Genomic DNA, 144,179 nt, shown 5'->3' with positions numbered 1-144,179 from the left:
GCTATAACCCACGCCAGTCTAAGCCAATGATCAGAGCAATCCTACTGCTATGGCCCTACCACTGTGGTTGCTCTGGGGTTACAAAGCGACTTACTGCATGGTTGGATCTGGCAAAAGGAGCTCCTGGTGTCTGGTAATCATTGACTTGAAGGAGGCAAGCCAGTCAAAAGCCTGGGGCTTAATTCAACACCTGGTGCTTTTCAAATAACCCTTCTCATAATACCGAAAGGCAAGTCTGTTTTTCAAATCCTGCCAAATTCTGTTGCCTTCCTTGGGAACATCAGCACAGAAGTAGTGACTGAGATAAGTCTCATCCACTGTCCCCATCAACTGTATATGAAGTGTCTACAGACACTGTAGAAATGATCTCTTGCTGCTTAATATTTTTTTAGTGCTTCACCTGCTTTGAATTGCAAGCACTTTAATAAATAAACTGAGAAATTCCTTGGCTCCTCTGCTGCACAGGTAAGTAGCTCAGCATGAACTACCAACATTACAGAGAGATTTTTCACCTCCACTGAGCAGCCAAGGGATTGATCAGGAGTAGGAGTCTGTGTCAAACCTGCTGCTAAAATAACAGCCTTAATTCCACTGAGGCACTTAGATTAGGCATTTATAAGGATAACCAGCACATCCCTACCTCCATTCTATCAGTGCTTCTCCATCAGGGTGAGGTGTGTGAGGGCTGTGCAGGTGGGCATCTTGTCCGAGCTCATTCCCCCAGTCCTTCTGGTCAGGCTATCTACTAATTTTCTCTTCAGGGATTTATTGTATAATGCTTCGAAGTTTGAGGCAGGATCTAGGACTAAGAGGGCCAGATGTCTGTCTTGTTGAAGTCATTTGGAGTAGTATTCTCCAACCTCTCTCTGGATTCTGTTAATCCTGTTTGCATAGAGGAGACAGTTCTCATTTTGCAGCTGCGATAGTGTACTGGTATAATTGTCTTCTACACTATCTTCTTTGCTAAAATAACTCCCCGTGGTATCCCTGGGCTTCTTGTGTCACTCAGCTGTCCTCAGCAGCAGGGATATTGCATTTTTCCTGCTTTCTGAGAGTGTATGAGGTTCACCATGTAGGTAAGATGCAAATGAGCATTTCTAATATTAGAGGAATAGGAGTGACCTGCACAGTGGCACTACTGAAACAATGCTTGAGGAGTCCAGTGGTATGAAGAAACTTGGGGAAAATTTCTTAAATTCAGGCAACTATTATAGTTCTTATTTAAAGGAGAGTGGTTTGGTTGAGAGGTGCGGGCATGTTCATGACAACCCATCTGCACAGGGTTTGACAAGAGGCAACCACCAACTCCTGCACCTCAGTGATAATGTGGATTCCCTGTGGATGTCAGAACTTCCTGATTGCTTGTACGGTGTTTGAGACCCTTAGGTGGAAGGGCAATATTGGAAATGATGCCCCCAGTGCATTAGGAAGCACAATGCAAGAGACAGACTGTGAGGAGAGATGATGGGAGGACTCACCCAGTGTTAAACTAGCAGCTCAAGAGTCAAGACTCCCACCTTCAGTCCCATGGCTGATGCAAACCAGTACTCACTGAAAGCTCAGCTTTCTGTTCTTTCACATGATTGGGCTGTGTTAAATTTAACATCACTCCGTTAAGAGTTATTATTAGCAAGTGACAGCTAGTTTAACATACTCAAAGTCAGCAAAGCATGAATCTTTATGCACACCAAAGCCTTGTTATTATTTTGCTAGTGTGACAGCCAGAAAATGAATGGCCCAGACCTGCAAGGGCTCAGAGAAACTAAGGGGTGAAAGGTCTGATTACCATCTGGAATATGAAGCTTATCATGTCAGTCTACTACAGGTCAAAGTTGGAAGAGTCACAATCCTGCTCACAGTCCTCTTTCTGGATGTTCAACAAGCATTGATGGGTTCCCAGCTTACATCTCCTCTCCTCTGAGGTCTCACATACTGTTCCAAAATGGTTCTTCACATTTCCACTTCTGCAGAGGATTAAGGGACAACACATGACCAATATGATCAAGTGAAGCCGTTTTAATCAGAATTCACAACACACCTAACTTAGCCATTGTGTTACAAGCTGATTGGACAATTCTCCTTTAGCAACAAGTAATCATTAGTTACATACATCATTGTACTTTTCCATGAGAAACAGCCATGCTAGCACTCTGGTCTACAAATTGATAGGACTACAAAGTAACAAGTCAAGGACTACGGAGGAAAGTTACCCGTGAGAAACAGAGGAGCACAAGACAGAGCAACTTTCTAATGTTACAAAGAGAAACCTTAAAGACAGCGTGTGCTCTACAGTACCTGCTTCTTTTGCAAAGTTAGCTTTATTCAGGGGCAAAAGCTGGGTTGTGCACGTCTAAATATCCGTGCCCATTTTGATCTAAAATTCCCCAACAATTCCCCCTTTTTGTTTTTGCACAACCCAAGCTTGATTTAAAAGTCTCTCCGCTGATTTTTGAAAGCATCAAAACAAACAGGGTAATACAAGAAGCAACGCAAGAGCTATAATAACTAGCATAAGTGCACCCTTAATCAAATCCTTTAACCAGCCAGTCAAACCAAAACCATTCAGCCAATTATCTAAGCCAAAACCATCAGTTACTTGCAATTTGTTAGTAAGCTGCTGCAGTTCATGTATGGGTCACTCTTTATGACCTTCAGTGTTGTCGAGACATAGTCAGAATCATACTCATGTTTGGTGTCAATAAGGTTAATCTACCTATGGAATACGGTCCGCCTCATAAACGGGATGGAATACCTGGCCATGCACGATCTCCACAAATTAAAAAAAAAAATCCTGCTGGTAATGTAATAGGGCTGTTGGAAGATATTGACTTATTCGGGGACATATAGTTACACCATTGAGAAGAATTTCTATATATTAATAAACTAGAATTAACATTAATGGCTGTCCAGTTTAGGCTTCAGCTGGTCCAATTGAATTCTAAGCAAGCGTCCATTTTAACGGATCCCAATAGTTCTAGCTCTTTTGGCTCAGTTGATGCAATATGGTAATGGGGCATCCATGTGTCCCAATTGTTGGCTGTTGTATTAAGGTTTGAACTATTACATGTTGGCATAAAACCGGGGGGACAAGGCCAAGCATCCGCTGGAACCCCCACTGAACAGGTTGAAAAGGGGTTTCCAGGGGAAGATAAGGCCAAACAAATAGAATCTTGATTGGTCAGATTAGCCATGGTAACCCAAATGTTAGTTTTTGGTTGAGGTGGAACCCATGTACCTCTAATTCCTGAAAAATAAAGTGTTATCAACAATAAAACAATCATCTTATTTAATCCCATAGTGGTTCCACCTCGCCCTTTCCACATCTTCACTTGTTAAATGGACACTCAACCTTCAAAATTATTGTTCTTCGAATAGCTTGCACTTGTTTAATAGTACACCTTATTATATGGGCTAATATGGTTTTTGCAACTGTCCCTTGTCTTCAAATATATCAATGTTTGATGTGTCCCTATAATATTGTTCTCCTACATCTGCCCTAAGTGCTGCAATGCAATCACGCTGTTGCCTAAGCTTAAAGTGACAAGCAATACATATAAGCTCTATGCTGATATGATTATAATAAATCCACACTTTCTCTTGACATCCACCGCACTGAATTAACAACCATGGATGACAATTATCGCGCCATTTACAGTAGTGCTGCAGAGCTGTAATGCACTGTTGATTTGGGCGTATGAATGATCTTAACCCGTTAGCAAGTAATTCCGATGTCAATGTCTCTGCGTCTACAAGATGAAACTGAATGCTGAGGGCGTCAGTCAATTCCCTAATCAGGGGCTGAATTTTCCTGTGATGATGATGTTCTTGCCTCTCACGTGCTTCTGGGCATAGTTGTTCCTTGATCGCAGGCTCCACCATCCGAATGCTGTAGATATGGTCTAATCCACTTCACAGATACCCAGCGTATTCCGGAACCTGTAAGTAAGCACATATATCCTCTCCCTGTTAATTGTACCGTAGCTGGCCCTTCCCATTGACCTGTTTCCAAATTTTTATACATGACTTTAATATCTAGTCGCTTGCTACTTAATGGTTCAGTCTGCGGGGCATGGTGCACATGAATAGGGGGTACAAGGTTGTCTCCTACCAAACGCAGGTAGTTAAGTACAAATAAAGCCTTCACCATACGTTCTTCTGCGGAAACCCCTATCACTCCTCCTTTTTGTTTTTGCAACATGCCCTTCAAGGTCTGGTGGGCACGTTCGATTTTCGCTTGCCCGGTAGGATTATGTGGAATACCAATTTCGTGCTTGATTTATACCCCATAGGGCACAAAATTTATGAAATCACGCTGAGGTATAAACTGGTCCGTTATCCGTCTTCAGGTTTAGGGGTACTCCCAACACCGTGAAACAAGCATAGAGGTGCTTTTCTACATGGCGAGCAGTTTCTCCTGTTAAAGGGGTTGCCCACATGGCACAGGAATAAGTATCTATACACACATGGAGATATTTCTTCATGCCAAATTCTGCAAAATGTGTGACATCCATCTGCCATAGCTGTAAGGATTGGTGTCCTCTAGGACTGACTCCGGTGCCAAGGCCAATACCATGTTGCTGACAGTCGGGACAGGATTTTGTGATTCCTGTGGCATCTGTAAGGGACAGGCCATATTGACAAGCTAGCATTTTTGCAGGTTGATGAAAAAACTGATGAGAAGTTTTGGCCTGGCTGAAGGAATCAGGCGTCACTGTTGGCCAGGCAGGGGCTACAAGCTGGTCAGCTTTAGCATTGCCTATAGATAACCCAGGTAAGTCTTGATGACTTCTGATGTGCATAATAAAATATGGGCAGGTATGACAGTTCACAAAATGTAACAGTTGTTGTAGAAGTCATTGTAAGTGTGAGTTACAGAGATCATTAATCATAGATCCTTCTAACTGCTGCACACATCCCACGACGTACAAAGAGTCAGATACCACATTTAGCAGACTGTCATGCCAAGTTTTAAAAGCCCAAAGAACTGCTTTTAATTCTAAAGTTTGAAGGGAGTCTGAGGTTTCACCACTAATGATATGGTGTTTCCACTGTTGGTCTTCTTGCAAGGTACATGCTGCCCTTTTGGAACGACGACCAGCATCAGTGAAAATTATCATTTCAGTCACAGGACGGTCAGAGCGAACTGGTCGAGTTTCAAAGGTGTTATTTGTTAGCAGTGGAAGTGTTGGGTGCTTAGGATATCAACAGGTCAATTGCCCTGAGTATCCAGCTACTGCAGTCTGGATGGATGTAGAGTATCTTAAGCACCAATCCAAATACGAGGTCACCAGAGGGACAACAATAGATTCACGTTCTGTTCCTTTTATTTCCAAGATATGCTGCCGTCCCTTCATTATCAATTGAGCAAAAAGTTCGAGTCGTGTAGTGATGGTTTTTGTGGGTTTTATTGACAGGAAAATGCACTCTAGGATTTTTAATGGATCTTTATCTTGAGAGGCCCACTGACAGATCAACACATAAGGATGACTTCTGGACTGGTCAGCTGTTTCCGAATTGATCAACATCTATATGACTGGCAATTGTTCGATTAATCTACTGGCAAAGGCAGTGGTTACCTTATCCACAATATTTTCTAACCCTTGTCTGTGTTCTTCTTGTAGGGATCACTTGTCACTGGCATGATTGGCCGTTCCAAGCAACTGAATCAATGGCATCATGTCTTGATTTGTTAAGCCACACAACTTCCGAACCCATTGTAAATCTCCTACTAATTTTTGTATGTCCCTAACAGTTGTGATTTCTGTGGTCAAGGTCAGTTTTTGTGGCTTAATGCGGGTTTGATTGATTGTCCAGCCTAGATACTTCCATGGTGCTTGTCGTCGTACCTTTTCAGGTGCAATTACCAGTCCTCGCTGTTGCAAGTTCTCATGCAAAATTTTTAAGGTTGTTTCATATGATAGTTATTTTCCGGCAATGAGAACATCATCCATGTAATAATAAATCAAACACTCTGGAAGTAGTTTCCTAATAGGTTCAAGGGCCCAAGCAACATAAATTTGGCACACGGTAGGGGAATTTTTCATGCTTTGAGGCAAAACAGTCCACTCATAACGCTTATAAGGCCTTTCTTTATTAATGGACGGTACTGAAAAAGCAAATCAAGCGGTATCTTCTGGGTGCAACGGAATAGTGAAAAAACAGTCTTTCAAATCAGTTATTAAAAGATCCCAGCCCTCCAGGATCATTGTGGGTGAAGGAAGGCCTGGTTGCAGGGCTCCCATGCTTTGCATGACTGCATTGATGGCCCTAAATCATGTAGCAACCTCCATTTTCCACTTTTCTTTGGGATGACAGAAATTGGAGTGTTCCATGGACTAGTGGAAGGTTGGATGTGTCCAGCTTGCAACTGTTCCTCTACCAGTTCCTGCACTTTAAGCAGCTTTTCCCTAGACAGCGCCCACTGATCAATCCACACAGGCGTATCAGTAGTCCATTGAATTTTTAGGATTGGCTGCTCCTCAGTGACCGCTCCCGAAAAGGCATAGTCACTAGGGTTGTGTGCATTTGACTCAAAATGTCATGTCCAATCAGTCCACTCAAATTAGAAGGGATACTCATCACATAAGGTCAAGTGGAAATATTTGTTCCATCCGTGAATTCGAATACGATGAGACCCCTACTGATTCGAGTAGCTTGTGATCCTCCTATTCGCATAATCCCTGAATATGCCAGATGGGTAGGCCACCTTTTTGGCCATAATGATGAAGAGATAATCGTAACATCCGCTCCAGTGCTAACCATTAAGTGACAGGGGATCGATTCACCATTAGGATGTGACAATGTCACTTTAGTATTAGGTTTCCTTTGTGTGATGTCCAGGGCCAAATATATTTCTGGTTTCCCAGTGGATCCAAATCCTTGGTTGCCTTGTGGGGTGGATCCAGGCGTTGGGACATTCGCTTGAAAAGGTACTAATTGGGCGATTTTTGCCCCTCTTGGAATATTTATTGGGGGGTGCAGTGTTCTAACCATGATCTTTATGACTCCCGTATAATCTGCATCAATGAGTCCGAGTAGCACTTCTAACCCCATTTTTGTGCAAGATGATTGTCCTGAGAGGAATGCGCTCAAACCATGTCCTGATACAGTGGTGTCTATCAATTTTACATTACAATTGGTTAGAGTGGTTTCTACTGCTGTTTCCATGTCCACTCCTGCACTTGCAGGATTGAAGGGAGTCGAGGCCAACGTGACTGGCTGTGCTGGAAATGCTTGTCCCCTCTTTTGTGTCATCGCGCGGGGGCCTGCGCTCGGTACAGTGTTTCCCTGACGCTGGAAGTGCCACCCTTGTGTAGTATGGTTATTCTTTCTGCAGATGGCACAGTGCTTTGATTGAAAAGAAGCTCTGCACTGGCTTCTCACATGACCCACTTTTCCGCATCCAAAACATTTTGGACCTTTACCCTTTTGGATTTTAGATGTTTTACCGAGAAGAGGATGCAAGATGGGTTGTACTGCTCCTTGTACCGCCACGACCACATATGCTGCTTTTTGTCGTTCCTGTACTAGAGATAAAAGTTCTAGCATATCTACCACTTCAGCTGATTTCAGGAGTGTACCCAGTAATTGTTGAGTTTTTTCATTTGCATTGTCAAATGCAAGCATTCTAAACATACGGCCTTTAGCGTCAGTGTCTAGGTCAGGGTTTGGCTCAATAGCTTCATGTAGCCAGTCTATAAATTGGTCAAAATCTTCATTTGGTCCCTGTCAAATTTGGGTAAAACTTGGAGAACTACTTTTATCAGGAACAGTCAAAAGGGCCTGAAAAGCTGCTGACTGACTTGCATGCAATACTGCATTGACGTTTCTGATCTGAGCTGTGGCTGTGGACCAAGGACCTTGTCCTAATAGCTGTTGTGCCGTAACACCATAGAGAGGGTCGCCTTGAGCTCTGGGGGTTCTTTCTAATTGCTGACATGCTGACTCCCAGGCTTTAAAAAAGAGCATTTGCTGATGGACTGCAAGAAACAATTTTGCTAGAGTACATATGTCCGCTGGAATGAGAGTATATGATTGAAAGATATACTGTATTAGCGATATAGTAACTTGTGACTTAAGGCTGTATTGGATCACGGCAGCTTTGAGTTTCTCCAACAGTTTCCAGTCGATTGGTTCCCAGTATCGACCTCCTGCACCATGTATTACTGGGAATGCTTCTGGTGCAGTTATGAAGTTCCCTTCTAAAATTGCATTTGTGATTATACCTTTCCATTTTCGGCTATGGGCTTCTTCTATCTCAGGGTCTGGCTCAACAAATGAGGGTTGTGCTGATAACCGCTTTGTGGCAATTGTGAGAGTTGGACCAGATCCATCTGTAAAGGTATAATTTTTATATGCAGGGGGTTCCAGAGCTGACGGCAGATCTGGCTTCTGTTGAATAGCCAATTGTTGCAATGCTTTCACTAACTCTTTCAACTCCCCTTCAAGCGAGGGCATTGCAGCCACTCCAGCAGCATTATCTTCTGTTGTTGCTACATCTGGGTTACAGGGAGTTAATTCCTCGGAGGGCGCAGAAGGATGACAGGCAGCCCCTCCTTGCTCTGCATCTTCCCTTACTAACACAGTCTCTTGGGGCTTGTCAGATGGTTTTCCGTCTGTCTCCATCTAGGGAGGTAACGCTTTTGGCATCTCTTTTACTGAAATATTGTTAGGTGCAGCAGCAGGCAGGTGGTGAGCACTCTGCCGACAGCATCGGGTGCATTAGATGGGCTAGATTCCAGTGGGGCCTGTTGTGGGATGTTTAATGTGTGAGAGAAGAGTGAGGTTGCTGGGAAAGCTTGCAGAGCTGTGCCAAGTGATACGGGAGTCCCGGACGCTCTGAGTACCTCTGTAGCTGCTGCAGCTGCTGATCTCTCCCCTTTCATTGTCCGCAGCACCTCCACTATTTCCCTCCACACTGGTCCGAATTTGGCTGCTTCTTTTGCCTCCTTGCCTTCTTCGGCCACTGCATCCCATAATACTTGACCTATTGCTTCCCAGGTAGGAATTGCAAATATAACCTCTGCTCCTGGGATTAACTTATGGTGCCAGACCCAGTCCAACAATGCTTTAATAGCGGAGGCATCATATTTTTTCCCTCTCTTGAGAGGATATGTTGGAGGAGTTTTAGGACACCTTCTTTCTCGTAATCATCCAAACCCATCTCCTCCCCGACCGCTCACCTTTATATAGCGAGATCCACAATTTCACACCAGTAGAGCTCCACTGTTAGTAATTTAATTCGCGTCTCTTCTTTAACACAAAAACTATGCCGTCTCTGGCCTTCTCGACGGGGCAGCGAGGATGGTTTCAGCCAGCCTCTCTGTGTCCCATTCATTCAGCCGCTCCAGTCTTCAATTCGTTACGAATTTGTCGTGGTATCATGTTGGGCTCACCAATTGCAGAGGATTAAGGAACAACACATGACCAATATGATCAAGTGAAGCCGTTTTAATCAGAATTCACAACACATTTATACCTAACTTAGCTGAAGCAAGCCCTTGCGTTACAAGCTGATTCGACAATTCTCCTTTAGCAACAAGTAATCATTAGTTACATACATCATTGTACTTTCCCATGAGAAACAGCCATGCTAGCACTCTGGTCTACAAATTGATAGACTACAAAGTAACAAGTGAAAGACTACCGAGGAAAGTTACCCGTGAGAAAGGAGAGGAGTACAAGACAGAGCAACTTTCTAATGTTACAAAGAGAAACCTTAAAGACAGTGTGTGCTCTACAGTACCTGCTTCTTTTGCAAAGTTAGTTTTATTCAGGGGCAAAAGCTGGGTTGTGCACGTCTAAATATCCATGCTCATTTTGATCTAAAATTCCTCAACACACTTCCAGGGAAGACAACCCCATGATTTCTGTGTCCTACAGGGACACAGAACCAGTGAACAATGTGACACAATTAGCTTCTACAGACTTTTTATAAGAAAGACACATATAACCAAACCCAAACAAAACTTTAACAAACTTGATGCAAATCAGCATACACACTTTAGCCCCTCTCCATCTACACAACTCCTGGGAACTTTTGGAGCCCAGCTGGTGCTCAAAGCAAACCAGGATCCCTTTTCCTCTACACTAGCATAGTCTCACCTTCTTGCTTTGGCAGCCTTTTCAAACAGATAGCGTGGAAAAGAAATATATATTTCCTAATCTAGTCTTCCAGCCTGCTACAGAGAGAGCTCCTTCATAGGCAAGGAAGGTTCTCATAACCATCCACTGCTTCCTTAATCCACAGCACGCTTCGGGAAATACATTTGTGCTGGAGGCTTTCTGAGCAAAGACAGTGAATTTGATCATCAGAGTTGAATAATTTTATATTCTGGGCAGGAATCTTGCCTTTCAGTTGAGTGGCTACATAGCATTCAAGGTCCGAGACAACTACACATGCAGGTTCACAGTAATGCTGGTTGCTCACAAAGCAACACTACAACACGTCGTTAGGCAGATGACAGGAGTAACTGACCTGCCAAAATCCCATAGCAACTGAGACAAAGATGTTGAATCCACAGCAGGTACCCGTTTCCCAGTTCTTGGTCAGCACTGAGGCAAAGCTGTGCTTCAGAAGTTACCTGTGACCATAGCTCGAGGTGCACACGTGGACATGTGGCTTTTGCCTTTCCCTGGCAATAGAACAGAGCCTGACAAGTGCCGCTCTGCTGTAAGTTTGACTGGGATCAGGAGAAATGCCACCTCTGCCCAAGGGTAAATCCAACATCAACATCATCAATCCCTGTGCTTTCACCAGCCATTTATATGGTTTTTAATGACATAAAAGTCCTAAAAACCCCAAACTCAACTTTAGCTAGCAACGAATATCAGATTTTCTCTCAGGTCTTCCAGATTTGTGAAGCAATTTCTTAAGACATAAATGCACATTTTCTCTAAGTAGGTGTTTGAGCTTCACATTAATTAAGTATGAGGTGTCCAGGTAACTTCACAGAGGTACCATATGTTGGAGGAGTAAATTTGACCTTCTCTGAGGGCTTACTTAAAACAAAAACTACCTGAACTCTTGCTGCTCAGATTAGAAGGTTACAGCCACAGCACTGGAGTGATGTAATTTTGTTTAATGATCTTTCCCATCAGTTTTGAATAAAAACATTTTACTTAAGAAGGCTCTGTCTATGGCTAAAATTAGCTATTCCTTATTAGTACTACAGACCACCAATGATCTCTGCTCTCAACTTCAAAAAAGTAACTTCTCACTCTTGAAAATGCATTAGTAATCACAAACTGGCACAAGAATTTGTTGGAACAATCCCCATAGTGGAAATCAGCCTTCTGGAGGGAAAACCCTTAGTAGTACTATTTCCTCTCATGCCCAAAGAAAAATGCCAAGCAGGAAAATGACTATGGTAAAAGTCTTTGTTTGTTTGTTTGTGTTGTTGGTTTTCTTTAATTGCTTATACGGGAAGACTCTCAGAACAGCTGGATGTTTAATCTCTTACTGACTCATCTCTTGAGGATATTCAGATTTTTCCTTCCTAACACCTTCTCCAATAAAGCCAGAGGAAATAAATATGTGAGTCAAACAAATCCACGTGAGGGAAATGACACACCATTCTCTTTGGTAGCACAGGAATACCAAGAGCTCTGGTGCTGGCAGAAACATCCAGCATGCCTTGTGCACCACAGGGCCTCAGGAGAGCTGGAGATAATTAACCCCCAACCCTGTAGTGACCTGTGAGCACTGCAGAAGCAGCAGCTTTCCTGGCCTTGAGCTCCCTTTCAGAGCTCAGTGCGCATCATTTCCCTAATAAGCCTAGAAAAGGCAATAAGGTGTTTTCTTCTCATTGGACAGTGTCTAAGGAAAAGGCAAGGAGCTACAAGTTAACTTCTTGTTTAAAAGTTAGAAGAGGAAAAAACGTACCTGCTGTGATTTCCACTGGCACACAGCCTACTGCAGGATTTAATCCTAATCCACCTGATCCTGGTTGTAGGTGTCCAGAGATGCTGATGTGACTGAGATTACAACCCCCTCTTCCATGAAGCTCCTAGTGATTCAGCCGACCTGCTTTAATATCCATCTTCATTTACAGGACTTGCCCTGGGAAGCTGAACCTGCAAATCTCTCAAAACAAGGAGAGGGTTAGGTTCCTAATGCACACTGTATAGAGGCGAAAGCAGCCGCAAACTGAACATCCCCCAGGCCTCTGCTGTCTCTGCCTTGCAAGCCTGTGGAGTGCAGGATTTGCTCCCTTTGTCAGTAAGGGAATAGCAGGTTTACCCCCAGGACTGCACAAACAATTGATCTGCCTTCAGGGTCTTTTGCTTTCCAAGAGGATTCATAGGCACTTCTGGTCATTCAGGAAATCCAATGTGTGTTCAGAAGGAATCAGAGGGTTTGGACATTATTAAGGTAAAATTACCATCAGATTTTATGGAAAAGTGTAGAATTTTAGCTTTAAGAAAAAAGCCCAGAAAGTTATTTCATCTGAAACTAACTGTGCAAAAATGAGAGCAGCAAAAGAGCTTGCAAGCTTAGCAAGGCAACTGTATACCCCCCTGCTATGGGATGTCCAAAGTAAGATCAGCAGCTGCTCCCAGTACAAAGGTGTAAGACCCATCCTTTAGTTGTTCTAGATATAGGCACAAAACAAAGATCTTTGTTGAAGGTCTGTGAAAATGCACAGTCATCTTAGGGCATTGGCCTGAACTGGCAAGCCTTAGACACATGCTACACACCCAAGCAGGCTGCTGGGCAAAACCAAACGCTAGTTTATCATAGAAAAAAGGAGTAGAATGAACATGACTCTGAAGCAGGAGCTGCTAAGTCTCCAGGGCTGAGCCATTGTTTCCTCCAGACTCTTGGATGACTTTATCAGTTCGGCAACATCTGAGCATTGCAGTCTGGTTTCCTAATAACACTGAGATTTTTCACCTCTCCTAGCCTCTCTGTCCCTCATGAATAGCAATCAGCCCCTCCCTCCCCAATTTTGTTTGAAGCTGGTAAGTACAAGAGACAGCTCTCACCGCTCCCACCAGCAGGAGTAACACAAGCCCTTCCCAGTGAGGAATCTGCAGCTATTTTTGTTCATAACAAGGGAGTATCTTCTTTTTTTTCCTCCTTTTTCCCCTTCTGCTATGCAGTAGAAGGTTATTTACAGGTAAGCAAGAGTGAGGAGTAAGAAAGCACAGGAATCAATATTTCAAAGAAAGATTCTCACACCTTGTTAGATGTGGTGTGAAATGTGAAGCAGGTGACAGCTTTGCAGGAGTCCATCAAAGGTGACAAATTCAGATTTGAGCAATGCAATGTCAGGGTCACTGTCTTTTCTGGTCACAGGCTTGGACAGGTGTCCAAGTATTCAGCAATTCACTAATGAACCACTGTAATTCAGCTTCTGTTTTCTTCCTCAGTCTGGAAGCTGTGAGCAGTGAAAAGGTGTATGTACATGCAAATACACGCACAGGTACAAGTTCATATGGTAGAGGAATGTCTGCGTAAAACCACTGTAATTTTACAAAGAGAAAGCCAGGAGAAGATTCTTCTCAGAGGAAGCCAGAGGGATAGACACCTTTCGAGCTGATCCATGGAGTGCTCATAGGCAGCCATAGAAGAACCAAGCAAAGTAAGTCTATTAACAAAAGGCTTAAAATAAACCTTGCAGGTGTCTGCAGCAATGAAAAAAAGGCAAATGTACAGACTGACAAAACAAAGAGACAGCCAAGCACTGACCAGGCACAAAGCACACCCTTTCACATAAGATGGACCATAGAAACAGTATGGAAAGCACCAAGAACCAGCCCAGTAGACACATCCATCTGCACGTTCACCTGCAAATAAGAATTCCACAACCATATACGTTCACGTCTAGAAGATCTCTCTCTCATAGTAATTACAAGCAGGGGATGGTGGATGACAGAATATGCTGCAGTCAATTTCATCTGAATACTATTCTGTTTAAATCCACTCTCCAGCTACAACCAAAGGTATTATATGTCTAAATAAAAGGAGCTAAAGAACAGCATATGAAGTGTACTGATCTGATACTAGTTACCTTAAGCATGGCCTGAAGCATCTTTCCACCTCATCAGTCTAATTCAGTTTTCACTCACTTATCTTCTTTTGCCGCTAAAGGAAACAGCAAGAACTTCCCTTTAAGTTTTATCTCAAAACAGGTTAGAGCCAGAAAAAAGTCCCCAAGTAGTCAGGAGATGCTAGACAAGAACTCAAAACCTGCATAGTCATGAATATGCCAAAATTCAAGATGCTCACGCTTCTTTCTGCCAATATGCACCATTCCATAAGCAAATAGAGGACTTGGAGACTCCCACAGTGTCAATCCTAGCTAGTCTCAAAAGTGCTTGGTGGTGCTTTCCTTTGTAAGCATATGTGATAGCTCTAACTTATTGAGACTTTCCATATGGCATGTTCCTGTTCTTCTAGCTGTAACCAATCGTGGGTATCTAAGTCAATTTGGAAATAAGGAAAACAGCAATTCTAGGTTTCTCACAACAATAAAACCAAAAAAACGTAATAAAACTACAAAATCTGTTCACAGGTATTTTTAACAGAATATTATCTGAATTAAAAACAAATCGTTTGTTCTTATGAGTAAGCAGTAATAGTAAATTAAAGTACCTGCAGATAGGCGCTAGCTGGAGGGCACGATCACATGCCTGATCCACTGCCAATCACAGAATCATAGAATCCGTTTGGGTTGGAAAGGACCTTAAAGATCATTGAGTTCCATGCCCCCTGCCAAGGGCAGGGACACCTTCCACTGGATCAGGTTGCTCAAAACCTCATCTAATTTGGCCCCGAATTCCTCCAGGGATGGGGCATCCAGAGCTACTCTGGGCAACCTGTGCCACTGCACTCAAAGTAAAGAATTTCTTCGAAACATCTCATCTAAATCTCCCCTCTTTCAGCTTAAAATCGTTCCTCCTTGTCTTGTCCCTGCACTCTCTGATAAAGAGTCCCTCCCTGTAGCCCCTTTAAATACTGGAAGATTCCCATGAGATCTCCCTGAAGCCTTCTCTTCTCCAAGCTGAACAACTCAGCTTGTCCTTGTATGGGAGTTACTCCAGGCCTCAGATCACCTTTGTGGCCTCCTCTGGACTCACTCCAACAGGCCCATGTTGCAGGATTTGGTAAGATCTTATTGTCACCTTAACTGCTTTGCCAGAGATGTACATTTTGCAGGTTTCTGTGTGGAATAAAAATAAAAAATAGTAGTTGCCATCTTGTCAGTTCCAATTTCAACATACACACAGCTACACCACATGAACCACAGGTGCCTGCAGAGAGCTGGCAATAACACCAGAGCCAGTTCTCCGTTAAATGGATTGCAACACTCAAAGACAAAAATGCATCATGTTAAGGCTAATCAAAATAATGTGAATTATTTAAACTACACCACTAGATGGTCTAAAGGTAGAAACACTTGATGGAAAGGTGGCAATTTTAACATCTCTTTTTTTTCCAAAAGTAATTCGGTTTAATTAGTACAGGTAAGGACAGGCTAATGAACACACTTTTGCCTACACATACAATGCATACTGAAATTTTAGTCTTCTGGAAATCTGATATATTTAAACTTTTAAACGACTGATTTGTTCTTCTGGGTGTAAACCAAACAAGTGTTTGCTGACACTTCAAACTAATAAATGCTTAAGATACACGTTTTAAGAAGAGCTTATTTTCTCATTTGCAGATCAGGGGTAAAGTCCATTAACATAAACTTTTTAGTAACACAATTTCACATGTTTTGGTCAACCTTAGCATACAAGCATTATTTAAATAAAAATAAGTGCATTTAAACATGACAGTCTCTAAATATACCATAGTTTATTTATCCCAAATTTCAATTTTTGGATGACAGCGGTAATTCAAATTAAAATAATCATTGACATTTCACCCAGAGGTAATAAACCCAGAGGACTCTCCAAACAATCTTCTCCTACCTCATCCTCTATTTATTATATAAAATACCTCATCTAGAAGCGTAAATCCCATATTCAGATGCAAATAAAATGCAAGAAGCAGTTTCTGATGTTTGCAATTTGCAGAATCCAAAGTCAAAGTGCGATGAAATTTACTACTTCTGTCAGTCGTTTACTCCTATATGTGCACTTCATATTTGTGCTAAACTAAAAAATGAGAGAATAAATGAGGCTAGTGTGGCATAAAGTCATTGTAAACTCAACAAAAACTGAATAATTACATTTATGAAATTAATTCAGATGATTTATCAGTCATCCCACCCCTCCAGCCTTTACAGAAAAAAAGGCAACCATCATTTTAGGCGATACATACCTCCTGCTAGTAAAAAAAAGTTGAAGCAAACCCCTTCTCTGTTAAAAGAGCATGCCGACAGAAGAAGGTAGACCACATCTGTTCCAGTCAGGCTTCTCAGAATTATCAGAACTTCTTTGCTTGTGAAGGCCAATTTGGTTGACCACAGAAAGCTGTTTTGAAGGTGACTGATGTAGTTTTCTCTTTCAAAAATTAAAATTCAAGGCACGATAGCAAGAAATAAGTTAGGATTTGAGAATGTTAGTTGTGGACTGTGTTTATTTACTACAGACTAATTTATTATCTTAGAGAAAATACAGCAACAAGAGCTAAAAGATCTCTAAAAATTTCATTTTGCTTAAATCTACCAGTACATCCATGAACCTCATCAGTATTAGTGCGACTTGATTATCCTAATGATTCCATTATAAAACTTGCAAAATGCATCACAAGGTGAACAAACCATCTAGTGCAAGTCCTCCACATTTTGTATGCATGGTAATCCTGTGGAGTTCATTTCCTCCAGGTTAAATCCCCTAAATCTCTCTGTAACAATTATGAAAAAACAGTGCCATGTGGATTGTCCCCCACTACCCATCAAATATGAGAAGTTTGAGTGTTCCTGGAATCACCATCAGGATGTGCTGAAGGTCAGAAATCCCTCATCTTTGAGTACTCACTGTCAGATGACTTGGTAAGTTCAAACAAATTTTCATATTCACTGTCTTCTGATATGTCAACATTGTCACCAAACGCTTTTTGGGAAGATGGCATGGATGCTCCATTACCAGAATATTTCACTTCTGCATTTGTGGAAACATAACTGGAAGAACGCATTGCTTGAGGTTGAGGCATAAAAACACTGCTTTCTAGGACATCACGACTAACAGTACTTTCTTAATCGGTTGCATTGAAATAGGATATGGAGGGGGAGGATCAGAGACATCCAAATTGTCAAGTGTGCAGTCTTCCACAGCAAATCCAGTGTAGGACATTCATGGAACAGCCATAGGTTTCAAGTTATCTGTTGGCATCTGCCTGCTTAATATTACTTGTTGCGTTCCTACAAAAGCAAAGAACACTGCTGTACTTAATGCTTACTCTGCAATATACTTTGTGTTATGTCATCCAGCCTAACACACCACACCCACCCAGACCTTAGCTCCTCTTCCTTCTTTCCTTCTGGTTGTTATGATTAAATGCTCCTTCCTGGCACCACTTTTCAATCTCCAGCAGTAGATCTTTTCCTCTCAGTCTCCTTTACTCACCTTTGGCAATTTTTTTATTTTTTAATTGATCACTACAGAAGACACTGTTCCATCATGTCCAACCTTGCTTATTACTACATCCTACTCTTTGAGCTTGACAAATAATATCTCCGTAAGTACAGCAGTACATCCATGAAACTTGTAAGCACTAGCACAACTTGACTATCCAAATGATCCCGTTTCAAAAACACAATGTGTCAGAAAGCAAATAAACTAAGTGCAAGTGTGTACATTTTTACATGCACAGTCATCCTGTACAGCTAATCTCCTCTGATTTAAGCGCCCTAAAATCACAGCTACGGGAAGATTCTGTAACCTGTTGCTCTTTTCACCTCATTTTCTCTCTGTATTTGTTTCTTCTCACACCAACAAGCAGCTATGCTAGCACTCATCATGCCTACTCCTCTCTGTCTACGTCTTTTTCAACTGAAAGCTTGACTCAATTTTGATCAGACAGTATCAGCTTCTACTCTTGATACTACAACTTAAAATCACATCTCTACTTTCTCTTACAATGCCCCTTGTGCGAGCGGACAGCCTCACGAACCCAGCAAAGAAGTTACTCTGCCCTCTTCCCTCAAATTATTATTTTAAAAACTCTCCCTCCCAAAGTCTGTGATAAGCCTAGTGGGTTGCTGAGACCACTGTGTATTATGCTCACCTTCTGCTACCCAAAACATCTTTACTCATGTGGTATCTCTTATTTAGATTGCTAATGAGATAGCTGAGCAAGAATCATCTTTTGAACCTGTGTTTCTAGATCCCTCACAGTCGGGGCTCCTGCTCTAGTGTAACACAGGTAAGGTATGTTGCTCACCATCCCTGGGGAAGCTGGATACAATCACCAAAATCTGTTCCCTATGAAAAGGCACACGTAATGGGTAAAATCCCCATCTCCATGTTTTGGCTTTTATCTAAGTAAATATACAGTTAGATGGTTGCTATAAATAAACGTGTCCACTAAGGACCTGTTCTCTTTCCAATGCATGAGGTTTTAACAATCGAAGCAAGAACAACAGCCATGGATATGTCTTGCTTTTATGAATTTCAGAGCAACTCCATGTTTCATAACAAACAGGCAGTAACGTAAGTACTATGAGGATTAGAAAAAATAGCTGAAGAACCAGTTAAAGAGCAATTACAGTGGTTAACAGTCACATCTGAAAGATGCATCAAGATGAAGCTCCCAGAGCTCTGCACCAGAACTATACTCGCATTAACATCCTAAATGATGGAATTCAATCAGCACAAGCTTATTAAAATTACAGATGATACGATGCTAGTAATAGCTGCAAGCGTAAGGGTATCATAACAGGAATTTGAAAGTTACCTTAAGTGAGAAGATCTGGAAAACAAGCTAAACAAGATATGCACAGGAATAATGAACGCACAAACTACAAAATGAGGAACAGTTACATCCTCCTGCAGAAAAGAAACGCAGCTTTACTGTGAATTTATGTAAATATAAATACCCACATTCATCAAATGTGCTCAGCTGCCAAGAAACAGGCAAGTATTATTTCAGTATGTAGTGTAACAGTTGACTGGAATAACTGGTACAACTGGAATACTTTGCCTAGTTTTGAAGACCCCTGTTTAAGAAATAGGGAAGAATCGCAGAAACTCTACAAAACAAAAGGACTTCTTAGACATCTAGAGATCATGACCCAAGAGAAAAGACGGCAATAACTGGGATTACAAGAGAAGACTGAGAAAACCATTTCAAACATATATAAGAGGCTGCTGTGGAAACGTAAGCAGAAGACAGCTTAAATTTGAGCAGACATGAGTAAAAACTTCATTGGAGGAAGGTTTGTTAAGCACCAGGAGAGACTTCTGTTTTCAACTCATTTGTAACTGGTTATTAACCTTCAAACACCTGTCAGAATTGATACCAGTACACATAAAGCTGCCTCATGGCTAGGTGATAGACAAAGTGCTATCAGCTCTACTTTCTGTAACATCATACTTTTGGAAAAAAGAAAAGTCAAGGCTGAAGAGTTCCTTTAATCAAGTCAATTAAATATCTCTTCTGGAATAAAAAGAATATATTCCCCGCAAGGGGCTACAGAACTGCACTCTATTTGGAGCCCATGATATAAGAACTGTGGTGGGAGGTTTCCTGGCATCTGGCACTCCCTGTTACCCTCGAACATGCTACCACATGTACAAAATAATTGCAGTGATCTGTCAAGTAAAGTCACACCTGATATTTATCCTGTAGCATTAAAGACATAACCTGTTCAACTAAGAACTTGTAAGAATGAAAAGTTTTCACACAACATGACTGCAGGGATTCAAATCAAATGCTCCCTTGACTTCCAGCCCAAATACTGATGGACTGGAACATGTGGCTCGCTAAAACCAAGAAAATTCTCCCAATATTGAGAAAGTGAGAGAACAGAAGGCCAGCTTCAGTATTTAGTTACTCACATCTAAAAATATTACAGAGATACAAGCTGCATGTTTTATTTCAGCCCTCTCCTGTGATTAACTGCTCTGGCATAAATTTTCAGCCCAGCATTTGCATCTCACTGGTAGTATCTGGTGGCTAGCACTGACTGCTCTTCCTCCTCCTCCCCTATCTTTTGCCATATGGACTGGGATCAGCTCCAGTCACACTAAATACCCATCTCTACTTCTTGCTAGCTCGCATAGTAGCAGTTCCTTGGCTGTTTCATCTACAGCCAAGCAGGAACCACCAGTGACTCATGCTACTTCCATCTTTCAAATGGTCTGTGGCTGATGCTGGCTCTTTACCTTATCTTTGAGGTTTAGAGAAGGAAGGACCATAGAGAAATGGGCTGACAGAACACCCTTTGCTTGAAAATGCTCATTTGATAAACAGTATCTTGCTGCCTGGAGAAAATAAAAATATCCTGTCACAGCAGAAGAGGTGACTATTGCACAGCTTAGGGTGTTAAACCATCCAAACGACCCTTTAGTCTCAGACAGAGCTTCAGACAACAAGATACACAAATAAGAAAAAAAATCTTGTTGCTAAAAATTACAAAATTTCATTATTTTCTTATCATTTCAAAACATGGAAAAAGTGAGGTAGCATTCTCAGTGAAACAGTTGCTTTAAAGATAAACGTTTCTCAAGTTAGCTAACACCTAAGTTACTTTTAAGCTCTGTAGACAATGTACAGCAGCATTTACGTGGTGAAAACAACAGTCATACTTTTAACAGGTAGGAAGACAACTCCCTGATAATGTTATATTTTTCCCTTTTCCCAGACACTAAATCAAACAAAGCAAGAGGACCAAATGATATATGCACTCTTGGCAAGAACAGCATCATAGAATAATACCATTAACTAATGGAATAGACGTCTGAAAATGAATTTTCATGTCTCCTGATGCCAACATAAATGCTGTCGGCCTAGTCAATGTGAGTTGCCCATCCTAAAAGGCAGATTAGGAAGAGGCAGCTTCCACAGCAAAATAGTAGTTCTCCTGTGCAAGCAGGGTCAGGGAACGGTTGGAGTGATTACTGCCTTGTTCTCCACTATATGTGACAAGCAGCAAAAAAAAGCTGGAGCAGAGACAAAAAATCCCTCCAAGGCAGATGCAAGGGGAAACCCTGGAAATAATCTGCGAGTACAGCACAATTAGCAGATGTGCCCGCTCCTGAGGCAGCACGGCTACGCCACTCTTCACATAGGACAAGCTGTGAATTCATAAGCTTGCGTTTAGCAGATTTGACACAGAAGGCGCTTTCAAATGCTTTACCACATTTGGAGCAGAACTTACTCATGCTCCTTACAAAACATTCAAAAGTTTTAACTAACAGATGGAGCTCTAATATCTCCACATTGGCTTTTTGGAAGGATGATAGGATTTATTTGTTTGTAAGATGGAGTGGAAACCTGTTCCTAAACTACATCATACAGGTAATACCTGAATAGGATTGTGTGATTTATACCACTATCCTTGGAAACGCTGTCTTGAGACCAACTACTAACTGTTGACCACAAAAGATGTGCACTTTGCTAAGTGTGATGGAAGGGGAAATACACTGACAGTCTTGATGTACGGAAGCTTTTGAACATTCTTATTCCTTAACTATTTAATGGCTACTACATGTGTCAAAAAGCTGCACAGTGGTTTATGATGAGTCTCTTGAAAAGACTGAACCAACGCCTCAGTTCTGGAGAAAGCAATATTTTGGATGTGTGTTAGAGAATCACTGTGTTGCCCCTCTTCCCCTTCTGTCCCCCAAACAGCAACAACGTTCAGTCTCTGGGCACTTCGTACACCCATGCTGTCTGCCTCTCAGATGTAACCCAGGGAATAAAACCAAACACAGCAACTCAAACTGACAGTTTGTGGTAAATACTATTCAGACTTTTTAAAGAGGAAGACATAGGGTAGCACTCAAAGAGGTTCCAAATACAACCACCAGAAAGGAGGTGGACCATACAAAGATACAGAAAACGGAAGATGCAAGAGCAAGGAAACCACAGAGAGAAACCAACCACTCTATAAAGTGGGCAAAAAAAGCGGAAAAAAAATGCAATTTCACATCACAGGATATTTGCCTTTCTCTAGAAAAGAAGCTCTCAAGAAAACAAGGGAAGAAAGACCAGGTAGACTTAATTCATTAACAAAACTCAGGAAAAACTGTGCTCTCATTGATCGCAGCGCTTTGCTTTGAGGGCACTTCCTCTCCCCCACCCAACGCACAGGAAGCCTCACAATAGCTCACTTCCACCGCCAGCAAGGGCAGAACCTGTGCCAAGTCTGCTCATTAAGGAGATAAATCCACCTCCTCAAGACTGCCACATACATGCAGTCCTAAAGCAAAGGCGCTTCTCAAATAGAAACATCGACAAAAGCACAAAGCAGCGGTTCGTGTATTCCAACAATAGTTGCCTCCATCTTCCTGCAAACAAAGTTCCATGTCACCAGCTGCAGACAATAGCACAGTTACACAAGGCTGCTGCTCAGCCCAGGCAAGGGTCACAGCAACTCACCTCGGTAAGCAAAATCGCGAGCATGTCTTGTCTCTGAAAGCGTATCGCCAGGTGTACGAGCGTGTACCCAACGTCAAAAGCAGAAGGGCGATTCAGCAGGCGGACTTCATCTGCGGTGAGCTGGCGGGCAATATCTCCTCCTGATGACTTGTAAGCTTCAACAGCAGCTAAATCGCCTTCTACAACTCCTAGAGAAAAATAAATACAAATAATGAATAACAAATCCAGAGTGGGTGAGCCACTCTGGATCAGACCTCCTAATTTAACACAGCTGACTTCCATACAAAGAACACCTGCATACCAAGAAACTTATAGATTTTTATTTCTTATTTTTAAACTGAAAACTACAAAACATTTACACTTACCTCACCTCCCAGACCATTTCACTCCCCAAACTAGCTGGAAGATATGCCACATCAAAACCCAGCTACGAAGGGGTGCTGAAGACCCTTGATGAAACACCTCACACAACATACTCATGAGCCTCTCATTTCATCAGCAGATCTCATTTGATCATTCGCTCATAGCAGAGAGATAAATTTGAATATGATATCTTAAAAGCAAACTCCTGGATCTAAGAGAGTTCCATTAAAAGATTTTTTTGGAACATAAGTCATCTTTTCCCCAGTGTGTTTTGAAACAGTGTTGGAAGAGGTTTAAGAGCACAAAGTTTCTCTGCAGCTCACCGTTTCTGTTGCTAACTGAGCTGACATAGTTTCCATCCAGGGTACTCTATTAAAACTAGATTAAAGAAAAATTATACACACACTGTATTGATTTTGTGCTGCTTTACTTTTTAAAGCAAGATGGGGCCAGGGACATGATCCTAATATCTTCTGGAGTCCCTGGGAATCTCCAGCTTCTGTGTTGTGCTTCATATCAAGACCATTCATGCTGAACTCATTCTTTTAGCTGCGGTTATTGGAATACACCATCAACAAGGTGTGGTGAGGTTATCTTTAACAGTATGAGTTCCAATAGAAGTCTTCCTCAGTTTAGAAATGCCTTGAATTACAAAGATCCCATTTTACACAGATGCTTCATAAGAGAGCTGTGTAATACTGAGTCAAGAAAACAGAAATGTCATCTTAAAGTTGTCATTAATATGAAAACAACTATGCATAGAAGAGTAAGAGCACAGATCACAGTAAAAAGAAAACCCTCTCCCATTTTCTGTAGCTAAATCTTGCCAAGTCCTAAGACTCAGCAGTTGAGCAGAGGCCATGAGCATGGAAAATGTGCTCCTGCTTCCTACTGAGACAAAAAATGTGCCACAGGAGGGCACAAGGAAAGCGAGTCATTTCTGTGATCATTAAATTAGTGCCCTGCTACTACTTCATGCAGAAACTCCTCATGATTTCAGAAACTCCTTCTTCCACAGCTCCACAACCTTCCCCTGACAGTGCTGCATCTCAGTCCCTCTACACTCTTCAGCACGCCATAAAGACTGGTCCTCCTGCAGAAGCATGTTAAAGACCAAGATACGCCTTCCTGCTTCACCAGTTATTAGCATGATGTTACTGGAAAGGAACATTCTTTTCTCTGACTTAATCCCAGAAGCATCACCCATTATAGAAGTATCCTCTTCAGAAAAGGTCCGTTTGGATTTTGTTTGCTCAAGAAAGCTTGCAGCTTACTGCTAGCCTGCACACACACCTGCTATATGTGTGCTTCATTCATTAGCAAGAACAATTTTTTATTCATATTAAAAGTTAAACTTTCTTTTGCACAGGTTCAGCTGGTGAAGGACATTTCATCCTAGCACTGTTGTCTTGATCTAGTGTTCACTAAATGTGATATCATCACATGCTAAGTGGAAGCTGTAAACACCCTAGCCAGGGCTGTCAGCTGTGATTAGCAAAGGCAAGTCACAAGAAAGCTACATACTGGGACGCTGTTGGCATGGAGGACATGGTCACATTGCTTTTCCCTCTCCCTGGGGAGAGATCAGGACCCTGCAGGTGCTCAGATACTTCTGTCAGCTTCTCTCTGCTACTAGAACTAAGGTAGCAAGTTGTTAAAGCAAACCACTCCAAGTAACTGTGCTTTAAATTAACCACCTCACCACTACATGTGAGATCCCAACACCTGGTATGTTCTCAGGTATACCATCCTGGCCTGACCAGGCCCCAGGATAGCTCCTCTAGTTTTCCCTGGTACTCTGAGGATGTAGAAGGGAAGACGAATGACTAAGTTTTTGGAACTGAGGTTTTTCTTGAGGAAGAAGATCTACTATAGCTCATCCATATGCAGCAGCCTTTGAAAGGTCATACTTCCATTTTCTGACCTCAAGCTCATCACCATGTGATATCTTAGTGACTAAGCTAGGTGAAGAAATTTTATCTGACGATGTTTCTTAGCTTATGATTGCCTGATGACCTCCTGATGGACAAGCATTTCACTTTTTATGGGCCTTGAGGCACCATTTTAGCCTTGTCAGGGGTCCAACAACCTTCTGAGGAACCATACTGGCCTGTGCACATTCTGCTGAGCCATCACCATCACCAGAGCTCTCACCTGAGAAGAGTAACAAACATGAGCTCATGTACAGAATCATAATGTTGCAAAATACCTTGGGGATCATCAGCCCAAATCATACCTGTCTACTACTATATCAAGTCCCCAAGCACCTCATCTACCTGCCATTTAAACACCTCCAGGGATGATGATTCAACCACCTCCCTGGGAAGCCTGTTCCAGTGCTTAATAACCCTTTCTGTGGAGAAATTTTTCCTCATGTCCAATCTAAACTTCCCCTGATGCAGCTTGAGGCCATTCCCTCTTGTCTTATCACCTGTCACTTGGGAGAAGAGACCAACACCCATCTCTGCAACCTCCTTTCAGGTAGTTGTAGAGAGCAATAAGTCTTCCCCTCAGCTTTCTCTTCTCTAGGCTAAACAATCCCAGTTTCTGCAGCTGCTCCTCATAAGACTTGTTTTCCAGCCCCTTCATGCTGCAGGACCTCAGTGTCTTTCTTATAGCGAGGGGCCCAAAACTGAACACAATGCTCAAGGTGCAGCCTCAGCAGTGCAGAGTACAGGGGGACAATCACTTGCCTGGTCCTGCTGGCCACACTGGTACAGATACATACATACACACACGAGACCTTGCTAGGCAGTAATACATGAAGATGGTGCCACAAAAGCCAGACTGAAGCCTTGTCACTTTGCCAGTGAAAAGCAGTTGAAGTTCATTTTCTCTCCCTGTGCTGTACCATGTTAGCTTACTTGTTATTCCTTGTTATGTGAGAGAAGACTGAATAGTGCCAGGCTTTGAAAAAGCAGGGCCCTTCTGTGACACCTTTGCCAGATTTTCTGCAGCAGGGACATTCTCCAGACTTGGTTTTTGGTCTGTGAATAAAGAAAGACTATCACTACATGTACTAAGTTCGGAAGTTTTAACAATACCTCAGAATATTATTCCAATGCTAACAATGTCATCTGTCAAGTTACAGAAGACAATTGGAGTTTAAATACAAAATCAAAACAAAAACCCTCCCCTTACATGATGAATGATGCACTTAGTTACATGACTACTCAACTGGCACAGAAGACAGGCCTAAAACAAGGACTACACCAAGCCCTCATCTAAAGAGAAACAATCAAGGAGCAGAAAGCATCCTACCAAACTAGGAGTCTGATCACGTACATCATCATTGCTCAGAGCTACTAAATGGATATAACAGTATGGGCATCAAAGGAATGGTGAGATGCTGGGTCATCTGCTTGTCCCGCTACAGTCCTTTAGACAACAAACACTGACTGCCCATTATACGAAACCCCAGTCCTGGTGTCAGATAAACCACTCTCCCCCTCCCTCTCTTCCTCTGCATGGTTACTAGAGACAGATGCCGGGACAGCCTTTGGTACATTTTTCTGCCTTGTAATTCACAGCCTTTGGACAGAATGCCTCACCAGCAATGCAGTCTTTTATTCTACTGCTGACTGGCAAACCTAAGGAAGTTAAACTGTAACAAAACCTTTTTGCAAAGGTGTTCTGTCAGAAGACATGCTGAGCAAAAATGACCATGAATGCTGCAGAGCCTCTGGAGATAAGACTGTGGAGAGCTTTGATAACCAGCCAGCCTCCGGCCTGAGAAAATTCAACATCAGTGGCAAAACCAAGAATGCATAGGAACAATAACAGTGGTCACAAGGAGCTGGGAAGGAGAAGAACAGCTGTGGAAATTTTTATGAAGGACTTGCAGGACTGTTGTTGACATTTTCACTAAGGTATAAAGATGAGCTTGTAACAATAAACTTGGTCTCAGCTTGAAATGAAAGCAGAGGCCGTGTCTGTTTAATATGCCACAGTGTTTTCAGGCTTTCATGATGCATCACACAGCTGCAAGGCAAAGCCCATGAGTCTGTGGTATAAAACACACCCTAAGGAGATCATCTGAAGTTTGCTTTTGTCAGTCCAACCAACTCTAAAACAGTGTATTCTTAATTCACAAACTCTCAGACCTAAACCACCTGTCCAGGCAAGAACACACACACGTTCGATCTAGACAGTACGCTCCATAAACAAGAAAACGTTCAAGGGTAAATTAAGGCAGTATTTAGGAGGTATCACTGCTGGTTACAGTTACTGGCTGCACTGAGAAGCCTCCAATCCCACAGCACAGAACAGTGATAGCTAAGGGGAAGAATGGCATTAGACAAGCGTCAGCTACATGACTGTGAAGATATCAAGGTAGGACCTAAAGAGGGCAAATAGAAGAATCTGAGCCCAAACACTGCAACCCAGCTCAAGACACAGCTGGAATCAGATGCTTTCCCTTGTTCACAACAGGGCTTCTGTCACACCATCTGCTTTTAAGCGAAATGTACCATCTGCATTGTCCCCTCACTCTCCCCCCAGTCATTCCACAGAGTCAGAGCACCACATTTCACAACAACCTGCGTCCACTGCTACACTGCTGCCATTTCCAGCTTTTACCTGTGTAAAGCCCATAGTCTTTCCTAGTGCCAGCACCTCACCACCGACTCCCTTCTCTCTTTCCCTCATCAATGGACACCAAGAGTTAGTCATGAAAAGAAAGGGAGTGCACCAATGTCACAGCTTCATTCTCCCAAGTTTCCTGAAAGAGTCCATTATTGTGACTGCACTCTGGAGGGTCTATTTCTGTCAGTGGAAATCACAGCATCACTTTTCAAACCTCTGTGTATCCTTCAAGTCCCGTGTAGCATAGGATTCACTGGGAAGCAGCTGTTAACCAAAAGGCATCTCTCAACCCCACCCACTGACTCAGCTGGGGACAGAGCTCCCACCACTTAGGAATGTTACGGTCCTTTCTCACTCCAATATGCCCTCTACAGTGCCTCTGCCATCCAAACAGGCTTGGCCAAATACAGCCCAAAGCCTGCTGCCCGCTCCATTCAGGCATTTTAAACCACCCTGTTATGATTATGAACCACCTTTATCTCAGCCTTTTCTTTAAAGACAGGAGGCACCACTCTTTCTCTTCACTGTGACAGTCTTCCAGGAGAAATGAGGTGCAGAAATTTCTTCTCATTAAGAGGGGCGTTACCTAATTAGCAGCCACTATGCACGTTTCCCACACCATGGTTACAGGCGCACTGTAATCCTACATAACAGCAGCATTACCTTCTGTTACCTTCTGTGTTGACACGAGTATTCACAGAGCTTAGCAGCGAGCCAGCTGGGAAACCCTCATCTCATTTCTGCAGGATCAGCTTCCACCTAGTTTGCAAAGAGATGCTCACACCACCAATGCTGCAAGAAATTAGGACGATCTGACCCTCTCACCTTCCAAAACAGCCCAAATTTCTCTGAAAGAAGTGAATGCCTAGCTAAAACCTTAATTCTCTTTCTAGGCCTACTCCCCTCATTGACCTAAATGTGCCTAAATGTGCCTAAACAGCCTAAGCCCCACATGGCTTCCCTAGAGAGCAGCACAGCCATTTCTCCACAAAGAGAAACAGACTGGGAGGTTTCTCTGCACGTTGGGTTTCTGCGGAATAACTACACTTGGGTGCGGCACAGAAGACTGCCTCGGCCTGGTTTGTGCTAGTTAGCTTAGAAAAAGGATTCAGCTAAGTTGGAACAAGCATTCCAAAATAAGACAGATCCAATAGATATTTTGGAATAACTTCACACCTCACTCCAACCCAAATCAGCTTCAAAATGCTGACACGATTCCATTGCAGATGTACTCAGCATCTTTGCCTCAATGTAGATGACTATTTCTTGCCAAATCCAATGAGGACAGACAAGACTGGAGAGGAGCAACTTCAACAAGACCTACGCAGCACTGGCCCAGCTGCAGCATGCAAAACTTGGCACCAAACATGTTGTAAGGGTGTGCTTCACGGTTACAACCCAATCCAAAGAGCTGCTTCTTTTCAGAGCAGCAGCCAAGCAGGGACTGACAGTTGTCAGGCAATACAGTAACAACACCCACTGCCTGAGACAAAGGACCCTTCCAGCCCTAGGGGCCCTAGAGAAAGAAGAGTTCCAACGCAAAAGTTAGAGGTCAGAGGGAGAGAGACTACAGGAGTGAGAGTTTAGGAGAACAGCAAGCAATGGTTGGAAAGTGGGCACAGAGAATATCTGCTCTTTCTTGCTACCTTGCAATGTAATTAGATAAACTAATTCACCTGGAGACAAACCTGATAGGCTAATTAGATAAGCTAATTTACCTGGAGACAATGCACCACAGAAGCTTCACAAGCTGCAGATGTTACTTACTCCAAATCCTAACAGGATTTGAAAGCAGAAACAAATAGTACCAGATACACAAAAAACGTATTTTGCAGTGATACAGACTAGGGGAATAGTGGCTAGAAAGCTGCCTGGAGGAGAGGGACCTGGGGGTGTTGGTTGACAGTGACTGGACATGAGCCAGCAGTGGCCCAGGTGGCCAAGAAGGCCAATGGCATCTTGGCTTGTATCAGAAATGGCGTGACCAGCAGGTCCAGGGAGGTTATTCTCCCCCTGTACTTGGCACTGGTGAGACCGCTCCTTGAATCCTGTGTTCAGTTCTGGGCCTCTCACCACAAGAAGGATGTTGAGGCTCTGGAGTGAGTCCAGAGAAGAGCAACAAAGCTGGTGAAGGGGCTGGAGAACAGGCCTTATGAGGAACGGCTGAGAGAGCTGTTGTTGTTTAGCCTGGAGAAGAGGAAGCTCAGGTGTTACGTTATTGCTCTCTACAACTACCCGAAAGGAGGTTATAGAGAGGAGGGAGCTGGCCTCTTCTCCCAAGTGACAGGGGACAGGACAAGAGGGAATGGCTTTCAAGCTGCGCCAGGGGAGGTTCAGACTAGATATCTAAAAGAAATTTGTGAAAAGGGTCGTTGGGCCCTGGCAGAGGCTGCCCGGGAAGGTGGTTGAGTCCCTATCCCTAGAGGTGTTTAAAAGACGGGTAGACAAGGTGCTCAGGGACATGGTTTAGTGGCAGATAGGAATGGTTGGACTCAAGGATTCAAGAGGCCTTTTACAACCTGGTGATTCTATGATATTCTGAGTTAGATTAGCAGATAAATCTGAAGGCAGTTGATCCACATGCCTCAAAATCCAAGAAGGACAACCAGGAACAGAAGCCTCCCCAAGGCTGAGGATGCTGCACAGTGATTTGCTGCAGTACTTCCAGTGCCTTCTACTGGGCATTCAACACTAACCGCTGTTCAAACACGGGACACTGCACAAGTTGTTTAGTTTGGCCTAGCAGCTTCTTCATTCTCCCACAATCTAAAGCTTTCCATCCCATTTAGAGGGATGATAATCCTGACAAAGTTCCCAGATGCTTTTCACAGGCTAACATGTCAATGGGACCGCAACAAAAGGCTGGAAATTGCCTCTTTATAGGGACAGTCCGGTCACCAGAGCCTTGTAGGTCAGCACTCAGCTCACAGATCAGTGTGACAGGCCACAACTCAGGATGCAGCTTCTGAACCCGTTGTGTGGGGCTGTCCTGGAGTTCACTTGAAGAGGAGGACTGAGCAGGACCGCTTTGCTTTGTTTCTCCCAGCAGGGCCTGGGAGAACTGGCTGGCTTCAGCCAGAGGAAGAGAAAAAAGCACCATGGAGCAGGACAGGTGGAGAAAGCAGAGCTGGGGCAGAAAGACAGAAAGAGAAAAAAGGAAGAGAGGAAGAGGGAGGGTGGGTGGCAGGAGCCTTGCAGGGAGATGAAGGATGAAAAAAACTCTGGGAGCAGCACAAAAGGCCAGAGAGAGTAAGAGATGAACAGGAAGGAGGATGGGGACAGTGAAGTACAGAATGCAAAACCTCAGCAACAGTGAGCAATACAAAGGAACAGAGAGAAAGAGAAGGAAGGAAGGAGAGAGAGAGGGAGACAGGGACACAGAGCAGCATGTACAGGTGCAGAAAGGAAAAGAATGCCAGGAAAGAGGCCAGAGAAATTGTGGGAGGGAAGAGGGGTCTGCAGATTAGGACAAAGTGATGGAGAAGTAAAAAACAGCGATGGGTGCAGGACAGAGATTGATAAAAAAAGTGGAAGAGGGAGCAGGTTAGAAGAATAATAATAGAGGAGAGATACAGGTAAGCAGAACCTATCCCAGCAGCGTGGGAAAGAGAGGGGGTCAGGGTGGGCCTGGGTTGCACAAGAGGCGCAAAAGGGATGGACAAGAGAGAGAGGTGATGGGGCCCTGACAGCCCAGGACTCACCACAGCTCTTGTTCTCATCGCAGCTCTCTCTCTCAGTGCTGCCAGGAGAATTTTGCAGTTCAGATGCTTCTTTCTCCTTCACTTCTCCTTTCTGCTTGTGAAACTCCAGGCGCTTGGCTGTCCTCTACCTAAGAGAATACGAAGATGTTTCAGAGCTCTTACGAGATGAGGCTGCCTAGACACGCAGCCTTGCTCACTCACACATTCTGCAGCCGTACCACGCTGTCAGTGACACTTACTACGGACCCCGGGCTGCTGAGGACAACGAAGAGGGATCCTTCCTCACCTGGAGAAGCAGCTTCTCTCCTGCCTTGTGTGGGAGGCAGCTGCAGGCCAGATGGACTTAGATTTCTTCTTCTTTACCTTTCTCCAGTCTCTCCAGGTTCAGCACGGCTCCCCTCCATGGTCCACGAGGCTCTGCTGCCCCTTTCCACAAGCCTGAAGTGGGAGCAGCCAGCAGCATCCCTGGGGAGGAATAGGCAGCCGCGTCCTGGGTGAGGGAGAGAGGCAGCAGAGCCCGTTATTAACCATAGAATCATAGACTAGTCAGGGTTAGAAGGGACCTTAAAGACCATCTAGTTCCAATGCCCCTGCGGCTCATCCCTGGCTGCACGCCCGCCTTCCCTGGGGGCTGCAGGACACGCACCGAGGGCAGTGGGTGGCCACCAGCACTGGGGCTGAGGGATTGGTCTTTAAAACTCCCTTATATGTCTTTTTAGGCTTTCTTTTCTATTTAAAATCCTTATGTAATATGATAGATAGAGATTTTTATTTGTAACTCCTTTAGATAGATAGATAAATATTAATTTTATATATAAAAATATGTGTATTTATATATCTATATATTCAAATATTATATATTTATATTTTATATATTTTATAATATTATGAACATTAAAAATGTATATAAGTATAAACAATACATATAATTATAATTGTATTATTCATGAATTATAGTATGTTATATAACTATAATAATATGCCACTTAGAGATAAATGTGCATTTAAATTAGTTATATAACTATATAGTACGTATATATAGATACATTTACAGATTGTATATAGCATATATATATTAGATTTTTATATACAGATATTAGATATATGATACAGATAGTATAGCATATCTATATTATATTTTTATATATAGACATTAGATATGTTATACAGGTGATATCTGTATATTATATTTTTACACAGGATTATATTTTTACATAGACGTATTTATGTTTATCTCTATATATTTACCTATGGATATTTAAGTATAGATATATTATGTATATCTTCCTATACTTTAGATTGTATATGTAATTTATAATATATAGTGTAGAATGTGTAATGTAAAATGTATAATACATTTAGCATATATACTATATTTAGCATCTATGTTATACATAGATAAAATATATAGACTATATATATTATACATATGTAATACATAATATATATGGAATATATATAATATCTATAACATAATACATATAGACTATATATTTTATCTTTCCATATTCATCTAGCTATATGATATATAATATACATACGAAATATATAGTAGATATAGAATATGTAGTACATATAGGCTATATATTTTATAATTACATTTTTATCTAGCTATATTATATATAATATACATATGTAATATATATAGAATATATAGTATATATGGACTATGTATTTTATCTTTACATATTTACCTATCTGTATTATGTATAATATACATAGATAATAGATAACAGATAATAATAATAGATAATATATATAGACTATATAGACTCTGTATTTTATCTTTACATATCTACCCATCTGCGTTTATTCCTATCCACCTATCAATGAGATTTCTCTCTATCGGTGCCTCACCCCCACATTTTCCGCTTCTCCAATTTTTTACCCCCCCGGTCGTTCGGGTCGGGCCTTTCCCCGTTCCTTGGATGTCCCCACGCTCCCTTTTCCCTCCCCAGCCCCACAGCCCCCTCAGAGAAGGCGAGACGACCGCCCCTGCGCCCCGAGAGCGGCGGAGCCCCCGCGCCCAGCCGGGATCCGGGGCCCAGGGGCTGCGGTACCGCGCTCTGACCGCCGGGGGGAGGCACAGGCCGCGGGGCCCGGGGCCTGCGGTACCGCCAGGGGAGCACAGGCCGCGGGGCCCAGGGGCTGCGGTACCGCCGGGGGAGCACAGGCCGCGGGCCCAGGGGCTGCAGTACCGCCGGGGGAGCACAGGCCGCGGGGCCCAGGGGCTGCGGTACCGCCGGGGGAGCACAGGCCGCGGGCCCAGGGGCTGCGGTACCGCCAGGGGAGCACAGGCCGCGGGCCCAGGGGCTGCGGTACCGCGCTCTGACCGCCGGGGGGAGGCACAGGCCGCGGGGCCCGGGCTGCGGTACCGCGCGGCGGCCTCAGGGCGGCAGCAGCATGCAGCTGCGGCCCAGGCGTTCGGGGGGGCTTCCCAGAGCCCGCAAGACACACCCCGCCCCGGATAACCCGCCCCGGAGAAACCCAGCGACGCCCCTCAAACTGCTGGAGTCCTCTCCGCCGGCTCTTTAACGCTTTGATTGCTCAGCAGTGGTCGAACTGCATCAGTTTGCCTTCATAAATTCGTATCTTCTTGCTCTCAGCGCAGCATTGCAATTGTGTGGTGGGGGCTTAAGCGAATTATAAGCATTCTATTCCCAATGAAAATAAAAGTTCTACTTATCTCTCCCCTAAAAAGTAATTTAAGGAGAGGTGCGTGTTATTACCCCTATCCCAGTTGTGTTGGAATGGAAAACAAAACCTCCGATAACGAAAACTTCATCATAAAGTCTAAATGTGGAAGAGAATTTCATAGAATCATAGAATCACCAGGTTGGAAGAGACCCACAGGATCATCCAGTCCAACCATTCCTATCAAACACTAAACCATGCCCCTTAGCACCTCGTCCACCCGTGCCTTAAACACCTCCAGGGAAGGTGACTCAACCACCTCCCTGGGCAGCCTGTTCCAGTGCCCAATGACCCTTTCTGTGAAGAATTTTTTCCTAATGTCCAGACTAAACCTCCCCTGGCGGAGCTTGAGGCCATTTCCTCTTGTCCTGTCCCCTGTCACTTGGGAGAAGAGCCCAGCTCCCTCCTCTCCACAACCTCCTTTCAGGTAGTTGGAGAGAGCAATGAGGTCTCCCCTCAGCCTCCTCTTCTCCAGGCTAAACAACCCCAGCTCTCTCAGCCGCTCCTCATAAGGCTTGTTCTCCAGCCCCTTCACCAGCTTGGTTGCTCTTCTCTGGACTTGCCCCAGAGCCTCAACATCCTTCTTGTGGTGAGGGACACCAGGCAATGCATCATAAGACTTACTAGATTATTAAACATTACTAATAGACTTAGTAATAGAATATTACTAATTAGACTTTATATCTTAGCAAAATAATACATTTAAATTTGTTAAATATGAATTAATAATTTCTGCTTTTTATGTAGTTCACGAAACCTAACAGAAATTCAAACAAGTAAAAATACAAGCAATGCTCCACTAAAGAAATGACAAGCCAAAAAATGCAAACCGAGCAATATTTGCTTATTCTATGCAAGAGGAACCTCCCACTGGTACAGGTTTGTGTGGTGTTGATGTCAAAAATAGACAAATAACTTTGGAATAAACTTTCCATATTAAATCAGCTTTAATTGGTAGATATTGGCAAAAAGTCTTATGACAACCACAGTTTTAATATTTAGTAATATATAATAATGCAGAATGGATCAAACTTGAAAGTACATTTTAAAAATATTTTGGAAAGACAGAGGCTCTCTTTCCTTGGTTTATTTTTTTCCCCTTATTTAATTCTACACTGTGCAACAATTTACTCCAAAAGGACTAGCTTAAAGGGTTATTTTAAATTCCTTACCACTTCGTTTAGTTCTCTCAATTTATGTATTGCTGATGCCTACTTTTTTTTCTAGAGAGGTCTCTCTTCCTCAGCCAGTTTCATATCCTCAGACTCTGCCCTGCCCAGGCAGCTGTACAGAAACTCTTAAGAATCTACAAATGCTTGCTGAATTTGGATCTGGATCTCTTCCAGAAAGGAGAAAATATTCAATGGAACAGGTTCAGTTCACTACAGCTCCAGTATGCCCAAGAGAAGGGATGTTTCAGTTAGCCACAGTTTGAAAAAAAGATTAGAAATAAATCATAAAATCATAGAATCATTGAATTATAGAATCATAGAATAGTTTGGGTTGGAAGGGACCTGAAAAATCATCCAATTCTAGCCTTCCTTCCATGGGCAGTGACATCCCACTAGATCAGGCTGCCCAAGGCCCATCCAACCTGGCCTTGGACACCTCCAGGGATGGGGCAGCCACAGCTTCCCTGGGCAACCTGTGCCAGGGCCTCACCACGCTCATCGTGAAGAAATTCCTCCTTATGTTTAGCCTAAATAATGCAACCTTACGTCTGTTTACTGTTTAATTTCCATTGGTTTATAATGCCGTGGAGGACTGAAAATTTGATGGTGCAGTAGGAAGTTTCCCTTTGACTTCTTTACTTCACTCCTTCACCTCTAACTTCTAACATGGTTAGTGTTTTAATGAAATAAAATTAAGTAGTCACTTCCTGCTATGGGCTTTGAATGCTAAAATAAAAATATCACAGTAGTGTATCATTTGGCCTTGTCTGCAAAGCGACTCGGACAATGCGGTGTTAGTATGTGTCTAATACCCGGTAGCAAGAGAGCCAGGATTTTGTTAAAGGTTTTCCATCCTGTTTTACTTTTTATTCATTGACACCTCGGTAATACTAACAGGGCCTAAACCCTAGGGAATTAATTAACCACAAAACCACCATGAAATGGAACATGAGACCCACGTTTTCAAGGGCCACTTGAATGTTAAATGCTTCCATTCCCGGGTGAACAGCTTGGTTGTCCTTGGTCTAGGGCTCCTTTAGTGCAAAACACTCTCATGTCCCAGTTGCTTCTGTTATTGTTTTGGGAGTAGCAGGCACTTCTGCAAGAAAAATCTGGTGTCTAAAATTGATTGTTCAGGAATGTGGAATGCTTTTGAAGATTTGACTTTGTGGCTTACACATGTTCATACAACATTTTACAGCAGAAACAAGATGCAGAATTCTGGACCCCCAATTCTGTAGCCTTGACGCCAACGCACCACAGAAGTGTGGGCCATTAATTTTAATGTGAAAATATTTACTTTTTTTCAGAGTGATAAGAAAGAAATGCAACTAAACAGCAGTATTTTGTGTACTGCTTGACCATATCTTGTTAATGGCATTGATGTGATACCTTTTATCCAGGAGAGAAATCACCCCATCACATAACTGGTGCTGTCAACTAGCAATGCAGTGAGTTTAATTCTGACTTCTTCCGTCTCTGCTCTGAGCTGAAGAATCAGCTGTTAGCCTTATTTTTAGCTTTTCTTGAACTGCTTGGATTAGGGGCTTGACAGGAGCCTGTGGCCTTTCTGTTCTGCTCTCAGGAGCAGTAAAGTCACACGTGAATGGGAACCACAGATTAATTAATGAGGGTAATCGTTAGTGTACTCTTTTCTGCTAGTCTTCCTTAAAGACTATTGTGAGAGCACAGAAGCATTGTTTTACAAAGATTGTTTCACAATCATTTCACACAGAGTCTGTTGTTGTGGTTGCTTTTTGATCATAAATTCCATCTTGGTATTTTGGATGGATTTGAACACATTGGGAATAGCTTTATTGGCAGTTAAACGTGCTCATGCAATTTCTACCTATTGAAATTGGAAGAGAGGGCAGGAGCAAGGCAGAGAGAAAATTTCTGTTGCTATAAAAGCACTAGAGTGATTTAGTAGCTTGTTGGATGCAGAGAACAATGGAAGACCTCTGTCTTGGAGGTTTTCTGAACAGATTAAAGGTTTCCATGGTGGCAGGAAACATTACAAATAGAATTGAATATCAGATACTCTGTGGAAGAAGAATTCACTTAGAGGGAATATCTGTTAAATTACAAGTAATGAATTAAATGGGTCTTCAACAGCAGATGTCACTGAAGCCTTAAAATTTAAGAGAGGATTTCAGAAGGCAGGAGTACTGAACCAAAAGAGCCTTGGCATTACTTTAACCTTGAACATACTTAGTATGTACTTCATTATTATTACTCTGAGAGTCTCATCCCTAGAAGATGCAACAAATTAATATTCTTCATTGCACTCATTATTGTTGTTATTGTTACATTTGACTCCAGCTTCACTAATTTAGGCCTATGTTTATTTTTTTTTCCCTAAAATTTCCTTTCATACTGATGGTTCAACTATATCAGCAGTAATAAGTGAAGGAGGTACTAGGATAAAGATTATTTCTATTAGCCTTCAATCTTCAGCTGATTAGGCGTAGTCTATTCTATACAACCCTCTGAAAAGAATCTGTTGTAGTAGCCTTTTAAATACATTCACTTAACTACTAGTAGTGGTGTTTTTCTGTTCAGAGAAGTGAGAAATGATGCTTAAAATGCCTCCTGCTTTCAGAGAGACTGAGGACCAGTGAGAAGTTCTGTATCTGGAGGCCTTGGGGCATCTGTATTGATGGCTGTCTCAGCTGTGTGTCTGGGTCTGCTCTCTCGCCCAATGTGGGTCAGCCAGCGACTTTGTCAGCTACGTTAGGCTCAAACGCTTGCGGTTTGCAGTCCTGTGATTATATCACTGGGGCTGGCTGCCCCACTGACCTCAATCACTCCAGGACCTATTTCTTCCCTTGCTGAGACAGGGCTGAGGGAAAGGGTGTTGGCAGAGAACCCAGAGAAAGGACGTCCTGAATAAAGATATTAGGGATTAGGATCCATATTGTGTTAGAGTGATATTAAGCTGCTAAGTTGTCCCACTTTTCAGGTCTTTTTAATGAAGCTGCTTAAAATGGAAGGAAGCTTACTAGCTGTATTTGCATCAGCCCAGATCGGCACAGTCCAAGACAAGGGAGGCATGCACAAGCAGAGTCAGACTGATTTTTCTGTGGCAGGTATACCTTGCCATATATTCAGTGTGTTTCTTTCACCCTGTATTAACATAATGCACATGCAGTCTCTAAAATAAAGTGAGTGGACAGTCACAATAAATTACGGTCAGTATGGATAAGCCCCAAAAATCCATGTGGATGCAGTTATAAAACATCTACACCTTATTATATATCTTAAGAGGCCTGCATTGTTAACCACCTTTTGATTAGGGTGTCAGACACATAGTTATCCAGATTAAACTTTCATGGAGTAAGATTAGGAGAATGAATCTACAGCTTCTCACTTCATACCCTGTTGAGGTGGTTTGCACGAGAGAAATTAGATGATGGTACAAGTGACACAAGCTTTCCGGTTAAAATGTGTAATGTGAAAAAGGCTAAATTTTTTCCATTGGATTCATCCGCTCATGTTAAGCTGCTGAAAAGAAATCAGTAATGCTTCTCTACAGTTTCTTAATCCAAAAGGTCTGAAAGCATCGCAGTAGTAATTCATTCCAACATCAAAAAATAATCTGGAGCAAGGTCAATAAATACCTTAAAGTCCTAACCTTAAAGTGTAAGAATTGCAATTTGTCCAATGAGATAGCAATTATAGTCTGAGCTGAGGGGTAAATATGCTGGATTCAGGTGGAGTGAAGAGGAAAGAGAGAAAACCAAGGGAGTTATACACCTCTCCTTCTCCCAGGTGAGCCAGGGTGGATGTGGCACAAAATCTCCCACGTCCTGTGACGTTTTTGCCATCATGTGGTTGAGCTCTGCTCTCTCCCTCTTCCCATCATCTCACACAGCAGGGATGGCTCTGCCTTTGTTGATAATCACAGACTTGCCCAGTGCAACACAGGGAAGACTGAGCCATGCTTGATTAACAGAGATGAATAATGAATACTGTGCGGCAGATGTTCGGTCTCAATCTCTGTACACTTTGTAAATCATTGAAAGAGTTAGCAATTCTCCTACTTCAGAAAAAAAGAAATCACAAAAAGACATCTTTATAATTCACCTTATAAATTTCAGAGCTGCTATGCTTTGAGAGAGAAAATCTCACTGCATTGAGCTGACAAGATTTCCAGGCACATACAGTGGCTTTATTTTATACCATTGGCTCAGGCTAAATGATTCCAAGTAATGAAATCTGTAGCTAAGGTTGCCTATTACTTATGCACAGCCACAGGTTGAGAACACTTCTCCTAATTCTTAGCTGTGCTCTCCAGAGACCACTGGGAACACTCCTAGATTGACTCCGTATAAACAAACAAACAAAAAAAGTTTAGATTTATACTTTAATATTAAATCACAGGTCCCATAAGACAACGTTGCAGAGTCTCACCATCTCAACTGGTAGCTGTTTGCTTATTTGCTTCAGCTCTAAACTGCTCCAAAGGAACGAGTACTCTCAGGCACTGAAATATATGGGATGGTATACAGATGCTGACAAACTTCTTAAGTGCATCTGTGGAGAAAAATACAACTATGTAAAGAAGTCAGAGTCAATAAAGAGGCAGTAGGTCATAGTGACAATAGAATTACTGAGAGGAATAAAGACATAACACAGGCTATACTGTAGTCATTGTATAAAATAGCAGTAAAAAGATGTCTTGATACTATTTGAGCAAGTAAGTAAAGATTGGAGCACACTGTGTGTACCCAGGGAAAGGCACATGCAATTGTATGTTTGGAGTTTCCTGAATAATGAATGCTCAGCCATTTAAACTAGACAATTTCTCAAAACCATTTTCATATGCAATGTACGTTAATTGGTGACAACGACAGCAGCTACTGAGGAAGGAGCATCTGAATTTATCTTTTTTCCTTGCAGCCATTAGTCTGCATCTGTTTCGGGCAAAAGGCAATTTCAATAAATTGTTGATGTGTTCCAAATCCACAAAACAGAATAGAGTATGAAATAAAACACATACATTGAAATACATATTGATTACTGACAAAGAACATTTCAGAACTGATCTGAGTGGTGTTATGTCCAGCTGCGACAGCTGTGCCATAAAGAAGGATTGTACCAAACTTCTAATTGGCCAAGAAGGCCCTGTTGCACAGCCAAAAGGGGTTTTTATGTGTGTCTGGAGACTCACCACAGTTCCCAGCACTGCAAAACACTTCTCCAAAGCAAGGATGCCTTGCCTGTCCTAAATTTAATCTAGTGGAAAAAATCTTTTAGATTATTGCTGTGTCCTTTACTGACCCTCGGCTCCTACCAGTAGGTCTTAGTGCCAGTATCTTAATTTTTCATTTTATGCTGCTAGCTTTAACAATGTGTTCTTTGGCAGTCATCCATGTCTACAGAACTCCACTATTAAAATGTCTACTCTCTATTGCAGCTGTCCATTTACTTTATGAACTGATCAGACAGTAATATGTAATTTAGGAGAATTGGAGTAAGTCATGGTTGAGGGCACAAAGTATCAGCTGATTTGCTGTATGCAGGTTTGTCCTCCAGAGATTTTCGAACCTGACTTGTCATACTACATGTTTATTTTTTAATTAGTGCGTAATGTGAAAAGAATGACTTGACATGCTGCACATAGTGGATGAAGAAAACCAATACGGCTCTTGTGGAAATACTCTCGGTACCAGGAGCACTCAGGAGTGATACAGTTGTTGAAGTGAACATACAGATAATACTTTTACTGCTCAAATGTTATTACAGGTCTAGAGGCCAGGATAATTTGAATTTGTAATGACATTAGCTTTAACATTTAAATAGAGCAAAGATGATCAGTTCTTAAGAGACATTCTCATACTAGATATTCTCTTGTAATTGCTGAGGTCTTATCAGGCCAAACCAAACTGTAAGCTGGATTCTTAAGTGGAGACGGTTTTTTAAGAGAGACGGTTCATAAAATGTCCTATTTGCCTATAACAATGGTTGTTGAGAGAGAGTTGGTGGAGAGGGTGGCTTACCAAATTAACGAAAACAAAAACATCTACTGACACAATCCAAAGACTGGGTTGACATCACGTCTGGTAAACAAGGGAGGAATGGAACCAGAAATTAATGGATCATAATTGATGCACTGGCAATTAGAACTAACTAATAGGCAGGGTAGTGGGGGCATGACTCTGCTCTTTATGGTTATTGAAGTCATTAAATAGTGTGGGAAGTGGTTGTGGAGAAAGGCTGGGAGGATGGAAGGAATTTTACTGTTACCCTTGCCATCCTTAGTATCCATAGGATTCGGAGAAGCGCACTTTCTTCCCCCACTGTCCTCAAAAAAGGCATCATTACTAGGCCTGATTCAGGGATATACATTGATTAGATAAGCCAGAGGTAAGGAATATTGGCATTGTGGTCTCATCTCCATCAGCAAACAGAACCTGGAAAGAACTATTTTTCCTTCTCTACCTTATTTTTCTTCTCTAATCTTTTACTTTTTTTAAAAAAAACAGCATTAGGAAGACATGACTCACTCCATGAGCTGATGGTCTTTAAAGCGGTTAAAAGCAATGACTGAAGTAGCTCCGTGAGGGTGTATATTTGTGAAGTTACTGAGTAGTCGATAGGTCTGAGTGCTTGAATTCATTCATCTAAGAACAAGCTAGCAAGGCATATATATATAAATATATAGGATACTGAGGGGATTGATCACATGGACTTCAATCTGATGGATCGATAACATTATCAATGTTACAGCTTAGCTGTTTCTTTATGTACCCTTTTTATTTACATAACTGGGTGCCCACGTGGGTATCTACAGTGTATTATTGGCTAAAGATAGGTGTCCATAAAGCTATTACTAACATATTACTGGCTAAACTACCGCACATGCTAGAAAACCAAGTTACACTAAAATTTTCCTTTCAGTTGGTACTCGTTCCCACCAAAATATCTCTTGTATTCCTTGCAGCTGGCCTTTGTTTATCAGAAGGCTGTCTCTTGTTCTCACCGAACTGGCCTTTGTTTTTCTTTCAGTTCTCTGTTTCAAGGCCTTGTCAGAATTGCTTGGTATCAATCAGTCCCACAGCATCCAGGCCTCCTTCTCTGTAAAATGTCTCCACGTGATATGTATTTTTATATATAAAAAAATATGTAAAAAATTAAGCCACGGGAATGAATGATAAAAATGAGCATAAAACCAAACTACAGATCTAGTTTATATTCTTAAAGGTAAGTACAAATAAGAAAGCACCAAACCTGTAGCAATGTAATGTTTTTTTCCCCTCAGTAAGAAAAGAAGCACCTTTGTAGACAGAAGATGTCCAGTATATGCTTTCCTTATCATTCTTCCCTCTAGTTTCTTTGTAAGCTGTCCAATAAGGAATTTACTATGCTAAGCAAAATATAGTCTCCTGCTATTGACTGCATTTTGATATAGCAATGTATTCTGACTTGTATATATTATTTTCCAGAACTCAATGTTGCAGAGCAAATGTAAAAACCATTCCCAGCAATCTGTTTTTATTCTTTGTTTACTATATGCATTGATGATCTTTTAATGTTAGCTTTGTTCCCTCTTGGCAATGACTTAAGACCATTTTATACAGACCTTTAAACATATTATTAGCTTTGGAATGACCAAATTTCATAAGAAATTACATGCTTTACAAAGACAGAGGTAATGGATAATAGGATCTTTATCTCAAAGGAGTAGTAAAGGGAATATAGTAAGATTCAATTTGCAGTCACCAACTGGGTCACAACTCACTGAAGACGATGTATTATTTCTGACAGACAATATGGTCTGCTGGCTATTAAAAAAGCAACAGAGCAAGCTTTAGTCCCAGTCTAGTCCTCAGTGATCAAACTTGCTGTGAAAACTGGTATTCTCAGTGGTTATCAGTATTTCTGTCTTGTGAACAGAACTTCTTTATAGAATAAAGTCAAATGTTAGGTTAGCAGTTTTGGCAGAAAGGCCGTAGACTAATTAGACATGTATCTTGAAATGTCTTTTCCTCTGAAGAGTATTTCTTAGGTTAGTGTTGGCAGTGCAATGTATTCCTTAAAGTTGTTTCTAAGTTGTATATGAATACAGAATTTCAGTTTTCACATTTCTTGATCTGGTACCTTTATCAGCATAGCTTTCTAAATTTGTAAAAGGCCCAAATCATCCTCTGCTGAATTATTAATCATGGAAAGATCTGAAAAGATCCATTCATATATCAATGGATCTGCAGGTTTGTTTCTTTTCCAAATAACCTTTTATTGTTGGAGTTGATGTTTGCCATCAGACGTGGACCCCTTTAGTAAGTCTTGGTGTGTGTAAGCTGGAATCAACATACTTTTGGGCAACAACTTGGCGAAGAAAGCAGGCAGCTGAGTGATTTCTATGATCTTTAAGAGTAGTAAGAGATTTGGTACATTTTTATTTAAATAAAGACCTATTGAGAATGCAGGAAAAATTATAAAGTCTTCCAATATGCCCTTACCCAAACTCCTACAGTTTAAAGTTTATTTATGGGACAGCATTAATTTAAGCAATAATTCTGTAGGTTCATTGAGCTTAAGCCAAAAGCTTATGAAGATGGTAAACATTTGCATATTCATCATGGACCTACAGAAAATATGCATATAGAACAAATTCATTGAAATTATAGTTGAAATAAAATATTAGCCAAGCTGATATTGAAACTACGATGGAGGAGCAGGACAGAACTAAAAGCGTCACAGGACTGTAGATCCTTGCTTAAGCTTTTATGAAAAAGCCAGTAACCTTGTGTACTAAAGTACTAAAATTGCAAGGCAAGCTTTTCTGCATTTAAAATGACAATGGGCTTCCATGACTCATGAAATGGCACCTATTCATTCAGCAACAAACAAACTGAATGAGATTCATATACATATAAGCAGTGATTTAGAGAACTGATCTAAGAACCATTACGTTTCTATCTGATACATACATTTAAATTAATTCACTGAATATGCAAACTGTATACTTAGCTAAGAACTTAAAATTGGCCTCAGGTGTAATATTTTACAGATGGGAATTGTGTCTCCCCAGGGATATTCTTGTGTATCTATCCATCTAGATTTCTCCCCGTGTAAGCATCAGGAATTAAAAGCAACGTGAAGTGAGTGCAAAGCAGGGGCTTCCATCACATTGGGGGAAAATGGCAGGCCTGGGGTTTTTACTTTTCTCTCCGGTATTTCTTGAGACCAAATTTTCTCCTACTAATAGGGTTGCCTTCTTCTGATCTGGAAAACCTTTTTCTGTGTCATTTTGTATCATTCTCTTTCCTCTTCTTTCTAATCTCTTATTCCCTTCTGTTTTCTCCCATTTTGGACCACTTCAGGTCATGTGCATCAAGAGAAATAATGCTTACTGTGCTTATATCTGCAGCTGCTTCTTTGCTTTCCACAAGGAAAAGACTTCCAGGACACTGGGACTGTAAGAGAAGCAAAACTCCAGGGAAAACTAAGGCTCATTTCTCTTAGCTAGAATCTGCAATACTGTTCACCATTTAGATGCATCAGCAGCACATGCTACTATTTTCTTAGTACTGGAATATGTCACTTTAAATGCACACTATGTCACTGCCTCTGCCAGGATTAAGGGTACAGTTATTTATTCAGGGGCTTATTCCTGTAAAGAATTCTGTCCTAAAGAAAATTAGCATAAAAACTTCTTTCCCATCTAATTTGTCTCTTGGGAAGTAATTTGGAATTACTAAGAGCATTTTAATTGCTGAATTTTCACATGAAGGAGGGTTGTCATCTTTGGACATTTTCACAGGACTAAGAAGGTATCACTTTTATAATGAAAAAGCCTCCAAATACCTTTTCCCTCTGGATGCTACAGTGTGTCTTGGGCTAATTATGGTTAGAAATTCTGACTCCAAAAGCAGAACTTTTTTTCCTTTAAGTGCTTTCTAATGAACCTGGATAAAATTATATTCCATGCAAAAATGTGTGACATTGTATGTCACATACAACAACGTATGTCACTGCATGCATTGGAAAAGCCATAGTTCAGGTAGTGCCATTCTCAGTCTGCTTAAAGTGAATTATTCAGATGAATATTCCCCTTTCACCAAGATCCTCCTTTACCCACAGAAACCATATTCAAACCCAGCATCTCTCATTATATTACTGATTGAATTCTCTAACATATTTGTCCGTACATTTTCTCGCAACTTAGAGAGTCGTGTTGCCAGAGTATCGTTCTGTTCTTGAAAAAGGATTGCAATGGATTAGGAAAACGTACCATAAAAAAGCCCCAACAGCCATCTAAAAAATATTTGCAATCAAATACACAGTTTAAAATTAAATTAAAGGATGGAAGAAAGCCAGAAATTCCCTAAAAGCTTATTCAACTATCTGTGCATTCTTTATAGGTTTATCATCTTCTAAGTGCTTATCTAATACTGTTATGTCCATCATTGCAGTTTGAGTTAGTTCTGCATTTTAAATGTATTCTCAGTAAAGAGATACCCTTCAGCTTGTTTGTGTTGTCCTCTTTTTTTTGCATCTCTGAAAGAGAATCTGTTCTGAACCTCTGTTTTTAACCATTGATGTTCGGGTGAATATTTCTTAATTTACTTGCGGCTGTAACTTTTAAAGCTTTTTTACACTCGCTGTGTTGGATTTTACATTCTCTCTCTCTATCAGCTTGGTATGGGATAGAGTTTCATCCAGGGTATTGCATGGTTCAGTCCTAAACACACTGATCTGACAGTGAGGAATGGTGGATTCCAGCTTTGGCTCTGCCATTAGCTTGCCAGTTTGATCCCAGGTACCTTTGTGTACCTCAGTTTATTTAAAATTAATTAAAAGTAGCCTTAAAACATATTCTGAGGATACATTAATGTTTGGAGAGCACTGGAAGCTCCTCGATTTCAAAAGATCTAGAGTGAAAAGTATTTTTCACAGCTATCTTTAAAGTGAGACTGAAAGGGCAGCAGTTTTATCCACTTATAATTTTGCAGGTAATTTCTTTGTCTGCCAGCATTTACTATTTCACAATACAGATCGAAGACATATTTTTAGCCATTAAAATGCTAGTGATGCTGTTTAGAATTTGTCCTTGAGCCTTGTGACAACCATCTAAAGCATACGCATCACGCATTTCTAAAATAGTTTGGTCTCTTTCAAACTTGCTGCTATCTCCAGTTAATAATTATTAACTCGGAGAAAAACACCATGAACATCTCCTAGTTTAAAAGTACAACAGAATCTTGGTAAATGCCTTACTAGATAGAGCAGTGATTGAAGCTCTCGTGCCAGTATTTCAGGAAACTGTCATAATCTCTTGGGATAATGTCTTCAGAAGTCCATGAATCAAAGGCAGATGGGAGTTTATAAGAATAAAATTTACATTTTGTCTTTGTGAGACAGCTCTCTTACTTGACAGGAAAGCAAATACTTAACACTCAATACAACTAGAATCTGTTTGACTTTGGAAACATTTTCCAGCAAGATTCAGTGTTGAGGAAGGACCTTGGAAACAGTGACAGCTTATCCTCCAGCCCATGCTGAGATGGGCTGACCAACCCCACTTAGAGGAGCTATCACTACTGACCTGTATAAATTAGATCTCCAACAGCCCAGAGTTGCTAGTTAGGAATCACGTAATTATCCGCTTACATTCCCTAGATGATTTCCAATGCCTAGAACAACTTCATTTATATACATACCATAACCATAAAAACACACACACATTTATCAGGGTATATATACATGTTACATTTCATATAAACACGTTTTTATTTAGGCATATATGCATATATATGCATGGCTTTCCTGAGTAACTAGAGCTAATGAAAGAAAAGGGGGGAGGGAGTAAGTATAAAAAAAAATCCTTATATGACACAAAACATTTCCTGATGTAATATTTCATAATTTTTCCAAGTGACTATGATTTTAACCATGCAGTGTTACAGTCCTTGGTGTTCTTGTGGAGCTCTGAAATATTCAATTAATTATTAAGCTATATTGGTTAGAATGGTCACACACATCATTTTGAATAAGGACAACTCTTTCTCAGGGCACATGTTACTGCTGTGTGCACAAAAACAGGAAAAGCAATTGCATCTTTTAATCTTCATCCTTGAGCTCTTTGATTTTCATTGCCATTTAATATAGAAAATGTTATCTAATCCCCAAAAAATGGAATTTCAGCTTTCATTTTTTATCTTCTGTTGCTTTCACATGTTCAGACAAGAAAGATTAGGGGGAAACATACACATAGAATAAAACTGGTTTTGAAGTCCTAAACAATACTTTGAATGTGCTGTTTGCTACTGGAGTAGTTTACTTGTATTTTTCTTTAAGATTCTAAGTTAATTGAAACTCGCATATGAAAAATTTAATATGATTGAAGTAGTGCTGATGGAAACAATATCACTTTATTTGAGTTAATTATCTCTGCAGTCTGTTTCAGCTAAGAATCAACACTCAGAAAATGTACAATTCCTCTTAAAAGGATCCTCTCTGGGATAAGAGAAACGAGAATGAATTAACGTTTAATCTGAGCAAGTGGGAAGTGTTTCCTGTACCGGCTTCTGGTAAGCTGGAATCCTGCACAATGCATGGCTGCTCTGTGAACGGCTCAGCCAAGGACTGTCCTGGGGTGCACAGCAGATAGACTATGGTCTGCATCTATCAGGTGAAAGTTTGAGCTGTTGTTTCACCTCTCCAGGAGTGTCTGTAGCCTCCACATTTCAGGCTGCTGTGGCCAAAATCTCAGTGAAGTTCAGCTACGGCAGAGAATGTCTTTGTGTTTTTTTATTTTATTTTGTTTTCTTTTGTTTCCTGTGACCTCTGTTATCTACCTGCACTGCTAAGCAGATTAATCAAGTAGATCAGAGGACATATTTTAATCATTAATGCCTCCTTATAGTATGCATAAGAATCTCATTTAATACTTGCACTTACTGTATAATTTTTCATGTGATTTCCTAGTCAAAGGGAATTTTCCCTAAGAAAGGAAGGTGGGGCTAATCTAGAATTCTGTCTGTCTTAGGTTTCTTATATATTCTCTCACTGTGTTACAGAATATCTGTTATTGGTAAAAATAGTATTGAAAGAAAACTATTAGTTCATAAAGGTAGGGTATTTTAAACTCCTTAAACCTTCTAAAACAAGATAACAAGAACCACAATCAAACAGATGAGGAGGCAATGCAGGAATTTTATTTTAAAAGAATTTTGATGGAACATCATATAATCAAACCATTGTTAGAACAGGTAAAATTATTAGCAGTCCTAGCAGAGTGGGTAACACTGTGTTTGCCTAGAATGGAACTGGTGTGCCTCAGCTGTCTTGTCAGTTCAAGACAGAGACCCATCAGTGGGGATATAAGTGGGCAGCTGCACTCCGTCTATTGCTTTTACTGAAACGCTAACAGCATGAAGAAACCTTTGGTCACCATGACATGCAGGTGTCTCATTTCTAAATATTTTTTTGAACAAGGCTCAAAAAGATCATGTTTAATTCTTTGCTTCCAGCTCCTGGGTGATTTTGCCCATCTTCCCTGTGGATGATTGATGATGTTTTGTTTTGTCTCCTGTGACCTCTGTTATCTACCTGCACTGCTAAGCAGATTAATTAAGGAGATCAGAGGACATATTTTATTATTTTTATTTCATTAAAGCTGGTCTATTGTTAGTTTCCAACCCACAAGTCTCTCTCTCATTTCCTTTTTTCCTTTCCTATGGCAGGGATGGGGACTAAAAGCTGCCCAGTTTGGCTACTGACATGGCATGGGGTGAGGGGCCTAAATCGGGACAGATGATAAATATATTCTAATGTTTTTACTGAATTCTACTAATGCCATTGAATTCCACTCAATTTTTTTTCCCTGTTAAATTTGGAGGCCTTTGTAAGAAACATAAGTGTTTATTAAAAAAAAAACCCAAACACACTGGATAAATTGCCATAACAGTGTCCCTAGTAGAAGGCTACTTTTTTATTTGGTCGTTCAGTGTATGTGAACACAAATAAAGTTGCAATAAAAAATAAAGAAGAAACTCTGTCAGACTTAAATGAAATATAGTATACACTAATTGGTTTTAACAGTTAGAATCTGAGGAGCAGGCATTTAAAAAGAAATGAAATGAAGTACCTTTGGATTTTAGAAATGTGCAGTATGATTTTAACCACTGTCTAGAAATGTTTCTCTGTGTTTGTTAAGGTCATGGTAGGAATAAGGCCACTGAAGATGTGCAGAAAAAAAACCTGGCTGTATTTTACAAAACAGCTTTAACTAGACTGCTTAAGTAGTTCAACTAGTCTGTTTAAATAATTTAGGATGAAGTAGGTCTAAATTATTTAGATTAACATAGTATTTTGAAGCATCAGGCAGTCAGCCCTTAGAAGAAAGGGCAACAGCAGCAGCAAGGTGTAAAGGTTGCCCAAGGCAGGTTTTAATGGCAGATTTTGCTGAACTGACCAGGCTATTTCCACCACAGCACTGCCAGAGTGAGGAAAGGGTAATTTCAAGCTCTTATCTTCACCTGCCTGAGTTTAACTTGCATTTTGTACAGCTGCCTTCAGACAGAGGGACAGAGAGGAAAGCTTTCTGCCCACTTGTTCATTTACTTAAGAAATACTAGAAATGAAAGTATCATAGAATCATAGAATGGTTTGGGTTGGAAGGGACCCTAAAGATCATCCAGTTCCAAATCCCTTGCCATGAACAGGGACACCTTTCATTAGGTCAGATTGCTCAAAGCCTCATCCAGCTTGGTCTTGAACGCCTCCAGGGATGGAGCGTAACTGACTTCTTTGAGCAGCATGTGCTGGTGCCTCACCACCCTCACAGGAAAACATTTCTCTCTAATACTAAATCCAAATCTCCTCTCTTTCAGCCTAAAACCATTACCCCTCATCCTATCACTACACTCCCTGAAAAAGACCCCCTCCCCAACTTTCTTGTAGGCCCTCTAAGTACTGGAAGGCTGCTACAAGATCTCCCTGGAGCTGTCTCTTCTCTAAGCTGAACAACACCAACTCTCTCAGCCTGTCCTCATACGAGATGTGCTCCAGCCATCTGATCATCTTCTTGGCCTCTTCTGGACTTGCTCCAAAAGATCCATGTCCTTCCTGTGTTGAAGACTCCAGAACTGAATGCAGTACTCTGGGTGAGGACTCACGAGAGCAGAGTATACGGGCAGAATCACCTCCCTCAACCTAATAGTTACACTTCTGATGCAGCCCAGGATATGGTTAGCTTTCTGGGCTGCAAGCGCAGTTTCTAGTTTTGACCAGCATAACTTCACTGTTTTTTCGCAGCATGAATAGACAGCGTAACGCATTCTGAGCACCTCTGAATGCCAGCAGTGCCAGCCACAGAGTAACATATTGTGGAGTTTTAAAAACAGGCATCCTGGACTGATGTTCAAGTATTCTTTAACCAATATTCAGAAGAAGACTGACTTAAACCAGACCAAGAAAACCTTTTTTGAATGGAGAAGGGTAAGAAGGGTCAGTTCATTGTTCACTCATCAAACTCCTAAATACAGCAACATTGGACACTGGCAGAGGCTGCCCAGGGAGGTGGTTGAGTCACCTTCCCTGGAGGTGTTTAAGGGACGGGTGGATGAGGCCCTGAAGGGCATGATTTAGTGTTTAATAGGAATGGTTGGACATGATGATCCGGTGGGTCTCTTCCAACCTGGTGATTCTATGATTATCTTTGCATGTCCCAGGTTGACATCTGCACCAATTAAATAGCAAACCAGCTGCCAAGTGATAATAAATAGTTCCTCATTCAAATAGTATTCCTTTCAAATATTGCCTAAATATCATTTAGAAAGAGGTCGACATCACTAATGCTTGAAAAGACATCAAATGTTCAAGTACTTATTTTGGATTCTGTTTTCAAGTGATTAAGAAAAATACATGACTTTTAGTCTTAAATGTGACTTGGTTAGCATACTATTTCAGCAGAATGAGTTTAAGCTCATCTCTGTGTTTTCCCATACATACACAAAAGAAGATGCAGTGATGGCGTATCGTCATAAAGACCTCAATTTCCACCAAGCAGAATATTATTATATTCTTATACAATAATTTATTGCAGAACTCTGCAAAGCTTATTTACCTGTGGACACCATGCATAGAAATAATAAATACACACACACCTGTGGGCACAGTCAGTTAAGTATTTCTGTATGCAAAATTAGCTCATTGTTTTCATTTTCTGTTATCTCAGCAAACAAGTTGAGTAACTTGTAATACTAATTTTAGTACATATTTGTAAGGTAGTACTAAAAATGAAGTTACTTGTATAGCTTAAAAAGTATTAATACAAGAAGTTCAAAATTAAATAGGTGATTCTAAAGACGGCGACTCTCAAGTGTCAAATTAAAACCTGGTAAATACAAAGGATATATTAATCTATGAAAGAGCTATTTGTAGAGACACTATCAATAAAACAGATGGCAGTTCATTTTTTGATACATGTCAATAAATTTTACAGAAAAAAATAGTGGCACCTCGCTGCTTAGCCCTTTTGAGCTAGAAATGATGCAAATAGATGAAATATGGTTAATGTATCAGATAGCATAAAATCAGAGTATAAGCAGAAAGTATTTGAATATTAAAAAAAGGAAGGAAAGTGCATGCACAAGGTATAAATGCAATTATTGTGAACAGATTAGTTAGCAGCAGTCACAGCATATGATCTAAGTAGAAAGGATTTTTCTTTTGTAGACATCATGGCACATCTGATTTTTATGAAACAGTATGAGGAAAGACATTGTCCTTGCTTTGAGGATGGCTTTAACTCAAGCAGATGAACTCGGCTTCATTGTAATGCAGGAGACGGGGAATATGAAGGTTAGATTTTGTAACGTGTGTAGAACTTGGTTACATGGACAAATTTGAACAAACCTTCTTTCTTTTGCCACTAGAGTTAGGGAAATAGATGCACTTCCAGTCTGAAGAAATACATGAAAGGAAACCAATACAGTGTTAAAAGAATGAACTGTTTTTCCCTTCAAGCCAGTCTATAATACACATACTGACTGGAAAGTATTCTCATTTGTTAACTATTCTCAATAATCATAGTGTATGGCAGGTTGTTTACAACTAACTCATTATCATTAGCTATCAGCAAGGCAGCTGAAACTAAAGAAGCCAGCAATGTTGTGGCTGCGTGCTCTCAAAATATGCTATTTATCACTGCCTGCAGAAAGGCAGCTGGAAATTTAAGACTCTCCCAATGAATCTGTAATATAATTTCTTTTACTTTTGGGAAGGAAATTGGGAAGAAAGTTTGTTGAAGGAAATCTCAGTGGGAACGGTGAGTTTGTTCTGATGAACAAAGTAGGGAAAAACCAAATCAACCCTAATGTAGTTGATGTTGACATCAATGTTCAGAAGCTGAGAATGACTGTAAGAAAGGATGACTGTGGTTAAAGCAATGACTCAGGAAATCTGAGGTCATTTCCTGGCTTTGGTATCTCTTCAGCTTTGCGCAAAAGATTTAATGTCTCTCTGCTTTCAGCTTGCTTTTATTTTTTTTTTTCCTGTCCTTCCTGTACCACAGGGGAGTGATTACACTTCAAATTGTTCTAAGAATAAACACATTAATGTAGTTGGTAGATTTAAGTTCAGGCAGAAGGACATACAAAAGCTTCAGTTGTTGTTCCTTATGTTTTAAAAAAGTCCTTCATGCTATCTATGGGGTGAATGTACTGCAGCCTTCACGCCCACATCTACAAAGGCAAGGAGGCACTTGCAGTGCCCGGGCTGACATCTATAAGCAGGTCTTACACCCTGGCAGCACGCCCAGCTTCTCATCAAGAGGCTGCGGCAAATGATGCTTATCAATTACAGGGCGTTTTTTTCCCTACATGAACATAGCTTGAAGCTACTGCATAGTTTTCTTCCTCTGCAAGGCCTAGTGAAGCAGGCAGGCAAAATTTAGAAAAATTGGCAGTCGAAACTTTTGAGAAGAACGAAACTGTAAAAATCTGAAGAGGAAGCACAGCAATACAGATGCTGAGAAGCTAAGACAGGTGAAGATTCCAAATCATGGGAGATGCAGAAACCCAAGTCCCAAATAAGTGCACAGCTGGCTAGGAAAAGCATTGGGGTACATATACTGAGTCAGGGATGTGATCCTTTACCACCTTAAGGAACCACAGACAACTGACTTCCTGCACCCTTGTGTTCTGTCAGTGCCTTCTGACTGCTGGCGCAGGCGGGAAATTCATAGAGTCAAAGACTCATGGAATGGTTTGGATTGGAAGGAATCTAAAAGCCCATCCAGTTCCAACTCCCCTGCTGTAGGCAGGGACACCTTCCACTGGATCATGTTGAAACCTACCAACATCTGAAAGGGGTACAAGGAAGCTGGGGAGAGGCTGTTTACAGAGGCTTGTAGTGATAGGACTAGGGGCAATGGGTATAAACTGGAGAGAGGCAGATTTAGACTAGACATAAGGAGAATTTCTTCACTATGAGAGTGTGGAGGCCCTGGCACAGGTTGTCCAGGGAAGCTGTGGCTGCCCCATCCCTGGGGGTGTTGAAGGACAGGCTGCACGTTTTTGCAGACACTGTTCATTCTTTGAAGACGGTAACGTCTTGTGTGCTGTATGATCTGTGCTGAACAGATGTGTCTTCTTCTGTAATCACCTCTGTTTGGAGTCTCTATCTCAAAGGCAAGGTCAAGCAGAGAGCTGGAGACAGCTCCAAATCAGCAAGAGCTTGGACGATTGTGAAGTTCATAATAACATTAAAGTTAGACATTGGTAGGTAGCAGAACATGGATGAGATTTTTGGGAAAATGTATACATAGGCATGTATACCTCATGAGGTTCAACAAGGGCAGGTGCAAGGTCCTACACCTCGGTTGGGGCAATCTCCCATTTCAGTACACGATGGGGGATGATGTGATTGAGAGCTGCCCTGCCGAGAAGGACTTGGGGGTGCAGCTTTATGAGAAGCTCCACATGAGGCGGCAACGTGTGCTCACAGCCCACAAGGCCAAATGCATCCTGGGCTGCAGCAAAAGAAGCGTGGCCAGCAGGGCGAGGGAGGGGGTCCTGCCCCTCTGTTCCTCTCCTGTCAGACCTCATCTGGAGTATTGTGTCCAGTTCTGGAACCTAAGAAAGATATGGAGCTGTTGGGACGGGTGCAGAGAAGGGTTATGATCAGAGGGCTGGAGCACCGCTCATATGAGGACAGGCTGAGAGACTTGGGGTTGTTCAGCCTGGAGAAAAGAAAGCTCTGAGGAGACCTTACAGCGACCTTCCAGTACCTGAAAGGGTCTAGAAGAAAGCTGGGGAGGGACTGTTCACAAAGGCTTGTGGTGACAGGAGGAGGGGGAACGGGTATGACCTGGAGAGGGGCAGGTTTAGACACAGGAGGAGTTTCTTCCCCATGAGGACGGTGAGGCCCCGGCCCGGGTTTCCCAGGGCAGGTGCGGCTGCCCCCTCCCTGGGGGTGCCCGCGGCCAGGCGGGGCGGGGCGGGGGGGCGGGCGCTGACGTCACGGCGCGGCGCGGGACATGCGCGGCCGGGCGGGGCGCGGAGCGGCGCTGCCGGCGAGGGACGCGGCCCCGGCCCCGGCGCGGGCGGCGGTGGGTGAGCGCGCGGGGCCCGGCGCGGGGCGGCGGCCGCGGGGAGCGGGCAGGGCTGCGGCATCGCCGGCCGAGCGGGCGGCGCCCGGGGCGGCGGTTACCCGCGGAGCCCGGTGCTCGCAGGGCCCTCGCGGCGGGGCCCGAGGCCGCCGGGGACCGCGGTGCCCCGGGACTGCGGTGCCTGCGGCGGTCGATGCCGGCGGGCCCGGTGACCCCGGTTACCGCAGTGCCCGAGGCTGGCGGTGCCCGGTGCCTGCGGTGGGTGCGGGGACCGAGGCTGCGGTGCCCGGTGCCTGCGGTCCCCGGTGGTTGCGGTGCCCGGTGCCTGCCTGGAGAGGAGGAGGCTGAGGGGAGACCTGATTGCTCTCTAGAACTACCTGAAAGGAGGTTGTGGAGAGGAGGGTGCTGACCTCTTCTCCCAAGTGACAGGGGACAGGACAAGGGGAAATGGCCTCAAGCTCCGCCAGGGGAGGTTCAGACTGGATATCAAGAAAAAATTCTTCACAGAAAGGGTCATCGGGCCCTGGCAGAGGCTGCCCAGGGAGGTGGTTGAGTCACCTTCCCTGGAGACATTTAAAGGATGGGTAGATGAGGTGCTGAGGGACATGGTTTAGTGATTGATAGGAATGGTTGGACTCGATGATCCTCTGGGTCTTTTCCAACCTAGTGATTCTGTGGTGACCAGTGACCCCAATGCCCGCGGTGCCCGAGGCTGGTGGTGCCTGGTGCTGGTGGTGCCCAGCAGGCTGGGCCCTCATGGTGGGGCTGGCTCTGCCCAGTGACCGTGGTGCCCGAGGCTGGTGGTGCCCCAGTGCCCGGTGACCATGGTGTGCGGCGGCCGCCGATGCCCAGTGCCTGCAGTGCCCGGTGACCCTGCTGATTGTGGTGCCCTCAGTGTCCCAAACCTGCGGTGCCTGGGGCGAGCGATGCCCAGTGACTACGGTACTCAAGGCGAGTTGGTGCCCAGGGAGTACGAGCAGCGCGGCACAACGGGCCTGTGGCTGCGTCCCTCCGTCCCCTCCCTGCAGGTCACGCGTCTTCCAGCTCTCCACATGTTGGGATGCATCAGCAGGATATTGGAAAACAGCTGCTGGCAGCCCTGGTGGCAAAGATGTCTTTGTGGCTCCAAAGAGGGGAAGGGGAAAAAGTACCGAATGTGTGGCTGTTCAAAGACAACAGTTAACAAAAAAAATAATGGTGGACTATGTAATGTAGCTGTTCGGATTTTGCTTGTAACATCGAGGGAAGGCAGTGTGTGTGATGATGATGGTTTCACTTTAATGACACCGAGACTTTGCTTTCGTCACCCCCAGCCTGCTGTAACGCTGTGTTCTGTCCAGTGTACTTTGACACTCAATGAAAGGTAGGCAAGTTCAGCATTTAGGTGTGGGCTGGAGCAAGTCAAGCTGTTATATCTTCAGTTAAAGAAACCAAATTGAGTGGGAGCTTTTTGCTATAGCAGAACATTAGAGTCCAGGCCAGACAACAAATTAAGGTAAGTATTGTAGATCCAGTACTCACACCTAATATGTCATATAAAGAGGTTTACCACCTTTCAGGGGAATTGGTTCAGCTTGTAGGATCGGTGCTTTGTACTTATAGCAGATCTGTTTTTGGTGTTTGTGGGCTCTGAGCCTTGATATGGTGCAGATTAGAAATTTTTGTTAAGAAGGTATTAAAAGTGAAATGAAGTTGGGTCTAAGGTCTTGTTTTGTTTTGTTCTTATAACTGAGAACCACTTTGAAGTATTCTCTGAAACTTTAAAAATATCTCTTTTGGAGTATTTGGAAAAAATGAGTCTTCATCATATTAGTGTGAGGCAGTGAACATCTACATTTTTGGTGATACACAATGAAATCTGGCAGATATTTCCTCATGGATATAATGATCATATAACTCTCAATTCTCTCAGCCTGTTTTAAATTTCATACCTCCAAGCTGAAGAGGTGAATAGAACATTAGTAATAACCAGCTACCTAAATGTTAACCAAGGAGCTACACGAATATACAACTTGTAGTTGAAACAGCATTTTTTTAAGTTGAAGTTTAATATTTGCTCACAATTTTTGCTTTTCAGTATAGAAGTCTCAGTGTTTGGGGTCCAAAAACTGCTGAGTATTGTTTTCTAATGGTAAAGGTATTTAGAGTAGAAGTGTTTCAGGTTTAGTAATTTTTTATGTATGATGTTTTTGACCCCTATAACAACTTATGTTTTTCAACTGAAGTAATAATATATATGAATATAGAAAAAAATAATAATGATCTCAATTAACATTATGATCTCATTTAATGTATAGTTATACTGATATGTAATCCTGTTTAATGGAACTGTTCATGTAAAATCTCGCTAGGGTAAAACTATTAGTTTTGGACCTGATCATCCTCTAAGAGGGATTGGTTATTTGGAATAAACCAGTTACAAAGAAGTGTTGGCACCAGCTCACTAGATAAAAAGGAGTCAGTCCTCAGTCTTCGGCTGAACACTGTTTGCCTAAAATTGTTAGAAAGTGCAGATCTCTGAACATGGGAGAGAATAAATGGTAGACAGTTACAGCAATATTTATGATGTCCTCTTTTAGCCACTGTTTGGAAGTGTAAACAGCAGCACTATCATCTTAATTAGAAAAAGGGTTAAATTCCTTGCCAAAAGGGATGCTAAGAAGATCAAAATGCTAATGGCACTTTAAATAATTAGATTTAAAATCCTGTATTGTTTCAATTGGAGCAATAAAAAAAGCTTATGTAAATCTCTGGGTACCTGAACACATGTATGTTAAAATAAATTTCCCACAGCATTAAAATAATTATTCCAAAGATGAAGTTTGACTCACCAGTGTAGTTCTTCATATTTCTTCATACCTCTGGGACACATACTCCATCTCACCCTTAAACGTCTATCAAATAAATGCATTTTGGAAGACGTTCTGAGAATATTGGATTACTCAAAGACCAAAAGTAGCTTGATTTGCAGAGAGCTGGACTTTCCTCATTATCTGTTCTCTATCTGTTCTAAAATGAGGATTCAGATTGAGCAGTTCTGCTGATAATACCCTATAGTAAGTGAAGGAAGAAAGTCTCCTTAGGGTGGGGGATGCTTATCCCTGGTTGCGTGGGGAACTGGTGTCACATGTGGTGGTAAATGGTGTGAAATCCAGCTGGAGGCCAGTTACAAGTGGGGTTCCCCAGGGCTTGGTGCTGGGTCCAGCCCTGTTCAATGTCTTTATCAATGACCTGGATGAAGGCATCGAGTGCACCCTTAGCAAGTTTGCGGACGACACTAAGCTGGGTGGAAGTGTTGATCTGCTGGAGGGTAGGGAGGCTCCAAAGGGATCTGAACATTCTGGACCGCTGGGCAGAGTCCAATGGCATGAGGTTTAACAAGGCCAAATGCTGGGTCCTGCACTTGGGGCACAACAACCCTATGCAGGGCTACAGACTAGGAGAAGTCTGTCTAGAAAGCTGCCTGGAGGAGAGGGACCTGGGGGTGTTGGTCGACAGCAACTGAACATGAACCAGCAGTGGCCCAAGTGGCCAAGAAGGCCAATGGCATCTTGGCTTGTATCAGAAACGGCGTGGCCAGCAGGTCCAGGGAGGTTATTCTCCCTCTGTACTCGGCACTGGTGAGACCGCTCCTCGAATCCTGTGTTCAGTTCTGGGCCCCTCACCACAAGAAGGATGTTGAGGCTCTGGAGTGAGTCCAGAGAAGAGCAATGAAGCTGGTGAAGGGGCTGGAGAACAGGCCTTATGAGGAACGGCTGAGAGAGCTGGGGGTGTTTAGCCTGGAGAAGAGGAGGCTGAGGGGAGACCTCATTGCTCTCTATAACTACCTGAGAGGAGGTTGTAGAGAGGAGGGTGCTGGCCTCTTCTCCCAAGTGACAGGGGACAGGACAAGAGGAAATGGCCTCAAGCTCCACCAGGGGAGGTTCAGGCTGGACATTAGGAAAGAATTTTTCACAGAAGGGGTCATTGGGCACTGGAACAGGCTGCCCAGGGAGGTGGTTGAGTCACCTTCCCTGGAGGTGTTTAAGGCACGGGTGGACGAGGTGCTAAGGGACATGGTTTAGTGTTTGATAGGAATGGTTGGACTGGATGATCCGGTGGGTCTCTTCCAGCCTGGTGATTCTATGATTCTATGTTCTCAGTAAAATGCCTTTTTTACTGCAGGTCATGGGGATTTTTGTGAGCACTTAGTCCGTGATGAGTTGAGGTAGTCTTCTGCAGAGTGCACTTTAATGGCTTTGATTGAAGCAGAATTATGTTTAATGTTGGGTTCTTGCTGCAAGGAGTCTTGGCTTCTTAGTCAGAGGAAAATAGCTGATGCTTTTATGTGGTGGACGAACAAGTGATAGATCTAGAATAACCTTTAAATTGCAAACAATTTCTGAATTTATTTGCTGATGCAAAAAAACCTCCTGTGCTTTTAGCCTAATTAGCCCAGATGGCTTGTTGCACAGACAGCACGAGCTAAGCAACGCACCATGGGAGAACTGAATATCCTGGGTTCTCTTTACTCAATATTATGTGTACTTTAAGCTGGAGGTTCAGGAATCTCTTCTAGAAAAGATACAGTGATTCTCACTACAATGTGAATTTGTATGGTACTTCACCTCATGTTCATTTGGGGAATCATATTAAAGATGGGTTTTACTTAAATGCATTTTTTCTGATCTTATAACTTATTACATAGACTTATTGATCAGTATTTTTGATGATTTGGGGGAAGCTGTGTCTTTTAACTAACCTTCATCTCAGTAAGGCACACTTGCACAATTGGAAGTGTGGTAAGGCCAAAGCTGCTGCTGTCAGTAGCAGGAGACGTGAGGAAATGAGCAGAATTTTTCATCCTGCACAGCCTTTTCCCATCTCTAAATGGAATTAAAAAAATAAATTCCTAATCTCTCTCTATATAGATATTTCAGTCATGAAAGCTCTGTGAAATGGTAGTTTATAAAAATAATGCTGTACCATGACTAAATTTGAGCTCTCGATTAAAACAAATGATACATATCAGCTTCCCTTAAATTCAAGTAAAATGGGAGTATAGAAGGCTGTCTCTGTGTAGTTCTGCAAGCTAATGTGGGAGATACTGGTCCTGTGAGCAAACTGTCCCTAGTAACTGAAGTTACACATTGGTTACTTTGAGAATCCTTTTTTTTTTTTTTCCAATTGCTAATGTATGAGGCTATAACAAGTGTCCATCCTCCATTGTGGGAAACTGACCTTGGTAGGTACACTCAGATATAACTGTTTATGTTAGTGTCAGGAAATCATTAAGTAAATATAAAACACTTTAACCACAGACTGGCAGCCTTCTCCAAGTCTTTTAAAACCACGTGGATATTCATTGTGCTGTAGCAAACTTGCAAAGTTGTTTAGTACTGGGATAGTTTTGGAGAGTTCGGGAACTGATTTATGTCTGTCAGATCACAGACAGAAGCTGTTAGTGTCCAGCACTAGTGAAAATTGCTAGCAAGGAAGCGGCACTTTGAAGTTCAAAAATAAGCAAGTTTCATCTGGAAGCTATTATATGCTTGTATGTGGCTGCAGTATTTTTAGTCAGAGGTGAACGTTGAAGACAAATCGAACTTTGCTTAAAAGAATGCAAGTAATCCAATATTTTCTGGAAAGCACATACATTTGAAATGAATTGATACGTTTGGTAGCAAGGAGAATGGAAATCAGTGGCCAGTTATTGCAATGTAGGGAGTTCACAAGTAGTCTTCCTCGGGTATTTATGCAAGGTAATGAAATAACCTTTAAAACAATTATAAGTAGGGCTCTACTGCTTGAGACAGTTGTGTATGGAGAAAGTTTGGGGGCTCAAGGGCAGATGTGAAGGAGAGATCTGTGGAGGGTTCCTAAACACATCAAATTCAAGAAATCCGATGAATTCAACATAGTTGTTGAGGAAGTCATATACCATGCTTGCCCCTGTTCATCAAGGCTATGAAAAGAGACTGTGTCACTTTATTCTTTGCCTGTAACTGAGCTGGAGAATTGCATCTGAGCATTGAATTACTGTGATCCAAACCCAGATAAGTATTATGATTTATATAACATTTCAAGCCTAACCAGGGTTCACTTCCTGTCTTTCATGAGAGAAGTTTCAAAGATTTTCTTTGTTGCTCCTTTTTCTAATCTTTTTCTTTTTTTTTTTCTTTTTCTCTTCCAGCAGTGGCTGCCTGAACAATAGGGTTTTTTAAGACCTGTAGCAATGGTTTGTCATGTTCTTGTCTCAAGGTTGTGATCTTCTGAAAACAACGTGAACTATGTTGCAATAGCAGTGGCAGTATGTGGAAAAGAAATTCCCAGAACTTTTTTTTCTTTTCTTACTTCCACCTCATTCTGTCTATTCTTTCTCAGTTATTACCTGTGAAGGGCTTCCATCTTACTGAAGATACTTCTATACCAGCAAGTCTGTGAATTACATGCAGTCTCCTTCAATTATCTCTGCTTGTCATTCAGTTTAACCTATAACTAGAATTCTTATTCAGGCAGCAGTAGAAAGAATGTGCACGTGTGGCTGGAGGGAAGGAAAGCATCTTATGTATTGGCGGTAAGCACAGCCTCATTGCAGATTTAAAATAATGGGAATTCTTAAGATGCCTCCATATATAAACTGTTCAGCAGTGGTTCAGATGAGTCGTTCTGTTTCTGTCATCAGTCATTGTATAGTCAATGCAAAAATATATTGACAGTATCTTTAAATTGGAAGGAGGAAGATTTAGATTAGACATTAGGAAGGAATTCTTCATGAGACATTGGAACAAGTTGGCCAGGGAAGTTGACGATGCCCCCTCCCTGGAAGTTTTCAGGGCCAGGTTGGATGGGGCCTTGGGCAGCCTGGTCTTTAGGGAGATGTCCCTCCCATGGCAGAGCAGTTGGGACTAGATGACATTTCAGGTCCCTTCCAATTCACAGCATTCCATGTTTCTGTGTTCTGTTAGTACCACGTGAGACTATTTTAGTTCGAGACAGCTCAGTGTTCTTACGTAGAGAAGATTAAATGCATAAACAAACTAGAGGAGTAGCATGGTCAAGATGGCAGTCTAAAAAGGGATTTTTCCATTTAGAATCAGTTGTATTCAAAGTTTCTTTTGGCTTCCAGCCTGCCTGTTCTTATTGGCATGCTCCGTGTAGCATGCGTTGCTAAATAAATAGCAGAAAACAGTAACTGGAATCTTAGTTTGTTATTGAATTAAGTCTTTCCTAGTAGAGCTGGATATGGGAATGATGTGTTTGAATCGTTTGGTGATGGTGAATGGTCCTGAGGGAAGAGGAAGGCTCTGTTTTTAAGTGAGGTATTTGCCAGACAACAGCAGGTAATCCCTGCTTCTTTGCAGAATGACATTGCTTTTATGTCTGAACTCAGAGACAGATTAATCTGTTTTGTAAGAACAAATTTAGAAAGGTTGAAATTACCAACATGAAATGCTGTTGCTGAAGGATTGATACAGTCAGCAAAAGCAGTAGTGTCTTTCTGCTATCAGTTGTTTTGATGCTGACATAATGACAAAATTTTTGAAACGAGGCATTGATAACCACCATTTCACTTCTAGAAAGCGTCGATTCTGGACTGTTCTTGGTGTTTGGGATTATTCAGTCAGTCTTAACCACAGCATAAAATGTAATTTGCCTTTATGATATTAATAGTGATGTCAACTTCAAAACTTTTCTGAAAGGCAGCTGTCTACATCAAATGAGTAAAATCAGTCTGTTGAATATGAACATGCATACACACATACAGGTACATGATTTTGTGTTATCTTCCAGGATAGAAATCTTGCCAAATACAAACAAATGTTAAGGGAGCATAAGAAAGTAACTTAGGTATAGATGTGCTTTATAATTGCAGTATTTTTTTGTGTGTGTGAGAATAATGGTCAAGTAATATGGAAGTTTAGTTCTCTTTTGCTCTGTAGCTTTACAACTTTGTCTTTAGGTTGCAGAGCATTAGTAAGGCAGACAGATAGGTTATCTCTCTTCTTAGTTTGGTTTTCCCCTTTCTATTTATTCTCTCAAATTTGGTAATAATTTAAACATCATCAGAGAATTCAAGCAAATAAAAGCATTCTGTATCTCTTCACCAACAAAGATTTTGGGAACAATACATCTTTGCAGCTTGAGCTGTTAAGCTATCCTACTGAAGCAGCCCAGTCTACATGACTTGCTTAGGTTGAATGTTGAGTTGGTTCTGTTCACAGAAGGCTGTTCTTTCTGTAACATAACAAATGAAGTAATCCACATAATTTAATTCCTTCTAGCAGAGGTGTTTCTGCGTTGGAGCTAGATATATCAGTCATGATTATGTCAATTGTTTCTGCTTCTGATTTATTACAGTGTATCTCATCTGCGTCTTAAGATGCTTTGAAAGCTGTTCTTGGCATCAGCACACTTTACATAATGTTTTTGTCAGCTGTGCCTTGTCTCATCTGGATTTCCAGTGAAAACCTTGCTATGTTCTGGACCTGGTGTTTTGAAGAGCTGATTGTGCGGGAAGCTCGTGGTGTTTATATCTGCAGGTACGGAGTTGGCATTGCTAGTTCAGATTTAACAAGGCCTGCCTCTGCTATGTTTGGATGAGGGGCTGGAAGAGTACACAAAAGCAAACTTAGGGAAAACCCGATACCTGTCAGCATCTGAGCTACTTTTAATTCTTAGCAAAGGCATTTTCCAGAATTTTGACAAAGTTGAGGTAGACCAATGTTTAACCTCTGCTGTGGCAAGAAGAGTAGATCTTTTCAAGAAGGGAATTGATGACTTCCTCCATGAGGTGACTGGCAGCTTCAGAGAGGAGTTGTGCCTCTGCAGTGCTTTATTTCATTTTCTAGCTGACCTCTGTCCCTGAGAACGGTTAGACTGTCAGCACTAATGCAGAAAAGAGTAAATGTCATTGAATTTTGCATCTCATTTATGAATGATCTATAATAACCTGTATTAACATGTAAAAGAAATGTTTAAGTGTGCTATTTCAAGTCCATTTCTTCATTTTGTAGACCCTTATATCCTCTTTTGTTAGGAGTAATTTATCTCTGCCCCCAAGTAGCTTCTTCCATCATCTTTTCTTTGTCCTGAAGCTGCTCCCTTGCTGCATCTGGACCTTGACTTACTTCTGCCTTATTAGGCATGTAAAAATTCTGAAAATCAGGGCAAATTTACCTATAGGAAGTGTTACCCAAGATATTACTTGTACTTAAAATTTGTGTGCCATTTTTTTGAATAAAACAGTAAGGATTTTATGATAACTCAGATCCTGTTTTATTTCAACCTTTTGAGAAGGTTTGATGTGAAAATCTGGGCTTTGAAATGGATAGTCTCTTTTACTAATATGCAAAACACAAGTGCGCAAATTATTAAAAAGCATATGTTTCTGGGCAGATAGCATTTAGCCCTTTTTTTCTTCCTCGAGGCACCTGGTACGCAATGTAAGTAGCATTAATGGCAGAGTGAATTGAGAGTGTGGCCCTAGGGGATGTGAATGGAGTTTTTGATTCTGGAAGTATTCTGGTGGCTATCTTCTACAAAATGGAGCTGCATTTCCCTATTTCTTTTTGTCCAGTAAGTACTTGTGTCCTCTAGCCTTATGAAGCGCTAAGAAAACATATTCCTATGAGTAACAACAATGCTTTTAAAGATTGCAAGGAATGTCATATCTCTTCAGTGCATTGACTGAAGATACCGTTCAGTGTTAGAAATCCAGAAGGTCCAATCTCTTCATGATATCTTTCTTGTTTCACCTCCCTTTATCTCTATTCATTATGGCTTGTATTCCTTAGCCTAATGCATTCTGACTGACAGTAAATAAAATTTGGAACAACAGCAGCTTGGAGTACCAGTTTGCTTGGTATTTGATAGATCAGACTTCGCAAGTGGGTAGAATATCAGCATAGGAGAGTAAGGGAGGAAGAATAGGAAAGGACTTGCCTTTAAACTCTCTGAGATCTGTGAATGGGATGTCACAACTTTGAACATGGAAGAAAAATGGTTTCAGAGAAACAGAAAAATAAAAAAAGGCAGATGGTCGTAGATGCTAGTATTAATGTTAGATTCACTATGTAGGTTGGATGTAGGAAGGTGAGACACTAAAATACATGGATGCCTTTGGGAAGCATTGGGAATTGATTCAGAAAACAGATGTTTCAGAGACACTGAAGACAGGAGAAGGAAGGAAGGCTTGGAGGGTTTTGCTGCAGAGCTGATAAATCTCTCTGGGTCTTGGAGCTGAGAGAAGGTGCCTTTTTTGACTGAACTGGAGCCAGTCTATGCAGGCTACATAACACGAAAGAATATATGGCAGCTGTGAATACTCAGAAGTTCAGTCTTGAAATCACCAGAATTTCTAGTTGTATTCTGATTCAATTTTATTCATACAACATGCGTGATTTTCTCAGAATTCATCATCTTTGAATCCTCAGGGCTTGTCATGCTCAGAGACAGGTATTTGCTAGCTATATCTCCTGCCAGTTTCTTTCATTTTGCTAAGCTCCCACGGTCTTCTTAAAGCTGATAATTGACTTGCAGCCATGCTGCCTGTCTTGCAGTGTGCCTAAGTACTTGCTAAAGCAGCCTTCAGCTGCATCTGTTGGAGGGGCGTCCCGGATTTTTCCCTCATGCGATTCAATACCTCCCTGCATTGGTGGAAATTAGATGTTTTCACATAACTGCTCTAATGCATTTTAACTACACTTTTAAGAAAAACAGTTATTATGCTTAAGCCTCATCAGGGATTAGTGGTGGGAAGATCCGCATTCTGTGTCCTGGATAGAAATATAAAAGGGTTAAAAGGGTGGTGTAGAAAGCTGGATGCTGTTGTTACTAGGTAGTAGAATGTGCCTGCCTCAAGCCATCCACTCACTGCCTGCGATTAGCTCATCAGTTGCCAAGGGTAGGCTTCACTCCTTGTCTGCACTACTTAGGCAGTAGTCAGCAGTTCTTTTCTCTGTCACCGAGTGGCCAGGAAAGCTTTTCAATAGAGAAAATAAATTAGGTTACCTTTGGAAGAATGTTCTCACCGTCCTGTCCATGCTGTTTGTATGTTAGAATTGTGATTTTGTTTTGTAGGAAAGAACATGAAGGTCCCTAGAAATTCTAGCACTGTAGAATTGACAAGATGACTATGCATGAATATTGGTAAACTGCTGCTTCAGATCACCTGTTATTGAGCCAACAAGTAGAATTAGGTAGTATCTTAACTCTTAGGCCTTCTGTGGAAGGCAAATAATAGAAATATAAGGTCTGGCTTGGGACGCTGTTATTAAATGTCATTAGCTTCAGTAACATCCAGCACATGAAGGCAGAATTACAAATGATTCATTTATTAACAGAGCTTCATAGCAGTTGTTCTAACAGTCTGCTCCCACCGAATACCAAAAAAATTGAATGATTAGTAATTGATGTTTTCTGATATGTGGACACTGGTGGACATAATATTTCTGGGTGGGTAAGGAAGCTTGAGTACTGCTGTAGCCACCAGATCACGGACTTGTGGGAACGTACTGTTTTTCTTATCCAGAAGCAAGAATGAGGTGTTGACAATCTTTCTTTTCCAGCACTATCCTGTCACACAAACTTAGATTTGTCTCTGCTTCAAGAAAAAAAATATTCACACTGGGAAGGAAATTACTCCAAGGAAAGCATTTTAGGTTAGCTACTCAGTGTTTCTGTTTAGGTGATCTTAAAATTGGGAAGAATGAAATATATTTCAGAAGCTGTTGGCATAGCAATAGTTGGGCAGAACTGCTCTGTCTGTCATCAGTCTGTCAGGTATGTTTCATCCAGCAGCCATTTATTCCATGCTTCTATGACAATAGGAGGGAATTTGGTCCCGCTCATAATAATCTGTTTGGAGCTTCAAAATGCTGTTTGCAGTCCCTATGATCCATGCCATTGGAGAGCTATGTTTTAAGGTGCCCAAACACCGAAATGCATGAACCTTAAACTATTCTTTGCTGTGGTAATCATTCCACAAGACTTAAGGTGGAGTCTCTAATACAAACCCAAACTTTGCTGAAAAGGTAGTATATATGAAACTGCCTTCCTAATGTTGTTGAAACAGACTGTGAATGAAGTAAAAGTGAGTGTTACGTTTGCTAGTTGAAAGTACCCTGGGAGGATTTTGTTGAGGTGTAAATAATCCTATACAGAAAGCACAAAGGAGAGTGAGAATGAATATCCTTTTTGCTTATACCAGGTTCTTGGATATCCATGAAGGTAAGGATGTAGCAGCTTTTCAGTTAATTCAGATTATACTCAGAGGGGGTCTGTGAGTTTTAATTCCTTTTCCCTGGATCATTGTGAAAGACTAGGCTCTTTATAATTAGTTTAATTCTGATTAGGCTTATGTGCACTAGGTAGGGTATTTCCCAAGGCAAAGTGTATAAGACTTGTTTGCAGAAATGTCTGTTTTTAAAAGTCCATGGATTGCTAAAGTGTAAAAATACTTTGAATTTCTTTATGATACAACAGAAGACAACTTGGGTTGTACTGAACCTGAGTTTTCTGGGATGCAGAAATATAACTTGTAGGGACTGTGCTTCTTGATAAGGGTAGTGTAATTTCTAGTAGTAAATATATGTCAATACTGAGGATGTTTAAAAAAAAATCCCATTTTTTTGGGAAAAGTAGCATCTGCCAGACATGATACTGTTATATTTTATTTTGGGTTTTTTTGATGGCCTTATATTTCAGCAAAACAGATGCAACCTAAGATTGAAAAGTTGACACAATAGTTACAATTATGTAGCTAATAAAACACAGCCAAGTATTGCGTGTATTTTAATTTAGTTATCTGATGTGTTTTAAGCAATCAGTACGGTTTTCTTGAAGATAGTATTTTGTCTTTCTGTAGTTAAGGATAAATGAGCAAGCACCTTTCCTGGAGAGCTGAAAGGTTGTCTTTTCAAGTTTAATTTGTGGCGCTTGGTAGAGGATTAAAGTAATCTAATTAGATGGCCTCATTTAATTTTTTTACTCACCTAAGAGACAGTTGACAGATGTGAAAAGGGAATTATCCGTAAAGCAGGATAGTTAAGTTAGCAGCTTTCTAATTTAACTATTTTAAATTGGGAAATTTCTTTACAAGACCTGAGCCTTTTTCTTGGAGTTGGGATAGCTTTTGGTGGATCTGCGGAACGATGATTGTTGTAAATGAATTTATCATGGTGTTAAAGACCATTTGTTATGCATGGAGGTAGTTTAGATTAAAGGTGTACTTTATTGCCTTTACTGTATATGACAAAGTAAATATGTTTGACATTTTATATTAAAGCATAATGATTTTTTCGTTTGCAAGGTTTATGGGTATGCTGTAGGCGAGTTTCTCTCATATGGGTTTAGATATGCGAGTAAGGTGCTGTGAATGCTTTTCTTAGTAGATGATGTTAGACATAGTGTTTTTGAGTCAAGTCTGACATTAAATATCTAAATCTATATTATACATAGAGTTAAATGGTTTGCTGTTGTTGGGGTTGAGCGGAAATGCTTGTGTGCTTCTTTGTAGCATAGGTGAGGGTTATGTCTTTGGTGTGCAAGAACTCAGTATTTGAAAACTCTGGGTATGTGTGTTTCTAAACAGAAGTGTGCTCTTATCAGTTGTAGGATGTGGATTCTGATATTTTCGCTACTAGTTGGAAGCCCCCAAAAGCCACGCCTCCAGTATGTTTCTCTTTGTATTTTTTTCATGTGGATATGCTTCCAGAAGTACAGCTTCAGGGCATCCTGTTCATTTACAAAATCCTAAGGGTACTTCATTTTGCATGGATTTAGTGCTACTTTGATTTTATTCTAAGTGTTTCTTAGTGAGGTCTTCCAGAAATGACTCACTTTAAGGTAATGCTTGCTGTGATTTTGCAGGTTATTTCTGTACTTTGAATAAGCGTAATGTTACTCACTGTGTGTTGGTTCTCATCGTGATTGCCATGGTTTAAGAATGTTATAGGGTTGTATGTTCATGTATCACTGCTATAAAACTTATGAATTCTCTGACAAACAATGACATTATGCAATGGTGGCCCTGAACCTCAAGTCTTCTACATGAATAAGAAGATGACCAAAATAGACTACAGTTTCTATACAAAGACAAAAAAAGGGCTAGGAATGATCATCTTGCACTGGGGATGCCAGTAAGACCTGGAAAAAAATGCTCTGGTTAAGGTGGATGATGAGGGACGGTTTTGTATGTCATAATATAGATGTTGGGGAAGCTGAAAAAAAAGTATTTTTCATAAGGTTAGCTTTTAATCAGATTTTATGTTATAGTTTTTGGAGTTCTACATTGCTTACTACAGGTTTGTGTTATGTTCTACTTGTTGGAATTTTTTAGATACAGAGTCTTAATTATGTAATTTAATAAGTGTAGCATGGTGGAAATATTCAATTTGCTCAAAATAGATAAATAGAAAAAACCTCCAACCCTTTTAAAAGGTTATTTTATAGATTTTTGCAAGGAAGAGATAAAGCAGCTTATCTAGAGAGAGGAAGCTTGAGGAGGGATGTGTGACCTGTATGACATGTTACTGCCAAATAGCACTGGTGACAGGTATTTCTCTGGTGTTCACAAAATTTGTGTGGGCTACTGTATATCATTGTGGCACGGGAACGTAGTGAACATATCGATGCACGTCTACATAAAACAGTGTTGTCTAATGAATAGTTGATTCAAGTCTAATATGTTTTCTTTTCTTTTCCCTAGATTCAAGCACCATTTAAGGACCAATGTACCCAATAGCTCATGGAAGAAAAAAATCACGTCAGGACATCTTTGGTTTCCAGGCTGCCAAAATATGGAACAAAGACTGTAGGAAGTGTCTTGCAGCCTATGCCAAATGGGACGGCTGTTAGTTTAGCAGGGAGTAATGGTGGCAGAAATTTTGGCAAGCACAATGGCACTGTTCGCATGTCTTCCTTATCTTTCAACTGGAAAAAATCAAATAAATACCCACTTCATGATCAGAATGGGAGTGAGACCAACTCTAAACATAACTGTAATGAAAAATTAATCGATTCTGAGAAGTATTCTGAATCTCAAGGAGCATTGGATAATGACGCGCTCAGGGTGGGTTTGAACAGTACTGCTTTGGTTGCATCAAAAGCAGCAAAGCAAACCAGTATGTTCGTATCTTCTGAGGAATTAAACCCAAAGTCTTCACCTGGACTCACTAGTTCAGCAAAATTCGCCAAAGGTACTCTGTCGGGAAGGACCTCATATACCGGGCTCAGTGCTCCAAAATCACATTTAAATGGATTTTATGGAAATAGACCGGTGGTAGGTTTGCAGAGACCTAGAGCTAATTCCACTGCCACAAGGACAAGTTCAGGAGAAAGCCTGGCCCAATCTACAGACAATAGCAAGGCTTTTTCCTGTGAAAAAATGGTAAGATCACAAAGTTTTTCACATTCCATTCAGAATTCTTTCCTTCCTACTGCATCTTTAACCAGGTCGCATTCCTTTAATAAAGCTGTGGATCTTACAAGGCCTTATAATTGTCAAAATCTAGCTGCCAGGACATCTCAGAGGTCTACTTTGTTGTCAAGAAACGCGCGTCAGTTGGATGTACCCAATGGAAATGAGCCTATGAAGTATGGATTTACCAGGCCCTACTCTGGTATGTCGTCATCTTGTTCGAAGAAGCCCCCACTGTCAAATGGATCTGGATCAACACCTTCGTTTGGATACAGATTAAGCCGGCCTTCTCTGCTGAAGCCTGCCAGGCAATTTACTGGAAATACCATTGTGGATAGCAGCAAAAGTACAGTTCCTGACACGTATGTTGTGGAGAACTCTGAAATTTCAACGAATATTAATAGAGCAATTGCAAAAAGCAGTATTGTAGAGAGTAGTGCTCAAAGAACAGAATCTGATGAGGGCCTTCATGAAAGTATGGGAGAACATGGGTCAAAAGTCATGTGTATGAGCGATGATGGAGATGAAATATCTATATCTTCTTTGTCTTCCTCTGAAAAAAATGATTTGAGTGAAGACTTCAGTGATGATTTCATAGATATAGAAGACCCAAAGAGAACTCTACAAATACCGCAAAAGGAGAGCTGCCTGCAAGAATTAGAGCATGGGAGCATAACATCCATTGAGCCATTCACTTCTCTTAAGGAAAGTGGAGGATCTTGCTGTAATACCGATGACTGGCTTGATATAAACATGTCTGGTAAATACTTTGTTATATTCTCTTTGAAATTTCAGGTACTAATCAAGATTCTAATGATTTTTTTTTTATATGTAATTACTCATTGCTTGTTAATTGTTTCCAAATGGAATTTTTTGTGCTGGCCCATTTATTTTCTTACAGTGCTTTTTCTGCATGATAGTTCTTTCTCAGGCATGACTTTGAAGAGCTCTTTTTCTTCAGGGTAAGAATGAATGATTTAAATATGTTTGTGGCAGTGTTATGGGATTTTTCATATCCTTGCTTTGTTGTTCACTTCTCCGGAGTGGTGATCTTTTAAGAAAGGCTGAGAACAACTGTAACTGCACTTGAGTAGTGGAAAGAAGCGTGGAGTGTCTGATTAAACAGGTTAAATTGTCAATACTAACGTCTCCTTTTTTTTTTTTTTTTTTAAGAGTTATGCTATATTAATTCTTTAAAAAATAGGAGAGACAGAATGTGTTTTTAAAAGCCATGTTTTCAAGTCTCCAGTGGGCTTCTTGTAGTACATGTTTGCGTTGAGAGAAGTTATGCCAGAAAGACTGGAACCCATTTTGTGCCTACCTTTTAATATGTTAAAGAGATAGAGAATTCTAGAAAGTAGCTTTCACAGTGAGTGAATTAGTGTGTTGTAAAAGGCTAGAAAAGATTGGATTGTTTTTCGAATCTTGACTATTCGTTTTTTCTTTAAGCAGTGGATGACAACAGTGAAAGCACAAAGCATACTACTGAGAATGTGATTTCACCAGAGATGAATTACAGAGCTGGGTCCTCTTTTGAGCTTTCTCCGTCTGACAGCTCTGATGGCACATACATGTGGGATGAAGAAGGGTTGGAACCCATTGGAAGTGTTCATCCTTGTGGAAGTTACGAATCTTCAGAAATGAACAGCATAGTATGTATTTATATGCATAACTAGCATAGTTATAATGTGAGTTTGTTGCTCATTTAGTATATTTTAAAAACAGAATTAATGTGGGGTTTTTTGTCTGTAATTGTTTCCTCTTCAGTCTGTAGTGGAAACTTATTGTTCAGGAGCTCCTTATTCTGGAGAGGTGACCTTGTGATTAGACTGTTTACATACAGGTTTTTTTTTCTTGTTAGGAAAGAACAGGTCCTTCCTTATGCAGTCTTATGGTAGTGCTCACAAAGAATAAAGGAATTAATTTCTGCAAGTGATGGGTTAAATATCTCCTACCACTCTCTAAACCTAGGAGTGAAAAAGCAAGAAAATAGCTATTGCCTCTCTGACTTCTTCCATTGTCTTGATTCTGTAATGTGAATGTATAGGGCCCCGTTGAACTGAAGTTTATTTTGATTTCTGAGTTTGTTCAAGCATTGAATCTTTAAGATCAATACCTGACTGCAGCAGGACTCGTTCAGTGTCTCATACGCAATACACAAGATGCACGACAACCTTTTATTGCTAAACTTTTAACTGTTTTGGGTTGGAAGTGACCTTTACTGGTCATGTAGAACGACCCCCTTGCAGAAGCAGGACATCTTTAGTAGGATCAGGTTGCTCAGAGCCCCATCCAGCCTGACCTTGAATGTTTCCAGGGATGGGGCCTCCACTACCTTCCTAGGCAACCAGTGCCAGTATTTCACCTCCCTCATTGCAGAAAATTTCTTTCTTATATCCTGTCCAAATCTACACTCCTGTATCCTAAAACCATTACTCCTTGTCCTATCCCCATCCTTTCTGTAGGCCATAAAGAAGAGTCTTGAAGTAAGCAACTCAGATTTACTTTATTAACAGGATACTAACAATCACAACTTCTAACAAAGAAGAATTTGGTATAATCTATGTGTCGTGCTTCACGTATTTCAGATGTGGTAGGTACTGCCAACAATTTGGCAACGTATATACCGGTTTCAGACTTGGACAGGGTTTGTAGCACCTACTCAGACTTTGCTTTGTCATTTTAGAACGGTTATTTGCTGTAGCTCAAGAGCAGAGCAACAAAGATTTCCTCTGAAAATTTGGTATAGCTATGTAATTATTTTTGTATCTGTAACTACATAAATTCCTGACATATTTTCAGCTGCTGGTGGTATTGTTTGCTTTCTGTCTTAAATTATGATATTGAGATGTAACACTTAAGAGTTTAGAAATGCTTATTAACTTTTTGTGGTAATTGTGGCCAGCTTGGAAAAGCAGTTTGAAACTTGTCCAGCGTGCGCTTTGTAGCGTTATTGATGTTTATATGGGACAGAAAGTTTAATGCAGGCCACTGCAAAGGCCAGCACCCTTTCCTCAGATGCATGCACATGCCAGGAAAAGAACTTTTAAACTTTGCCCTTCATAAATTTTAAATACCATTGTTGAATCTAAAAGTTGTGTGGTTTTTCCACCCATTTTGACTTTTATCCTGTTAGTACTATTCCAGATTTACAGTGCTTGCTGTACTGTGAGTTTTTATCTTAAGTGAGAGATACTTCAATAATACGTATTTCATTTTTACAAGGCAGAAGTGTGTTTTCAGGTAGCTTGTCTTTTGAGGGGAAATTGTAACTCTGGAATGTTTAATTGTCTTAGTGGTGTGTTTTGTATTCTATTCTCTGTGCTTATTGTGGTTCTGGTAGAAAGCATGATATACAGTTTCTTTAGCCTAAAGATTAAACACTGATAATTTTTAAGCTGAAGACACAGAAGAATTTCTGATAGCGTTTTTCATTATTTTTGAAGAAGTATGTTCTTGGGTAGGTTAACATGAAGCTTTGTTCTGTGTTTTTATGTGAGTATAAAGACAGATTAAAAATAGAGCTGAAGGTGTTGAGAATAATTACTGTGGTTAGTCAGCACATCAGACATTTAGATTGCTGGGAGATGTGATCAGCTTATGCAGTTTCTATCCTCTAGCTTGGTGAGGGTAAAAACAGTTAATATCTGTGTGCTAAAATCCAGTTGACGAGAGTCAGATTTAAGAATTTGGAGTGTTTGAGCTAATGCTAGCTTGATTGCCCCTTTGGAATTAATATTTCCAGGGAAATCTCCAAAGCAGGTAGTAGATGGTTCTGGAGTTTGTGGCATCAGGCTAGGGTGAGTAGAAGCAGTGTAGTGTAGCTGCATTAACAATTCAGGTAGATGGATGGTGAGTAATTGGCAGTGTTCAGTGCAAAAATCACCTTTTTCTTGTTTCCATCCTGCTGTTGTATTGTTTGTATTAAGTTGTATCAACAAATATTAAATGCCTTTCTATAGATGGCAGCATAGCTGTCATTGGGTTGTCTTAAGTGGTTTGATCATCTTTGAAAAGGCAGCTTTTGCAGAAGGGTTTTTAACTAGGCTTCTGGAATGGGAACCAGAATAGGAAGTCAGTGGAAGGAACTTGCTGGCTACTCAATCTTTTTGTTCCTTTGTGGGAGAAGAAAAGCTGATATCTTTGCTTTTCTCAGTAGAGCTTGGTTTGAAGAGCGGGATGGAGGAGTAAAATAAATTTTGCCTCTTTTGGGTCAGCCCTTCTGTTCTTCACTGAGCCAACAGCTGTGGAGAAAAGTGTAGTCGAATATTGGAGGTTTAAAAGTTATACAAATCTAAATAACTTCTCATGAGACAATGCTATGGACTTAGATATTAAGTAGGACATGGTGTTTTTTGAGACCTTGTCATGATGAAAATGTTTCTATTCTTTAATTGTGTAACAGAAAATTATTCATTTATTCAGCTACCCCTACTTTTGTTTAATTTCTTACTTTGAAGGCAACAAATCGATTGATATTCTGAGAATTGAACTCCCTTCCAGTTTTTAAGCTTTGATTTCATTGGTATTTCTTATATTTCTTTCAACAATTGGTCTTTGCTGCTAAGCACCAAATCGCTGATGCTAATTCTGCTCAGTTCTGCGTGAGAAGACTGATGCTTGGCAGAGCAGTTGTGATGGCTCTGTAAATTAGTGACATAGACAATGCAGCTAAACATTAAATGAGAATGCGTATAGAAAAATATTATCTATGTTCTGTGTTTCAGCTGCCTACTTTAACACCTAGCTCCTTTACTGCTTCATGGCAGAAAGTCACTTGACAATGGGAGGTACAACTTCTGCTGTGTTGTTTGTGGTTTTAGTTGCTTGTTTGTTTTGCCTTTTTTTTTTATTACAGACTTTTGTCAGTTCTATTGCTTTCTCTAGGTCAGGAGTCAAGGTAAAGGTTAGAAGTAAAATGTGTCTTCATTTCACTGCCACCTAGTGACTTGTTATAAATGAAGCTTGCATTGCAATTATTTACAAACAAAAAAGCCTTGCAAACAAAACAAAGAGTAAGGTGGATAATACCCACCAAACAACAAACCTTAATGCAGATCTGCACGTTGGCTGTGTCCTGTGGTTTGAATTGCGCTTGTAATTGTAATATAACTGTCTTCATTCAACAAAACCTTCACAGAAGCATGCTGAAAACAAGATTTTTAAGATTCATCCTGTAGATCAATTCTGTTTCACAGGAGGAGGGGGGGGGGGTTGTACCAGAATTCTGATTGCTTCTCCCTCTTCATTTAGCAGCTGAGGGGGCTGGGGTTCGCCCAGTAGATATCTGGTAGCTGCACATCTGAAGGACTGGATGTCTGATTACCACAGTGATCTTGGAAATAGCTTCTTAGGACTGAAGCCATTTCGCTGCAAAAAGGAGGAGACAAACTTTTTTTTCCCTGTTTCTTGGTATGAGAACTTGGACTATAGTCTAGTATCTCAACCTTGCCACGCTTGGGCTTTCATTAATTTTTTGTGTAAATGCTGTTCAATGTGCATATAAGCAGTGCAGCCTAAAACATGCAACGCTTCTTTGCTTAGCTAGTAATGACACAATTTTCATTGTAGCAAAGTTTGAGCTCTTTTGTTTTCATTATATTCAGTAAACACATGGGAAACGTACTTTGATATGTATTTGTTCAATGTGAAGCTTTTAATATTTTGTCAGGTCAAAGATCTTAGTTATATTTAGAATAAGAGAGATAATACAGTTGTTATTGCACATATTGTTCTGAGAGATGTGCTTTTTCTAAAGACGCTGTGATATTTTACTGTGTAATAGTGATTGATAAGAATGATTTGACTCGATGATCCTGGAGGTCTTTTCCAACCTAGTGATTCTGTGATTCTGTAATAGTCTTCCAAAAGTAAAAATTCAAACAAAGTGTTGCACTAGCTTTGACTTCTTTAGTGCTTTCTAGAGAACAAGGTGTTGCGGAGTTAGGTATTTGTTTTCTCTTTTAAAGCCATTTCATTTGTGCAAATAGGTCCAGACCTAGGTTGTATCAAGACCTTCTCTTAGGAAATAACAGAAGTGAGTCCTCTGACCCATCTTTACTGTAGGCTCCAGTAACAGTATGAATGTTTGTGCTATGATAATTTTTACTGAAGTGAATAAAGCCAGTATTTTTGGTATATGCAGAGTGAACATTAATGTAATTATAAGGATGTAGGATTATAAAATAATAATTGAAATCTGGCTTGAAGAGACAGATGGCTTTTAGCTGCTTTTCTGAGAATTTAATTGCTTTGGGGATGAAATCTGTATTGTATTGGAATTTATTGACATATAGCCAGGATTTTAGCCAGAGTGTGAAGCAGTTACTTTTCTTTTTCCCTCCTTCCTAGATAATTTTTGAAATCTTATAAGATATATTTTTTGTTTTATTGTATTTTTTCCCCTTTGTGATTGAAACTTGGAAAATGACAATTACGAGTTTGTTTTTGAGACTAGGCAGAATGCTTTCTGGTTCAAAAGGCATAGACAGAGTGAAATATGCTGTAGTATGCTCTACTTAGAGAAAACAAGCTTTCTAAAACAGCATATTTCAGTTCAGTCGTTAATTTCTTATAGTAGTTATTTGCAAGTAATTTAGTGTTAATTACCTCATTTTTTTTTTAATAATTCACTTCTCAAAATTACTTCATTAGTAAGCTTTAAGGTGCCAGTTCGGTTTCTCAAATGACTCTTCTTTCATGAATTCAGAATATTAATGTGTGTTTTTCTAATACATTTACTTCTGTTGAGTGAAGAGTTCTTGATATTGTCTTCTCATCTTCCTTTCTTCAGCTGTGCATTCACTTCTGCATGCTAATGCCAAAGCCGGAGTTCTTGTTCTATGAGAAGCTGGGCTTTTGAAATTTTGGACTTTTTTGTAGCAACTGTAATAAGTGCAAGTAAGCTTAAGATAGTGTGAAAGTGTGGAAAACATCAGCTATTGAGATACATAAGAGTTGGGTTATGAGGCAGGGTTTGGGAGACTTTTATCAAGTGTGAATCCCTTAGAGGTTACCATCTGAGATCGATATCTCTTGACCAGTGTGGGTTTTTTTGATGAAACTATGTAATAGTATGATGAAAGTGCTGAAATTGTTATGGAAGCAGTATGACGCTAATTCCAGACGAGTAAATAGTATCTCTGCTGTGCTAGCAGTACTGTGTGATAGCCATTGGAAGCATTTTCAGCAGTCAGTCTTTCTGAATTAAAAGCACTATTTACAGACTTGAAGGCAATCTGAATAGTACATTGCAAGCAAGTTGCATTCTTGGGAAGCTTTTCATAGGAAGCAGTAGTTGATTTATTGAGGCATTCAGTACAGAGTATTCTTGTGCTTAATTTTTATCTATTTAACAGGGTGCAGTGAAACCAAATATATATCTTTTCTCCGTGCAAACATTTCTTTTTTTTTTTGCTATAACCTTTTATGAAGAGCAGCCTTGAAAGGAGCCCTTCAAGTACAAGGTACTTAAACGATGCACATGTAAAAAGCATTTTCCATGTATAAGCTAGTTGAAATTTGATTCTTCATTCTGCTTTTCTTGATACAAATGCCGTGTTTTAAGTTTTTCAGATGTTGAAGATAAATGTAGAAGAAAAGTTAAAACCTGATTTGATTTAAAATCTGCATTTTCATGTAAAATTATACATACATTTTATTATTGAAACAAAGATGCTTATATTTACTTAGATTTTCATGGCATCTTCATGTATGCCATTACCAAAATTCCTACATTTCCAACACCTAAAGGTCATTTTTCTCTCCGTTCTTGTATTTTATTTCCTTCCCTTAGCAGAGCGGTTCCAGTCAGGAAAGACTTGCACACTATTCGACTCTCTCCCAGTAAGAGACAGAATCAACTGAACATTTTTGTTCACTGATAAATTGAATGTACTTGCTATGAGTATAGAAAACAGCTCAATGATCTTTGGGTAAGGAGATCCCAACGTCTCTCTGCCATGCTTTGTGATCTTGGCAGAGTCTTATGCTGTCATATTTGTCTACTTATAGAATAACAGATGAATTAGAAATGAATAGTAATACTTGGTGTTATTATCAGGAGGTATTACATTATTGATATATTTGTACCTTGGGCTTGAGTTTAGATTCTTCAAGAGGAAGGATTTCTTATGATTTATTCCCAGTGTATTACAGCTCTGATGTAAACCATGCAGAACCGTGCTGACATGGCCTCTTCCCAGACCCTGTCCTGTCTTCTCACAAATGTGGTATCAGAAAGCTTTCATATCTTCAGTTTCTAAAATAGCTTTGTCATGCCTAAAAATCTGTATTTGAAAAAGCATAAGACTGTGTTTTTGATTTCAAAGCCTCAAAACTCAGAGTTACCTTTTTTGAATTTGGTCTCCATTATGAACAGTGTGGGCATCTCAAATTAATGTGAGAACTTCCATGATAAACGTGTCCACAGTTAAGCTTTTAGTAGAGAACTGTGGAAGTACTGTGTAAAACTCAGTGTGTATTATTACTTGTCTTAATACAGAACTGAGAGAACAGCCTTCTGTTAGCAGGGTTCCTCAGCCATTCTTTCAGCAGAGTCTGGCACACTGGTTTTCACTCATGGCAGGGAAAGAAAATGTCATGAAAAGAGGGATGGTGTTTTCTGAGGCTCTGTCTCCAGAGTGAAAATAGCACCACCTGCCCTCCCACTGCTGCCTTGGTCTTCAGCTTCAGAGCTGAAATATTCCAGCAATGGGAGGTAGCGAGCAACAGAATTACTTAATGACATTGCATTTCTGTCTGACTTGTGCGTTGTGCATGTCTCTGCTGTTAAATTTTATTAAGGGGTTATAGGACTGTACTACAGTGCAGAAACCTCTTGTAATGTTGGTTTCAGAGTTGTGACATTTTGTAAACAGGCTTCTATGGCAAATTACGTTTTTCCTTTGAGATGGGAAAGCATATATGCCCTTGAGAGCTGCCTGATTCAGAACTGACATAGCAAATCTTCTCATGCTATTTTGTCTGTTAAAGTCAAGTAAGGGAACTTCACTTGTACTCCTGTGTTTCATTTGTGGTAGCCTTTGAATTTGTATGGAGAGAGGGAGAGAGAACAGCAGCGAATGTGTGAAATTGGTGAAAAAATACTGGTCAAAGTTAGCACTTTCGTTTAATAAACTTGTAAGTGACGTTTCCTGCACGAGTTAGTAACTATATACCCAGTGTTATGTTTTAATGTGGCTTTGTAGCTATTGCTTTTTCAATTTGTTTTTCATTCTACCAACTTTTCAGTAACAGAAGGACTTCAGAATTACTCTAGTGTACTTCATCAGTGCTATGTTGCTGAATTTTTAAGTCTCACATGTTTTCCTTACTCCTAGGAAATCTTCAAGCCACAGTGAGCAGATAAACGTGTACCCAAAGAAAACAGTAGTCTTAAAGTTGGAGTATTTTTTTGAAGTTATCAGTGTGAACAAGAAAAGCAATTTTTTAAAAAATGTAAAAAATAAAAAGAGACCTACATCTAACTGAGTTTATGGGCATTTTACAAATAGCTTGATCAATATGCCTAGTTTGGCACACAGTTCCCTTTTCCTTTTTGCCTAAAATTGCGTCCTAGTAAGTTATAGGAACATTGGTGTTGAATCTTCTTCCAAATTATTTTCTTTTGAGAAACAGCAGAAATTTAGGGGAGAGGCAGTGCCTTCTATATTTTGGGGTCAGTTGTTTTTTGTAGTACACTCAGCTTTGCTGCCCCAGGATGAAATGTGCATGCCCTGTTTTAGCCTTCCTGGCCCCACAGTTTTTAAATTTGATGTGCACTTTAACTTATTTTCTTTTCAGGAACACTTAACATTTGGTACCAGCGTGGCCTGAGCACACTGCAATCTGATATCATCTTATAACTCTGCAATCCTCCTTGAGACTGGGAATTTAAGTGTGCCATTTTCCCACATATAAGGAGGTTCTGAGTAACCAGCATTTCAGTGTTTTGTGTTGAAATGTATCAGTATAATGTCATGAGAATATACAGCAACAGCGCAGGGACGTGGCAGGGCATGATTTACTGTGTTGGTAGCAGCTTGTTTAGAGGCTGGTCAAAATGGAATTACTCAAAAATAATTAGGAGGTATTAGAGGATTGTTTTGTATTTAATGAGAAACAAGTATATTAAGCCAACTCCTAAGAATAGAATGCATTAATGCCATGTAACAAGTTGTATGCAAATTACACCAAAAGTCTAGCTAGGGTATAACTAGAACTTACTACACAGAGGAAATGTAATTGATCTCCTGGTAGCAACCCTGCCCATGGTGTTCCTTGGAATTCATGGAATCATAGGATGGTTTGGGTTGGAAGTGACCTCAAAGATTATCCAGTTCCACCTCCCCTGCCATGGGCAGGGACAGCTTCCACTGGATCAGGTGGCTCAAAGCCCCTTCCAGCCTGGCCTTGAACACCTCCAGGGATGGGACATCCACAACTTCAGTGGACAATCTGTTCCAAGGCCTGACTACCCTCAAAGGAAGCAATTTTCTTTCTCAACTGAGAGTTATTAGAAGCCTCCCTGTTTTCCTGAAAGCTGAATTTCACACTGTTCATACAAGTGCAAGTGGGAATCATTCAGTTATATTTGCCAGTTAGGAGTATCTGTAGCAATTATATATTGCTTTGTAGTGTAAAATGCTTCATTATTTGCAGGTAAACTGTAAAAGTAATGCTGAACTTAGGATATTATTAGGTTTTTCTGAAAACAGGCTGGAAGTAATGAGTAGAAAGGACTGCTTTTCCTCAGTCTCCTCTACTTCTGTGTTACTACTTCTGCTTACGGCTGGTGGCTTTCTACTTTTGTGCACTCTAGTAAAAAAATATAAAAACCCAAAAAACAAAGCAACAAACACAAAACAGTTATAAACTGTTGTTAAATTTTGCAGGAATCCTCTAGGAAGATGACCAGAATGCTTCCCCCTACCCCTTCAGTTCCTCATATGTGGGTTGGTTGCTGGAGGCTAGATGGCAGTCAAGGATTGCTGTCTGTGGCTGCAGAATGCTGCCTGCTTTTGAATTGGTCAAGTCTCAACAGGGTGGTTAGCATTTCTGCTTTTCTTTTTCCTCTTACTTTGTCTTGGCGTTGAACTTCAGGTTGCTTACACACACTGACATCTGATTTCATTAGAAGAAAAAAAAAACTAAGCAGTAAGCATAGCTCATAGGGGCCTATGAGAAAGCTGGAGAGAGTCTCTTTATCAGGGAATGCAAGAATAGGGCAAGGTGAATGGTTTTAATCTGAAAGAGGGGAGATTTAGATTAGATATTAGGAAGAAATTTTTTGCTGTAAGGTTGGTGAGGCACTGGCCCAGGTTGCACAGAGAAGTCATGGATGCCTCATCCCTGGAGGTGTTCAAGGCTGGGTTGTATGGGGCTTTGAGCAGCCTGGACCAGTGGGAGATGTCCCTGTCCATGGCAGGGGGCTTGGAACTGGATGATCTTTAAGTTCCTTCTAACCAAACCATTCCATGACTCAGGTGATAACTGAACCTACTTATTTCCTATCTACTTTCAGTACACCTAAGTTGAAGATGCTATGGCTCTCTAAAATGTTTTTAGGAAAAATAAATATTTAAGACCATTGGCTAATAGTTAAACATAAAATGTCTTGGCTGTTCATAACAAAGTTATTGTTGCATTTATTGTCACAGCAGCCCTCTTCTACACAGCATGCATGGAATGATGGAATCCTTGTTTGGATGTTGGGTTTCATTATCTTTAATGTGACCGGCAATGTACAGTGTATAAAATTACTCCCTTCCTATCCTGTTTTTGGTGTCCTGCAGAATTGTAACCTTTCTCTTTGCTGTGTGGTTTCCTCTGTTTTTATAAAGCTATTTACGTTGGGATTTTACTCTTCAGCCCTGTACAGTATGTTGTGCATCTTTGTGGATGCCCACAGTCTTCTTGAAGTAGAAGAAGCCTTGATCTTCTGTCTCAGTTTTCTGCCTTCCCACAACAGTTCTATTCAGTTCTTTTTCTTCTTTTGGAGCTTTGTATCAAATTCATATTTCTTTATTTATCTCTTCTTTATCTGGGATGTTATCAAATGCTGAAATAGTATTGGAGAAGAACCAGAAAGTTTTTTCTCTTCTCTGCTCTCAGCCTTGGATCATATTGGACTGACTTCTGCAGTTGTCCTTTAGCTGCCTTCCAGATGACCCATTTAGCTAGTCCATTCATTGTTTGTTTTTAAAAGCTGCTTCCTTTATTTGTATTCTTTAACTACCTGAAAGGGTACTTTGTTCATTTCTCTGCTACCTTCAGACTCTTGCTCCACTTGAGTTTTTCTGTGACAGGTTCTTCCTCAGATCTCTCCCTTTACCTACACTTATCTTCTGTTCATTGAGCTTTTTTCTGTGGTCTTTTTTTCATCCATTTTTTTCCACTCAATACCTTTTTAATGGAAGACTCAAAATCTTTAAATTTTAGCATCTTGCCAGAAGAGATGCAGCATATGCAACTGTATAGAATATGAGTGTTAAAACGTCTGTGGCATTTTATGCATCTGAAGTAGCTGGCTTTTCTGAGCATAAAACACATGTAGGTCTTACTCGTAAAAGAGTGTTTGAAATAAGAACCAGTGCGCTTTTCTAGTCTAGCTGGAGACTTGTAACTCACTTCGACACTACAGAGACATAAGTCAGTTTCAGATGCAAAATGGTATAATTTCTTCTTAATTAAAATACTAAAGCACAGAGAATCATATAAACATGGTGTATTTTTGTTGTTCTTCTAAAATCATGCCAACTCTCCACAATCCCTGCTTTCAGTCAGGTGAGTGCACTCTTGTAGGCAATAAAAACATTCTGTTTTGAAAGTACAACTGCATACGGACGAGAGTATTTAAATGTCACGCCAGAAACATTGAGCTGGGAGATCTTAACAACTGAAGAGACATGAGTACTAATAAGAAAATAGTAGTACATTTCATCTGGGATACTCTGAAGCCTTAATGCTTTTTTTTGTGTTAGCTGCAGTAATGCAAATAGAACCAATATGAATAACTAATGTAAGTGTGTGAAATAGCATTCTTTACTGTAAGATTTGTCAGTGGGTGTTTCTGCCATACTAGCAGGATTTTTGATGGATTTTTTTCATACTTTGGGCACACTTTATGTAATAAAAAACTTGTAAGCTGTTTTATTGTAACTGAAAGAAGTCTAGTTTATATTTTTATGTATGAGGAGAAGAGAACTTTTCATATTTCCCAGTGATGCTTTCTGTCAAGAAATTCAAATCACGGATGAATGATTGCAAAGGGTTTAGTTCTCCTTCTCCATTAGGGTTTTGGAATATTTACACCTTCCCCTTTAGACAAAGCAAAAGCATACGGGCCAGGTGTATTTTGGGAGGAGATGTTTTTGATGTTCTAAGGAGACAAAGGCAGGTTTCTCTTTGCAGAACTAGTTTGAAAGCCATCTGCTGTTGTGTGGTGGTTTTCTTTTATCTGGAACTAGCATCCTGTGAATTAACTTCTATTTAATGTTTTTGTAATCTTCATGTTCTTTTCCATACTTTGTCCTAGTAAATCTTGGAAGCTAGGCCTCCTGTTCAGCTCCATCTTTGCTGCCTCTTACAGCAATAGGACTTTGCTATGCAGTTGGGTCGCTGAGGTTTCTATCAGGGCTGTATCGTATTTTTCTTAACTTCAGCAATTAAAAAGTAGAAGCAGCTTCACTTTATCAGTAATTCTTAAGCCTGTTGGGCTTGAGGAAGTTTTTGACAAAAGGTACAATCTCTGTTCAGCCATCTTAGCATTTTTGTGAATAATATGATTTAAAAAAGAGCTTTGCGTTTTTGTTGCTAAGTGATAGGACGGCAAAAATCTGAAAGTGAGTTTGTTGCAACAAAAAATACAACTCATGGTACAACAGACTACCATAGTCCTGTTCTAAATGGCCTTTTTATAATAAGGGTATGCTGGATCATCCCTTGGTACAAGGATTGTTCTGTCCTTTTGATGCTGCAAGCATGAAGACTCCCACTGTTGGGTTAATCAACTGAATAACTGGCTTGAAACTATCAGATACTTCTCAGAGCTGTTGAACTAGAAACTGAGCTTTCTATCCCAGTTTGAACCTCTGCGTCCTCTCTGGTTTCAGGAGGACTATTTTTTTCCCCACTCAAAAAAGTACTTGCTTTGATCAGTCTTTTCTCCTGTGTGGTATTAAACAAAATCAGTATTGCTTGAATTTGTAGTAATATATTCATTGCCATAGCATCATAGTCAAGTTAAACACTGTTGTGGCTTCATTGTTGTGTTAACATGGACACCAAATATTTTATTTAAATATGGTCTCTTCAGTAGTAGAGAAAGAATGAAGGTGACATTGAACCAGGATGTTTGACTACTATTTGTTTCTTTGTGGAATTGCCATGAGGACATGTGTCTGCTTTAAATGCTTTAATGACTTTGACAACTGATTTTCTAAATATACAGAAAAATATGTTGTAATACAGAAATGCTAATTTTTCTAAGGCTTGGGTTTTTTTTTTCGTTTAAAATTGTGTTTTTAAAATGTCTTTCTCATTATAGTAATAATACAGAATACCTATAAAAGTAAGTTATTTTGGAGATGCTGATAGAATTCAATTTAGAGGGCTCTATGTTTATGCTCATATTTATATCTTATTTTTAGGTTTGCTTAGATGTCAGTCTAGTCTAGTTAAGATTTTCAGTAGCTTCTCAGTTTGTTATTCATGCTCAAGTTTGGCCCAGACTGGCTTATCAGTTTCAGAGAACTGTCAGAGAAATTTTAAATGTCATGCTTTCTTCTAATATTTGTCCGGGACCTTTTTAATGTGAAAAGTTTAGAAGAAAGCTTATGGGGACAAATGACTTTGCTTCATCTTTCAGCAGTTTCTGAGAAACCTTTTACTCTTTTACTGAAATCCTGAAATCAGGTTGAGGTTGACCCTAAAATTTGGCCAGAAAGACTAACAAGTTCCAAGAGTAATTAAAGCACCTCATCATGGAAGTGATAAAATAACCTTGATTTCTTAGTGGTATTTACTGATACTTGCTATAACACATTTTCCTCAAATGGAATACAGCGTGGTACTGTAAGAGTACTTAACTGCAGGTCTGAAACCTTATTCGAACCTGCTGATGATGTATTTATACCAAGAGATTAAAGTATAAATAAAATAAATGGAATGTGCTATAATGTGCTATCATTCAGCACAGTGAGCTGTAATTTTTGTTAAGTAAACAACTTTGGAAATTGTATGCTGGAAGTAGCCTAGCATGTTTACCTTTTGTAATACCGAACAGATTTTACTGTAAAGCTTTTACTAAGTTAGGTTACCTTAATGTCAGATCAAGTTTCTATAAATGCATTATCAGTAACCTAGGAAAGTAGTAGGTGAATACTAATGTCAGAACTAGGCATGTTAGAAATGTACTGATGATGGTAAATTACACAATCTTATGCTGACAAATTTTGAGCTTGTGGATGTGCTTTCCGTGGTTTCATTTTCCTCCCCAAAGCGATAATCATCTTTTAATATTTTTGTTGTTTGAAGCTTTTAAGAAGTTGTAATCTTCTTTATTAAATTATGCATGTACATTGCCTGTATGCTTTTTCTTGAGCAAGAAAATAGACGAGCAAAGAAATTGTGCATGTAGGCTTAAAAAAAACAGGATGAAGAGCAAATCAAACTGAAAAAAAAAAAGTATGTGCATTCAATTTAAGTAATCACCATGTGATTACTTAAAGTGCGTGTGGGCTTTTACTTCCATTTCCCCAGACTTCAGAAATGCATGATTATTATTGGAAGCAAGACACAAGTCACTAAATCAGTAGCAAAAATAGTTATTTTTCTTTAACAGCCTCCTTTGTAAAGGTAGAACAAATGAGTGAGGTCTGAAATCTTGAGTTGTGGAAAAAGGTAAAACATTGTTCTTAATATTCACCAGCAGCTGTGCCTACCTCAGTGCAATTGCTTTCCAAGCAAGATATCTTATCCTGGGTGAATAGAAGGGTACTGAATTGGTAGCTAGAGCTCAGACTCTTCAAAATTCTGTGAAGACTCTTCAAAATGATTTGGTTTAAGACTGCTTATCTGGAATTGCTTGCGTTTCTGCACGAAGTCCAGTGCCTGACTTCTTCCTTGTTCTGATGTTTTGGTTTTTTTTTTTTTAATTCCAGCATAAGCTTTTACTGGTCCAAATCTTTTGTAATAGAGGGGGAATAGACTTCTATTCTAAGTTGGGCATATTTGTACTTTATTTTGCTTTGCACTGTGTACTTTACTCAAGACATGGAAAAGCTGGGTGAGGCCTATTGCTTAGGTGTAACTGTTAAGCTAAATTGAATTTAAGTTGGTGGACTGAAAAATCCTGCTTTTCAGTGAGAGAGTGAGCTTGTGATATATAAGTAGCATGAGGAATTTTTTAAAAATTGAACTTTTTAAAAAGAACATTTTGGTATTCCAGCTCATTATGATGGATATGAACTTATATTGAACTTTAAACTTGCTTAGTTTCAGCAAAGGCAGCTGCTCTATGGTAGCTCAGCCTTCAAAGCATTGGTCTTAAGAACTTAATAATTATACCTCTTGAAAAAGGGATTCTGAACCTGAGGCAATCACTGCAGAAAGAATTTGCATAACATTGAAGTAAACTTGCTAAATGTGGTGTAATCATTTACCAGGTTTAGCCTTGCCTCTCTATTTAGTCCTTCCTTATGCATTATGAGTGTTCCATGCTGTTGGGGTTCTCAGCTTACTCCGTGCTTACACCAGTAGTCACAGATCATCTGTTCTTCACCTAATGCTTTTCCTGTTTTATTGCAGTAAGAGAAGAGAGTGCTGCTGTTTGTGTTCAGCTGAAAATCTTTCTGGAGGGAGAGATTGTGGACAGCATTGTAGTTAGACTTGGGATTTCACAGATCCAAGCTTAATCGCTTTTCTAGGTTGTACCACTCTGGAAATCTAGTGCTAAGTCAGCCTTGTGAAGTTATGTGCACCTTTCAATATGCGTTTTTCTTTTCTGCTATACAAATAAAATAGGATTTTTCTTTTATTGTAACTTTTACTAAGTGCTGAAGCAGATAATATTCTGTAGGATTGGAGCTGATGCACTATTGAAGAATTTTATTTCCTGTTCTGTTCGAGCTTGTTGTCTGAAATCACTTAATGATGATAATTACTGTTAAGCACACATTAGTAACAATGTTACTGCCATGTAGTTAACTTCAGTTCATTATACAGTAGTAAGAAAAACAGTGGAAGTCTGTAAATATACCTTTTATATGTGCTAATGTGTTGGTGAAACCATACTAATGTGTTGGTGAAACTGTGCGAATTTGTTGATGAAAGCTGCATTTTGTCATATAGCTATTTCCAGATGGCATTACTGACATCTACTTTTGTACTGTAGATAGCATTGGGAAATACTCAAAGTGAATTCACCCCTGGCCCAGCTGTTACAAAGACTTCATATTCACAGTGGTATTTTCCAGCATGGAGTTGCCTCAGCGTGGTGCAGGAATGTGTAATTAGGGAATCATAATGAAATGTGCTGTTGACAGAAAACTATGTTTGGCATCTCAAATGCTGACCTTCCTTGACATCATTAGACTTCTGAAGTTCTGATAGAAAGATGTTGAAGTGGCTTGTTGAGGCTTATTCATTAGCACTCTGATATATTGTATTTCTGTATTGTCCTTTTTTAACGCTTTTGCAGAGCAATGCCAAGTATTTTCAACTTTCTTATATGTTTGGGGCCAACATTTGTAATTTATTTGTCATACTCCTTAAAATTCCTGCACTAGAAGAAAATAATGCTTATTCATACTATTTTGGAAGATCAAAGCATGGCATACGAACAACTTATCAAGTAACAAACCAAAGCTGCCTCTTAAACACACCTATGGTTTTCAGAACTGTTTTATTAATTGAATGTTTGTTGAAAATCATCTGGTTCCTGGAAAAAAGGTAAATAAATGGAAACAAATAGAAGTAAATATATACAGGTAGCTTGTTCTCCCAAATGATAATTCCACATTCCCTTTAAATGGCTTCCATTTCTTTGTGAAGCTTTCTGTAGTTGGTTTTATTATTATTCACAATGTCCTGATGTGTAGGGTTTCCCATTTTTTCCTTTGAATACTTAGGATTCTATATATAATCAAAATAATTCAGGTAGGACTTTGAAATTCAACAAAACCAAGTAGTTGTCTCATGTATTCCATATTTCCTTCATATTGCTCGTGTTTTACAAAGTACGTGTTAACCATTTTCTTCTCCTACTGTCCCTCTTAAATCAATAAGTAATCTTAGCTATTTCATCCTTTCTGTTAAAATACAGCAGTCCTTTGTGAGCACTGTAGGGAGATAGTTGAAGAATCATTGGAATAACAGTTTAGACAAATTCTTGTTAACGTTCTTCCTTTCCCCTTCCCATCTGTGACAGGTGAATCTAACAAACGGTAGCCAGTAGTTTTCCCAGTGAATGTTGTTTTGCGGTGTATTGAGAGTCTGTATGCAAGCGTTCAATTAAGTATTTAATGATCACTTTATTATCCAATGAGGAATAATTAGTAAAACACTTATTTTACTTAGTATTTGGTTATTTTTTTAATATTGGTCCCATGAACTGTCTTCAGGTCTAGCTGTTAAACCTAAGAAAAATCTTCCTTTCTGCTCCTAGAAAAGAGGCATGAGTCTGATCTTGGGCCTTAAAGCTGTGGCTTTGATTTGTGGGATAGGAGAAAATAGAGCTCAAGAGTTAGAGCTGTATAACCATTAACAGTTTCCTTAGACCTACTTTGTGTAATTAATCACTTAACAATTATGTTTAGCTTTCTTTGAATAATGAAGTAAAGCAGAGCCTGGGTTCTCTGATCAAGTGCTGCGCTTTGTAGCTTGGTGTGGCTTTTTAATAGCGCAGTGCTTCTGGCATCTGACGAGTTGGTGGGCTGAATATTCTACAGCCTTGACCTCCTGAATTTTTCCTGCAGCTGGTATTCTTAAAAGAAGAGAGGGCAGTTAGTCTCCTTATAATTGGCTTGACTCGCCCACACCACAGTTGTTTAAAATACCTGACAGACTATATATAATAGGTATAATTCTATTTAATACTAATACTTTATTTCATTTTTCTTGTACCATTAGCATACTTGTGCAACATGATAGTTTGTTAATCACATTAGAAACAGTTTTACATAAAACATGATCTTGAAGACAAAAGACAGCAGAGCTCAATGCTGACCATAGTGTATTTTAAGTTTTTTTGGCCCAAAAAGCCAAGATAAGGTAGATTCTCCCTCTTCAATGATGTTTTGAATTTTGGACAGTATGATATGAGAGCTAAAATAAGGGGATTTCATATTGCTTTTAAATCCTAAATGAGCAAAATAATTTAGTTTAAAAATGTTTCTAATTGAGGAGCAGGCAGAATGTTAATAAATAGAAAAATCTTTGGTCTGTTACATAGGCATCAGGCAGGAAATTGCTTTGCACGATCTTTGTTTCAACTAGCATTGTGATCATATCGTATTAGTAGAGGTGAGGTGTGGTGATTGTATAGGTGACCATGAGTAAGGTTGATCTTGGCCTTTAAAGAGAGGAGGGCTGCGGAGAAGATTGAATATGTATGCAGTACAAGTGGAACAAGGCTTTGTAATACACTTTTTGTGGTAATAGGTAAATGAAGTGGCTGTATCTCATGTTTTCTTTCTTGCAGGACATCTTGAATAATCTTGATTCGTGTGATCTTGAAGATGATGATCTCATGCTTGATGTGGACCTGCCTGAGGACCCACCTCATGACAAAGGTTAAGTAATCAGCCAAGCAATCTTATTGTGAAACTGCATTGTGGACCTCGGAGGTTTTTGGGGTGTTTTATTCTGATGTCTGCTTAAATAAGCTGGTGCATTCTTCAAATATTTTTTTCTTTAAGTAACTTCTTTTCCTACTCTGAAATGTAGAAAGTGTGATATTTCTGTTCCCCAAAACCACCTCTTGCGTTTGAAGGAGTCTAAAGTTAGACGCTGCATTTTATAAAAATGCAATGTTGTTGCATAGTATTTCTTTAAATTATCGTAATAGATAATTTTCAAACTTATGTTAGTACTTGAGTCTTATGCTTCAGCTAGATTTGAAAATGTTGGGACAACTTTTTTTTCATCTTTGGTGAATGACAGTATATTTCTTTTTGAAATAATTATTGATTTTCTTCTACAAAATGGCAGTATCCTCTAATAAATTTTCTACAGTTCAGAGTAACAGAAACTTCAATATTTAAGATGTGATTTTTTTCAAGATGCCTTTTTGGCACTGTTGTTATGGAAGTGCTGGCAAACACTTCACAGAAAAGATAGGGGTATGTAGATGTCACTAAAATAAAACAAATCCAGACAAGAATGAATTGTGTAAGGCAAACTATTGCCACACTCTTCACCTGGAAGAGTTTGAGGCATTTACTTTTGGCCATTCTTCACGTACTTGTAAGAATTGTCACTGTCATGTGAATATGGGGTTTAGCTTTACCTTCAAGTCTGTTGGTGGATAATGCATGTTCTAATTAATAGAAATGCTGGACGTGAAGCCCTGTAAGTTCCCTATCCTGTACAAATAGGCACTGAAAGTAAAAAGGCTTTGGTGTATTGTTTAGCTCCCTGCTGAATACTGGGGAAATTCAGTTTCTTTGAGAGTCCCTGCATTCCTTGGGTAAAGACTCCTGCGTGTATACTGGGTAAGAAGCCATGTTAACAGTGAATAGATATGTAGTCTTCCACCTACCACTACACTGGCACATCATGTTTTAACAGTGTGCACATATGAAGTGCAATGCTTTATGTTTTAAATCTCAGAATAGGTTTTCCAGAGTACTTGTGTGAAAGGCCTTTAACATAGTGCTGGTATTCCATGTGTCAGTCCAGAGAGTTGTACCATTTTGAATTTCCAGACTGGAGAACAGTTCAAGTTTAGTGGATTTGTCACAGTACTAGTGCTTGTGCACCTAAATATTCTTTCAATGCTGGTAATTCTAATACTGTTGGGAAAAACTAAACACTTCTAAGTGGTAGATCAATTTCTCTTAAGTTTCCTTGTTTGTAAAACATGTGCTGCATCTGCAATTCCATTTCAAATTAATAATTTTAAAACTGTTAAATAAATGCATCTTAAAGGTGAGTGTTTGCCACAAAAAATACCAAATTGTTTGCCATTTAATCTAGACACAAATTAAATATGATTTTTACTTCACTGCTTTCTAAATTTCATCAATACAATAAACTGGAGGCTACTAACGCTGCTACAGCTCAGTATCAGCACTGTTTGTGTAGCTGGAATATGTTTTGTGGCTGTGACAGCTGGTTCAGGAGGAGAGATGTGCTGTTTGAGGTCGATAATAGCTGATTACTGTTATTTTTGGCCATTTTAAAAAAAAGTTAGTCTTCCATATAAAAATCAATGTAGGAAAAACTGGGTATCTGTGCTATAATTGCTTCTTATCTTGAAATTACTGAACTTTTAGCAAAGAGGATCTGAAAAGAAGCATTAAAAAGTCACCTCCAGGCTTTCCCTTAAGTAAACGTGACTGCCTGAGAAAGCAAAATTTGTTCTTTGTTAATATTCATGTTTCTTTTACTGAGTGTCTCAATTTTTGTTTTTAAAAACTGTGAATCATTATCATAAAACTAGTTATAAACTTATTGAGGTCTTACTTTGAATACACCCACTTGAGTGTTCATGTCTTATGAGCTGTAGAAGAAGCTTCTCAAGAAATATGCATCTTCTGTTACTTTAGGTGAACAAGTGTTTCTTATCTATTTTGGTTACTGAACTAGGTGACAAAAACTGAAATGTAGATGAGTCTTTGCCCTAAACAATATCTAACAGTACTTTTTTTGCCAATGCCTTTTTTTTCGCAATTGTGCGTGACCTCACTGACGTCAGCCTCTTAAGACTTTCCAGGTCTACAGAAACTCTCCTTGTTTCATTCTGGAGTCTGGGATGCCGCCTGGACACTATTTATAGAAGCAGTTCTAGCTCAACAAGCATGCAGTGAGTGAGGATGGCAGTTTTAAATCACAGGGTAAAACTGGGCTCACTTCCCAACAACACGCAAGCTGGGAACTAAGCAGGAAGGAAGGCCTGTTTATGAGCGTCTTACGCGCAGCTATGTCTGAGTAGGCAGCGGAGTAAAACAATGTTCTCTTGTGTAGAGTTATTCTCCTAGCAAAGGACTGACAATGTGAGGAAAAGCTCCTAGGGTAAGTGAAGGAGTAAGTGTGATGGTGGAATAGCAGTTTAAGACTTTTTGCTGTGTCTGACTGCAGAGACAGCAGTTGTTTTGGCTTTGTTTCCAGTGGTTTACAAGCTGTTGCCAAATATAGCTTTTGTTCCCTTAAGAAGTTAGTGAAATCTGCTTTGCTTTGCCGAAGTTGTTGTTTTAAAGAGTTTATGTTGTTTGCTTTTTTGAAGTCATGCTTGTTGTCCTCGTAAAGGAAGATTAAATGTGCCTCAAGTTGAAAAGCAAACAAGATAAACAGGATGAGATCTGTATGTATTTTAAGTAATGAAACTGTTCTGGTCTGGAATAAGGCCCTGGCCATCTCCTAAAATGTTGGTTTTATGTGTTTGTAGTTGAGCTTTTAAATACCTGCAAATACTTTCAGTGGGAAAGACAGGAAAATGTTACTTCTGGGTTTTTTTTTCTTCCCTGTAGTTCTGTCTCCTCAGAATGATTTTCTGCTTTAAACTGGAAATATCATTAAGACTGAATCCTGTAATTTCTGCTACAAGTTACTCTTACTCTTGTATCAAGTTTATATGCTCGTAAAAATGTAATATCATTCCAGAAGTTTGCTTGGCAGTTCTAAAATGCATCCTTTTTTAGATCAGTTTAAAAAAAAAAACAGAAACCAAAAACCTACAGATTTCACACTGCATCTGTTACCAGCATGTAGGAACTATTTTACTTACAAGGTATTATAGCAAATTTTATAATTTCTTTTATTTTCTGCTTTCTGTAGAGGAATGTGAAAATATGAGCCGTTATGATAGACCAGACAGAAATGCTAGGCAACATCAGGAAGGCTTCTGGAAAAGAGCACCACAACAGCGATGGAATACACAGGATCACTATCACCTTGGCCATACTGATCACTATATCCATGGTAAAAATGATTTGAACAGGTAAAGGACTTGTCTCTTCTCATACAAACAATTAAAATACTGTGATGAGAAATCTCTTGGTATGAAAAGGTTTCAAGTGATGCTGAGTACAAGACATTTTCAGAATATTTGTGTGGCTATAAATAGCTTGTGTCAGTGTGAGCGTCACTGAAATAATTTCTTTTCATAACTTTTGTTTCTGTCTCCGTTTTTAATACAAATATTTGTTATTTGGTTTTATATATATTAATAAATGCTTGACTAAATTACAGTATGTATTCCATGGGAAAACATTACACTGTCCTATTACTTGCATTTTATATTGGACAACTTTTTACTTATTAATTTGTTTTTAAACAAAAAGTAATCCTACAGTTTTTATAGGCTGCCTTGAATGAGTGTATCAAAATACTGTTGAGCCAACTAGTTTTAAGGTACTGTAGTTAGTCTGCGAGAGGTTTCTGGAAGTGGGAAGGAAAGCCTAGCATTTAAGTGAAATAGCATTAAAGTCTTCCGATTTATTTCCTGCAGTATGCCACTGTATGTGATTAGAGCCCATGCTACACAGCATTGTCTTGTTTACTAAATGCTTTATAGCTCCAGTTTGTCATCGCTTTGGTTAATTTTTTATAATTATTTCTATTATTATATTCATATAAAGTATTAATATTAAAATTATTATTGTTATATTTGTGTTTGTTTGCTTTAGGGGATCAAACTACCTGGAATCTCCTGTTGGTCACTTAGAAAGCTATGGAGCACCAAACTTTTACCAGGCTCCAAGGCAGCTGGTGGGCTTACCGGAGAATACTGTGATGATTGATGAAATGACACTTAGGCACATGGTCCAAGACTGCACAGCGGTAAAAACTCAGTTATTGAAACTGAAGAGATTATTGCACCAGGTGAGCTGTTTAAATGGGACAAAAGCAGTAAGAGTATTGAAGAGTGAGCCCAGGTGGCCTGATGTTCTGTTCAGCCTTGCTAGGCTACTGTCATTTACTCTTACACATTGAATTACAGCGTGCAGTTTTTATTTAAAATAAATCTTTTCCTGCTTTTTCAGTGCTTTACTGAATGCAAAGTCATCAAATATCGGTATTCTGCTTTTCTGAGGAAATAATGTTAAATTAAAAAAATCAGTGGATGCGAAGACAGGTTTTTCTACAAGATCCTGAAAAACTGGGATTAAAAATAAATATTAAAAAATATTAAAATCAAACTTGATCAAACTTGCATTCAGCAAGTCCATGGTAATAGCTTTTTCTTCAGGCTTTTTTTTCTTCTTTCTTACCTTTTCTGTGAATTTTGACAAGAAGCTGAACAAATCCTACTGGGTCATCTCTCTTGGAAGTGCTCAAATTTAACCTTTCTAGTATATGAAATCACTGAATTGTCATAAGCCTTTAAGGAGCTTTTTCATTTCACCTCAAACATGGCAAATTGTGGGAGTTGGAATACTGCTGGGTGACTTAGGAGAAGGCATTTCAGCTAAAAAAAATTCCTTTCCTTGAGGCTTGTTGGAGGCATATACAGATTAGCATTGAGAAATATCTGTATGAGGTTCTCTTTAATATCAGATTTACTACTGTTCTTTTCTTGTAGAATAATGTAATAGAAATAAGTTTGTGACCAAAAAGTAAGACACTAAAACAAAACATAGCGAAAGAAAAGAGCAGACCAGCCTTGAGGCTAATTCAAGGGTATGACTATGCTTGTTAGAAATGCGAACGTTTGCTTCCCATAGTAACTGAGAATACTGGAGATATTTTTCCACTGACAAAATCAGAAATACAATTGTAGCAAAAGTAAGGTAGTGTTAAAGGGGGAATGTGTGTTCTTAGAATCTCATGTTCGAGTTATGGACTGCATAAACTGTGCCTCCTGACAGCCTCAAGCTATTCAGTACAGGAAGCAACAGGGAACTTGTTCTTATCCAGAGCTTTAAATGCCTTTAACACAAGGACAATTAAACAACTAGGTAAATAATCTGTATGTGTGTAGTTCATTGTGCCAAGGCCTGCATGTTAGAGCCAGATAACGTGTGGCCCTGCAAAACACTGTATAAACTAGATCAGGATTTAAAATGATAGGCTTTTCTGAAAGGTTACAGAGCACAAACCTGCCTGAAGTAATTCAGATGGAGTTCTTTTCAAAAACTTAGACTCACAGAAGAAAGGGCTACTCCTACTATGTACATTCTTGAAAATTTGCTGCTTCTTTTGCAGAAAGCTTGATGTTCTTCCCCACAGTCCCTGTAGTAGTGAGTTTTGTTATAACCAGTATTGTTATTTCCTTTGAACCTTGCTAAGATTACTGCTGTCTGTTTTCCTGACTGAACCACTCTTTTTCAACTTGCTGCTTCCCAAACTCATCACTGGATTTGTGAATGTTCATTCTGCTCTCCCGTGTGCTATCCAGCCTTTTAATCTGATATTGTGAATAGTAAATGTGAAGTGAATTAACTTGGGAAAACTTCAGGCTTTTACTACCTTTATTTACTGGACAATTAGAGTAAAACTTGTGTAAATTTTTTTCGTTATTAAGTATTAAACCATTGCTGAAAACACTGAGCTTTATACTAATAAAAATGAATGACAAGATTGCAGTTCTTGTTTTCTTACTGTAAAGAACAGAAAGATAATTTTTACAGCAATGACTTGAACTTGAGCAGTCTGAACAAGGATGTGATCTCAGGCTGGGTCGTATGAGCATTTTCATGCAAAATGCAGAAGATATCAAGTCCTTTCAAACACTAGCTTTAGTAAAGAAAGTTCTTATCTTTGCTTCACTTGTAGTATATGTTTAAATGTCTAACTGTTACCTTTTTTCCAGTTATGACTTGTAGCAATATTGTATAATTTGGATAGGAAGAAGTAGAGCTGTTCACAGGAACAGTTATAGTAAGATAGTAAACTGTAGTAATTAAATTCAATTTTATACAATTATCTCATCAGCTCTAGCGTGGATTACGTTCATTACGTGCTGTGCTCTATGGTATACCTAGCAGATTCCTAGGGGCACTTAATGTGCTATACTGGATTCATTGCTGTGACAGTAGCTCACATAACCATATATAAATTTGTTGAGTGTCACTAGCATCATAGCTGCAGCAGCACGAGTTTGGTATTGTGTTTCCAGTTCTGCTTGGAAAAATAAGTCGTTGACAAGTCTGGCATTTTCTGAACTCTGGGTGACCAGGATAACAATGCCGGCTGTAGACCTGCTCTCTGCTCCTCATGTGCTGCCATCTTCCTGTATCTTCAAACAGTGAAATCGGAAATAGCAGTCTGTCTCGTGCAGAGCTTTTTAAAATGTTTGGTAGCCTTCTCTGATACTGCAGTCATGTTATACTAGCTGATATGGAGTGATAAGTGTACGTTCTTTATGCACCAAATGCAGCTGTAATTATTTACAGGGCGTTGTTCAACTGCGGGTGAATGTTCTCACTTAAATGCTTAACGGGAGCACTAGCTCTGTATTGTAAGAAGGAGATGCTTTGAAAGTCTAATTTGTAATAATTGTCATCTAAATGTTAATGCATCTTAAACATTGACTGAAGTACTTCATTTGCATGATTAATAGCAGATAAGTTTTCTTCTCATCTTAAAATTTCCTCCTCCTCAATTTTTTAAACTTGCTGATGGAGGTTGAAGCTATACAAAGCTAAGGATGTGTTAACATTGCGTGCATATATTCATATGATTTAATATCACATTACAGTAATCAATTTATAACTGAAGACTATCCCTACGTAACTACTGAAATACAAATGTCTGCAACATCAGTCCTCTGTCAGTTTGCCTGCAGTGGTTGTTTTCATGTCTGAAATACCAGTAACATTTAAAAATACCTCTACCAGGATTGACAGAATGTATTAGATTTGAGTTGTTTGTTGCAATGCTTTAAATTTAGGAAATAGTTACAAATATTAGCAACTGTTTTTTCCCTTCTGATGCTATTTTTCAAAAGCATCTTCTGGTAAGGAAATAAGATAAAATGTTTTGTTGCTGTTTACAAGTAGGACTTATTTTTCAATGCATTTGGTAAGCATTTCTATTTGATATGGCTAACAAACTATCATGGTGTTTGGTTTTCCAAGCATCTTTTACACTTGGCAGAAATGAGGCTAGTGCGACTGCTCTGAAGACATGCTTATAGTATCATAAATAATATATCCTATTACTGTGAAAATGTAGTCCTGTAAAAACTTAAGAGGTAGCAGCTTTAATATCACCTCTTGCAATGTGATGATACATTTATAGTTTATCATAATTTTACCTTAAAGTAAAAAAAGTTAAAAATATATAAAACTTCTAGGCTACCAAAAATAATATGGGCATATAACCAGTTGCGTTTGTTTTGCTAATTCTGTTGTCATTTTGCTGATCTCTTCTGTGTACATGGACAGCCTTACTCTGCTGATTTCCCATTCCCCAGTCTCATCTTAGCAATAAGATGAGCAAAAAAGTAAAATAAGAAAAGCCTCATAGATTCATCCTAGCCTGTGTTCTCCGCAGGATGCTTAATTTCCCATTGATAGTGTTAGAACTGATTTTTTTTCATTTGCACTGTGTTCATTATATGTGTTAGGATAATTAAAGTGGTAAGGGAATTGATGCAAATGAACTTAGTTCTTGCTTTGTTAGTGAATATTAGTCAGATATAGCACAGGGCTGGAGTACTTGATTTAAATCACTGGAGAATATGTGACATAGTAACTTTCTTTGCAATTAGATCTTAATCTGCTGTCGCGGAATGTTTTATTGCTCCACTTACCTGCATTTTTATGGGAATTAAAAATATGCCAGAGGTATCAGTGATGGAGCTTTTAAAAGCCATGCAAGATACTTATGCTTGAAATAGTTTGTCTTGGTTTGTATTTTTTCCATTACTGTGATGACCCCTTCGCAGTTATAACTGACTGACACGCCTTTTTCTTCTGCATGTGTATACTTGTTTTAATTGTCGTTTAAAATAAAAAATGTAGAAAGCATCTGTTAATTGTAGAACTTAAGGTAAATGTAAAATTATTACATAAAATATAATCTCTTATAATCTCTCTATATAATCTGTAAAAGAGTCTATGATTCAAATCACTGCTCACTTCCTCTAGCATTTTAAAAATGTTTTGGATTAAATAATATTTGGTTCTTTGTGATGCTGTTGTGCAATTTATTTCAAAACATGCTGTTAGAACTTGTTGATAACGTACACTCTAAACTGCTGCTTGATCAGCCTGTCGCTCGCTGGTTACCTGCCCAGAAGGGACAAGCAGCTTCTTGTGAATCGAGTACAACAGTGTAAGGTGAAATATTTGCTACGTGAAGGAGGCAGAAGCCTTGATATTTGACTTGATCTCATAATTAATTAACAGGAAAAAAAGCCCAAAAGTTTTAAAAAAACCTTAACAAAAGAACACCAAAAATCTGCAAGATACGTATTTGCCTTAAGTGATGGAAATTAAATTTAATGTTCTTTAGTATGGTAAAACAATTTGTGTCATAGTTCTTCATGTTTCTATCTTTTAAGTCTGCTGCTAGCTGTATATGTTTTGGCAGCAAGTAATTTTTGAGTGTAGAAAAAAGTAAAACTTCTTAAATGCTGATAAATTTTAATTTTTTTTGCTTCTTTGCATCTGAACAATCTGCTTGATGTTTTTGTGCAGTTCAGCTTATAATGTGTAAGAAGAAATATTTCTCATGGATTAAAAAGCTAAAAAGGTACCTTATGGACATAGAGAACATAAGTAGGTCTGTTGCGGGTTTTTCCCTTAATGGGCCTTTAGCATTTGAGCTATGGTTTTACTCCTGTGGTTTTAGGGCTTTGCTGGACCAGACTGTGTGATTTCAGACACTCTTTGAGAAATGCTGCTCTTCTGTTCTATAAATGCGATCTTACGCAAGTGAAGTCATTGGGTAAAGGAACTCCCCTGTAATAACCCCCCAAAATAAAGGAGAATAGTGTAAGGTAGAAGTTTCGTTTATTTTTTCCTTAAGAAGGTCACAGATGGAGGAGGTGGACAGAAAGGTGGGGAGAAAATAGATCTGTTTACATCATCATGGTACAAACCCATGGCTATATCACGAGAATGCACCATCAGTTGTTCAGGCTGTGACTGGACTTTGTCACCTGCTGAACCATTTCAGGACTGAACGCCACAGGTTAAACCTGAGTACTGCACATAACGGCTGCCTGTGGCTCTTGTCACCAGAGTGCAAGTGCTTCAGGATATCCAGGCAATCACCGTTTGGCATCTTCAATGGTTATTTCTATTTCTACTTGCTGTGCTTAGTTTCAGGATTCGTGGCTGTTGCTGTGAGGGAAAGAATGCTTTTGTTTCGTTCCAGCTTTTATAATTGATATTTAGTTCCAATGGCTGTGAATTATTTTTTTTTTTTGTCTTCCGAGTAGCAAACACTGCTTTTTTAGTTAGGAATTCCTAGCTGAAATATTTTGGCTGTATATTTTGACATTGTTCAGACATATCATATTAATGCACACTGAAGGAAATGAAGCTTCAAAATAGTGTAACATCACCGTTCCTTCCTGATAAAACACATTGGAACACAGTGGGTGGTTTTTACCAGATGTTGGTGCAAAAAACCACCACACTTTGACATTGCTGCAGCTGTTCCTTCAGCTTTGTGAGGAGAGGGATGCTGTTTATAGCCCTTACTTGGGCACTGTAAACATGTTGCGACAAGGGAGGCTTTCCTGTAATGGGGGTAAAAAAGGAAAATTGATGTTGAGAGAGGGTGGACATAGTAAGAGGTGCTGCAAAGATGTGGTGTATCCTATTCTTGAAAGCAAGTTTACAAGAGAGTTGTTTCAGCAAGTAGTTTGAGATTTGTTCTTGTTTTTGTTCTCCCAATAGAATGATGAAAATGTGTCACTCCAGGACATCACACTCTCAGTTTCATCAAGTCCAGAACCACAAGAACCTGAGTCGACTTTTAAGGTAAATGATGCCGGTTTCCACTACAGAATAAGAGATAAGAGTCTGTTTGTGTTTAAAAGACAGAGACTTCTGTGTCACTGAGGTAGTGCTTCTTGCTTCTTTCATCTGTTTAAATGCAAACCTAGCAAGTGTTTACATACTACTACTTTTCAGTTTCGTAGAATCATAGCATAACCACATTGGAAGAGACCCGCTGGATCATCGAGTCCAAGTTGAAGGGTTTATTCGACCTTTTAAAATACACTTCCAAATGCTAGCAGAGTTCAAATAATTAAAGTAACTTTGCCTTTTGCTACTTATAGCTGTTGTGGGAGTTAACAACTGTAGAGCAACTTCTTTCAAAAATCTGCTGCCTGCTTGATAAGTGTTAGTGTCAGAAAAGACCATTTTTACTTTTAAGTGTAATCAATCATACCCCACTCATTCAACTGCTTACTTTTTCACTATAGTTAGTGGTGACTTCAGTTTAAAATTCTTCCATCTTAAGTAAGTTTTCCCTCAGATATTGCAGACGTAACTTAAAGCCAGTGTGAACCCCACCAAGCCAGACATGTTTATGGTTTTAGCATGAGTATTAAAGGAAGGAGCAATTATGGTGGATATTCCAAAAAGAATCATCATCTATGCTCACACACTTGTAATATTGTGCTTTCTACAGTGCCAAGCTTATAGCATTTCTTGAGGCTGTTACTGTAAAATCAATACAGAAAGATCCCTAAGCCTGCACTCACTTACATTAGGAGTACAGTACTTGCTGAAGGTACAGTGAAATTAGAAATGCTTCTTGAAAGGGAAGAACACTTTACAATCTTATTCCTGTTGGACGGTCATCCGTTCAAACTCCCGTTTCGGGGTTTATGGGGTTGGCCGAAGCTGTAGATCCTAGGCATTGTTCTTTAGCAACCCTGGTTTCTACATTGTTAACATTTAAGACGCCTTTTTTCTTTAATTGCTGTCTGATATATTTGTGCTTCTACAAATGCCTCCCTTAAAATGTTAGTCTTAATTTCTAGAGGAAAAAGTATTGCTTTTTATCTTCATAACAAAACAAAATGCTAGGTTTAGCTGTCATTTTGAATTTTCACTGTTTTACTTGATACTGGCGTGTAGTTTGAAAAATTGTGCAACAAATTAGTCTGTTGTCCTAAAGCAGTAACTAATAACATCTTCAATGAAATTGAAACAGTAGGTGTAAGCTACTTCAGAGAAGTATGTCCCTTGATTTATGGGCTAGCTGTAATGGCACAGGTATAAAATATATTAAAGTTGCCTTGTGATGAAAAACTACTTTTAAAAAAATGCATTCTTGCATGTTTACCAAATTTCAGACTCTGAGCTTTGCATAATTATTGCAAGTCTTTTTAGTTGAATTGCAAGTAGTGTAGTAGAATGTATTCAAATCAGTTTTGCCATTTACCTTCAGTAAATAAAGTTATGCTTCTGTTTCTAAATGATTTTTTTTCTATCATTTTATGTTACTAAGATCACTTAACCTTTAAGCTTCACTATTCTTTGTTGTTCTGTTGAGGGAGATGCAGGTAGTATTTGATGGCTAAGGATATCCATCTCCATGGTGCCAGTTGCTTGTGCAGCAGATGAATTATTGCATTAAAAATGCAACTTATTACTTACATAGCTTGAAAATTTAGTGAGTCAGCTCAACCCTGTCTTTTAAAGAGACATCTAGTCAAGTCCTACAGCTGTCTTGCCATGCAAATAAGTGGAGGAAGGCACGTGCTTGTTACTACCAGTGATGTTACTGTCCTCCGTGAACAAGTGATCTAACATGTCCTGTAGAGGCATTGATTTAGGTTGTGTAGCCCTTATAGAAATCCTTGTATATCCCACTGCTTTATTGCAGATGGAGGATCTGCTGAATGAGATCAGGCAGCTTAAAGATGAACTGAAGAAAAAGGATGAAACAATCAACCAATTAGAGCATCAACTTGTAAGTATAATGCTAAATGTTTAACAATATCTTGGGTGTGCACTGGAGTGTAACTTCAGCAGGTAGTTCTTATGAAGGCTTTAAGAGGGCTAAACATCTAATTTTTTTTCCTACCCTTTCATTAGAACAAAAGTTGATTTAGGTCCCGTTTGGATCCATCTGACTCATGGGTCTGTAATGGTCCCATTAGCAGATGGGTTCTACCTGTATGTGCAGCCGTACACCTGGGCTCTTCAGTTCTGTAGGCGAGTCATGATTCGTATATGTGGCAGGAAGCAAGGATGTTTATACACTGGTGAAATATATTTTATTTCCAAGATTAACACTTGAAACATGAAATTCTAGAAGCTGTACAGAAATAATAATAAGCTAAGATGATGCACTTTATGCTTATAGTATTTTAAAAATTAACCAATACCAGGCTTGTCATTCTGCCTGAAACTTTTCTGTTGTGTTTCTCCTTCCCTTTTCCCCTATTGTGAATCTCAATATAAAATTCCACTATAGATTTTAAAGCTGAGCAAGGTAGTATTTGAAGTTGATCTTTTCTCAAACCAAACCGTGTTGAATAGTAAGATTGAATTGGCCAAATAAATAAAAGTTATGGGGGCATTTTTATTATGTATCAGGTTCAGATGGGCACGGAAGTCCTCAAACAAAAGTAATGTATGCCTTTTCACTTCTTGCTCTTGTTCTAAGCTAACTTTGGGGTTTGCCACGTGTATCTCTGCAATAGTTGTGATAAACACACCTGCTGTGCTTTTCAAGCCATTTCAAGCCACAGCAAGATCTTAAAAATAGGGTAGATGAGATGCCAAGAGGTGCACTCCATATTTGTTTATCATGGCTGGAGACAGTCTTGTGTGACAATCATGAAATGTTTGTGTGCTTTTAGGATGCATGTGTACTGAAAACTGACCTGTCGTCATCCCCTCCCTGTCTAGCATGCGATTGTTCCCTCTAAAACAAAAAAGAAAGTTTAAGGCTTAGCTTTTTGCTCTGCTTAAACAGAATTCTGGAGCATAGGATACCAAACCAAATTATCTTCTCTGTTAGTATTTTGGATTGAGTGTTAATTTTTCAGTATGTTGAGTCTTACTGTTACCAGCCTTCAAAGGTTTCAAGGAAATCTCTCCTTTCTGGTAGCCCATATACATAATTTTTGTAGTAACTGTGATGCAGCTAAGGAATTCTTTTATGAAGATGGGTAAAACTTACATTTTTAATTAGAATTTTAGGTAATTATTTTGACCAAAGAATCATATCTTATCCTAGAATGTTTTGAGTGGAAGGGACCTTAAAGATAAACTAGTTCCAACCTCCCTGCCATGGTCAGGGACACCTCTCATTAGACTGGGCTATTTTATATTAGAATGTAGTACTTGAGAAATTTAAACATATCAAAACCCCTTTTACGTAAGCCAACGTTTATTCTAAGTTATTTCTAAATATGCTTTGGGAAAACAGTAGTTGTGCAGTGCTGTAAGTACTGGTTTGTACAGTTTAATCATACTGTGTTATACTGGGGAGTAACACCTGATGTTTGAATGCTGGACCTTGACTGTGCTTTTCAAGCACCTTAGTTATTTTCTAACAAGTTTACCTTTCTTTTTCTGGGTGTGATTAAGGCCACTAGATGTCACTGCCAGAAAGACAGTGAAAAACCTGCGAGGGCAACATGTACATCTGCTGATAAATTTACGCAAACCTCCTGGAGGAGGAGTTCTGTGAGTAAAATGTGTCATTCCTTCTTGTGTCTGACTTCCTGCATTTCATTCCCCAGTCCTTTGACATTTGCTGTCATACATACTGGTGTTGTTTGAGAAATTCTGTGCTCTGTGTGGTGTCCTTCCTGCTGTGTATCCCTTATGTGTTCTATTGCAACCCTTTTATTTAGACATTTGTTACACATACTTCTTTTAAAATAAGCAATTAAACATTCTAAGTCTCTCCTTAAAATAATCACCCTCTGCAGTGTTTAAGTTAGTCAGCCTAAGCTGTATATCTCATCATAAATAAGATATTTTCCTATATCCTAACTTTAAAGTCATGGGGTATCTGTGTTTGGGAGTTTCACCTAGCTGAAGTTTCGTTGCTGTGTTGACATTTGTTTGTATTCTGTTTCAGTCCATAAGTGTAAAACCGAAAGTTAAACATTTTTTATTTTTAATGACTCATTCAAAAAAAATTGGGTTGAAAATCACTTTGATAAAAAGCTTCTTCATTCTCATATACTGTTGCATTGGTGTTGCTTCCATTATATAAAACTTATAGCCAACACATTTGATATTGCATAACAATAAGGAATTATCTTCAAATGATGAGGAAGGATTTTGTTGGTCATCAGCAAGTAGTCATTGGTCTCGAAGCTACTGCTGTAGCTAGAGAATCCTAAAGTATTTCTGCAAGAGATTGAAAATGGGTTAGGTGTTTTTTTTTTTTTTACCCTGCCATGAGTTACTTGATGCAAGATTCTATTAAAGATAAATTCCCCCCACACCATTCTCCAAAAATTGCTCTTTCAAATATCCATTGCTAGGATAGAAATACCAATATGCTCTATGTTCACCGCTTGGTAGCAAACAGCTTTATCCTGTTGAGACTCTGCTTTCCAACCTTCCTCTGCCTGATAAGAACCCAGTGTCAAGAGATCAGTGCCTTAAGTAGCTGTAGTTTGCTGGGGTATCTCCATTACACAAACTTTACGTAGTGTCCTTGATGTTTATCCCATTTGTTTCTTTTTTTCCTGTTACTTTGTAGCTTTTGAACTCTTGTATTGTTTCTGTTTCCCAAGATTTGATTTATTATCAGTGATGTTCATCTGATGTTTTTGTGTGCCAATACTGTTACTGGTTTAGTGCTGATTGTTTCCATGGTCCCATTTTTCCTCTCATTTCCCACATAAATTCAGAAATGGAGTAGTAACTACTTGAGACTCAGTTGCTAACTACATAAGCTTTAGTCTGAACAACTGTATTAACTGAAAAGACAAAGATATTGGAGAAGATGGGGAATGTGAGTCTATTTCTGGTAACAGTGGTCATTTAGCCCAATGTTGGTCAGATTAAAGTATATTTCTTCTAAATTATTCAGTAGTTCTGTTCAAAAAGACACTTTTGTGGTCATAAGGAAATCAGAATTAAGGGAGAATATAATAAAAAAGTGCAGAGGTTTTTTTTTTTTTTTCCTATTTCTCTTTTTCTTTATTCATGCTTAGGTGTGTGTCTGTAGATCTACATATATGTCTGTGTAGACATGTGCTTGTTAAATGCACGTTATAAATACATGAATGTGTTTATCTTTACCTGTCAAACTTCTAACGAAAATTGGTAAAGGAATTTGGAAAATTCATTAAGTATTGGCAAATTTCAAAAATACTCTGCTTTTCAGGAACTTTAATTTGTAAATGATAGCTGAGAAGTTTTGTGCAGAATGATCTTTTGGATGTCTTCTCCTGTGCTTATTTGTAAGTTATGTGGAGGCTTTTTGCAAGCAAACAGAAATAGATATGAGCTCCTCAACGTGGGATTTGTTAAAGGGGATGATAGTCTGGCTGTTGTAGGGAAATTCCAGTTCTTATGATGAGACCTCATCTTTCTGGTTTAATAGTTCCTCTGCTAATGTGCATTTGTGTGCTTCCTTACATGGCTTGAAAGTATAAATTTAGAAAAAGCCTTGGCATGAAATCGTTGATGTGGAACCCAACAACAGAAATGGTCACTTACAATACAAAGGGGAGATAATTGGCTCTATTCACTTTAGCTGGAGTGTGGTAAATGGAAATAGCAGGAGACACCAGCGTAAAATGTATTCTCTCTTAAAGTCTTAAACAAAATAATTTTTGTTTTGTTAATGTTCCTGTTTGGTTTAATAAAACGGTTTTGAACTGAAAGTACTTGTTGGGAGAAATCAGATTTACTGGTCCTCAACATGGTGTGAATTATGAAATGTGGCTGATATTATGAAATTATATAGACTACATTTCTTAAAAGCAAATTATAATTGAGATCTTGCCAATGGGAGTGCAATTACTTTGAGACGTTTTGCTTTTTTAAGCTTGTGAACATTTATCATAGTTGATGAATGTTGGACTGTTTCATTTTTTCCTATAAGTGTTGACCTGTCAGTCACTTTGGGTGGTGGTCAGTGATCAGGAAGTTACTTTAGATTATCATAACTGTCAAGATTATTCTGACAGTTCACAAATCTTAGCAGAACTGATACTGTGTGTTGATTCCTGAAACACAAATAATCGTATAGGGACACACAGTCATTTACTAATTTATTCAAGATATATGTTAAATGCTTCCAGAAGTGTGCTTAACAAACATTGTTAATGTAGTGTTCAATAAAGAACAGATGCGAGAATAAACTAGGAAATAGTAAGAGTGGAACTTGGCTATTAAAACATTTCAGCTAGGAATTTAAGACCAAATGAATCGCAGTAATTGGTTGCAGATTTACTGCCCATTTGAAATAGTGTGTATTTCTGATCACTCCATTGTTTTCCAAGTAAATAGGTAAGTGGATATCATTAAACATACTGTTTTTAGAAAGTCATGTTCTTACTTGTTCTTTATTTCTAGAAAATCTCCCATCCTGATGTGACTGTAAACTTGTCTGCGGTTATTCTCTTTGGGGACCGCATAGTTTTTCAAAGTTCTTCCTGGGGTTTTCTCCTACTTGCAGTTAAATATGTACATAAATGGAAACTTTGTAACTATAGGTTAGTACTTGGAACATAGTATGCCATGTAATAAAACCTAGTGGCTGATAATAAATGCTTTGAAAATCTGGAATATTAAGAAATAACTATTGTCAAGCCATTGTGCGCTACACAGTGTTTGTTGTGCACAGTGTCCTGACGGTTTTCTCACAGCATTTTGTAGTTTCTGGCTGTTTGTACAGATAACGATAACTTAGAAGGCAAGAATTTCTCATAGGTCTCTTTTACTGAAACCCCTTCTAATTAATTTATCCCTATTGTTTACTTATCATGGAAAAAAGCAAACAACAAACACAATGAAACCAAAACCTGGAAGAAGGTATTGAAAGTAGAATTATCTGAAGAAATCAGCGTTGATGGACAGAGCTTATAAAGCAGAAAAATGCGAGCATCCATTGCCACAATTGTCTTGCAGGCTTTGCAGCATTGTTCCTGTAATATTAAATACTGATTTTTATTTAAAGATTTTGAGGGTAAAGGGATTGGATATCAAATTTCTATTGGCATTTGGCTTCTCAAAACGGAAAGGTTGTTTGCGAATGCTGAAAAGTAAAAAACAAGCAAATAAACTACAAAGCCTGAATATGGATGAAGATGTCTATGAAGGATTCTGGCCCCTGAGGACCAGATCCGTAGCGTAACACAACTCCTAGTTCATAAGCATTCTTCCATGCCCTGCAGCAGTAGAGAGTGTACAGTAAAAGCAGTTTTTTCTATTTGGTTTTGGAGTAGTACAGTGATGAGAGTAAGTCTGGTTTCCTAATGGTGTGTACAAATGCATTCTTGTCTCTGGTAAAATGTCAGCAAACAGCTCAGTTTGCCTGGGAGCATGATTCTTTTTCTTTGCTATATCTTTTCTCTGCTTCTGGACTGAGATACAGTCTTTGCCTTCCATTTGATTATTGTTCCAGTTCATCATTCCAAAGCCTTTCAAGTCATTTGTTTGGGTGAATCTTTGTAATGGTGCTGCTGTGTTCAGGTACTGTTGTCATTAAATCTCTCCTTCTGCCTCAGCCTGGAAGTTCTATATGCTTTGACTCTGCAGCTATGAATTTAAGCTTCCAGGTTTTGAACTATGCTCACTATATTAATGTTCGTCTTCACATTCAGCCCAGGTTTCCCTTGTTGTACAGCGCTCTGCGGTTCTGTTCCACTGTAATGTACATTCCTGGTGACAGTTTACCATGGCTGGAATAGATAATGGTGTTATGCCTGTTACTGGAGGTATTACAGCAGCAGTGTGTAATACACAGGCGTGTGCACAGGAGAGAAGGTTTTTAAACCTTTCAGGAGCAATTCTTGTTGGTTTAGTGCAAACCGGTGCATAAGAGTTGTTGTGGTTTTGGGTTTTTTTCTTGATCTGAATACCTTAAAAAAACCCCTGACCTACTGCATGTCAGAACTACTCATTCATCATCTCTTTCTGTGGTAGTTGCCAGGCTAGCAAGAGGAGGCTATTGCACAAACATTCTGTTAGCATCAACATTTGAAGTATGTCATTCTAGGTTTGTTTGTGATGTGGAGATGAGTTTGTATGAGACAGCTGGCAGTGCTAGGTGAGATGTAGCAAAACCCTTCTCTTCTTCAGAGTGCCTAAAGGTTCCAGCTGTACGGATAAAAAAATGTTTCTTTCCTATGTTTGTTTTTGCAGCACAAAAGAATTTTTAAAGCAGTAGCAGTTTTTGGATATGGGTGTATCCTTGTAAGAACAGCCAGAATATTTGGCTGTTGGCCTAAAATTACTCTGCAGCAATAGCTTAGAAGTATTTCTTGTCCTTTTCTGGGAGAAGCTTTTGGTCATGTTATTGCTTATTCTAAGGTTGAGGTCTCTTCATGGCAGTGGAAAACTCTGGCCTTTATCCTCATAGTAGCCTTTTTTTTTTTTTTTTTTTAAAAACAAAAAACCAGCTTTTCCAGTGCAGTTAGGGTCAGAACTTCATAAAGCGTTTAGCAGCAATTGTACAATGCATCAGGATCTTTGAAGAACATCCATCTCTTCTGGTTTGTAAGCTGTTTTATTTCAGCTGATCTTATTTTTCCACTCTCAAGTCTCCTGTTTTGCCTTGTCTTTCAGATTTTGAATCGTGTTTCTTTTTGGCTGCTTTTGATATTTCACAGTTCCAGTGTCTGGGAAATGAGAGGAGTAGAATTTAAGTTTAGTGGCTGGATGTCCATAAGAACTGGAGGGAGGAGCTGTTCTGACTGTTGTCTAGCATTAAAGTGCAAGTGAAAAGACTTGAAGCAGACTGGGCTTCAGAATCCAGAGGGATCCCACCAAATGTTTGTTTGGGTTTTTTTTTAATAGCTGAGGTGAGTCGTGCACTCATCTTTAAATTCTAGCAACGCTTGACAATAGTCTTACAGACTTAATAATCAAGCATAAAATACTTTGTGATTGCTTGGGAACCTCAGTGCATATGTGACCAGTAGAACGTGAAGAATTATTGAGAAGACTGTACATAGTGCTGTGCTTTGTAGTACTAGTATGGATGCTTAAAAACAACTGGAATGTACCTGAGGTCTAAATACTTCTTTGCTTTTACAATTGCATGATAACTGTTACATAGCTCAGCTGCCTTGCACTTGTCTTAGTTTCTTGTTTTAGAGAGTTAAAATTTTCATCTCCTTTCATAATTTAATGTCTTAAAATCTGGAAAAAGTTGCTAACTTAAGTCTCTACAAGATGAGATCTATGCCTGTTGATACTGTGCTTCTTACCACCTGAAGATTCTTTTTTGTTTAGAAAATGGAAAGAATTTGTTGTTATTCCACAGCCTTGACACAAGTGAGGATGAAATGTGAACATACTTTGAAATATGAAGTGGTGTCTTTTACAGCACTGTGAAAATCCAAAGCTTTTGTTAATGTAATGTTTCTTAAATCATTGATTAATCTTGTACTTAGGAATATTTCTGTACTTAATACCAACTCAGCCACATATATTATTTTTTCACATTGTTTGACTGAAGCTAGGTACTGTTGTCCTTTCATGCAGCAGACTACAAAGGTGTTGATGTAAATGACTACTGATAGGTGACTGTGAATGTGTTTAGGTAATCAATATCTCCATCTAGAGGTGATGAGATAAAAGAGCCTCTTTCATTGTTGCCTTAGATTTTGCTCCAATAATTGTTTTATGTTAACTTCTGAAGAGGAATAAAGATGTCTTGTCAGATTTTTTTCTTTATTTCCTGTTCTAGTTTAGAAATGTTCTGGCTAGCAAATTCTAAGACGTAACTAAACGTGTTGCGTGTTGTTAAGTTGCATCTTAGCAGTACTGAAATTTGGCATAGTGGTGGATAATACCTAAATAGATTAGGATAACTGGAAGGTTAGGGAAGGGTTTAAAATTCTGCTAGGATAAAAATAAGCATAGTATTTCTTTATAGAAATAATGTGATACTTTGGTTGTGTCTTTTGAAAGAAGCGTGGAAGTAAAATACTACTTTGTCCAGCCCTGGCAGTGTGATCTGCAGCAGACATGCCAGCAGAGAAACTATAGAGGAGGAAGGGGCAAACTGTGCTCTTGTTTACTTTGATACAGGTGTTTGTTCAGGTATCACATGCCTGTTGTATGAAAGAGTAGCCACAACTGGTTGCTGTTGATATCTGCTGGCTACTGGTAGCCAGGAGGCAATGACAGTTGTTACTGTTAGCACTAATATTCCAGAACTCATAGAAAGCAAAAGTTTTCAGTAGCTAAGCGGTGAAGGGGTTGCAAAGATTTAAATCTGTCTTGCTGAAATAGGAAATAAAGATTCCATGATTTAAGAGGGCAGTTCCAGCTTGGATAGATTTCTTTTGAAGGTAAGGATATGGAGAGAATGACAGATTGTATAAAATTATTTTCTTGTTTTGAGAATGCAGCAACCATCTTGTATCGCTTCTGTGGTGATCTGAAACCTCTGACAGGCAAACCCTGCGTGGCACCAATGTGCACAGTTCCCTGATCCTGTAATGGAAGGCTTAAGCTCCAAGAGCAGAGTGCAAGGAAGACGTTTATAAGTTGCCTCTCCTCATTCACATTTAATAATACTATCAAAATATGACTGAAGTATACTCTAAAGCACCAGGATTTGCTCAAGTGTCTATTTCTATGCATTAGACGTTTTTGTTGTAAACTAAAGCTGACTGCTTTTCCAGTAGATTAGTATTAAGCAACTTACTGCTTCGTGAGGCCTCTTAAAAACACTTTTGAAAGCTGTAAAAATGTAATTTTTAGCCTGTATTTCTAACATGAAAAGCTCAGCTGCTATAGTTTTCCCATAAAAACATCTTTAACAGAATTGTGTGCATATATATTGAATAAAAATGGAGATATTTTGTAAGATTTTTGACTAGTTTAGGGCATCATGTCATTTTTTCTCTGTGCCTTAGCAGCGTGTAGCATTTACTTTGACAAAGTAGAACAACTGGGAAATATCATTATACTTTTCTTGGGGAAATAAAGAATGGTGTGGCTTTTTGGTGTCTTGTTTTTCCCTGTTCTCTTTTTTTATTATACTTCTCCCCCTCTTTCTTTCTGCACAGGGTGGGTATTCTGCTCCCTCCTTCTCTCCCTGGCAGGGCTCATTCCAGGGCATCCCTCGGACTGTTCCACCGCACCGCAGACAGAGTGAGTCTGTACCTCTCACTCATCTCCCTCACCGTGTTCCAGTAGAAGCTTTCCCTTTGCACGCACTGTTCATCTCGTAGTATCCTCCTTTCTCAGGCAGATTTGCAGGCATACACAATAGTCCGTGGCTAACCGAAACGCTTCCTTCAGCCATCGTTTAAGCAACTACAACTTATAGCTTTATAACAGTTATTAAGCGCTGATTTACTTCAGCAGTTCATCAGGCAAACCCGAGTAGGCCCTTGATTCCAGTCTTGTCTTAACATAAATCTTGCTTGCTGCATTTTTCCTTTCTTTCATGGCTGTAATATTCTCTCCCATTTGTGTGTATGTTCTGTTGCTCATAAGTCTGCACGCATGCATATGTGATGTATTCACGTAAATACCTTGTGGATGTACACAAAAACGTTGGTCAGAAAGTCATTTTCATTGCCTCTTGAGAAGTTTTCTTAACTTTTCAGAATGGCTTCCCTGAAACTAATTTTTTTCTCCCCCCTCTCAGTATTTGTTCTGAAAAGGCTTCTAATACATTGAAGCGGCTGTTGCAAAACTTGCATGATTTATTAACGTTCTTTATGTGCTAGCTACAATGTGGGCTGATATAAGATGCATTTGTTCTCTTGGCTTGGATCTGCAAAACAAAAGACAATTGCTGAATTTAAAACTATATGCTTTCATAGACATAGCGAAATGGTAAGTCTTATTTTGTGCTTTGGTATTGCATTATAAACAGATAATTGTTCAAAGAAATATAACTACTTCATAAAGCTAAAGTTATATTTTAAAATGTGCTGTAATTCAAGAATTACAGTGTGTTGGCCTAGTAAAGCCCAAGAGTGTATTTGGACACGAAATAAAGGAAAAAGTAAAATTATGGAAATGAAGCAAAGATTCCCAGGGCTATTGGAGATCTGAAGAGTAAAAAAAAAAATGGAAAACTAAGCATACATTTATTTTGAACTGCAACAATCCTAATTTTATTTCAATTACAAGAAAAAAATATCTTGTGTATTGTTTAAATTGTATTTCAAATACTCTCTTGGTGTTTCTGTGACACTGTTCATTTAAACAACTCATCAGGAATGCACAGCCTGTTCCATAGGCTTTTCTCTGTGCAGTGGAAGGATGTGCTTCATTTACCTGTGGTGTTTGATGTGGAATTCAGTGTGTGTATGAATGTAGAACCCCTCAAGCGGATCATCACATCCTCTGTTTCTGGATAGAGGGCCAGCCACAGTGCAACCTGCCACCAGAGAAATGGAGTTTTAGAAGATTAATTTCAGACTTGAGGAACATATAAATGTCCCATTTTTGGGGCTTACTGATCCGAATCAGAATGGGAGGTTGGTGTCTGAGCAGTGACACTTGTGCCTCTGGTGTCACGTGACTCACGTTGGCTGCTTAACTGAGGAAGAAAACTTTGCTAATCTCTGATCGTTTCTCTGAGCTCCCACCTTATTACTGCTCTGATGGCAGCAGCTTCTCATTCAAGGATTCTGTAGCAAACTTCCCTTAATAAAGCAGATTCATTTTTTTTAATGTACATCATATATATTATATGAATTCCTAGTAAAGGAAATAAAGTAGATGAAAACTGGGCACTGACTAATTAACCTAAACTATGAACCTTTTGCTCAGGAAAATAAAAGCTTTGTGTAATTGAGTGTTCCTAGCCTTTTTCGAGTCTTAGGTTTGATCAAAAGATAAATACTGAGAATAAAAATACAGTATAAATGAGGAGGTTCTTGGACGTCTTCACTGATGCTCCTGCAAAATCAGTGGTTTATTGCTGTGTGAAGAGTCCCATATAATAGAAGATTACTGAATTATCACTAGTATCCTTCTTTCCCCACATTATCTCTCCCCTTGGTTTAGTGGTTTTAGGTCTTCTGTTTTTTTAGCTAGTATGGAATGCCAGAGGTGGGCGTTTTTAGGCAAGTGGTGAGCTGATCATCAAAACCAAAAAAGGAAAACAGCCTTAAAGTCAACATTAGTGGATTTTTGCAATAATACAAGATGATGGGAACATAAAATCATAGAATGCTTCAGGTTGGAAGGGACCTTTACAGGTCCTCTAGGCCAACTCCCCTTGCAGGAGCAGGGACATCTTTAACTAGATCGGGTTAAAGCCCCATCTAACCTAACCTCGAATGTTTCCAGGGATTAATTAGTCTATTTTGTTTGACTGTGTTTTCTGTCTGGACATCTCAGAATTCAAGTATTTCTTCTCGAACTTCTGGATCCTGAACCTAAAATGTTATCTGCACTTGTGAACATTGCAGGTTTCTTCCTGAAGCTGTTGCCGGTGGATGGATACATAGATTACTTATAAGCATTGTAGATTATGAGGGCATAAATCTCTAAACTGTTCATATTTGGTTGTTTATATACTGTAATGTGATTTTACTGCTGCTGCACAGGACAGGTGATATATCTCTGCTAGGTAACATTACAAATACAATCATAGGCTCACATTTCTTCTCTATAGCACCGGTTAAGAGTTCGTGCACCTGCTCTTAACTTGCCCTAAGGACTTACCCTAACACTGCACTGCATTAACATGCTGTAGAATTGGATATGTTTTGCACTTTTAATGAGAACTAATTTTTAATACTTTTACATTTATTAACTTTGTGTTGCTTCAAAAACCTTGGAAACAATTTTATATTTCATGAACTATTTCTCAATAGTACATTTTTTGTCATTTTATGAACAAAACTGTATTTTTCTTATTCCTATAACTCAAATGTGTTGTGAACTAAATTCTTACGTAATGCTGCATTATTTTTTCTCTTGGTAGCAGGATATAATTTGATGGCATAGCAAACTTTCTTGAACACAGTTTAAAACATTTGCATTTGTATTTTTGAGCTTTAACGTTTGTATTGTGGAGCTTTAATGATGCAGCTCTAGAAACACAGTGTTTAGAATACACATCGTCAATGAACCAATTATGAACTCTTGTTGTAATACAAGAATTTTATACAACTTTTGCCAAGCCCCAGACCCAAGTGCCTCTCCACACAGAAATGACAATAAAAACTGATTTGTTACTCAAGTGCTGCAGTTTTTCATATCTTTGCTTACTGTGCACTTTATAGTGAAAGTGTTTGGACTTTTTTGTATGTAAGCATTACAAATAAAGGTTATGTGAGCAATTCCAGCTGGTGACACATAACTTTATCACCAGCAGGAAAGCTGTTGTACGCACATTGGATTAAGCAGGTCCAGGCTTTGCTTTTTCATGCTTTTTTAATTTTTTTTTCAGCAAGGATACATTACTTAACACTAGGAAATGTTGCCAAACCTTTATGGAGTGAGTCCAGTTCTTTGTAGGGTGTACAAAGTGTTGATGTTAGCAGACAAAGTTACTTCAGAATGTTAGCCTGGAAGTTCTATGATTTATGCTAAGAGAGTGACAAATTATTAATAATGTCCTGGAACCATTATGTTACTGTTGTTTTATACAGATTTGTGTTTGCTCTGAGAGATTCATCTTCAGCTATATAAGGAAATACCTTAAGGAAAACTCGCATCTTCCAAGTTGGGTAGTTACAAATTGGACTGCAGGAGAAACTCTCTTGTACCTGACTATATATTTAGGAAAAAAACCCCTTAATTTACCTGTAATTATATTTGTCTGTTTGCACATACATCTCTATTTGTAGATGAAATGCCTGCCTTGATGTACTTATATATTAGTTTCAGAGTTTTTTTCTTTGAGAAAGACGGCATTTTTCTTGAAGAATGTTGGGGGTTTAATACAGATTATGCAGAAAAGAAATAATGCTATGCCATTTTGCCAATTATTTTATTACCCTCATGCTGTGGTGAATAGTGCTTAAAAAAAAAAATGAAGTAGACTTTTTTTGCTATCATTATTTAAACCCCTAGTCCATATTGTGGAATGCTGCTTTTCAGTGTTGAAATATGGGTATAATATAGCTAGCTGAAAGGGAGAAGGGAAGAAAAACTTAACTGAAGCTATCGGCAAATGCTGTGGATTTAAGGTGTGAAATCTTGATGTTTTCTAGAGATGGAGAATGAAGGCTTTCCAGGTGGCCTTTCAGCAAGGTTGTACCTTTAAGTGAAGGGCTGTGAAATGACAGCTGATCCTGTGCCAAGGCAATGAGATAAGAGATGTCAGAACTGATCAGAAAATGAAGCACTTACCTAGCAGGATTAGTCTCCCTTCCCTCCCACCCTCCAAAAAGAAACCAGCATAGTTTGTAGCCTCTTTAAGCTCTGAATGAATGGTTAGAAGATGGGTTATTAAACAATATAGGCAACATGGTCAAAATATGTAATGGAATGTATCTTACAATGTTGTTCACTGTTAGGTATCTAACATGTATGTATGTGAATGCCAATGTTTTAGATGTTTGTAATCATACACAGAAATAGACACAGCTCTGGACAGTGTTTGAGTTGTAAGAGATTAACTACTTTTAAACACTTGTAGTTATAAGAGCAAAGGTATTCCATGCAGGTCTTGCTCTAAGTAATACTTGTACTGCATTACTTAAACACTGTTGCTACCTTTGTTTGTGGAAGGTGGATTAAAAATGAGTGGGGGATGTTGTAATTGCAATTTAAATGGTGAAAAATTGCAGTTCTATCATGGCAATTGCTCAGTGTTTTGTCTTGGTGCTCTGACATCATTGTCCTTGTCTTTTTCTTGTCTCTGCTTTCCCATTATGCCATTGGCAAGGAGTTGAGAAGTTAGTCCATTACTTCTGTGATAAAGCGTGGTACAGTACAACTTCAGATTTCTTCCCATCTCCTCATGCGTTTTCACTGTTGGTTTTTTTGCCCTGTGCATGATGCATGTCTATTGGAGATGTGCATGCAGTACTTGGATTTCCCATTGCTTCACTTCCCTCATTCCTCAAAATACTGCAGGGACAAAATGTCTTTATTTTGGTCTACAGAGGCATTACATAGGGAATCAGGATGGAGGTTGAGGTTAGAGATACAGAGCAACCAAAGCAAAACTGAAGGGAATTCTGGAGTAGTGATATTGCAATGACTATGGTGTTGTAACCACGTCGATTTAACTTCTGTATCAGTATAACATACAGGTCTCAGTTTTCCAACACAAAACTGATGCAATCTCAATGGTTCAGTAACTGTATAGTAATGTAATCCTCTTTGTGGGTATGTTGTCATTTTTCTCCGGGTGATGTAACAGCCAGGTTTACTTGAAAGAAACAAGAGAAGATCTCTTAAGCCATTGTGGCAGAGACTGTAATTCAGTAATTTTGAGTGGTGCACGAATACACGAAAGTCTGTGAAGCTCTTGCTGGTAAGGAAAAGTCTTGTTACTTTGTTCTTCAAAAAGGTATATGCGTGCAAAGCTTTTTGTCTAAAGTACTTTCATTTTGGGGAGGACTCTACAGTTGCATTGTGCTAGGCATGTTTTAGAGTCCAGCTTTATGTTTTAGGAAGAGCCCATGCAAGCGTTTGTCCACCTGAATGTTTTGTTTATGGGACAGACGTAGAAGTCGGGTTAGCAAGATAGTCTGCACCAAGACGTGGTCCATCCCACCCTGAAATATTATTGCAAGTGCACTCAAAGCAATGCAGGTGGCAACCTTTAAGATTTCCATTAAATGAATTGCTGTTCCTAGAGGGAGGAATGCTTCTTTATCTTTCTTTTCCCCCTCCTTGTCGTGGTGGAATTCACCAAGTACTAGTTTTTCTGCTGTGGCTGTTTTTGGATTAATAACAAAATCATAATTTATTAAGACTTCCCTAGTAAAAAGTAATCTTGTGTGTATGGCAAAGAGTAAGCTGTGGATGAAGATAATGCTGTTCTCAGTGTCAGATACCTTGTGAACTCTTACTTTGGTATTTTGGAAATTGTGTTTTTTCTCCTTTCAGTGTCATTTTGAATGTTAACACATGTAGCAATTTTAAGAAATTAAAATCTGTAATCATGATAATTGGACAGACTTTGTCTAAGGAGAAATACAAAATTAGAGAACGGTACAGTATTTAAAACAACTTGGCGAAGATGGTACTATAGATTTAGTGTCCTTATAATTCTGAGCACATAGCTGTAGTTTACATCTGAATTGCTAACTTTCTGGATATTAAGCTGCTAAGATGTTTTTAGGTTATGAAGGATAATGAGGAAAATGTGCTTTTATATGTATGATTGCAAAATGGTCCTAATGGAAAAGCTCAAATATTACCTAGTTTTTGTCAAAAGAACTTGAAATAGCATTATCAAAAGCATGCTGCTTTGCTGTATTTCAGATGGTTTTGTGTTTAACTTAACTTTCAATACAAATTTAGTTTCTTCTGGAACGTAAGAAATTTTCTGTTTTGCTGATGGGTGTAATCAGCATTATTTCATATAAGGTTAGGACTTGTAATTCTCAGAATGGAGTTTTATATGCATTTTTGAAGTCTGGCATTTAGAAACCCTTTCTATGTGAAGGAAACATTTTTTTCAGACTATTATTTTCACATATTAGAATTTGACACATTTGCTGTAAACATACTAAATTTTAATTTCAGGTAGGATTAGAAAATTTGAATTATTTGTTGAAGTGTTTGTATGGTAATCAGGTATATTTCACTTTGATTTCTATGCTCATTTTTAGCAGTCTTGTTTTTACAGGTGAGGTCTCATATCAATAACTCATCTTGGCTGACATCTGTCTGTCAGCTCTTAAGTTGGATGGGTAGTGGCTTGGTAATCCGTTATATAAACATTGCAAAATGACAAAAATATCCAAAGGATTATTTCTTTTTTAAGCTTTAACTCTTGGAATATACTGAATTATTAATTGCCTACAGCACTTCCTTCCTCTGGGATTGCTTGTTTAAGAAGCATTTGTGAATGTTTTGATATTCATTTGACACATTTGGAAGGCTTTTTTGTTTTGGTTTTCTTTTTTCTTCTCCTCTTTCCTCTTCGCATAACAAGTGTGTTCAGACATAATTGCACTGACCTGTCTGTCACTTGCTGATGTCACTGGTCCAGTTTAAATATTGCCTTTGCTTACAGGTAGAACCCATATATTCAAAAGGGAAAAACTGCTGGGAAATCAAAATTAGATTGAGAAATCTTAATGTTTCTGTCATTACTGTTATTTTTTTTTTCTTGATGAGATATTTTAAGGATTCAGTTTTCCATAGTTATCCTGCCAGAGAAAAGATTAAAAGCTTGAAGAATCTCGAGATGTGCTATAGTCCTAGAAACATAACAGGACTTTTGCATGTACAGCTATTGTTACATTCTTCCTGCTCATTCTAAGAACTAAAAAGACCAGACAAATAATTGGCTTTCTCTTTTAGAAGTTGTGAATAATGGGAGAGAATGACTGAAGTGACGTTTTTAGTCAAATCTCTTAAAGACAAACATTGCTGTGTCTCACCAGGAGGCAAGTCTTATACGTCTGTTCACTATGTACATGCAATCTATCAGTTGGTAAGAATTCAAGTAGTTTGGGGATAAACTAGTTTGTAGTAATCCAGTTCCCCTCTTTTATAAAGAAAGTGAGAAAATCTTCCAGACTTGAGTCTTACTAAAACTATAGTTTAAGGTTTAGGGGTTTACTGTGAATTGCAGAATTTTTAATTCTTCCAAGATCTGTATAGGAGTTGTAGTTCAAGGATTAAGCGCATAATTAATCTTTGAAGTCTTTTTACAGGGAAAAGCAAAGAGAAAATAGAAATGACCCAGAAGAGGTACTGGCAGTTCTTGTCTGATAACTTGTCTGATCAGATTCTGCCTTCTGATGAAATGTAAAATCTTCATTACTTTATCTTTATCCCTTGGTTATCAGTTTAGGAGTATATGATCTCTAGCCTCTCACGTACTCTGTTGTACTGCTTTCTCAGAGATGGTTTCTTTGCCAGCCTATTTGAATTCCCTTCAGGATAAAACAATTACCTAAGTGTAGTCACTAACCTAATTACAACATACCTGTAATATTTTTCTGACCTCAGTAAGGCAAGGAAAATGCACTGTAAATTCATGTGTTCCAGTAAATGCCTTTCCTGCCTGTACAGTATATAGCATTGATAAAAGGTTTGTGATAGTGAGTTTGTAGTGAATAGAAATTGAAAGATAGATACAGTGTGATAAGCTGTTGCCTTTGTTAATTAAGCACTTGAATCAGAATTGATCAGCGCTCGTGAACCATTCCTTGCGCTGTCCTGCAGATTTAGGTGAGACCATCAATGATGCCTTTTTCATGTTTCTTTTGCAAGTTAATTGATTTCTTTTTTGTCTTTATGTTGTTGTGTATTTCAGTGCTGGTATAGTTTTTTTCCACTTAAGTTACGAGTTACCTTTGTACATGTCCCATGAACCATACTGTTTTGTCAAAGCCAGTTTTAATTTAAAAACAATAGATATACAGCCCTTATCAAGCACCCAGTCAGTGCACGTTGGATTCAGAATGTTACCTGGTGTTTTCTTTGCCTTATATATCTTGTGTTCTTTTCTCTTCAACAGCCTCAAGTACTACAGCCTTCCAGCAGCCTTCCCAGTTCCACAGACCTCGCCCAGGGAAAACTAATAAAAATGCCACATATCGAGGCCCACAGCGAATATCCTAAACATGATCTGCATGAAAATAGCAATCATCAGAATCAAAATGCTGCAAATATCTCTCTCATAAATAGTCTGAATGATGTAAACTCTGTAATGAACATACAGTTAAATGTAAAAGATGAGAATGCGTCATATTTGGAAACTTTGAAAAATAAAAACACTGAAGACCCTGGAGAGGTGGCTGGTAATAAAGAAGGTATGTTACCATCTCGTTCCTGTTTCCACATCTCTACACAAGCTGATGCTAGAGAGGTGCAGACTGAATTAGCTGCAAAAGGTCAACCTTCATTCACAAACCAGGCTTCTTGGCCAAAGACTTCAAGAATTGCAAAGCCCCCAAATGCTTTAGTGCCTCCAACGATGGCCGTTCCCACACGATCTGCAAGTCATTCCGCTGCTTCCAAGGAACGTGAGCTTCTACCACCAAGTAGTTTGACTCAGCTACAGCCAACATCTGGTCAGGATAACCTAAAGGGTAAACAGAGTCAGAAAGTGTCTAAACTTCGCCCACCAACTATGTCCTTTGTTAAATCTAAGCAAACGAGCAGTCAGAAATCCACACCGGTATCTGCACAGCCTCAAAACACCTGTTTGAAGACCAACATCCCAAAGCCACCGGTACAGAGAAAGGAAAACGGGCAAACACAGAATACTAATTTGCATTCTGGGGATAGTTTGCCCCTTGATCGGCGTTCCCGCCTCCCTAAACCAAAGACACATACCTACATCTCCTTGAATGATGCCATGCATTGAACCGCTTCCCATGTATTGACTGCTTACCTACAGCCTGCAAGTCCTGAGTGAATATTAAAAACAGCATCTTTCTTTAGTGCTTGCATACTCCATCCTGTTATGATCTGAGGCTCATATTGTGAGCTGTGCAGCTTCTCTTGAGTGTGTTTTATTATATCGTAGGTCTGTATTAAAGATTGTATTGACCAGTGATATTAGCAATTAGGCAAATACTGAAGTCTGTGGTGACCACAAATACCAGAATGCTGCACTATGTATTTCAGGATGTCAGAAATTCTTACCTCTGTTTGAGTTCTTAGACAATGGAATTACTATTGAGTTTAACTTCTTGGTTCTGAGTACCTGTTAGGTTAGAGCAGTGGAAAGTTAGACTTGCTAGCAGATGTTTTATTGGCCATAATTCTGACTCTGTATTCCAGAGGCCTATGCAAAAATCCTTGTATTTATTATTATCTCAAGACTGACATATTTAATGTTATTTAATCTGGTGGGTTGGGTGTGGGTTGTGTTGTTTTGTTTTACTGTAATCTGAAGTTGCTCTGTTCTTTATTTATCCAATTTTCACTGTTCACAGAAAATAAGCAACTTTCATAGGGTAAAATGAATCTTCTCTCAAACATAATCATTTGTTAAGAGACTGTGGTATGTTTTTATTGTTAAATAGACACATTACTGGGTAGATTCTTGAAAGGCAGTACTAAGGATACTTGTGCAAAACCTTCCGATACAGGCTCCTGTGAATTGGTAAGTAGGGAGCCTCTGGGAATAAGGGGTCCATAACACCGATATTGACATCGCACAACATGCATTTAAATTAATAGTTTTTAACTTTTATTGTACTACTTGTATTTATTGATTTCTGCTTTATATTGAAAGACTCTGAAGTACCTGACTTGAAATTTTGCACGAACTTTGCCATATGTATAAGGATTTGAAACTGTTTTACAGAATAAAACTTGTATTTAAAAAGCAACTATTTAAAAAGCAAAAAAGAATCAATTAACCCCAGTTACTTGCTTTGAGCAATCCTAGTCTGTTCTAATCCAGAGCTGGTACTCTTAAGAGTTTTTCAGAGATATGTATTTTGGTTTTGGGTTTTTCGTAAACTATTTTTTTGTGTAATTTCTAAAGAAGGGCATGGTAACTGGGAAGGAACTTTTTGGGGAAATAAATAATAAAAAAAAAGTTTTCCTGCTCGCTAGGAGAAGTATTTTTTCTGAAAGTGGTCTGGAAACACATGCCAATCATGGTGCAACTATGGGACCATGGGACCATGACACGCACTATGAGTTAAATATATGCATAGCCAGTGCAGCTTTCCAGGAACTTAGTACTCCATCTTCAGTTCTTCCCTTCTTTCCCATCAGTGTCTCTTGGATGTTGCTATTTTGGTTTTTTTTTTTCTGATCATAAATTGTGTTTAGAATCAGCAGTAGATGGCAATTACGATTACTTGGCTCAAAATCTGTTCCTGAACAGTGTATAATGTTATTGAAATGAACCACAGTAGTAGAATGTTCTAGGCTTTGGCTATTGGACATATTTTCTTTGAGAGAATTAAAAGTGAATAGGTACAGACATTTCATAAACAAACTCAGTAATCAACTTTTATAATATAAGCCCTGTAACTAGGGGTATCTTAATGGATACCTTGGTTGGATGGGATGAAAAAAATTACAATCATGTCACCTGAATTTTTCAGTACAAAATTAAAGTCCAAAAAAAGTTTTTGGTTTTGTCCCACTGTAAGTTCTTTTAACTGATAATTAAATGGAAAAAAGAAAAGCTTGGAGGGGAAGTGGGTAGAGGGGACATTCTATCTCAGACCCACTTACATGAGTCTGAAACCTGAAGGACTCCTGCTAACTGGGAAGAAGGCAATGTAGGCAAGAAGTAACAGGGGTGACATTGTTACAGTTGATAAAGGATCAAAATAACTGCAATTCAAGATTGCCGTAACAATTATTCTCCAGGAAAAATTCTTTATTTCCTTGAAAAGTATTGACTTTGATGGCCTTCAGTGTGTAAGCATTTACTTTTAAGAAGGTTAAAGTGACTTTTTATATTCCCCAAAACAAGCTCCTGGCAGCTAACTGTGTTTCTTGGGAGTTTAAAAGCTACTAAGGAAATGATCTGATTCATAGTTCATTTTCTGGTCCATATAGATTTCTATGGAAAGTGAGGTTTTTTTAAGTTTGCTTTCCTTGAAGAGAAGACGATTTTATTTGTAGTTGTATATGATATTGTGTAAAAAGGCGATTTTCACTTGATGCTATTGACGAAGATATTTCACCGTGAGTTACTTTGCTTCTTATTCTGGAGGAATCACAGCCTGATTTAGTGATGTTAAAATTTTAATGTTTACATTTAAAAGTATAGATATCTATCTGTCTGCACCTTTACTGAAAATAACGGAACAAAGTGAAGAGATGATCAGGGTTTTTATGAAAAAGATAGTTATTAATTTTTTCTATGAGAACAAAAATATATTTATTACGTGGAGGTTTTTTTCTGTGTTAAAGGAGCTTAAGTAGATTATATTCTTTGTTATAGCATTTCCCCATTTTGTTCTGACAGATTAGTGAGACATTGAGCTGGAGACAGCAGGATTTGATCACAGATGAGACAGATGCTAGCCTGAATTGTGCGTGTATTCAGCTGCTAACCTCACATCCCTCTAAAGGCAGCTACATCTTTTGACTTTTCAGACTTTACCAGGGAAGGCTCTGTTGCATGTATAGTATGTCCAGAGTATGAGCAAAGCCCATCAGTAGATGGGCAGCTGGAAGTAGTGAAGTGAAGTTGGAAGCTTCACTTCAGTGAGGGATGGGGACTTGGGGAAGATGGGTATGGGGGCACTGCTTAGAACTTCAAATGGGATTAAATCAGTATTTTCACGTGGCGTATCTACCTTATGGAAGGTGCAGCTATATCATCAGTACAGGTGCAGATTATCCTAAATGCATAAATTAAATGATTTGATATCTTCAGGGTTTTTTTGGTGGTTTTTTTTTTTTTTTAGTTTTCTAAAACTGGTTTACTGCCATTTTTTTTTATTTTGATTTCTAATTCTTTTGTGCAATATTCACAAAAGTATTAAACTACTGTTCAGTGTATGTGTACAGAGGCAATTATGTGTTTTAACAAGTGAATAAACACAAGAGAAGAAAACAGAATTGCACTTTAAATGAGCTTAATTGCTTGGAGTTGTGCCTAAAATGATCTAGATGCCTCCTGCTGTGTGTGGCTTTTGTTTGAAACTAATTTCCCTGCTAGTGTTGCTGTTTCCAAGGTATCTTCACGTCACTTTCACAGAATCAGTATGCACTCTAGCATGTTTAAAAATATTCATATAGTGTGCTGATAGTTTTGTTGTGCAATGACTTTAATTTAACCATGAATTCTGACACAGATGATGCAGCCAGGTTGTTACCTTCCCCTTTCTTGTAGCTTGCACTTCTGCTTATCAAGGCCAGTGGCAAAACTTGCCTGGGACTAGTGTAGCCCTTAAAAGAATAACGTTCCCAGTGTATGTTTTTGTTTGAGAAAAGTGCAATATTATCTCTTAGACTTTCTCGAAATAATCACAAGAGCCCTGAAAGTCCAAAATGGCCCTGACTTTTTCATACCGATCCAAAAAAAAAAAAAAAAAAAAGGGTTCCTCAACTTTACACCTCATAGCAGTGAGACTAAACATAGCCACTAGACTGCATCATAGGTAAGTAAAATTAATTTCATTCTGGATCTTAATGCTGATTTGTTGTAATGATGCTAGAGAACTGAACACCATTTGCGTGATTTACTTTGTTTGCATGTCACAACCACGTGCACATTCTGAAGTGTCATTCTCGGGTAGGCTGCATGTTGTGCGGGAAGTATTTCTGCTTTTACATAGCACATAATCCTCTTAATATGATCATTTTCTCTCCATACAAATGGAAATCCGTTCTTGAATTGGGATTGTTTAGCTATTCCTTATCTCGTTATAGTGGCTTTTTCTGAGCGGAGGGGACTTAATATGTGATCCTGATGGTAGGTCTCAGTACAGTGATCTTACAGTTATGCTATCAAGGAAATTCAGTTGCCGTTGTGGTAAAGCTGCTCACTGCCTACATAATTGTAGAAGCACCACAATAAAACCAATATAATTCCAGTGTCAGTGAAATCTTAAATTCAACACTAGTTAAAACCAGAGGTACCCTTACTATCTGCTTCGTTGTTTTGGTTTTTTAACCCAGGCCAGAGTAAATACTGTATATTGGAATTTGCTTGTAAAGTTGATTTAAGAACCTGTATGTAAAAAATTCTTTCCTCAATGTTGCTCTAGTGCATAAAAATAAAAGTCATAATTCTAATAAGTATCTATTTCTCCTGACTCTTCACTTTGTGCATGCTTTAAGTCATTGACTGCAGAATTAGTTAACTGTAGACAGCAAATCTGGGGGGGACATTATGCTGAGCTTTACAGTGGTTTTGCTTGGAATTGTCTCTCTCCAACAAGTTTATAGACTTCTAGCATGAGATTTTTATTAAAGGAAAAAAAAAGTCGGGGCAGAAGAGAAGGAAAAGCTAAGCAGTTTAATATATTGCTTCCAGATGAAGAAGGACTGATGTGGCAGGTTTTTAATGGCATCTTATTTGTCCTCTAATGCATAGTTGAGGAGAGAAGAGTATTTTGTAGAGTTTTCTTTTGTGATTAACTAGTTAAAAGTTATTAGCGTAAGAGATTACTTTGAAAATCAGCCTGTGTGTATTTCTCTAATTTCCTGATGATTACTGGTACAGAGCAGCTTTTGTGCACCCACAGTGGTGGGTCTAGGGATGGTAAATACCACTAATTTAGCTGTATCAGAAGTGTATGCATATAAACTCAATGAGCCGTGAAAGACTTGCATCCATTGGATAGATTTCAGTGTATAGCAATATGAAATTCCAGTGATTCCTACAATTCTTTACTCCCATTTTAATTCCTACTCAGTTTGACAAACTGTCAGAATTATCCTGTGCTACCTTTAATTTCTCTAAGTTTCCTGATACATAAAACGAGAGTAATACCACTGTTAGCCAAGTCAAAATTTGCAAGATTCTATGCTGAGAGCATGATAAAAATTCCCCAAGGAAATTCATCCTCCCTTATTTTCTTGAACATTATATTAATCTCCCTGCGTTTGCCTGCTTTTAGGAGTCCTCAAAAGCCCGAGTTTTAAAATGAAATAAATAAAATAAAACAAATGCTTAAACTAATTCCTTGCAAGGCAACTTTCGTGGACATTATTGGAACTAATTTAATACTACCTGATCCAGACATGTCCCATCTTACTCGAGTGCCACAGTAGTTATATGCAGGCATTCATTAAGTGTAAACAAGGAGGAATAGTTTATCTGTGTGAGTTACATGCAACACCTTCTCCAAAGCCCTGTAAGGAAGTTCTCATGGGAATATGTATCCCAAACAGTACACTGGCAGTGTCATGGAACCTGTGCACCCATCTTCCACCCCAATGTTCCACCTTTTTTGTTAATACAAAAAAGTTTCTATTTGAGAGATACTTTAGTTTTTAATTCCACTCACCTGTGGTGAAGTGATTTGTGCAACCATCTCCTGTGACTTCTGAAGTGCTAATTTTTTGTACTGCAGCAGCCACCCAGAAGCCCCCCAGCCACAGGTGAGAGCTGTTGGTGTGAGATGGATCAAAACAGCAGTAACAAAGCAGTTCTCCCTGCAAGATACACAGCAGAAGGTTGTCAAGCTGAGTTGATCCTGCCAGCATCTGAACTTATATTTATAGAAAGTCTACAGTGTTCAAACCATATGCTTATAAGCTCTTGCAGATTTGGTATTACCATACAGGGAAGCTTAATTATACATAAACTCTCTGCTAATAATACTCCCATGCATTTTATACTACTGTTCAATTTATTACTTCAAAGGAGTTAGTTAAGGTCCATGTGTGTCCATTATATTAATGACTGTTGAAAGCTCTGCGTATGGTGTTTCTGGGACATGGAGGGTAATGAAAAATATGATGTGTTTGTATTCTGTGTTTAGATATGCAAAATGTGTGTTTCCTTTAAAATACGCTTCTGATGAAACTTCTTTTTGAGCTGCTTTGAGGATCTTAATTTTCTCCTGGGATTATTTTTGACAGTTATTCTCTTATGTCATATTGTCTGATTTCATACAAATGCATTTCTTTAAAAGCACAAAAAGGCTTTCAGTGGTTATTTCACACTCCAGGATTCCATATCTTACACCACTGACACAGAACACCGCATCGCTTGCTTTTTGCGTGTTTTCTGTGGTGTTTACTGTAGGTACAAACTAAGGAATTTGAAGAGAGGCATTAGGAATACACTAATGGTCACAGGATAAATGTTATAGAAAGGCTTTTCAGCTGTTTCTGTAAGTGTTTCCACACGATCCTGACTGCTCTGAACTCTGTCACAGCTGCACACGCCTCAGCAAACTTGTGTCACTCAGCATCTGCAGAGGAAATAACAAGGTGTAATGGTGTGTGCGGTAAGCGCTTGGTAAAGCACTTATGTTCTGGTTTGAGATAAAGTAGGATCAGTTTTCTAACTTCAGCTATGTCTCATCTGAGTAACTTTGTTTTCTGAAAGCTCACTGCATGTTTTACAGACTGTGTTTCTCTCTAGAAGTGATAACATGGAGCACTGGTATGTAGAAAGGCCACTGCTTATACTTATTTTTTTAGAAGCCAAGGCCGTCCATGAGCTGGAGGAAAGCCATAAATGAAAGATGTGTAAAAAGGTCGCACGTGCAGGGAGGATGGACAGGACAGGTGACCCCAAACTGACCAACGGAGTGTCCCATCCCATACATGTCACGTTTGGGATAAAACTGAGGGATCATGAGTGTTTCTCTCTGTTCTTCCACGGCTGATGTCCAGTGAGGACCTCATCCATGTGTTCATGAATCCAGTTCCTGAGCCCAGCTCCCTCCTGCCACTGATCTTTACCCCTTGTCCCAAGCTCTGCAGCAGCTGTGGTGGCATAGCCATCAGCGAGGGGGACATTTGTATTTGAATATATTTTATTATTATTAATAGTATTTTCTTTGTTACTATGATTATTGCCTTAAAGCTGTTTTAGTTTCTAACCCATAAGTCTATTTCCTCTCATTTCCCTTTCCCTGGGGCAGAAGGGAGGGAACTGGGAGCCTAATTGCTTCCTTTTTACCTGCCGGTCAGGCTGGGCTGGACCTTGAACCAGGACATCTTGGAGCTCTGCTGACAGAAAAGGGCAAGAATTACAGCTTATTGTAATTGTAAATGCATAGAAAGCGGGTGGAAAAGAACAAGCAAGATGGTGCGCGGCATCTGGGATAAATCCTGTGGGAACCCCCCTTCCATTTATCCCCTTTCTTTCTTCAGGTTGAAAGAGAATTCTCATTTTCATCCCTTTTGCAGAGCCAGGCAGATGCTTCCTGAGCCCACTGGTGCCTTCAGAGCCTCCTCCTGCCCAGGCTGGTCTGTGTCTTCTCGAACGGAGCCCCTCTCCTCTCCCCATCCCTGTGCTGCCATGGGGCAGCCCTGCACCCAGCAGCACCAATTTGGACTTTTCAGTGAGCAGGAGCAATTGGAAGGACGAATCGTGTGTTTGGAAAGGCAGGACCGCAGCGCTGTGACAGGGCTGTCCGATGCTGTGGTGTGACAGCAGATCTTAAACAGCTCATGGAAATGGTGTTTTTAAAAGCTGTGAGTGGTCTGAAATCAAAGTGAGTAAGTAAAAGGCAGTACAAGGCATTCAGAGGGTCCGGAGCACAGGTGGTGGTGGGTGTGGCTGGGGGAAAAGAGCCTGTGTAGCCTGGAGAGGAGGAGGCTGAGGAGAGACCTCATTGTGCTCCACAACTACCTGAAAGGAGGTTGAGGCGAGGAGGGTGCTGGTCTCTTCTCAAGTAACAAGTTAAGAGAAAGAGAGGGAATGGCCTCAGATTACACCAGGGGAGGTTCAGATTGGATATCAGGAAAGGTTTCTTTACTGAGAGACTGGTGAAGCATTATTGGAACAAGCTGCCCGTGGAAGCTGTGCAGTTACTATCCCTGGAAGTAAAAAAATGTGTAGACGTGGCACTTCAACACGTGGTTTAGTAGGCACGGTGGTGTTGGGCTGACTATTGGACTTGATGATGCTGGAGTTCTTTTCCATCCTTAACGATTCTGTGATCCTGTGACACCGATAACCTCAACAGAAGCATCTATGTAATTTGAATAAGTTATGCAGCCCCCACCTTGAGTACCGTGCGCAGTTTTGGGTTCCACGGTATAAAAAGGATATAAAACTACTAGAGAGAGTTCAGAGGAAGGACATGAAGTTAGTGAGGGGTTTAGAGTGAAGCCGTATGAGGAGTAGCTGAAGTCACTCAGTCTGCTCAGCCTGGAGAAGAGAAAATGGAGGGGACACCTCATGGCAGCTCCCTGCTTCCTCACAAGGAAGAAGGAGGAGCAGGCCCTGATCTCTTCTCTCTAGTGACCAACGATAGGACCTGGAGGAATGTCGGGAAGATGCACCAGGGGAGGGTTAGGTTGGATATTAGGAAAAGATTCTTCACCCAGAGGGTGTGGGAGCACTGGAGCAGCTCCCCAGGGAAGCAGCCGCAGCGCCAGGCCTGGCAGTATTAAAGAAGCATTTGGACAATGCAGTTAGGCACAGGGGGTGAATGTTTGGGTTGTCCCGCTCAGGGACGGGAGATGGATTTGGTGATCCTCGTGGGTCCCTTCCCACTCGGGACATTCTACGATTCTAACCCAGTTGTTTCCCTGCTTGGTCTCTGTGAGGGGTCTGCCTGGTTTCAGCCGGCTGCACTTGCGGTTCAGCTCGCTGCCTGCACAGGCTGCAAATCCACGAGGGACATGGGAGGTAAAGACTGAACGTGCAAATGTGTCGCCGACTCTAAACCCTTGTAGAAATCAGGATTTGTGCTCTTTCAGTGCACAAACAGGCAGAGAAAATCCTTCCTGCCTGGGAGGAGGCGGTCTCTTCTCTATACTGCAACAATTTGCTGTGCTGGTGGTCACTTTGGGGAAATAACACGGGGTCAGTGTGTGTGCGTGCTGTTTCCTGCCTAATTGTGCATCGACTTTACAGTATATAGTGCAGATAATCAGAAATCGCTATCACCATTCGGGCCTCAGTTTTCAGTGTACTTTCAATGAGCCCAATTTCTTGAACATACTTGTGTTATATCTTTTAAAAAGAAAATAGTTCCTAAGATTCCTTATATTTCGTATCCAGCAGGCAACAGCTCCTCCTCAGACCTTCCTCAATGGAAGCTATCACTGGCGTTGAATCATAGACTAGAATCATAGAATCACCAGGTTGGAAGAGACCCACAGGATCATCGAGTCCAACCATTCCTATCAAACACTAAACCATGCCCCTCAGCGCCTCGTCCACCCGTGCCTTAAACACCTCCAGGGAAGGTGACTCAACCTCCTCCCTGGGCAGCCTGTTCCAGTGCCCAATGACCCTTTCTGTGAAAAATGCTTATGCTACTGTATTTAGTTTCCCAGCACTCTTGGTGCCTGTTGGTTCTTTAGAATCTGCACAATATGTGGAGTTTCTAACCCTGCTGCACGCCTTCCATTCTGCAGAGGAGGAGATTTTTATGTAGCACGTTAGAGAACTTGGGTTTAATTTGCTCACCACTGAGAATGCAATGTGAGAGTATTTAATGGGGAACAAACCTGGGGGCAAAACTTAATTATGTGGATTTTATTGTTATGAAACATGAAGCCTGTTGTGATTATATTAATTTGAAGATACAAGTTTCTACAAGTAGTGCACATAGGAATTAAAGTTAGAAGAATTTATGAATTGCATGTTGCTGCCCTGAATTAGGATAGATACAATCAAGCAGTTTTTTCAGGGAATTAAATTAGTAATGTATTAGACCCAGGGCTTTTCTTTATGACTTGCTTGTTTGTTTGATTTGTAGCTCAAGAAAACCTTGGACTGAACCATTTTTCCTAGCAGTTCTGTTCCAGTACAAAAGGAAAAGATTCTTAGTGACTCCTAAAATACAACTGCTTGAAAAGTTCCCTTTGAATCCTCAAGTAAACTGAGTCCACGTGAGCCTGTCACCACGTTCTCATGCAACTTTTGCTTCTTAATGTTTATTCAGATTTTTTTTCCTGGTTCCTCTTCTCTGAAAAACTGGCGTTCTTATTTTGCCTGGTAGGAAACAAATCACTCTTAAATAGCATTATGCATGAATTTTAACAGTATGCTTTGTGCCTTGGATGTAAGTTCTGTAGAAATACAACGTGGTACCTGGCAAACATGATTTCAATTGCTAGATTTGTGATGTCTTTTCAGGACATTAGTGCTTTGCACTGAAGAATTCAGTTTTTCAGACTGAATCCAGCAGAGGGAGTGCTTTGGCTTTTTTTAAAAAGTAATGATTGCTTTTTCTTCCATGGTTCATGGATGACATAATACAAGTTATTATTGGTACATACAACTTGAGCTGGAAGGCAGTTCTGACTTACCCCATGATAAAAGGGCTGCAAGTAGCTGTTGCAGGCTGGAAGGAATCTGCATTGTGAAGCTGTATGAGAAAGCTGTAACATCAGATCTCTTGAAGGAAGGACTGGCAATGCAATCAGCGTCTTTTCACATGCAGCAGAATGCTGTACAGACTTGCATGAGACTGCAGTAACTTCAAGACCAGAAGCAGAACAACTGTGTTAGTAACTACGCCTGTCCCGTCTAAATGAAAATGCATAGTAGCTATAAATCAGTTCATGTTGGTGCCAATGTTAATCTCATAATTTTCCAGCATATATGTTCCTCTTGTAAAGAAACAATTATCTCTCTTTCTCTTCTCTGCCCTTTCAAATGAATCATAAACAACAGGGCAGAGCTCACAAGAGCAATTCTTTCTGAGCTTCCATAGGAACCACACAGATGCAAAGCTGGGACATCACTGTACATACATGATGTCCCTGTAATTTCTAACAAAAATGGGTCAGTGGAATATTAATTTTAACATTTTCTTTCTTGCCAGCTGTGTCTTCCTATAGTGATATTGGTGCAGGATCTGGAAGAGAAGTTTCAGTTTTGTCCACTGAAATACTTTGACCCCATTTCTAGAAGGTTGTTGCTGTTTCTTTGACGTCTCCACTATGGACCTGATCTGCCCTGTACAAGCTGGGAGAACGGGGGAGTGAACTAGCTGGGACTCTGCAGCTCTGCAGACATACATGTCTTCTTTGCTCCCTGATGTCCTGTCCACAGGCTCTCACCTGTTGTGCATCTCCACAGTCCCCATAGCTGTTTGCGGATGTGGATTCATTTTATTTGTAGTTATATGTAAGTGCATGAGACCAATAATTTATTTAAAGCTATCTGTAGACAATTTACTTAGCCCAACTTTTGATCTCCATGTCATTTTACCTGCTTTTCCTGACAGTTCCAGATTATGTTTTGTCTTGGCCCTTATTTATTTGATTATCGGTAACTACTTACTTGTTCCTCTCTTCCACAGTGACCCATGGGCATTAATGAGTTTCTTTTCATCACACAACTACAGAGGACACAAGCCTTTCAATAGCAGAGTGCAGACTGACAATGAATTAACCTCTTAAGTGGAACGAGGGAAATCACTTTTCAGTCCTGAGTCTGCTTCTTAGAGATGTTTCCTTGCTCTCTCTAGCCAGACTGTCAGCCTCTGTGCCATCAAACATATAGGAATAATTAATTCTCCTCAGCTTTGAGGTCTGGGTTGTTTTCTGGAGAAATGAAACAAACACTGAATTCATTTTGACAGCTATTTATAAGGCTCTTCAAAGCTGCAGCTTTGATAAAGATTCCACCCCTGGTTTTCTCCTTTAATTTGCTCCATTAAAACATGCATGATGTCTCATCATACCTTTGGCAGATGCCTGTGTTCTGGCTCTGTGCAGCTGAGCCTGCTGCCGTGGGGAGGAGCCTGAGAGAGCCCTGCTGGAAATGCACAGTCTGAATCCAACAGCTGGCCCAGCTGCTGACAACTATGAGCAGAACCGTGGCTGTTTTTTCCATTCCTTTTCTTGGAAGGTAACAGCGATGGGTCAAACAGACCATTTCCTAGAATGGACCATTGACTCAGTCATGTTTTGCTTGATGGGGTTGTGGAATTCCTTGGGTTCTTTTGTTGTTTGGTGGTGTTTTATTTTTTTCAGCATGTTTAGAAGTTCATTTGCTGTATCTCAAAGCTGAAGTGCCTTCCCACCATGATGGAATGGGCATCGAAATGTCCATCAATTTATCCAGGTGCAGTGTCCTGCAGACTTTCTTATTTGGCTGTTCAGCAGTTGAGAGGCTTAGGTTGGTAGCATGGGAGAGCTTTGGCTTTCTGTTGGTTGCAATGGCTCCCTGTCATGATAAACCTGATAAGCCTCATGATGCAAAATGTGACCAGCAGTACCGATGTGGGGGATTACAGGAAGCTTGCTCCCATAACCCAAGAATCTCTTAGTTTTATGCTTCTATGATTTTATTTTATTTTTTTTGTGGTCTGTGGGCTGATGCTTTGCAGAGGCTGTGGCTTTGCCTAAGGCGTTCCTAAGACTTCTGTGATCCCTAGGAGCATGTTAGGCTTTGTTAGACCAGGAGGGAACCGGGCATCAGCGAGCTCAAGGCAGTACCATTCTGGTGCAAATTTCCACATCTCTGGATGTTTCTAGAAGGGGAATTGTTGTCAGTAGGCAGCATGCTAGCAGGTGACAGGCCCCAACCACCTCCCCTTGGCATGGACCCAGCTATGCTCTGGAGAGCCTTCCGTGCTGTCTGTGGAAGCCTGGTGGGATGGTCACTTCGGGCCAAGCGGAGCTTGTGCTTTACCCACTGGGCCAGGCCAGGTGTCCAGCAGTGGGAAGAAGCTGCTGATAATCCTGAAAACTCCTGGAAGAGGTGCTGCCAGGAGTGTATGGCGCTTTGTGCAGAAGCTCTGCAGCTAAAACGTACAGCTGAGCGACATAGTGTTGAACTGGGCTAGGACTATCAGATTCTGGGAAAGGATTAGCAGTTTGTGTTACTGTAGGTGCAATTCATGCGAGAATTTAGAGGTACAGGAGGTTTCTTGTCACTTTTCAATTGCTGTTACTCCCCTCCCTGTAAGTAATTGGAATAAAATAAGTGTTGCTCAGTTTTGAGAAAGAAATTGTTTTTTATTTTCTTGTCCTGGTGTTTCAGATGCTCTGTGGAAACTGGTTAAGTTTCCCTTTACTAGCATCAGTACTTCAGCTAAACAGGACTTTTGGACTCCTGAAGGGCTTCCCAGTGTGAATGCCCTGATCAAAAGATGCTATTTTTCCCCTGTTTGGGAACTAGCACTTTGAGCCAAGCAGTCTGCTGGCTGCCAGATTCAGCAGCAAACGTGGGAGTATTTGCTGGTGTGTCTCTGGGGATGGAGCTGGAGACAAAATTGTGACCTGACATCAGCCACCTGGGCTTCAGTGGATTTGATTATGCAAACAGGTGATCTAGTATATGCAGTATAGCTGATATTGGCTGTTCTGAACCAGCAGGTGGAATGATTCCTGCCTAATGTGACTGCTCAGTGGATATTACCCTGTGTTTGTGTGTAAATGCTTCTGCGTTGTGTTATTTGCTGCAATGACATGATTTTTACCTCTTTTCCACAAAATTCTGCCACAGGGAAACAAATGTTTTTTATTACTCAGCTACAGTAAACTTGCTCACTACCATCTGACAGCTTATTACCAAGTTGTAGCTGTTAAAATTATGGATGCATCACTTTCAGGTAGTTTCATGGGCTGTGATACCAAATGCTTTGCTATCAACCAAAAAGATGTTATTTTTGACAATACTGGTGATAACATGGATGAACATCGAAGATCACTAATGCATGTATTGTAAACATTATTCCCTAGTAATCTCCCTGTGCTTCTGGCTGAATGGAATTGCCCACTGAGATTCCTGCTTCAGCTGCTGCTCCTTTGGGGTCTGATAAGTGTGAGGCTCTTGAGCTGGTGCTCATTACTATTAATTAAGGAGCAGCTCTGTTCTTGACAGCTTGAGGCACAGCTTCATGAATCAAATCCTAACTGTGCTGAGATGGTCAGTGGGGAGGGATGACGTTGCTTTGTTAAAACAGTAACTACCGATTTCTAGTAGCTTCTGGGTGATTTTCTTTGTAAATTAATTGCTATGTGATCAGTCATGAAAGGTGGTCCTGTAAGATCTGCTTTCTTCTGACAACTTTTGCACTATGATTGTCTCTCACTTCCCATCTGGGTGACTAGGAGACAGGTGTGTGAACACGTGCTATTTATTTACTGATCTCTCTTCACAGCTCTCAGTTATTGGTTTAGCAGCCTTTATTGCTGGTTCTCCTCTCATGCAGGAAGCTGACTTCAATTTTTTTTAATTTATTTTTTACAATCAATAGAAAACAATAAGAAAAGCAGCAGCTGAGAGTTTTGAGTGTGTGCTCAGCTGAATTCTCTCTGTCTTTTTGAAAAGCCAGGCTAAGGAATAAGCACAACTTGCATGAAGAAGCCAAGGGCTAGGAACTTCTGGAGCAGAGAACTGAAGGAACAGGTTGTAAGTTCAGACTGACTAGGCATTTGCTGAAGTTCCTCTAATGAAAGGTCTTAATATTCTTGGTGATAGACTGTAGTGGCTTCTGCACGTGCTTTTTATGATGTTGCAATTTTAGACCCATGTAGCTGCTACATGAAGCTTGTTATGAACATTTGCAGAGCACTATTTTCTTAACAGAATTGCATTTAGACTGGATGCACTGTTCGGAGGGGCTGTGCAGTGTTGGCTTGCTTTTTTGGTCCATATTATTCTCTGCCTTTTGAAAGCTGTTATTGCTGGCTGGTTTTACTGAGTGCAGGGTGTGCAAAAGCATGGTGTAAAGGTGAAAATGAAATTATTTACACTGTTTCTGGTTTCTGGAGGCGTTGCTATGTTTAACGTGAGCTCTTTGTTCCTCTACTCCACTCTTCAGCAATTTTATAGACCGTGTGCCGAGTCTGACAGGGCAGTTGGACCCAGCAAGGCTATCTGTTCTCCCTGAGGGCTCTGAGTATGATTGCCCAAGGAGATAAGGCTGCTGGCCTAGAGGTAGCGTGGGTTCCTTGTGTGCCACCTCCAAAGTGCAACCAGTTTCAGGGGGCTGAACCATCATCAGTGTCTCTTGTTCTTGCCTAAGTCCACTTCAGACACCAGCCACGGACATATTTCAGGAGTGAAAAAGCATGCCATTAGAACTCGGGCTGATGCACAAGTCAGTCAAGAGTCTTTTCAACAGAGTTCCCCACTCTTTGTGGAAGTTATAAGGAGGGAATCTGAGAAGTGGAGGAGAGAAAATCGGTTTGGACACTGGCCATCTAGAAGGTTGCAAAGATTTTTCTTGCCGTGAATAACACCATGAGTAGCTGTGTGGGTGACCAACCGTGCCTACCTCTTGCTTGAATAGGTGGGGGAAAAGACAGAGAGAAGATTCCCCATTTACATGGAAAATTGCTTTCCTAGGCTGAATGCAGCAGAAAGATGTTGCTGTGTTGGAGACAGGCTGTGTCAGTAAGAGAATTTTGTGAGAGCTAGCAGCTCCCACTCTGCTGGGCCATGCTGGGTCACTGTTGGCATGAGCTAGGTAATTAAATCTTGGAGGAGTAGCTAAGTTGTTTCCACCCCTTGTGTGTATGTAGTAATTAAAGGACTTCGTAATTACAGGAGACCAGGGAGGGAAATCAACTGGAACCTGGCAGTTTGAACTCTGTTTTGATGGTGAAGATTTACACAGCAAGGCAGCTAGTTTCCTCTTACAGCTTCTGTAGGTCAGAGTTTTACATGGCCCTGTAGTCGCTGGTGAGGCTTTGCAGCTGTTAGATGTAATTTCCCTGTCAAATTACTGGCTGCCTCCTGGGCTTCATATGGGGCTCATTGCCAGGATCTCATCCTGAACATGTGGGGAGCTTCAGAACCAAGTATAAAGAGGGTTGCAGAATCAATGCTACAGTTATTTTATTATCCAGTCTGGCCAATGTCAGTAGCAGTATTATGTTATCCTTCCTCTTCTACTGACAGAATGGCTTGGATTAGAAGGGACCTTAAAGATCATGTAATTTCAAGCTCCCCAAGATGGAAAGGGACACCTCCCACTAGATCAGGCTGCCCATCCTGCCTGGCCTTGAAGATTTCCAGAGATGGGGCAGCCACAACTTCCCTGGGCAACCTGTGCCACTGCATCACCACCCTCATTGTGAAGAAAGTCCTCCTTATGCCTAGTGTGAACCTGCCTCTCTCCAGTTTATAGCCATTCTCCCTCATCCTGTCACTACAAGCCTTCGTGAACAGTCCCTCCCCAGCTTTCCTGTAGGCTCCCTTCGGGTACTGGAATGTCACTATGAGGTCTCCTCAGAGCCTTCTTTTCTGCAGACTGAACAAGCCCAACTCTCCCAGCCTGTCCTCGTATGGAAGAGGTGCTCCAGCCCTCTGATCATCCTTCTAGCCCTCTTCTGGACCTATTCCAACAGCTCCATATCCTTCTTATGTTGAGGACTCCAGAACTGGACACAGTACTCCAGGTGAGGTCTCAAAGGAGAGGAATAGAGGGGCAGAATCACCTTTCGCTATCATTTGGGTAGTCTCTTTCTGTTCTGTCCTTTTCAACCAGAGTGTAATAGTTTGAACTAGTCTTCTAGAGAAGGCCAGAATTGTTGCTATTAGCAGTTTGTGTTGACTACTGTCCCACTAACCTTCATTTAGACAGAAAATCTTGGCATTTGATTCAGAAATGGGGCTGTATAACTGTTGATGCCTGGCTTAAATTGTCCCTACAAGTCCCTAGCATCTCTCATACCTCAGAGGGATCATTTGTTGTTACAAACCTGCTGACAAGGTTGGCAGAAAAACTGTCTGGAGTCTTTATGCTGGAACATCAGAGGTATCTGTGCCCTCCCACTTATGGTTGAACTAGAGTTTAGAAATTGCTGTAAAAAACTCTTAAGTTGGTGTATTGGGGTTTTGGTTTTTTTTTCCTATAAGAATACCATGAACCTTGTGTCTAATTTTGCATATTTTGATGTTTTTCTTCCCATTTTGTAAGAAGCAAGTTAATTCTGTAGGGTTTGTACTTTGCTGGTTCTAAATTGCTACTGTCTTACTAGGAACCCTAACTGGCCTTCTTAGCAGATCCTCAAACAACTGAGGGAATAACTGCCTGTCTTTGCAGAAGTGGGCACAGTGGGGTCTCTGTCATGATCTGTCCGGGAACCTGGCTCTTTAACAATGAATCCGAAGTCATCCTTCAATGCGTATTTTTAAAGGTTGTTCCCAGCACCCAGAAGTCTATATCAATCAGGAAAATTCATCATAGAGTCATAGAAGCACAGAATGGTTTAGCTTGTGTAGATTAGACTTTCTTTTCCATAAAAGTGCTTTAAGAAACTAATTGTCCCAGAGGTAAAAGAAGCCACGTAAATCATGGCCGTTTTCAAATTGAGAATCTGAGGATCTTGGCAAATTACTTATTTTGACTTTTCAATAGGTTTTTGTTTGTGCACATGGCTGTCTTTATACAAAGCAAATTTAGTATAAAAGAACAAAGTACTGATTTTCATTCCTCTTGTTTTCCGGACTCCCCCCAAGTATTACATTAGGATATTGTGAAGAAATTTTTTGCTGTGAGGGTGGTGAGGCACTGGAGCAGGTTGCCTAGAGGGGTCGTGGATGCCCCGTCCCTGAATGTGTTCAAGACTGGGTTGTGTGAGTCTTTGGATGGCCTGATATGGCGAGGGATGTCCCTGCTTGTGGCAGGGGGGTTGGAACTGAATGATCTTTGATGTCCCTTCCATCCACACATATGTCTAGAAAACAATTGATCTGCACCAACCAGAGAAAATGAAGCTCCAAGGCAGTGAGAGGAAGAATGTAAAAGCATTGCCCAGGAGTGTATAGGCATGTCCCCCAGGTAACAACCTTGTTAAGATGGCCTGTTACCTCTCTTGGATTTTAAGTATTGGAAGACACTCCTCCCTGCTCTTAACTGTTCCTATGAAGCAAGAACTCAGAAGGGTCTTAGCCAAGATGTGTATAACAGGAGTTCCAGCTGCTGATTTGCTGCCAGGGATGTTCAGGGGATACACCCTGCTTTGGCAGCACCTTGGGCAGCCAAACACAGCCAAATTCAAGATGCAGCAGGCAAAAGGCTGGCAAACAAACCCCAAATCAATCTGTCTTTGAAGAACAGGGTAAACTGCAGGTCTGGGAGTTTCTATACCTTTTCCCACGTCTGGGAAGCTTGGCAGAAGAATAGGGCCCTGTGTACAAAGCGTGAAGGGGAGCTGCCAGACTCTTCCTCAGGGTCTTTTTTGAGTTGCTGTTTTTATTACTCTTGTATTTCTCCTGTCCCTTTTTGTATCTAATTGCTCCCCCATTCCTCAGCCTCCCTCTTGTCAGTGGCTGAACTGTGGAGAGGCACTGGAACATTTAGCAAATAGATTTCAAAGCCTCTTTAGGGGTTTTAACTCCCTACTTTCCTGCTTTTCCTAATGAAGCCAAGCAGCTAAATCCTGAACCTGAAAAGGTCAAGGGAAGTTAAATTCCAGGTACAAGGTGGTCCCGGATTGTTCCTGTGCACAGTAGAAGCAACTGTGACTGTGTGCTTAGTACGCAAACTGCTTGTCAGCTGAGCTTTTCCCTAAGCGCCTCTGTGGTGTGATGTATTAGCATGGCCATCGTCCAGCGTGCTGCTGAAAATAGCAAATTTGCAGGGCCACCAGTGGTGCAGTCACTGTGGGAAGAGATAGCATGACAAAAGATAATACAGGTAGGTGTTGTCTTAGAGACTCTTCCTTCAGCACTCTTTGTTCTCCGCTTTTGAAAATAACAGAATATCCCAGAATCACCATGTTGGAAAGGACCCACTGGATCATCGAGTCCAACCGTTCCTATCAAACACTAAACCATGCCTCTCAGCACCTCGTCCACCCCTCTTTTAAACACCTCCAGGGAAGGTGACTCAACCACCTCCCTGGGTAGCCTGTTCCATTGACCCTTTCTGTGAAAAATTTTTTCCTGATGTCAAGCCTGAACCTCCCCTGGTGGAGCTTGAGGCCATTCCCTCTCATCCCCTGTCACCTGGGAGAAAAGGCCAGCATCCCTCCTCTCCACAACATCCTTTCAGGTAGTTGTAGAGAGCAATGAGGTCTCCCCTCAGCCTCCTCTTCTCCAGGCTAAACAACCCCAGCTCTCTCAGCTGCTCCTCATAAGGCCTGTTCTCCAGCCCCTTCACCAGCTTAGTCGCTCTTCTCTGGACTCGTTCCAGAGCCTCAACATCCTTCTTGTGGTGAGAGGCCCAGAACTTAAGACATGGATTTGAACAAATATGGATTTGCTTTCAGCTTGGCTCTCTAACTGAAAAGTGTCTTAACTAAATACGAAGTGAACTGGAGAGACCTTGGCTACTAGATGAATGGCAGAGAGATTGTTTCTTGGTATAAGCTGGAAGAGAGGCTTTATAGGGGAATAACAGGCTAAATCTGTGCCCTGTTAGAATGAAATACCTTTATTGCAGCAGCCCTTGTATGGATCCACTAGGATTTTGTGAAAGGGTCAGGTAAGAGAGGTGACTTCACTGGAAAATTTATACCTATAAGTATTTCAGTTCACTAGGTGTTTTTAAAATAATTAACTTTAAATTCCAGGTTGCAATCCTTCCTATGAATTTTTTCTCTAAGTTGTTAAAAAGTCATGCCATTTCAGTTTCAGCCAGCTAATGCTTTCAGCTGTTTGAGGCTTACATTACATTGTGCCTTGTTTTGCAGTCTGAATTAGACTGTTGAAAGAGTTAATACATGTCTACTTCTGAGGCTGCTTTTGACATCTTAATTGCAGTATAACTATGTTAAACCTGTGTGAGATGTACTTCTCAGCATAAAGTCATCGAAGAAGTCTGCAAAATGCTAGTAAATGCTTATAGGATTTTCCCTGTGCTTAATATTATGAATCTTCTCAGGTTCATCTGAGATTGATCCATGCTCAGATCCATTTTGAGAGTTCAAATCTTGCAATTGACACTGTATGACCTCATCTCCGAAAGCTACTCGCTGATTTCCTTCTGGATTTTGAATACTTATTTACTTCCAGTGATGTGTGTTGATTTTATTATTGTTCTCAGTTTTGGATTGAAAACAAGTGCTAGAAGCTTATTTGATCTTACTTGATGGTGTATTTTTACATGTGAACAGCTCATTCTATTAAATGACAGAGCTTAACGGAAGGAAGATGTTATACCCTCTTAAATATGGGGACAATTAGAGGAGGAGGATACTGAAACACTTTAATTACTACCAGATATAAAATTAGTAGTATTTCTGGACCACAACTCAGACCTTTTCAGATATATTACCAGTGGTGAGTGCTGTACATTGGATATTTGCTACCATCCTGAAATAATGAGGAGAACTTTTATAAAGAATGATAAGACATTTTTTTTTTACTCTCTCAATCATGCACAATTCTTCCAAAGAAAAAACGTGTTGTTTCTGCTCTTAGGTTTCACACAGCTTGGTTGTGGGTACAAACAGAATAGAGGCTAATAATGTTTCAGAGTAATACGCCTGGACAAGGGCAAAGTGTCAAAACAGGAAACTTTCATTTTTAGCATTCAACTAATCGCCCGTTAACAGCAAGCTACTGATGATGTGCTCCTCCATTCACACGAAGAAATTGTTATTTAGTCTCCATGGAGAGAGCTGAGGGACTTAGAGCTGAGCATCCAACCAAACAAGGCAGCAGGGCTTTACAGCTCTGCTGTTATCACTGCTGCACCCCATGGAACAACTGGGTATAACTGAACTTTCCATGTGAGTTGCAGACGTATGCTTTTAATTTACCTCTGCTATTTAGTCCTGGATGTGGTGCAAGATACTGACTGTGGCATTCGTTGGCTGTTCTCCAGTCCCAGAGGTACCTGTTACTATGCTTTTTTTTCTGCTGCTGCCACCATTGTCATGGCTGAACAGTGTGTCAGAGCTGACAGCATGAATGGGTATGGTCAGACACGTTTCTGAAGTGGCTTTGGATGTATGGATCTACTTTCTCTTTTCCAGAGTTTATTTTACTAGTCCTTGACCAGTGCTTTTGGTTTTTCCCGAGTCTTGTTTCTGTAAACTGAACTAAGTTATGCTCAGGGATCCAGGCTTGCTGGTTAGTTTTAGATTGTGAAAAGCTGCCTTAACATTTCCTTGAATTTAAATCTTAAATGTGGAGTGAGCTATTACCTGAGCTATTCTGCAGTTTTTGCTTCATCTTCTGTGTCTTGAGGTCTTCCTGAATCAGCTAAGAGAAGTCTTCGTAGAGGTAACATCAAGAACTGCCTTGTAAGTGAACGCGTGTAGTCAAAGGTTGCCTCAATCCATTCACTCTTCCTTCCCTTTTGGGGAAAGAGAATGGAGCTGGGCAGCAGCAGTGACGGAAGTGAACACTGCTAAATGAAGAATAGTTATGAAGACCAGTGTTTAAAGGAAGATGGACAGTGAGACTTGACTGACTAACTCTTATACACCACAATTTTTCAGGTCATTCGGAGTGTTTTTATTGCCAAGATGTCGTCTCTGAGCTGAGTGGATTTTTTTTTCTTTCTCATTTTCAGGTTTGTATTTATTGAGCTAACAAAGATTGTGAGAACAGCCAACACACGTGTTATTCCATCAGAATGGGAGGGGTATTTATTACTCTGTTCTTCTGTGTGCTAATGTGGCAAGGAGACTATTTCAAGCAGGGTATATTGCATGTCTGTGTGTTTCTCACTTAATGTTTAGTACAGTTATTAGTTGTGAAGTGGCAGTGGTTTTCCAGTGTAAGATAGATAATGCATTATTGTAGCTTTTTAGCTATTAATAAGAGCTGAGGTTGTTGAGCTGTCACAAGGACAGCACAGTGCAAGGAGTTGACAACACATATAATGGAAAAGAGACATATTAGAGGCAAGACTGTGATGGAATGGTAGTTACACCCTAAAGACAGAAGTGACAGCATGGATTGTTTCAATTAACAATCTCATCTTGGTATGAACTCAAGTCAGAAGCACAGGGTTTTTCCTTAGGAAGCTAAAGCTCTTATCTGAAAGCTATGCAGAGTCTTAAGAAAAGTTTTGAGATGAAAAGGCTGTGAGGTATATCCAGCAACAGAGAGCAACGCCTCACAGAGATCCTGCTCTGTTCATTGATTCAGTGTTCCTCAGAGGTAAATTTAGCATCTGTCTACAGTTTCCATCAAGCTGGTTGGTAGTCCCGGCTGGTACTGGCATAAAAGCAAGGCAGCCCGATGCCTGCATGGCAGTGTTCCCCTGGAGCACTGTCTGGGAAAGTTGTGTCACTTGGGGTGGGTGCAGAGCTTAGAGAGGTCACAGCTTTCTGCCATGGATACTACTGACCCCTGGTCAAGCTGCTAGAGCTTCAGTGCCCTCCCTTGTGCCCTTCTGTGCAAACTGACACAGCACACTCTGTTCACAGCACTGCTGGTCAAGAGCTTGAGAGAAACATTGGAATTGTGTTTACGTTAAAGGTTTTGTTTTAGTTTGCAATGTCCTTTCTGTATGGAATGCTTCACTTGCTTTGTTCTAAAATGCCAGCATTTTCCTATTCTTGAAACCATCTTTTCTGAGGAGCATTTTACAGTGTTACATTTCAGAATGCTACATAAAATTAAATGGTATTGTATTGTCTTAGTCTATTTTTTTGTCTCTAGCTAAGGGCGGGTCATAGTCTGACTAGAAACAAGGCAATTACATGAGAATCTAGTGCTGACTGTTCAGTATTGGTTTTTGTTATAGGTAGAATAAAAGGCTCAACCTTATGCCAAATGCCCCTTCTTTACCACACCCTTCTTACCTTCTTCTGTTTGTGTAAGATTAGTGAAGTATGGTGAATGTTTAATTAAGTTTAATTGCATGACAGCTTAAAAGTGGGAAGGTAATTACTCATTTAATTATTGCGCTGCTTCGTGCTTAAAGTGTGTGTATAATTGCTCTTTTTATAAGGACACTCAACTTTGCAAGCTTGCATGAAATTATAAAAGCCTCATACCTTTTGCTCTCGTTTAAAGTGAAACTAAGCAAGGAACATCTGTAAAACAAGAGAAGTGCATTTTGTTACTCCAGGCACTCCCTCTTCTCTGTTCAGTTTTGATGGTGTCATCCTCCCTTCCTGACATTTCTGTACTGGGGAGGACTTTAGTATTAATCATATTTAAGCACAAACCACATCGTCTTTTGCATAGTTTTCATTAATAGTTGTAGAACACAATGAGAACCTGAGTTTGCAGACATGCAAGTGTAATTTTACTTCTTACACTGTCTTCATTAATTATTTCTACAATGGCAACCCAGTAAGTCATGGAATGTGATTCCCTGAAACAGTCGAAGGTTAAGTGACTCCTAGTTATGAGTGCTGATAAGAGACTTTTCCAGTGTGCATAAGGCCTCCCAAAGTTATCTAAACAA

The 144,179-nt window shown here is 39.8% G+C and overlaps 1 protein-coding gene and 1 long non-coding RNA gene across 10 annotated transcripts; one reads left to right on the top strand and one right to left on the bottom strand.

Moving 5' to 3' along the window:
- Nucleotides 1-23,359: 23,359 nt before the first annotated feature.
- LOC138724161 (uncharacterized) lies at nucleotides 23,360-31,273 on the bottom strand. 2 transcript variants are annotated; one of them, XR_011337983.1, is made up of 4 exons: nucleotides 31,150-31,273; nucleotides 25,729-25,851; nucleotides 24,389-24,502; nucleotides 23,360-23,562 (listed from the first exon to the last, which is right to left on the bottom strand). It is a non-coding gene; the product is annotated as an uncharacterized lncRNA (long non-coding RNA). The 2 variants fall into 2 exon arrangements; XR_011337982.1 differs by lacking the exon at nucleotides 31,150-31,273 and having other exon boundaries at nucleotides 25,729-26,464.
- Nucleotides 31,274-54,558: 23,285 nt separating this feature from the next.
- Nucleotides 54,559-125,055, top strand: CCSER2 (coiled-coil serine rich protein 2). 8 transcript variants are annotated; one of them, XM_069864201.1, is made up of 12 exons: nucleotides 55,945-56,074; nucleotides 69,269-70,739; nucleotides 71,429-71,631; nucleotides 89,682-89,772; nucleotides 92,978-93,140; nucleotides 93,829-94,024; nucleotides 99,997-100,080; nucleotides 101,942-102,028; nucleotides 103,657-103,755; nucleotides 111,285-111,369; nucleotides 116,081-116,120; nucleotides 119,843-120,042. In XM_069864201.1, exons 2-12 carry the CDS (start codon nucleotides 69,308-69,310, stop codon nucleotides 119,904-119,906), a joined length of 2,544 nt encoding a protein of 847 aa, XP_069720302.1. In that variant the 5' UTR covers nucleotides 55,945-56,074; nucleotides 69,269-69,307; the 3' UTR covers nucleotides 119,907-120,042. The 8 variants fall into 8 exon arrangements, with proteins under 8 accessions (XP_069720297.1, XP_069720298.1, XP_069720302.1 ...); XM_069864203.1 differs by having other exon boundaries at nucleotides 55,946-56,074; nucleotides 71,432-71,631; XM_069864200.1 differs by lacking the exon at nucleotides 116,081-116,120 and having other exon boundaries at nucleotides 55,947-56,074; nucleotides 119,843-120,078.
- Nucleotides 125,056-144,179: the final 19,124 nt, after the last annotated feature.

The sequence above is a fragment of the Phaenicophaeus curvirostris genome, chromosome 9 (assembly GCF_032191515.1).
Source record: "Phaenicophaeus curvirostris isolate KB17595 chromosome 9, BPBGC_Pcur_1.0, whole genome shotgun sequence".
In the NCBI taxonomy this organism is placed as follows: domain Eukaryota; kingdom Metazoa; phylum Chordata; class Aves; order Cuculiformes; family Cuculidae; genus Phaenicophaeus; species Phaenicophaeus curvirostris.
The sequence above is the reverse complement of the archived record's forward strand: the minus strand, read 5'-3'. Positions and strand labels throughout refer to the sequence as shown.

Bases quoted from the DNA above. Each gene is read 5' to 3' on its own strand.
- CCSER2 (XM_069864196.1), top strand. From the start codon at position 69,308: ATGGAAGAAAAAAATCACGTCAGGACATCTTTGGTTTCCAGGCTGCCA. The intron at 71,632-89,681 runs GTATGTATTTAT...TCTTTCTTGCAG, and splicing joins CTTCAGAAATGAACAGCATA to GACATCTTGAATAATCTTGA. The intron at 89,773-92,977 runs GTTAAGTAATCA...TGCTTTCTGTAG, and splicing joins GGACCCACCTCATGACAAAG to AGGAATGTGAAAATATGAGC.